The sequence below is a fragment of the Cibotium barometz genome, chromosome 2, assembly GCF_041138505.1.
Source record: "Cibotium barometz isolate CiBa-2024 chromosome 2, ASM4113850v1, whole genome shotgun sequence".
In the NCBI taxonomy this organism is placed as follows: domain Eukaryota; kingdom Viridiplantae; phylum Streptophyta; class Polypodiopsida; order Cyatheales; family Cibotiaceae; genus Cibotium; species Cibotium barometz.
In genome coordinates, this window is record NC_141047.1 from 45,177,452 (window position 1) to 45,300,301 (window position 122,850).

The 122,850-nt window shown below is 43.1% G+C and overlaps 1 protein-coding gene across 1 annotated transcript; it reads left to right on the top strand.

The window, feature by feature from the left end:
• The first annotated feature begins 29,322 nt into the window (after positions 1 to 29,322).
• Positions 29,323 to 102,203, top strand: LOC147641134 (protein DETOXIFICATION 46, chloroplastic-like). Its single transcript, XM_086818512.1, has 15 exons — positions 29,323 to 29,848; positions 30,001 to 30,357; positions 30,585 to 30,679; positions 45,948 to 46,056; positions 46,171 to 46,226; positions 78,813 to 78,868; positions 79,991 to 80,129; positions 80,264 to 80,401; positions 80,551 to 80,619; positions 80,720 to 80,830; positions 100,840 to 100,968; positions 101,127 to 101,204; positions 101,393 to 101,464; positions 101,593 to 101,655; positions 101,966 to 102,203. Exons 1-15 carry the CDS (start codon positions 29,512 to 29,514, stop codon positions 102,065 to 102,067), a joined length of 1,911 nt encoding a protein of 636 aa, XP_086674638.1. The 5' UTR covers positions 29,323 to 29,511; the 3' UTR covers positions 102,068 to 102,203.
• Positions 102,204 to 122,850: the final 20,647 nt, after the last annotated feature.

The window sequence follows — 122,850 nt, forward strand, 5'->3', positions numbered from 1 at the left end:
TTATGGGAGGTATGAGGAGTTTCGATTTAATCACTACCCATTTAAATAGAAAGGAATATTTCCTTACGGTTTAAAGTTTTGCATTAACATGGTTGCCTACTACTAAGCTTTCTCCATCCTTTCTAGTTTGCGAGACCAAGACAAGGGAGATTCTGAGAGAATCTCCCTTGCCCCCACCTTTTTGTGTGCATAAAATAACTAATTTTGTTGCTCTTGTAAAAATAACACTAAACCACTATATTTAAAACACTTAATGAATTAAGGTCTTTCTAGACTTAGTCCTTGTTTTCAAGATTGTCACCACTCCTTTAGCCAAAATGGGTGGGTTAGCAATAGACAGGGGAGACTCCACTTTTAAATTCACCCTTTTATATTTGACTTATAATCTTTGACCTTTGATGTTTTATAGTCACCCTTTTACATTCATCCATGCTATCATCACCCTTTTACACACCTTTTTATATTTGACTTATAATCTTTGACCTTTGAACTTTGAACCCTTCATAATATTCTTGAGGTTACATGTTTCCCCTTAATGCTTAATTGTTGCACCTTTTACTTTGCCTTTCAACAACAAAGCTTTGTTTTTCACGCCATAAAAACAGATATTGGTTTTTCACACCAAAAAATATATGACTCCATTTTTGTTGAGGGAGTGGGGTGACAATCCATTTTACACGAGGGAGTGGTAGCAATCCTCAAAACAAGGATTCAATGTGTAAAGGATCCGGATGCTTCTTGAGCCTCTTTGTGAAATGTTGGTGGCTATTTGATCTAGTTGCTTGAAGCATGGCGATGCCAATGGAAAGAAAGGGGGAATTATAGAGCTACCGCGGCTTGGAGGTAAAATTAAGATGACCAGACAATGCCGACCTTGAACATTCAACATTGCTTTGACATGTGGGGTATCTCTACCTCGCTTGATTAGCACATATGTAGGCAAGTTTGGTGCCTAGGAGGAATATGCATAGCGCGCTTGAGGGAGTCATTGCGTTGTGTGGAGATCTCCATTTAGGTGCATGGATTTGACGGCTCCATAGATTACGATTAGGATGCCCATTTGATTGGGCAAGATGGAGGATTCTCTGGTGGCATCTTCATGAATGCCCAATGTGTACATAGATGGGAGGCTAGTAGCCCTTGTGAGTGTGTGGATACCAAAAATATGACTCATGGATGGCAAGAGGGATGGACAGGTCAAGAATAAGACTCAATGAATGAGTACGAGGCATGATAGTTGTTAGATTATCGTAACACCACTACGGGCGTTACCACAAGAGGGGACGGCGGCCTCTGGCTCACCACCCAGCCATAGAGGAAGAATGAGGATTGCCCCTCATCCCCCAGGCTGTGGCATGCCGTCCACACTAGCCTGGCCGCCCCCATGACTCCACATGGGCGTCCTCTCCCATTGAACCCCGGATGGCCACGTCCTCGACGCTCCGGCCGAGGCATTGACGCTAAAGCCCCGTCTGGCCATCCGGTCTGTCGTCGGTCTCACAGGCTCTACAGCCTACGCGACATTACTCCCCCTTAAGAAGAGTTTTCGTCCTCGAAAACAAACTGGGGAAACCTCTTGGAAATTGCACTACGGCGTTCCCAAGTAGCTGCCTCCTCATCCCTGTCTGTCCATTTAACAAGTACCTCCTGGTACACTTTATGTCGGGTTTGTCTGTCACGATACTCTAGAATCTTTTTAGGTTCATGTGGTATCTTTGGTGGCTCTATCAAGTCCACCAAAATCTCTGGAGAAACGGCGTTCTCTAACCCGTGAACTGATTTCTTCAGTTTACTGACATGGATAGCTTGTAGAGATGTTTAATAAAGAGTTTTGCCAACTCTGGCGTTTTAACAGTTTTCTTCGTGGTGATAAACTTTGCCATTTTAGTTAACCTATCCACTACCACCCACACCGAGTCATTCCCTCGACTCATCTTGGGTAAACCGGTAATAAAATCCATGGAAATGCTTTCCCATTTCCCTTGAGGAATCTCCAGCGGATGGAGTCCTCCAACCTTAAGACGTTCGTGTTTATTGACCTGGCACTTATAGCATTTCAGCACATAAGTCTGGACGTCCTTAAACAAACTAGGCCAATAAAATTGTCTTTTTACTAGTGCATAGGTCTTCTGAATCCCGAGATGACCCGCACTTGGACTATCATGACTTTCTTTAAGAATTTGGGCCCGAAAGTCACCAATAGTTGGTACACATACTCTACCCTTGTAGAGTAAGTACCCATCGTCAAAAAATAGAGTAATTAGCATATTTCTCCCCCCGATGAAGTTTATCACTCTCCCCTTTGAAGCCGTGGTAGTTAAAGGTGATAAAGGGCCTACGTCAGAGCTCTCCGACTCCAAACAATACCTACAAGACACGGCTAGCCTCTCCGGACTAACTCTCGCTTCCCTTCCCGTTGCACCTTCGGCCAGTCTCTCCGGACTAGTAATCCGTGCCAAGTGGTCGCGTCTGTAAAGAAATGTGTACGCATACAGCGCGCCAGACCTCTGTAAAAGACGGATCGTGCTCACATAAACCACGTAGTGACTCCAAGAAATCATTCTTGAAGACTGTGAAACTTAGTTCATTAATTTGTGGCATGCGACTAAGTGCATCTGCCACCACGTTATACTTACCTTTCTGGTAACGTATCTAAAGGTCAAACTCCTGTAGAATCTCCGCCCACCGAGCTTTTCTACCCTTCAGTTCATTTTGACTTGAAAGCCATTTCAGACTTTCATGGTCCGTCCGGACCTCAAAAGAAGCACCATATAAATAGTGTCCACTTTTTCAGTGCATGAACTATCGCTAGTAACTCTCGCTTGTAAGCCGAGTAGTTACACTGCGCGCACGATCGAACTTTTTACTCTCAAATGCAATTGAGCGTCCCCTTTGCATAAGTATGGCCCCAATGGCCTCATTACTAGCGTCTTTTTCCAAGACAAACGACTCATTTGGATCGACAATAGTCAAAACAGGTGCAGCTACTACGGTCACCTTGAGCTTATCAAAGCTCTTCTGTTGGGCTTTCCCCCAACTAATGTTTTTAGTTTTTGACCGTAAACTGGTCAGTCAACGGGACTGTGATCTTCGTGTAGTCCTTCACATACTGTCGGTAGAACCCCAACATGCCAAAAAAAATCTGCAGTTCCCCGAGATTCTTCGACGTTGGCCATTTAAGAATAGCCTCTACTTTTTCTGGCTCCATCCGCATACCATCGGCGGATATAATATGGCCAAGGTAGTGAATTTCTATTTCAAAAAATTCACATTTGCTCTTCTTTGCAAATAGTTTGTGCTCTCGCAACAACTCGAACACTAGACGCAAATGCTCTATGTGTTCTTTCCGTGTCTTACTGTACACAAGAATATCATCTAGGAAAACTACTACAAATTTTCCCAGATATGTATGTAAAATGCTATCCATCAGCGTCATAAACGTCGCTGGAGCATTGGTTAGCCCAAATGGCATAACCAAAAACTCAAAATACCCGAAACGGGTCCTAAATGCTATCTTTGCAACATCTTCTGCTTTAATTCTAACCTGATGTTTAATCATTATCTGATTAAGAGCCCTATAGTCTATGCACATCCGCATAGATCCGTCTTTCTTCTTTACCAGAAGAATAGGCGATGCCCACAGACTTGAACTAGGCCGAATGAAGCCTTTGTTCAAATATTCCGTCAATTGTTTTTCCACCTCCTGTGCCTCGGAGTGGCTTAATCTATAAGCAGGTTTGCTTATAGCTTTTGATCCTGGCATAACTTCGATGCCATGGTCTACTTCTCTAGATGGTGGTAAGCCATCTGGCAAATCATCAAGAAAAACATCCTGAAATTCCTCTAGTAAATTCATTAAAGTATCTACGTACTTTTTCTTCAATGTCTCTTTCACCTTGGATTTTTTCTTGTTTGAATCGCATGCATGCCAAACAAGGTTTTCAAACAGTGGGTCTCGTCCAAGGCTATTTTGTTTTCCTTGTTTGTCTACGCAAACATCATTTACAGTTTCATCTACGGAAACAGAATTTAAAAGAGGGTAACAAGCATATACCTCTGCTATCTGGTCTCGGCGGACCGTTGTGCACAGCTCCATGGAGGAGGAAAGAAGTGGTGTGGCGGGGACAGTACGGTCACCCTAGTACGGTCGCCCTGCAGGGTAATGACTCTATCTCCATGCTCAAAACGTAGCGTATTATGTAGGTAATTCCGAGCTAGACTAGGGTCCAAGCCATACAGCCACTCCTTGCCTAGATATATGTCTGCTCTGGCTAAGTGCATGACCTGAAAGTCAAGCGGACCCTCGTAGTCCTACATAGATAATGGGACCCCCAATACTACAGTATTCCATACCGTTTTGTCATACCCGTTGGCTAGGCCAACAGTATACTCATGACCGCTCTGGGTCTCCAACTTCTTGACTAACAAGTAGTTCAAGAAGTTGTGGCTAGCTCCATCATCGATAAAAAAGTTCCAAAACACCAAAAACAGGGACTCTCATGTTTGTTATAGCAGAATACTTGATCCTGTAATTGTGGCTAGTGTCAGGTTCATGAAATTATTGGTGGTCCTCATAGATCAACCTAAAGAACCTTATGATGGCTTTGAAGCACAGCATCTACAGTTCCACATGAACCAAGGGCCTTCCGATAGAGGATGATGCTGTATTACCACCGCTTAAGATGTCTTCTAGCTTATATGCATCTAACATTTGAAGACATGATCGACACTAGATTCTGGAAGTCCCACTCAGCATTCCGTCAAACACTTTGGAAACTCCAGTCCAGACGTAACTTCTACCGACATGAATTCGGTGACTAGGACTTCCGACCTCGGTAACAGCTTCTGATGTACGTTGTTCTGAGGACAGAACCTACATCAAGAAGGGGGGAATGTTAATCCCATTGGGATTAACAACATGATACTCAATTGAGGACATTAATAAGTGTCATGCAAAGGCACTATAAAGGTTGTACATTATGAGATATTGGCCACCCAAGGCCTAGTTAGTAAGTTTTGGGCGCCCACATGTGAATAAGGACCAATTGTATATAAGAAGGTATTTTCTCATAATGAAAAGGACACAATCCCCTTTGTGCTATTGAGAGCTCTCCCCTTATGCTTTGTGAGAGAGTGAGAGCATTGTGCCTCTTCCATGCTTATGTGTTTATGCTTGTATGAGAGAGTGAGAGAGAGTGTGATTGGTCTATGTGATGGTGTGAGCGACTCCACAGTGACAGTGTGGAGGTGGAGCTTTACAAAAGCAAGCTTGGAGGCCTTAAGGGACTCGAGATCAAAGCATTGGTAAGTAACCCACAACAGTTGTGTTCTATTGCTCATCCATTAGGTGAATGTTTAGAGTTCCCTCTTGGAGGTGAGGTAGCCCATAACAGCATATGTACGCACTCTTACTAGTGTGTGAGTGACCTTATCATGTTGCTTCACTTATACTTCATTGATTCATCAATCGAGTGTTGTGCTTCCACTTATCTCTCCTTGTTTATATGTGTGTATTACTACATTGATCTCACTTTAACACAAACAGGCTAACAATACAGATACATGTGGAATAGGCAAAACCACGTTATAACAAGAAAAACACATCAATGTGTAAGATAGAATAATAAACATCATTAGGGTCTGACAAAGATGCAAACTGAAGGATGACCTAGGAGACAATCAACAATCTACAACTTAATTGGCAAGGGAATATGATCCACCCAAGACAAATCCATGGAGAGGATTGCATGATTCTTAGAACATCAACTAGAGAATGTTCGAGTAATCGACCGCACATCAGGACCGCCAAAATTATTGGCAAATAAACCAACAGTGAGATTACGGATCAAAAATTAAACATAGTTATAATATAAACCATAATAATTCAAACATTTAAGTTTATGCAATAAATAGATTACTGAACATTATAACATTTACGAATATAAAGCTACACAGAATTGTAAAATTAAATCACACATCTAATTTTGTATTTCTATATCTTCCTTTTGCAGATATTAGCACTTAGTGCATTATATTTATGTATCTTCCTTTTATATATATTAGCACTTAGTGCATTCTATATCTTCCTTTTGTATATATTAGCACTTAGTGAATTACATAATAACCTGAATCGAGGTATAAAGAGTCACCACATTTGAGCCGACATAACTATTCAAATCTTATTCCTAAACTACCCCTAAGCTAAGGTACAAATGGTTAGCAAGACTAAGGGTTATTTTCTAAGCTAACATCTACATTTGCCAACATATAAAAGAAAATTTTAGTCTTGTAGTAAAATTTATAGTAATGGTTTTGATTTTTAGGTTAGTTAATAATTGGTGCACAACCATAAGGATGTGCAAGATTTTACACTTTTCTTTGCAAATGGATCCACACTCTCATTCAAAAAAGAGAGCATGCATTAGTTGTATTAATTTTTAATCACTTCTACTACTCTGTGTAAAATCTTTTATGATAAATAATGTCAAGGTTTTTTTATATGTGTTTTTTAAAATATAAGCTGAAATGTAAGCCAAGTGAGCCATCCATGGACGAGAAAACAAAAGGTCTCACTTTGGAAACGTCATGGTATGGTCATGCATTTACCATAAATAGAGCACCAAATGGTAGGAAATGTATAAAAACACATTTAGTTCATATACTTATAATACAGAATCCCATTATTCAAAGGATATGGTGAATTATAGGAAAGTTAGGAGTAGTAAGGTAGAAAAAATATTCCGAGGTGACAAAAGACTATATTTGTTTACTTCACGACTACTACATACAATGATATTTTTTTAACCATGTAGATAGACTGCATGTCCTCATATATTCTAAAACTGATGATAGAATCTACTTTCAAGATGATTAGTGATATTATATAGTTGCTTGATCTGTGAAGAAAAAAGATTCTTGGATCAGGAACGATATCTATTACTGATGCAATGACAACATGGAATTTAAAACCTATCAATTATGAATATGTGTAGGTTAATGTGGTTGTTGAAGCTCATGATCCAAACTAGGCTTAACTCCTTAGACCTAATAAGAATCGTATCTACTTAGACGAAGTGGTTGTACCTTGGCCACATGTGGAATTCTTGTGTAAGGAAATAAGTAGGGATTGGCCTGGTCATTTGTAGATAGACTTTGTCATGCCAATTATCTCTCTTCAAAGAAGTAAGGAAATAAGTATGGACTAGCATGGTCATTTGTAGGTATACTTTTCTATGAACATTATCTCTCTTCAATGAAATAAGAAAATAAGTAGGGTCAATTGGCATGGTCATTTGAAGGTATACTTTGCCATGAACATTATCTCTCTTCAAAATGAATTGATGTAATGACAACTTCTATAGGTTGCTTTGATCAATGAGACTAAGATTTGTGCAACAATGAAAGAGATTATGCAAATTATTTATACATTTCACTACTCTTGAGTATCATGAGCTATGACTTGTGCATAAAACCTATAGTAAGAAAAAGAACCACACTAATAAGAATTGGATACACTGCTCTTTTTGGTGCTCCCGTTTAGTATTTTTTAAGGCCCTCTCACAAACTTAGCCACTCTTAAAAAAGGAAGACGCATATATCAACCCTTTTGTGCATTAAATTATGATGCAAGAAAGGGTGGTAGTTGATGAGAAAAGAGCATCTTGCATGTTCTTGTCTGCACAAGGTCTACCACCTTTTCTATTGTGAGCTTCTTGTAGAGCTCCTGCACTTCAGACGTTGTTGTCCATGCCTCCAAAAGGGCATCTGACCTTGGTTTTTTTCTTTGAGGTGCATGAAAGATGTAAGAGCTTTAATTAAGATGTTTGCAAACATCATATTATTAGAGGGAATAGTGGATGAAGCCATGAAAATAGAGTGTATGCCCAGCCTATGATAATATAAAGAAATAAGGGGTGCATGGGGTGGGATGTATCCCTCAAATAAGAGTAGTGGAACGTGACAAACTCTATTCTATTTATAATGTTTCAAAAATATAATATAATTTAAATAACTTTTGAAAGCATATAAAAATATTGAATGTCTGTGTACGTGACTTATGGCATACAAAGACAACAACACAATCTCCCTCTCAATCAAACTTTCTCTCTTTTGTTGAGAAAGGTGGTGCCATTGAGCACAAGAGTTGGTATGGAGTAAGTATGAGTAGCCCAAGCCTAGCAAGTAGCCACATAAGCAAGATAGAATTATCCCATAAAGTGAGCCCAAGGCAACCCATGTACCACCTCATATAAAAGGGTCATTTCAAGCAATGGAACTATGAAGTAAGCTCTCAAGCCTCTTTATGAGTACAAGTCTCAATCTTGTAACCTAATTGTTCTTGATTCTAAGCTTAATTAGTTTAGTCTATTCATCATCATAAGTAAACTTAGGTTACGCCCACCTTAGATTAGTTCACTTTAATCACCTTAGATTAGTTCACTTTAATCACATTAGATTAGTTCACTTTAATCACATTATATTAGTGTAGGATTTACACAACTAGCCTCCATCACCATAGCTATGCATATAGTTCTCGTGCTTCTCAACATGAATGGTATCAAAGCCTCCCCTCTCCTCATCATGAGCCTCTCCATTATAAGCTTAGTTTATCCCTCTCAAATTTATTAGCTTAACTCATGCTCATTAGTACTAATTAACCCACTAATATTAACCTTATCCTCACACTCTTCTTGTGGACAAATTTGCAACTCCTCATTCTCCTCACACAGAGCACCATTGCTCAAGCCTTTCTTCCTCTCCTCTAGATGACCCTATAACTCAAATATCTTGGGCGAAAACACTGTTGTAGCACAAATTTGATGTCGCCCTCATGACTAGTCTTTTGGACCATTCACCCCCTCTACTTCACATTAGGTCAAACTCCTAGGACTACTTAGAGACCCCACAAACCAAATCTTGTAGCATTTGGTGCATGCAACACGACGTTGGAGTGAAAAGACCAGTCAGGATTCTCATCTTTATTCTACAATTTTCAAGCAAATTGAAGCTAGTTCTTTGGGCTTAAATTCTTTCAATCCATCAAGGGTGAGTAACATATACTAAAAGCCCCTTAAACTCTTACATCTACAAGATCAATTTGATCCTCTAAGTTTTGCTATTACTAATCATTATTTTGTAATATTATACACTATCATTAAGGGATTATTAGCAAAAATTGATCTAATTAAAGGTTAAAGTTAGATTCCTTGGGTCATATTAACCTTGTGTTGAGAAGCATGGATCAAGCTCTCCTAATGACAATCAACTTCCTAATGAGATGCTAATATTACTCTAATGACAACATAATTGACATGACTAATCTAAGGTGGGTGATTCCTAAGTTAACTCATATGATGAGTGTGTGCTAATTAAATTGCACTCACATTAATTAGACTCCAAGATAGATTAAGTCGGACACATAGAGAAGCTTGAGATAAGTGCAAGTGATATGTTCATTACTTGAAAATGGTCCCCTTTTATATGAGGCATCACACCTTTTAGTTTGCACATCAATGTGGGATAATTCCCTTTGCTCATGTGGCTTCATGCTAGACTTTGCTCTTGCGTGGCTACTCATACTCACTCCTTACCTATTCCTTGTGCTCAATGGCACCACATTTCTCAACACCCCCCTTGGTGCCATTTTTTTTTAAGGCTACTACAAGGTGGTCAGATGCGAGGTTTACAAATACTTCACCCCCCCTTAATGTAGGTGGTAGGTGGGTTGACGTTTGGACTTGGTCATAGAACATATCCCCCCTAGGTGCTTGAATAGCTGCTTTGCACAAAGTGCAGAGACCACTAAACGATGGCCTCTCTCTCTATCCAACTCTACACTCTCCATTGGACGTCTACTTGGGCTGAGCTTCTTCTTTGCTATGAGTAGATATCTGCCTCTTACCTCTTGGCTACTTTTGGAAAGGCTACACACAAATGTTGCCCCTTCTCTTTCTCAAGATATTGTTTCTATTTTTAAAAATAGCCTAGACTACCTCTACTAAGCTTTGAAGTTTTGATGTGTTACTAAGCTAGATACCTCTACTTCTTTTTAAAATTGATTTAATTCTATGATGTTGAGTGAAGCTTGGTTTAGGTCCTACATATAACCAAAATCTCTCTAATCTTCACACATATTTCTAGCTCACTAATGCAAAGGTACAAACCTTAATTATACCTCTAATTGCTCCCTAAAAACTTACTAAAGAACTGAAACTAAGCTAGGAGAGCTACATCTACGCTTTGATACCATGTTAAGAAGCATGGATTGAGCTCTCCTAATGATAATCAACTTCCTAATGAGATGCTAATCTTACTCTAATGATAACACAATTAACATGACTAATCTAAGGTGGGTGATACCTAAGTGAACTCATGATGATGAGTGGGTGTTAATTAAATTACACTCAAGTTAATTAGCTCCTCCAAGATAGATTAACTTAGACACATAGAGAAGCTTGAGATAAGTCCAAGTGATATATTCACTGCTTGAAAATGGTCCCCTTTTATATGAGGAGGTACACCTTTTAGTTTGCACACATCAATGTGGGATAATTCGCTTTGATCATGTGGCTTTATGCTAGACTTTTCTCTTGCTTGGTTACTCATACTCGCTCCCTACCTCTTCCTTACACTAAATGTGGCACTGCATTTCTCAACATGTACGAGTATCAAAATCCATCATTTTACATTTGTGTTATAGGCAGGAAGCATTTGAGCATATTTCACCACATTTTCACTACCAAATTGTATGTAGCTAGACACTACCATATTGAAGCTCAAAATCTCAATTATTAAGACCTTTGCAAATGGCATCCACAAATATTTCATCAGTTTTGAGAAGTTCATTGGGGAAGAGACATACACATAGGTAAAGCACCTCACTAGCATGAATGGGTACACATGTGTGCATAAGCAAAGAAAAGATGCACAAAACACTTTCCTAAGCATGCCGAAAGCACATAGGCATGAGGTGACCACACTGAAAAGCATGAAACCCGTGTATAAAGCACACATGGCACTTAAGAAAGAAGAATTCAAGCATCAAGCACAAGCAAAAGCAAAAACAACAAGCACAAGAGGCCACACAAAGATAATCTACACCAAAGGCACAATGAAAAAGACAATGCCAAAAGGTGGATACGAAGACAAGCAGTCAAAGGTAAAGCAAAAAGCAAAAGACTGAGAGCAAAGGAAGCAACAAGGGATCTTCATCAAGTAAAAGCAAGGAGATCTCAAGCAAGCAACAACACTAAGCAACAAAGGTGCTACCAACCACTACCCTGACCTAATGTTGTAAGCCACAAATAAGTTGGCAAATCTATGTGTTTGTAAAAGCACACTATGTGTTTGTCAGCACACTCTACCACCTAAGAGTAGCAAGAGAGCACCTAAGGGAAGTGATGCAAATGTGAACACTCCTGACCGTTTGAGAGAGCACCAAGGGGAAGTGATGCAAATGTAAACACTCCTGACCACCTGAGAGTAGCTAATCAAGCACCCCCAAGGGGGGAGACATTCCATGTCCAAGTCCAAATGTCAATCCAACTTAAGGGGAGGTGAAGGATTTGTAAACCTCGCATCTAGCCACCTTATAATAGCCCAAAAATATGGCACCAAGGGGGCTGTTGAGAAATGTGGTGCCATTGAGCACAGGAGTTGGCAGGGCATGAGTATGAGTAGCCCAAGCCTAGCAAACAACCACATAAGTAAGATAGAATTGTCCTATAAAGTGAGCCCAAGGTAACCCATATACCACCTCATATAAAGGGGTCATTTCAAGCAATGGAACTATGAAGGAAGATCTCAAGCCTCTTTATGAGTACAAGTTTCAATCTTGTAACCTAATTGTGCTTGAGTCTAAGCTTAACTAGTTTAGTCTATTCATTAGAATGAGTAAACTTAGGCTACACCCACCTTAAATTAGTTCACTCTAGTCACATTAAATTAAACTAGTTTAGTCTATTCATTAGCATGAGTAAACTTAGGCTACACCCACCTTAAATTAGTTCACTCTAGTCACATTAAATTAGTGTAAGATTAGCGCAACTAACCTCCATCACCATAGCTATGCACATATTACTCATGTTTCTCAATATGTTTCACTCAATATCTCCATCTTGCTCCATCTCTATCTATTGTTAACTCAATTATCTAAAATGTTATAGCAACTTCAACTACGATGTCATAGCACCAAGTTAAGTGTACAAAATTACATCAAAATAATGTGAAAATCAATAATTTTTTATCATTACAAGAGATGGATTACATCAAAGAGGGTGCCACGGCACGGGTGATGATGGAAGTAAGGTGGTTGCATCTGTCTACAAAATGGTGCAGGTGAGAATAGCGGCCTCACTAGTTGTGCCCATGATGAGGGCATCATATAAGGAACCATGGGGGACATATGTGGCATAACAGGTTGATATGAGGCCTCCAATGGAATACCTAGTGGCCATGATGAGGCACTTGACCTTGTTGGGCTCATGGGTAATGGGATGGGTGGAGGAGGGTGGTGATGAACGTGTGGAGATGTGTCCCTCTACTACTCCTGTCTCAACAAGCATAATCATTGATGTCTCCCTTGAAATAATGTTACCCTAAATCATCGAGAATGTGCAAAAGAGGTCAAATACAAGAACTTAAGCACACCTCATCCCACTCCACACTGACACAATGCCAATGTAGTCCCTTGCATGCTTTACAAAGGTCCGAGTTCTGGCAAAGCAGTGAATGTCCTGAGTACCCTTACATGCTCTAGCAAAGGTCCAAGTTCTGGAAAAGAAATCTAGAATTGCATCCCCTCGATCAATGTATGTCCTGAGAGTAACCACCTGCCATACACGCTTCTTTCATTTACATACATACATACATACATACATACATATATATATATATATATGAACAAGCAACAATACAAAAGACAATGAATACAAAATGATTACACTACTTGAAAGGAATTGCAATGAAGTGAATGCCACAAACAAAGCTCTAGTCTTACCTTGCAAAAGCCTCACTACACTCAGCAACATATTGAATGGGATTCCCATCTACATCCAACTTGTATGGGTGGGTTCCCTTTCGTGGTTTAGGTTCTATAAAGACATCGTCATCCACCTCAAAACTTGGATGATGAGCAACTACCTCACCACCCCGCCTGTCATACTTTGGTCAACTAGATGTAGTGTGATGGGGGTGCATAAAGATGGCAAGATGACCAAAATAGAGACCTATATGTAGACACACATGTAACTTGGTTAGGGAAATCATGGTGAATATAAAATGAGTACAATCCACTCTTTCACTCACCTCTTCTCGTCCATCTTCTGATATGAGATACATGTATCACACAGGAGACGCATGAACAAAGTCCTACATAATGTTAAATTGCAACTTTCTGCCTCTCGCACTACAATCCCCAAGTGCTCTATATGTAGAGTTCAAGTCATAGTGCTGTCGACATGTAGAAACTCAGCTACAAGTACAAGGGCTAACTCCACAAGCACCTCCCTAAATGCATTCCATCAGAGAGTAAGATTTGTAGGAAAATCTCCCCACACCAAACACAGGTCTCCAAGGCTATCATAAGAGTCCATGGTTCCCATCCTCATCAACGATCCCATAAATCATTGCAATATTGCAAATTCCTGGAACACCACAACATATAAGTTTTTTGCAAAGTATTTAACCACAATGAATGGGGAGAGTAACTCACATAGAGGAGAGATCATACATGTATTTTCTCTTTCCCAAAAGCACGAGATAGTGGTGAATAATGTTAGAGTTGAGACCTAAGTGGAGAAGGTCCACTACTTCTAATTTAAAGTCTGCATTTTGACAAGAAAAATCACATGTTATTCCCAATGTTCAAATAATAAACTTTTACTAAAACAAAAAGATGTTGAGTACACTTACTGAATCCCAAAAGGTCTATGCCATTTTCCCTTGGACACTCTATCCCTTGCTCTTCACTCTCACCTGCTTGAATCATCTGTTCATCACCCCCTCCATGGGACTCACACCGATCAATGCTCTCATCATCCTCAACATTAAGAAGGGTGCTCTCCTCAGCATCTTCATCATCGTCTTCCCCTTGCCCCTCTGGCCATGTCCTCTTTTTAGGCGTTTCTGTCATGGCTGTGGATAATGGAGATGTGTCTACAATCGGCGTCTTTCCCTTATCCTTGGGTTGTTACTAGGTGGCCGACTTCTTGTCCTTCTTTTCTCCTATATCCGACCCATATAGCAACTATAAACTCCCAATACAAACTTCAAATTTTATACAAAAATGCTACCATACGCAATGATACTTACTTTGAAACTCCTCCGCCTCGCTAGGAACTCTCCCTCAAGGTAGCCTAGCCACCATGGGCAATATGTCCATGTCTCCTTGCCCCGTAACTCGTCGATCCAATCCATACTTACTCTGAAACTCCTCAGCCTCACTAAGAGGAAACTCTCCCTCGGGGTAGCCTAGCCACCACCATGGGCAAGATGTCCATGTCTCCTTGCCCCATAACTCGTCGATCCAATCCTGAGAGTATAATCATGTCTCTTCTCTTTCGGGCTACACCCATACATGTGATGGGTGCTCGGGAATACATACCCCATTACATGCACAATTTCTCCACCACCTAATACAAAAATATTTGAATACTCTTTTAATACAATAGACTAACAATAAAATGAGACACACAGTACTGATTAGGCTACTACATACATGTACAACAGGTGTTTGGTCATGCACAGCAAGTGTGGTTGCTACTCAGGTCAAGGTGGCTACTACATACATGTACAACAAGTGTTTGGTCCATGATACCCACCTGGGAGTCGCGCGTCACTCTCTCATGCATGCTTGCATTGGTGGGTGAATTATTCTTTAACTTTGCATAGAGCTACAGGATGTACTCTATCAACTGGAACTAGTACACATGGAGATGTATCCATGTGAAGAATTCTCTGTCCTAAGAAGGAATTTAGGCGTCTTATTGAGAATTTGCCACCCGCCAATATGTACGAGCCTACATTTCTTACATTGTGAACCAAGTGTATGTATCTTGCTACATATTAAAAAAGTTTAATGTGCCAAGAGAAAATGTGTAACCTTTCTCTACATTTGGAATATGCATACAAGCGATCTCTGCTAGCTTGGGAGCAGTGAATCAGCTTGCCTTTTCACCCCAATCCTAATAAGAGATCACCTTCTTGAAGAACACTTTACCATAGTCGGGGTTGGCTATTTATGCCGACTCATGTCCTCTCTTTGTAAATAGCACCTCCATCTCCTTGAAGGCATCTTTGTAATTCACATCAAACATGTCTGCATTCTGATTGTACACTCTACTCCCTCGCTTAGGCAAGCCATTGACCTTATTTTGGTATGTTGCATCAAACTCATACTACAATGCATTTCTGTTTTAGAAACATCTATTGAAATTAAAATATAACTTTATTATAGGGTGTTTTTGAGGCGCGCACTTATGCATGATCCTCGTCAAACTTCGACAACAATGATTTTGGATCATCTGGCCCCACACATTGCATCGTGAATATGTCATGTGCCATTATGTTTGGCACATGAATGCTAGTTACCCTAGTAATTTTACATGCATAATAAATTAAAATTAGTAGAATGATCACATATAAGATGTTTGTTCATTTTAATCACAAAAATAACAAGATACAAGCCCACTTACTTGTTTATCATGCGCAACACCATCAGGAAGACTGCCTCCTCCTCTTGAAGAAATTGAACCACCCTACAATTCACCTTTGGAACCTTGTCTCTATCAGGTTATGTGGTTCTTGCCCATTCTTGCCAAGAATTGAGACCACGGTTACCATTCCAGACAACAAACATCATCCCGGACCATGTGTTGCCATTCTTCCATCTACTTTAGTACCATATCAAAGTCTAAACAATGACAGGTTGGGGCCAACGGCACTTTGATGATCGAATGGAATGGGCTCTTGTCTTGGGAAACTCTTGGAGATAATGAATGCTGCCATTTTCATCTGGTAGGTGCTCTCTTCCATGATTTTAATTAACCCTTTTCGATGCAATCCTCATTCATGCAAATTGCAGGGTTTGCAAGGAGGCATAGAGGCACTCTAAGAAGGTAGTGTTGATCATCGACCAAGTGATCCTCCACCTAATTCATGTAGATGTGTCGATCAACCACTTAGCTGAAACTCTCCTTTATGGGCTTCTGTTCTTCGACAATCGTAGCACTATTGGCAACACGATTATTGTCGAGCGTTGTAGGAGTAGGTCTCGCTAGAACTTGTAATCCAGATGTATTGGTCATGTCACTTGATGTGGCAACTTACAGCATGCCCACGTCTTAAGATAGTGCAATCTTGTTGTTGGGATTTTCAATTAAGCCCTTAGATTGTAAATGAATTCAGGGAGGCATTATGCTACTTTCTTGCTATGCTGAGAGAGGTTGTGAGTGAAAGAGAGAGTGTGTAGGAGAGGGTTTGAGAGTATGCACTAAAAGGGTGGAGGAGACGGTTTGAGAGGAAGAGATAGAGAGTGTGTAGATTATTTGAGAGGGTGGGATTTGAGAGAGAGAGAGAGAGAGAGAGAGGGGGGGGGGGGAAGAGTTTTAGGGAGAGGGTTTGAGAGGGTGGGAGGGGAGAGGAGAGGGTGATTAGGACGCTAGTGGAGGGGTAGGAATTCACACGCTAAAGGAGAGGGTGATTAGGATGCTAGTGGAGGGGTAGGAATTCACACGCTAAAGGAGAGGGATTGGGCACTAGAGGAGGGATAGGCATTTAGGGCATTGGAGGGGGGCTAGGTGATAATGGGGGAGAGAGATCCATTTTAGTGGCTTTTGTCATGATGGCAAGCACCATATGTAATGCCCGCACTCGGGCAATACACATGGTGTGCCACCTAATACATGCCCGAGTGTGGGTAATACACGTAGCTTGCCATATCATTTCCACATGTATTGCTCGAGTTCAGGAAATACATGTGAGCATCGTGGCATTACACATGGCAAACCATGTGTATTTCTCATGCTTGGGTAATACACGTGGCATGCCACGTGTATTGCATGGCATTACACATGGCATGCCATGTGTAATGCCTAGTTGTTGGCATTACACGTGGCATGCCACATTTGCCACATGTAATGCTCACACTCGAGCATTACACGTGAAGCACATATAAATTAATTTATAAAAAGATATATTACTATATTTGTGTTTTTTAAGTGTAAAATTATATTAAAATAAACTTTTGCAAAAGATTTTGCTATTTAGTCAAGAACCATAATTGCAATCCTAAGCTAAATCATTTGTAAATTGGTCAAGTTTTGAATATACTCAGTCAACTCAAAATCCTTCCTCATAATCTCCACTTCCTTGTTAGCTACCTATCCATCATTTTCCAACCTTGCAAATGAAACTCTTACATAATGCAACCTTCAAGGCTTATGAAGCACAATACAACAAAAATGATGTTGAAGAGATACTGTAAATGGGAAAGGCAAAGATCTATTAATATATAAATTCATATAGTATATATATACTATATACTATATGAATTTATAATATATATAGATATAGTAATTTATATATATACTATATGTGGTTTTGGTGGGTCAATGTATCCATACTTGGTACATATTGACACATACATATTGGTGAGTCAACTTGAGTTTCGCCAGTGATAAAGAGTCAACTTGAGTTTAGCTAGTGATAAAGAGTGAACTTGAGTTTAGCTAGTGATAAAGAGTCAACTTGAGTTTAGCTAGTGATAAAGAGTCAATGAGAAGCTAGAGAGAGGAGAAATAAATAGTAAATTTAGAGTTAGAAGATGCCCAATGGATCAACATCCAAGTCATTAATTCATTATAATTATTTACCTTTCATTATTAAGCCTTCCATTATTAAATCATTCCATCAATAAAGGATGAACTAAATTCTTACCACTTGAAGTTAACTTGTATAGGTGTTCTTTTTCTTAGCTTTATTTTCAAGTACTATTTTAGTTAAAAATCCTACCATATATTGTTAGCTTTTAGCTAATTTTGATTGAAGATCTTCACCATCTTGCTTAAGTAGAAAACAACAAAGTTAAACTACATTATGTAAACCTTCCTCAAGAAAAAAGTGCACATCTTTTGATGAAGATATTAGACTATGTTGAAAACATTACATAAATGTAAAGGCCTAAGAAAGCTCTCTCTTAGCATGTGTGTGTGTGTGTGTGTGTGTGTGTGTGTGTGTGTAAATATGTGTGTATACAAATATATATATATAAAGTTTAATTTTTTAAAAATTAATATTTTTAGAAAAAAAAGTAATTATTTTAAAATGGTCAATTAAAAAATGGCCACATTATTTAAAGGTGTTAATCACCATTCATTTGGTGTGTGCTTTGTACCTGTTGTTGTGTACTTCTTTCTACTCCTCTTTATAATAAGCTACACAATCTCCTTCCCATCTTCTAAGAAGAATCTATGTTCCACCAATGGTCAAGTTCTCGTGAAGAGTACAAAGTTCTTACGTTAACAAGTAGCCGTCGTTCTCTGGATTATAAGCAATAGTAAATATTGGGTCCCAAGAGTTGCGTGTCCCAATAGAACTTACCTCAAATCATCAGGGGGAGGAGTTCTATATACTTAAAAACTCTCTTTCAAGCAATTACTCTGCAATAGTTGATGATTTGTTACTCTCAAGCTCACAACCAATAGCCATCGTAGATAGCCTACCCATAGAACTTCTAATTCAATCAAACGTGATAGATTTATGTAGCCCCCTACTAGATAACAACAAAACCGATGCATCAACCTCATCCATAGTTGCAAGAGGAGAGGGTAAGAGCATCTTAGAATACCTTTGGAGCATGAATAAGGGAAACACATTAACAAAGATTATGTTAAATGTCAAAGAGGTCATCAAGGTCCTGGAGATTCCTAGGCAATATAATGATGATGTTGCATTTGAGTTCCCACTAACCATGGGATCACGTGTAGGAATGGACTCCATAGAGCATAATCGTAATGCCGGGGCAAGAAAGGTACAAATGTGTGGCAAAAGAATTCATGATGGCAATGCTAGTGCAAGAAGGTGGTTACTCACATTTCATTGGGGAATAAGAGTTCATCAACATTATAGAGGAGATAGGACCGTTAGTGGAAGACAATCAGTAGATTAATTTGGTTGGACACTTATGTTTTTGTAAATGAATTATAAATATTTAGATAAAGTGTGAAACCTAAACAATTTTACTATTAGGTTTTGGAGGTCAGTAACTGTAGCCTAACACGGGCCTTCTAAGGAGAGCTTTGGGTTGGATGCATGATTGAAGCTTAAACGAGAGTGCACTTATGCCGTTTTCCATAGAAACAGGTTCCTAGGACAAGGTCTACATGTGAGAAGTGCTTTGTTTTCAAGATGTCCCCACCATTGGACTTGTTTCTTGGTTGGATTTGTTGAATCAAATGTGAGAGACCGGCTCTGGGACCTATGACATGCATGAATACAATTCGACCACACCCAACGAACATCAAATTGGGTAACCATGGCTTATCATGTGTACAACCTAAGGTAGCACATTACAAATATTATAATAAATGTGATCAAAGGATTTAAACTTCATTGCATTATAAATGACTTGAGTTTTCATGCAACATGCAGGATCTTCTAACAATCGCGACATGTGAAATGAAAGAGGAGGATATGGAGGTCCAATGTCTATTTTAGGAGTGCATCAATGAGGTCATGGAAAACCATGGTTGTGAAAGGGCGGATTTCTTTGGTTTTATGGCCTTGCATCGGATAAAAAAGAAGTAAGCTAAGGAAAAAAAAGTAAAATAGGGACAACCGTGGCACTCTTTTTCATTGTCTCTAATTTAGTCTTTTTCCCTACTTTACCTCGAAGTTGGACCCAAAATTTTTATAAGTATGCAAAAAGTTTACTTTTGGTAGACAAAGCTAAGGATCGAACCCAAGAACTCTAGCTTCTAAGTTCTAACTACTACACTATCACCACCACAGTGTTAACTCACTTTATTTATTTTAACACATCCTAGTTTAAATCCTAGGCCCATAGTTTACTTCCATAGTTTTCCCTAGTTTACTCTCTCCTCTCTAGTTTACTTCCCTAGTTTTCCCCAATTTATCCTAGTTTACCCTCTCCTTCTTAATTTCCTTTATGGGTTTATCCTCTCCCTAGTTTACCCTTTCCTCCTAGTTTACTTGCATGCAAGGTCTAGTTTACTCATGAAATCTTAGTTTACTAGATACAATCTTGGTATACTTTGTTGTCAAAAAAGAGATGCCAAAAATTTATCAACTGCTCCTAGTTTACTTTTCCTTGTTTACTTTTAGATCTGATGGCTTTAAAACGGCGTGGCCGGACGCGGTCTTAAAACCCCTAAGTGATATAGTGCTAAGGGCTAGCTAGGGGGGGACGAGCCAACAATGGGTAGGGGTAGGGCTATTAGGTGGGTAGGTATGGAACCTTTTTTAAAAATAACAAAAGGGGTAGTCTTTACCTTGGGGAAAGGGGTTGAAAAATAAGGGCAGGTGGGTTAAAAAAAAGTTGAAAGTTTTAGATGTTTTTTTTGTTTAAAAGAAGGACAAACAAAGAGGGGGGGGGAGTTTTTAAACGGGGAGGGGGTCTTTCGATGGGCAAGGTTGGATAGGATTTACGAGGTTAGATGGGGGCTTAGGTAACTTCTAAACTTAAGGAAACTCCTTGCCTCCCCGCATTGGCAACCCCTTCTAACTCTTAAGATTATTGATATAAAGATATGAAGATCCTCACCCAAGTAGCGAGATAACCTGATCAACACCCTACCCCCCCCTAAGGAGGCCCCACACTCATAACAGCAAGAGCCAAAAGGCATCTTACCAAGCCAAGGAACTTATGATGCCAAAGCCAAAGTTTAGAATCCAAGGACTCCTAGCCCTAATCAAAGCTAAAGAGCTTTGTGGAGACAACCCAAGACTCATCCCAAACAGAAGTGATATGCTAGATTTTAAACAAGCTCTTGGTAGCTCAAGGCTATCATGAAGACAACCCTCTCATCTAAGTCCCCAATTAAAATACACCCTCATTGATAAGCCCTTTTTCCTAAGTTAAAAATTCCATCAATTTGCTAAACCTAGATGGAGTGGGGACCTAAAGCCATAGTTGCAAACACCACCAATAGAGCCCAAACATGTGTGGAGGGTTAAGGCCACACTTTCGACCAAACCAGCTAACTAAAGAATCCTCAAGGAGAAGTGCAATATCTAAACAACCTCAACCCTCAAGGTGGTAGGAAAGCTTTGCTAGAGAGTGGCCCCACAAATATCCACTCCAATCATCATCATTGGGCCACCCCAAGAGAGGAACCCTTCAAGCAATGCCTATCCCTACGACCAAATCTCGTAAAGGCAATTGTGGACCACCAAGATCTAATGTAAACCCCTTGTATTACATCATAACACCAACTTAAAAAATCAAAAAGCCAAAGCAAATCCAAGTGCACTAGCAAAGACAATGGAAGTAACTTCCAAATCATTTATCATAGGTAATTAAGCAGTGCCTATCCCTACGACCAAATCTCGTAAAGGCAATTGTGGACCACCAAGATCTAACGCAAACCCCTTGTACTACATCATAACACCAACTTTAAAAATCAAAAAACCAAAGCAAATCCAAGTGCACTAGCAAAGACAATGGAAGTAACTTCCAAATCATTTATCATAGTTAAGTGATAGCCTACTCGTCTCTCGAGCTCTTGAAATCGGGTGATCACCATACCTTTACTGACCTTAACTTTTATTAGAAGATGGAGAAATGTCAAAGGAAACAAAGTGCTAGAAGTACCTTGAAAAAATGTCAAAGGAAGCAAAGTGCTAGTGCAAGTACCTTGAAAAATGCTAGAGGAAGTGAACTCAAGTTGGAGTAAAATTGAGGAAGAGACACTAAGAGAAAAGCAAATGTATAGGAGAACACCCCAAGAAGATGTCTAAAATGTCAAAGGAAGCAAAGTGCTAGTGCAAGTACCTTGAAAAATGTTAGAGAAAGTGAACTTGAGTTGGAGTAAAATTGAAAAAAGTGACACTAAGACAAAAGCAAATGTATAGGAGAACACCCCAAGAAACATAAAAGCTATCTAACTTTAGCCAAGCAAGTTTCCTCATCTCTTCTCACGTCGTATTCTAACCATTTGAACCTGCCATTTACAAAGTTTGCTCATGCCACTTAGAAACTACCATACCCACTAGAAAACACATTGGATTTAAAAATTTCCTCACATCTCTTAGCTCATATGTATGACTTCGCATGGTCTACCCTTAAGATCTATTCACTTTTAAAATCTTTCAAACCATATAAATTTTAACCATTAGAACATGGCATGAGCTAATAGCAACATATAAACCCAATTTATGTGCTCTCTGCACATTTTTGAATCCCAGACATCTCTAAGGTCTAATTTTGACCCTTTACACTTAGCTTAAATTGGATATTACAAATAACTTTTTTGTAGGGACCTTAATAAATTGAGGGAACCTTCTTGTTACCTAGAACCATAGGAAAATTTAAGGATTCGGATAGGCTACTACTAAACCTATGAAAAAAATAATAATAATTTATGGCTAAGCCTTGGGCTAAATTAATTTTTTGAGAGAGAAGACTAGATGGTTTAATTAAGGTGAAGCCAAGTTTAGGCGCTAGTTTTTGGGATGAATTATGGATGGTGGGATTTAAGGGATGAAACCCTGAGTATGCTTTCTAAAATTTTTCACAAAGTTCTCTTGCACCCTCTCCTTACAAAAATTATCAACAAGCCTTGGAGTTATGTTTTTGACATTGGCTCCTTGCGCAACATTCAAAGCATGAAGCACTCACTCCCACATGTTCTTCATCTTCCTCACCTTAGTTTTTCATCCAATTCATGTTTTTCAAGTCGGTTTCATTGCGTAGTCCTATGGGTGGTACCTTGATTTTTGGCCCACATTTCCAATATCGATTGCTTCATTTTTTTCCTCATGAGAGTAATATACAATGTCTACACACATGTAGTGCAAGTGAAGACATAGTTTGCTCCTCACATACTATGAGTTGAGCTATTTCAACGCATGGGTATTCAACCATGGTTTTCTTGGTCCACACAGCTTGGTCTCACAGTATTGGGAACCTCATCTCATAGCATGTGTCAAATTAGGTTTTCCTTTATTTATAGTCTATGTTCAATAGCCTATATTCAATCATCTCTCAACCCAAGTTTGCAAACCAGTGTTTAATTATGTGTATTCTATCTACACATAATCTATAGAGTCTCAACTAGGGTTTGCAAACAAATGTTAAATTGTGTGTGTTCCATCTACACAATCTACATAGTCTCTTCTAAGTGTAAAATCTAGGTTTTCTCTACTCTCACTTTGTGTGTCCTTCTCATTGGGCCTTATTTATTACTAGGTCATGTTCTTACCCTCCCACCACTCTAAATACACTTGTGAACTTACCTATAAAACCAAGGACATATAACTCTGTATAAGGAACAAATAGGTGCATTGCATCATGTAGGAGTCAGCATCAAAACATTAAATTATGAAAAACAAAATATGAAGGGTGCAACCATTTGGGCATTGAGGGGGATCATCCCACCTTAGGAAATTACAAATGTCACATGAGTAGGTGGGCCAAATGGGTCATAAGGCATAATATATATGGGTGAGAATCAACCTAAGGTAGCATCAAAAGAAGGCACCTAGAACAAATGGGCTAGTATAGGTGCATAAAGGTCAACCATCACAACATTAAATGAGCCTAAAATTATGGGAGGTGCAAGCTATAATCAAGGAAGCCATGTTAAGCCTAGATTAGGAAATAGATTAAGCAAAGAAAGATGCTAATAATGTGCTCCAACCTATTTATAAGAGGTACAAGCTATAATCAAGAAAGCCAAGGTGCTAATAATGATTTACTCTAGCCTATTTATAGGCAAAGCCAAGGTGCTAATAATGATGTACTCGAGCACCCAATCTAAGGAAAATGAGTGTGAGTTGAATCTAACGTCTTTCCTTGTCATTATCTTCTTATTAGATCAAACACTTTTCCTCTACTTTCATTATGCAAGTATGAGTAGTTTAATCCACTTCTATCCACTTTAGTGAGCTCTCAACTTAATTTAAATTAGTATCAAAGCCTACCATTGCTCCCTAGTAATCTATGGCTCTCCACAATCAAACTAGCAACAACTAGTAATTAGCACTAGGCTTGTGATGAGGAAAGCTTTTTGGGGCCAAGGGAAATTAGTCTTAAAATCCATTTCTTTGGTCTTAAACTAATGAGTCATTCCCCACACATGTGAATAAAATGAAAAGAATAATGCAAAAATTGGCATGTATTAGAGAACCAATAGAGGAAGAGGATGCCATAGCTATCCTACAAAAGAGCATGCTCATAGAAGAGTTTGGGCCATTGAAGATTTCAAGGTATAGAGGTAGTAATCATAAAAAAGGATCAAGGAATCAAAAGTAAGGCTACAATGGCTACATTAGGTGAGGATAATGCCTTCTTCCACAAAGGACCAAAGACAAAGCTCGCATGCCACCACTTTAAGAACACCGGATATGGCTAAAGATAAGATTGGGGCAAGGTTAGTTGCCAAGGGTTATGCACATGCCTATAGCATTGATTTACAAGGAGACATTAATCCCGGTTGTGAGAATTGCAACCGTGAGAGTTGTCATTGCTATGACTATAGCAAAGGGTTGGTGTTTACATTATATAGATGTAAATAATGCTTTGTTGCATGGTGATTTGTCAAGAAGTATACATGATGCAGCTGCCATTAAATTACGAGAGTGATGCACACCCAGATTTTGTGTGCAAATTATGCAAAGCCTTGTATGGCTTGAAGTAGGCACCCAGAGCATGGTCAAACAAGATCGGGGAGTATCTTGTTACCGTTGGATTTTCAGATATCCACTAATTTATATTTTTCACTTTATGTGAAAAAGACAGATAGAGGGATCATGCTATGTGGATGACTTGATTATAACTGGTGCTAGTGATGCTGACATACATGATGTCAAGATGCTTATAAAGCAGAAGTTTGAGATGAAGGATTTGGGCAAGCTATGGTATTCATTAGGTATAGAGGTGGTGAGATCACCTCATGACATTTTGTTGTTACAAAGATAATATGGCTTGGACATGTTGTCCAAGTATGGTATGATAAGTTGTAAGTCTATTTCAGTGCCATTAGAGTATAACACAAAGCTTTTTGCAAATATAGGTAAGCTTTTAGAGGATCCCACTATGTACAAGCGCATAATGGGCAGCTTAATCTATATGACCATTTACTAGGCTAGACGTGAACTATGATATTGGACTTGTGAATCAGTTTATGCAAGCCCCCAAGAAGCCACACTTGGATGTGGCTAGATGGATTCTTAGGTACATAAAGTCCATAGTTGATTATTGACTTTTCTATGAGGTTGGCACAAAGATAGTTACATGGATACAAAGATGCTGATTGGGTTGGGTCGTAGATAGGAGATCTACCAATAGTTTTATGTTTTCTTTTGGGAGTATTGTTGTGACTCGGAGTAGCAATAGTTGCCTTGTCGAGTATAAAGGTAGAGTACAAGGTGCTACTATGGAAGCTCTTAAGGTAGCTTGGTTTTAGATGCTACTTGGTGATATGGATAAACTTGTTATCATTTATTATAACATGAGTAGCATATAGCTGGCTAGTAACCTAGCATACCATGCTAGGACAAAGCACATTGAGGTACATATCACTTTGTGAAAGAGAAGATTCTAGAAGGTGATATAGATCTCGTATATGTCAGTATAGAGGCTCAAGTGGTTGGTGACATCTTTATAAAGGCACTTGGTACAAAGAAGCTCCACATGTTTAGGAGCTTACTTGGAGTGCAGTGTGTGGAGTTGAGCTGGAGGGGGAGAGATATTAAGCACAACTAGTGCTGCAGACATTGTTGACCCACCTGGGTGATAGCTTCCACACTTATGACATTGGCACTATTGGCGAGATTATGGTTTATATACTACTAATGGATGACAAGTTGTGTAATAATCACATTTGGATTACGAGAGTATGGCATAGTTATAGCGCTAGCTTATATAGTCAGGTTTTCACTATGGATTGACCTTTGTATGTTATAGTAGGAGAGTACTTTCCCTTATAGTACGTAAGTTTGGAAGCTATTACTAGGTGGGTTATCAATGTTTGGAGCACTCGATATCTCAACAAGGAGGACTATAAAAAGAGCACCAATAGTCTTACAATCTAGAAGGCCTACCAAGAGAGCACCTCAAGAACTCACTGGTAGAGGCTATCCAACCATTGGCTTTGCATGGATGCATCACTCCCACCCAAGGTGAGGAGCAAAATTGGTTAAACCTTATCAGTAATGTGGTTGACATGTCCAAGAAGCTTATGGCTATACAACATCATGAGCTCAAGAATAGGAATAGCTAAGAAGATCTCAAATGCAAGAGAAGACTGTAGGAAGAGTCGTAACTTTCTAAAATAAGATCAAGAAGCTCAAGAATAGGCTAGTAGTTGCTAAAGCCTACTAAGAAGTAGCCAACAAAGCACATGTAAATGAATTGTCAGACCTCTAAGGAGAAGTAAAGAAAGCCAAGGCCACATAAAAGAAGAAACTAAGACCCATGTAGTTGAATTGGCAACTCTCTCCAAAATGAAGTTCAAAAGGCAAAGGCCCAAGCCTATGAAGCCGAGTTGGCCAACCAATGAGATGGTGCACAAAATGAGAAGATGGTCAAGCTTCTTAACAAAGCCTCAAGTGCCCTATAAAAAGTTATTTGATGAAGACAAGCCTAAGTGGCACAACACATAAGTTGCTTACAAGGCTTTAGTAAACCTAAATGGTAAAGAGACGAGAGAGCTCAAGGAAGCCATAGCCATAGCCAAGAGCCAAGGCTTAGAAGATCTATGACTTGCCATCCGTATACCGATGACCTCATTCTTATAAAAACCTCTCTTTATATCTCCTCCAATTTGATATCTTTCTTTTTGATCCCATCCACACATCCACATTCCTATTCACAGCATTATGTTTCCTAATCAGCTAGACACCACACACCAACCGCATGTATTTAAAATATCCACTATTAGACGAGGGACATTCCCTTCTTCCCACTTTGCCTGTCATCATCCAATCCACCCTTGCCACTCTTTTCTTCCATAACCAAGCCTTCCCCCTCTTAGATCATTTACTATTCTATTGCTTGTCATCCCACCCTATAGTCTTCAACCCTCTTAAATGGTGCCAACTCCAAATTATTTGTGGAGGAGGAGCATTTCTTGGAGCTCAATTCTCCATCATAAATGCAAAACCTCATAAAATGCTCATCACTAACCATTTTGAAAAACCATGTAAGGAAATGTATGCATAGTACCTATCTTCATGTTTGAGACAACATGAATACTCACTATCAGCATTGTAAAGCTCAATGGACTATAAAAGAGTGCAAGAAGATGTAGACAAAGAGAAAATACCAAGCATCCAAAAAAAAAAGAAAAGATTTCATAAAATTTGGGTGAAATCATATCTTTCTTCGCAAGTTTTTAGAAACATTTCTTCCTAGAAAAGTTTCAAAGGTTTTGTAGTTTTTGTTTTTCTTCTAAAGTGGCCATGAGAACCTTAAAACATAAATGAAAATTGTAGAATGTAGAGAATGCATAATAAGCACGAGAGAATCCTAAAATATAGAGAGAAACTTTAAAGTACATACCAAAACCCTATAACACATAGAAACTTTAAAGTACAGACGAAAACCCATAGCACAAAGAAAGACGGTAAAATACAGAATGGGCATAAGAGAATCATAAAACTAGATAGAAATTCCAAAACATAGAGAAGATTCTTAAAACATAGGGAAAAAATGCAAGAGAGACATGAACAAAAACCCTATGGAGAAACAATAATAGAATCCTAAAACTAATAGAGAGAGAGAGAGAGAGAGAGAGAGAGAGAGAGAGAGAGAGAGAGAGAGAGAGAGAGAGAGAGAGAGAGAGAGAGAGAGGTGCTAATGTGTTAATAAAAGAACAATCCAACTCACCATCCCCCCAATTAACTTCTCAACCAAGTGCAATGATCAATTATATGAAAAAATGGCTTCTCTCGCGTACTAAATTAAATATCGCTTTTCTCATACAATGAATTCCCTTTAAACCAAGTGCAATGACCAATTATATGACAAAATGGATTCTCTCTTGTACTCAATTAAATATCGTTTTTCTCGTACTATGATTTCCTTTAAACCAAGTGCAATGACAAATCAATGCTTTGGCGTAGGACTAAGTTAAATTATATAAATCAATGGCTTTTCTCTTACTAAGTTGAATTACTATCTCCGCAATGCTCATCAACAAAAAAAACTAAGTTCTAATGTACCCAATATCCACCCTTTTGGGTCTTTTACCCTTCAGATAAGGGCACAAAAATTTTGTGCCCTAAAAAATAGGCTTCAATTTAAAAATTTCTCAAGACCTTCCTAATCATAAGAGAGAAAAAAACTAGCCCTTCAAATGAAAAAAATGGGAGTAACCTTCGAGAGTGAGGCCTCTACATGAATAGACTCAGTCCATCTTCCCACGGGCCAAGTTCAACTTGGCCAAATCATTTAATTTGCATTTATTAGGACTTCCCATGTTGAATGTGGCCAGGTTTTGGTTGCCAACTGTGGCACTTATGGCATAGTTGGAAATAGTGTTGTCTTTTGATGGGCATCCTTGCCCGTCAAATAAGGGATGAGACTTGCAAGTATTTCAGTATTTATATACAATTTATCATGGCTGATAATTTTTTTTGCAAGTTTTTAATGTCCAAAATACGCAAAAATGTTCAAAACATTGTAAGGGGACTGGCTCCACATATCTGCCCCGCCCAACTCAATGATGAATTGCATTTATTAGGACTTCCCACGTTGAATGTGGCCAAGTTTTGCTTGCCAGTTGTGGCCCTTCTGGCATAGTTGGAAAGAGTGATGCCTTTTGATGGGCACCCTTTCCCAGCAAATTCGTCAGAACTTGCAAGTATTTTACCGTTTACATATAATTTATGATGGTTGAGAAGTATTTTTGCAAGTTTTTAACGTCTGAGGTGGGGGAGATAGCGCAGTGGCGGCGGTAAGGGCTCTTGCCCTACACCGCGAGGGCTTGGGTTCTATATCAGCCCCCTCCTCCTGCATGCCATGAGGCATGGGGTCTATCCATTTGTGCACTAATATAAAAATAAAAAATCCTCCCAACAAAAAAAAACAAGTTTTTAACGTCCAAAATACCCAACAATGGGCCTGGTTGCCCCGCCCAACTCAATGATGAATCCCGCCTTTTCACAGAGTAGTCTCCACCGCCCATCTCTGGTAGGCGCCCTTTTGGGAGTGCAACCGTAGATCATCAGCACACCATTAGTTACGCTAATTGCTAGCTTCCTTGCGCAACCCGTCACCCACACGCCTTCGGCTCCCCTCTCCATCATCAAAGCTCTCTCAAGCTTCTGTAGATGGGAGATTCTTTTCAACAGCTCTCCTGTAGTAGGAGCCATTCGCCTTTTACCAGTTGTATCGAAATCAAGCTGCTCGAAAATACCATCGGTGGCTTTTACAAAAAACCTGCTTGGTTACCCCACAAGAGATGGAGCCCGAAGCAGAGTAGTAGTACTGCAACAGGAGCAACTCTAGCGTTTGCACCAATTGTAGGTTTTCTTTCAGAATCTGTTGGAGGGACCGTCTTAGGGTTTTCCCGTGCACCAAGGCGAAGAAACAACCGAAAGCATAGAATTCCGCAGTGGAGATGCTGCGATCCTGGTGGTGCAGCAGAAACTTCTGTTCCTCTGGAAGGTAATGCAGAAATGGGAAAACCCTAACCCTAGCCCTAAATTCAATTTAAACCTAAGCAAATGGCAGCATAGTGCGGTTGGAGATCTCCCTTTGTATGATTCTATATTACTTAATAGAAGTCTCTTTTCTGAAAAAAAAAAAACCCACTGCAGAGTCCAAAGCTTATGCAGACAGCTCTGCACATACAGTTTTGAAGTGGCTTGAACAAGCTGATGCTGCTTCCGCAAATCATGAAACAAGGGTTTATCAGACTGAGCAATCAGACGCTGCCATACCCCATGACAGTGTTGAAGCCCAGCAGACCCTTCCCAACAATGTAAATAATGAGGCAATTTTGCAGCTCCTTGATCAAGAAGAGCAGCTGAAGAACAAGGGGCTGCTGCAGCAGATACATGACGTTATTATGTTTGCTGGCCCGGTGCTTGGAATCTGGTTGTCTGGGCCAATCATGAGTTTGATTGATACAGCAGTGGTGGGCAATAGCAGTTCCCTGGAGCTTGCAGCTCTTGGTACGGTCTTGCTCTGATGTATGTACATACATGCTTACACAGATACATGCATACATATGAGATACATACATAGATACACAGATTAATACATCCATACATATAGTCCATCCATCCATCTATCATCGTTCTTTACTCATGTGGATTTTACACTTCCTTGTGTTTTAAGCTATCTTTGTACGCAGAGCTAGCAATTAGCTCATTGATGTTAATGTATAAGCTGCTATCAGGTCCAGGTACTGTCTTTTGTGACCAGGTGGGCTACGTGTTCATGTTCCTGTCTATTGCGACTTCAAACTTGATCGCTACATCTCTTGCAAAACAGGTGGGAATCTGGTCTTAGGCACAAGGCTCCCCGATCATGTCATGTCAAATGCTGTATCTGATTGAGAGTCATGTTCGAGAATGATGATGAAAAGCATAAAAAAGTGAAGACACGATGAGTTGTGTCACATGTGAAGAAGTTAGATGATTGAGAGATTCTTTAGATTTTAGGAAATAATAATCTTCAGCAAATTCAAATATACTCTTCCAGAAGCCAAACACAAAAAGAATCACCTTGAGTCACAAGCTTATTGACTCTTGTTAGAATTGTGCATCTCAGTGTTCTGGGGCTTTACCATTTATCTGACATTTTACTGTATTTCTCCTATTTATTTGTCTTGTGAGCAGTCGGCCAGCCCTAGAGGCAGTCGACCAGCTCACTGAGGCACTATATAAGTTTCCCTTTATTCACTTCATCATCCAATCCAGTTGCACATAGTTCAACATCCAGTTGCTGGCCATTGCCATTGTAAAGCTTTACTCCTGTTATAAAAGGTGATCTTGTCCAACTCTCTCATTCTACTTTGCACTCTCTCATATGTTTTCTGTTTATGCTTCTGCTTGTGCTTTCCCCTTCATGGTATCATACGCTTAGATCCAGGCTGCTCCAAACCCTGCAAATCTACCCACTTCTGCTATGCGTTTTGCCTCCATCACTTCTCCAGCTGCAGATCAGTCCATACAGTTGCTGTGTTTTCAGTACCTTGCTGCGTTTCTGGTCCAGTCCTCTTTTGGTTGCTGTCGGCCAGCCCTACAGCCTGTGTTTTGCTCTTCAGAGGCAGATCTTGAAGTGTTTTGGCTGCTTTATCTCCTACAGATGCTATCCGGCCAGTTTTGGTGGCTGCGTTTTCTTCTACAGGGGCAAATGGTGGAGTTGTGGTTGTGTTTTCTGCACCGGCATTAGATTTGGTGAGTTCTCTTGCATGTGGAGTTGCCAGACAAGTGGCTGTACATTTTCTTCTTCCTCCTCGAGTCCCTGTCCTTTAGGTAGGCGGTTCTCGGTGGATCTTGGACTGTTTTGCTGCTGTCTTACCTCTTTCTCTCTACGGTTTGAGAGGAGGTCGATTGTTCCTGTGTCTCGCTTCGTTGGAAAGCGCTTGAGAGAAGTGTTTGAGAGTTGAGATTTGTTCTTTGCTGCCTTGGATATGGCTCCTTCTTGTACCATAGTTGTTACGAGGCGCGCCTCTAACGGTTAGAGGTGTTTGAGGCATACGAGGCGTACGACTGCTTGATCGAGGCGTCCACCATTTTTTTTTTTTGGTTGGCTGGTTTGAGTCTTTAGACGGGGGCTTTAAGGGCCCAAGGCAGCCCCTCTCACACACACACTCTCTCTCCCCCTCATTCTCTCCCTCCCTCCCTTAAGCCTTTCTCAAGACCCAAAGTTCAAAGTTCAAAGTTCAAACACACTAGGATGATGATGTTTTTTATACCCACTTTTGGAGCTCTCTCTATACTCTACTGGTTCATTTCAGTTTGGTCATTTCATTTTACTTTGTGCCCTTGAATCTTGATGATGTATCCAAATGATGATGATGGACTATTATTGTCTCATAGGTCATTTTGGCCTTTTACAGACGTTTAATACAGCTTTCTTTCTTTCTTTCTTTCACACACACACATACTCTCTCCCTCTCATACACACTCTCTCTCTCCCTCCCTCAAGGCTCATACATACACACTCTAGTCTCTCTCTCTCTCTCTCTCTCTCTCTCAACTTTCACCATATATATTATACCTATCTATCACTCTATACATACATACATACATACATATGTATGTATGTATACGTATGTATATATACGTATGTATATATACGTACATACATGTTGGATAGGTGTCACGCTAGTGGCACACTCTTTAGTCTCTAGGCATTTTTTGGGATTTATAGCATTCATTTTCATTTTTTTCTATTTACACACATTTTTGGGTGGAGGAACTTTCCTATATATATATGAGGCATTGTAGTTCATTTCTAAAAAAGTTGGCTAGTGGTTCATTGATGAGTTCTTGAGTACATTGTCTCTTCTCTCATCTCTTCTTTCTCACATGGTATCAGAGCAAGGTGGTGGCGCACATAGAGCCTCCTTATCCTTCTTCCTCTCTACCTCTAGTCCTCTTCAACAACCCCGCTTTCAATTGCGTTTTTTCATTCTTTGATTTTCTGCTAAACGAATGCGTTTTTGAGGAATGTGTCCGCTTGACCTATTGGAATCATCGTGGTCTACAACTTTGCAAAAGAAAGTTTTCGCAAATTCCTCACCGTTTTTGAGTTATTCTTCGCAGACTGCCTGCATGCAGAATTTCTGCTTGCGTTTTTTGCAGAAGCCCTTACTCATCATTCTTGCACTCATTCAATGATGCAAGAGGCTTCAACCCAGCCTCTTACCATCCTCTACAAGTGTGTTTTTAAAGCACTTCAATCCAAGTCCTACAACTCTACTTGCGGTGAAAACATTGCTAACTAGTTTTCCCTACATGCGGTAGCGTTTTTTTGGAGGCTTCTTGTGGAGAGATTTCTTGGCTGCGTTTTCATCATTAACTTTAGTCCTCTTTATGGTGTTTTGAGGTACATATTCATCCTCTTTTCTACACCTTTCTACCGGCTGAAAATTCCACTTTGCTACACACTTTGTGTTTGCGTTTTTGTGGACAATCAACTCCTCCATACTCCTTCTACCTAAGGCTACATTCTCAGTCCTCTTTTGGTGGTTTCTACGGAGTCTATTGGTTCATATATCGGCTGCGTTTTGTGGCTGCGTTTTTTCGCTCTATCTTTGTACATATTTTGGAGATACTTCCTTGGTGGACAGCCTATCTATTGGCTGCGTTTTTGGAGGTACGACACTTCTTCCCTTGTGTTTTCCCACCCTCCACTCCCTATGGGATCTCGGAAGTCCTCTACTGCAAAAGACAAAGGCAAACTTGAAGATACTATGGATCCTACATTTCCTACGACGGTTGGACCGGCAACTACTACAACGGAAGTTGGTGCAATTCCTTCTTCGATAGGTGCTTCTACTTTCTCTTTTCCGTCGTATCCATTACTTACCTTCTACGGATCCTTTCACTCTTTCTTCTTTGTCCTTTATGCCTTCCTATATCCACATACTTCTATGCCCTCTATGGTATATCCCCCTACATCATCTATAATCACTTCTCATAATATGGTGCCTTCTCAATATCAAACCTATATGGATGCACGGGCCAAAGCTTTACTTGTGCATGGCATGTCTATATCGGTTGTGTCTCAATTTCTCTCTACAAGGAGTACGGCTCAACAATTATGGCACGCTATACAAATGCAATATGGAAGACTTTCAACGGTTAAGATAGCTAAGTTGGAAGAAGATTTGGATAAGCTTTCTATCTCCGAATCCGATAACATAGGGGAGAAGCTTGGAGAATTCAATCGAATCAAGCGGGAACTTGAAGAGTTTGGTACATTGGTAAGCAATCCGGTCCACAAGCTACTTGGTGAATTGCCTTCTTCTTTTGAATCGTTCAAAGATAACATCTTTCTTTGAGTTTCTTTCCCTTCCTTTGAAGAGACTATGGGTCTTCTTCATGATAAGTGCCTTACTCGCAAGCAAAACAAAAAGGACTCGGCTTTTGTAAGCCAAGGCAAGAGCAAAGGCAAAGGCAAGGGGAATGATCAACGCAAAGGCTCTAATTCCAATGCTAAAGATTCTTCAACCAAAGGCGACAAGGACAAATCAAAGGATTCTTCCAAGGAGTGCACTTTCTGTGGTCGTAGTGGCCATACGGAGGATCGTTGTTTTGCTAAAAAGGCGGCATTCAAGAAGGTAAAAGCTGAACTTGAATCCAAATCTAAGGGTTCTTCTACATCAACATCTTCTCTCGACAAAAACAAAGACAAGACGAAAGACGGTAACGCCAAGATTGCATATGTTGCTATGTCTTCTACTTCTTCATGTGACACATCACTTGTGGTAATCAAAGATCTTGATACGCATACTGCGGATGAGTGGATTGCCGACAGTGGTGCTACCTTTCACATGACGAATAGTTTTTCCTTATTGGAAAACTATAAGTCTATCTCTTCGTCAGTACACATTGGTGATGCTTCGTCTCTCCCTGTGATTGGTATTGGTGATGTTTCTTTTGGAGATGCTATCTTACATGATGTTTTGTATGTGCCTAAGATGTCTGCCAACTTATTTTCTATCTCTAAGGCTACTTCTAAAGGTCTTGGGGTTTACTTTGATGATGAAGTGATTGAAATCATTGATAGACAGTCACTTTCTTGTGTGGCACATGGTTATCAAAATGCTGGGCTTTAACATATAAGCTCTTTTACAACACAGTCGCCACCACATGAGTCTCATCTTCATCAATTATTTGCTTCTCCTAAAGCACTTGTTTCTAATGAAGATAGTGATCTATGGCATTTCCGCTTTGGCCATGTTCCTCTTGCTACTTTGCAACATCTTGTCTCACATGACATGGTTACAGGTCTACCAAAGCTTCGGAAACCTCGCCATCATATTTGTTCTTCTTGTGCTCAAGGAAAGCAACATCAGGCTTCTTTTCCCGAGGAGGCTACTCATAGGGCCACACCCATACTTGAGCTTATTCATGCTGATCTTGCAGGACCTATGGAAGTACAATCGCTTGGTGGATCCAAGTATTATATGCTTCTTGTGGATGACTTCTCTCGCAAATCATGGGTTTATTTCTTACCTAAGAAGTCTGATGCTCTTTCTCATTTTAAGGTTTGGCTTGCCCAAATGGAGAATCAAGAAAGTCAAAAGGTATCTTTTCTCAGGATTGACAATGGAGGTGAGTTTATGGCATTTGAGGATTTTCTAGCTTCAAAAGACATACAACGACAAACCACCATACCCTACACTCCTCAGCAGAATGGTGTGGTTGAAAGAAAGAATAGAACGGTGAAGGAAATGGCCCGCTTCCTCTTACATCATGCGAAGCTACCTTCCTCCTTTTGGGGTGAGGCTATAGCTACTTCAGCTTATCTTCTCAATCGCTCTCTTACGAAAGCAGTGGACGGCATGACTCCAGAGGAGGCTTTCACAGGCCACAAGCCTACTGTTTCTCATTTTCATGTCTTTGGTTGTGTTGCTCATGTGCATGTGCCTTCTTCTAAGAGGAGGACTCTTGATGCTAAGTCCAAACCTATGATATTCACAGGATATGCTTAGCTCTCCAAAGGGTTCCGTTTTTGGGATCCTTCTCGTGAGGATATTGTTCTTTCACGTGATGCCATCTTTGATGAACATGTTTTTGGTTTTGATGAGTTACCACCTTCTACATCTCTCTCAGATCCATTTCCATCTCTTGAGCTTGGGCCTCTCTCATTCCCTACAGTCTCATCCTCATCTACACCATCAGTTCCCTACACGGACTTCTGGTCCTCCAAAATGGGTTCGCTCTCTACTTCAGGATTCAGGTATATCACTTTCAGATGCTCAACAATCTACTACACGTGACGTGTCTTACGTACACGCCCTTCAGTAAATATTGCCTTGATGTCTCATATTGGTGATGTGTTTGAGCGTGAAACGGTTAAGGAAGCTCTTTCCTTACCACATTGGTGTGAAGCAATGCAAGCAGAGATTTCTTCTATTGAATCTAATAACACATGGCAGTTAGTTCCTGACCTTCACATAAAAAGGTCATTGGTGTTAAGTGGATTTTCAAAGTCAAGTTTCATTCTGATGGTACTCTTGATAAGTACAAGGCACGCCTTGTTGCTAAAGGTTATGCTCAAAAAGAAGGTGAAGACTTTGATGAAACTTTTGCTCCTACTGCCAGATATTCTACTATTCGTGTTGTTTTTGCTCTTGCTTCTCACTATGCCTGGTCTATATATCAAATGGATGTTAAATCTGCCTTCTTGAATGGAGATTTAGAGGAGGAAGTTTATGTGGAACAACCTGAAGGTTTTATTGCACAGAGTCATGAACATGATGTGTATTTATTATAGAAAGCTCTTTATGGTCTTAAGCAAGCTCCTCGAGCTTGGTATCAGAAGATTGACAGTTTTCTCCTTTCTCTACATTTTGAGAGGACTCATGCAGATCCTAATCTTTATGTGCTTATTGTGGATGATGATATATGCATTCTTGTGCTTTATGTGGATGATTTGACACTCACTGGCTCTAATTTGGATCTACTCAAATGGGTTCAAACTCAACTCACAACATCATTTGCCATGACTGATCTTGGACTACTCCACTATTTTCTTGGTTTAGAAGTGTGGCAATTTGCTTCTGGCATCTTTCTTTGTCAAAAGAAGTATACTTTAAGGTTGCTTGAGAAATATGGCATGCATGATTATGCATCACTCACTTGTCCCATGGATCCTAATTCCAAATTATCCAAAGATGATGATTCTCTTGAGGTTGATTCTACAGAGTATCGCCAACTTATTGGTTCTCTACTTTATTTAGTTAACACTCGGCCAGATCTCTCCTATGCTATGAGTATTCTCAGCCAATTCTCTTCACAGCCTCGTCGATCTCATTGGCAGGCAGCTTTGAGGGTTCTTCGATATCTTCATGGAACTCTTGAGTATGGCATTTCTTATGTAGGTGGAGATACACTTATTGGTTACTCAGATTCTGATTGGGCAGGCGTTCCATGTCAGGCTATTGTTTTATGCTTGGTAAAGGACTTGTTTCTTGGAAATGTCAAAAGCAGCGAATTACTTCTTCTTCATCGACCGAAGCAGAGTACAAGTCATATCTTGATGCCACTTCTGAAGCACTTTGGCTTCAGCAAATTCTGAATCACCTTGGATGTTCATCTACTCCGACACTCATCTACTCAGATTCACAGAGTGCTATTGCTTTAGCCAAAAATCCAATTATTCGAGGATGATCCAAACACATTGATGTTCATTTTCATTTTGTTCGTGATTGGATTTCTGGTCGCATTCAGCTTGAGTATTGTCCTACCAAAGATAATGTTGCTGATTTGTTTACTAAGCCTCTTCCTCGATCTATCTTGGATTATCTTCTTCAGCGCGTTGGCATTGGTCCTCCCATTTGGACCTGAAGAGGAGGTGTTGGATAGGTGTCATCTCCAGATGGTGTCACGCTAGTGGCACACTCTTTAGCCTCTAGGCATTTTTTGGGATTTATAGCATTCATTTCCATTTTTTCCTATTTACACACATTTTTGGGTGGAGGAAAGGGTGGAGGAACTTTCCTATATATATATACGAGGCATTGTAGTTCATTTCTAAAAAAGTTGGCTAGTGGTTCATTGATGAGTTCTTGAGTACATTGTCTCTTCTCTCATCTCTTCTTTCTCACAATACATACATACATACATACATACATACATACATACATACATATATATATATATATATATATATATATATATATATATATATATATATATATATATATATATATATATATATAAATATAACAGACGCCTCTAACACGCCTCTTAACGTCTCTAAAAAATACGAGTCTTTCGAGGCGCGTATCGTATCCGCCTCGTACCAAACGCCTCTGACGCCTCTAACAACCTTGCCCTGTACGAACAGTGATGATAAGTTAAAAGGACCCAACTACGCTCATTGGAAGCTTCAGATGTGGGTCTGGTTCATCCACAAGGGTTTGTGGGACATTGTTTAGGGCACTGAAAGGAAGCCCGAGCGTCCTCCAAACTCTAGGAGGTGGACTCAGGATCAAGAGGATGAATTTGCTGTGGAATTACAAGACTGGGAGAATCGGGACTTGAAGGCGCATTCTGTGCTTGTGCGGACCATCATCGAGGAGGTCTCACCGGCAATGCAAACTCTTTCCAGTGCTCATCAGGTATGGTCAAAGTTGGAGGATCTCTTTGCACAAGATTCATCGATGAGGACAATTACCTTGCAGGGGTAGCTCTACGGTTTGTTATTTCTTGAAGGCAATTCCATGCAGTCTTTTCTCATGAAGACTAAGGTTATCCATGATCAGTTATTGGCTATGGGTGCTGCTTTGTCTTCTTCTCAGTTGGCTGCTCTTATCCTCACCAAGCTTCCTGCGGACTATGATGTTATTTCTCGATCTTTGCGGTGCTAGGCCACATCCACTCAGCTGGATTTTGATGATCTTAGCTCCCTACTTTTGGAGTCGTCGTCCGTTCTCATCTCATAGGGTAAGTTGATGTAACGCGCGGAAGCTCTGGGTAGTCTCCTTTCAGCCCTAAACACTCTTGAAAACCTTCTGATGCAGAAAAGCACCATCTGATGCAAAAACGCAGGTAGAGAGAGAGTAGAGAGAGAGAGTGAGAAGTGCTGGAAATTCAGTATATACTATGGTACAAAAAGGTACAGATCTTTGCAGCCCTTGGTTGCCCTCTTGAAAAGATGATAACACACCCAAAACTGCCCTAGACTAGGACTCCTAATGACTCACACCCCTAGTGGGTGGAATGAATAAGACATTGAGCACTTGGTGCCTTTTATAGGGTTCTTGGACAATGTGGGAGCTGGCCGACTGCTGGTCGGCCAGTTCTAAAAGCATTTAATGCTTTTCCTTTTAACGCAGCCGACTGGTCTTCTTGTTCATGATGCGCAGCCTGCTGCCCTTGTCCCCTGGTTCAGCCGACACCTCCTACAGCCAGCCGACTCACTTCTGCAGCCAGCTGACTGCACTGATCTGGATCAAGGTTTGCTCCAAGTCCTGCTCCATGTCCATCTTCTACTGGTTCATGTTCTTTATCTGCTTGCCCCTTCTGGATTTAGTCTTGAGAAGGTCCATGGCATTGCTGATGCACATGACATCCCCCTCTGCTAAACTTGATGACGGGAATCCAACCTGCTCTTGGATGACTGTCATCATCCCAATCCTGTTCCGAAGTCCCTCTGTCATCATCCATCCCTGGCAAACCTTTTTTCTCTGAAAATCCGATCTGTTCTCCAAACCACTCTGTCTCTGATGAAGATCTATGCATCTGGTCTTCCTCTAGTCCACAATCCATTCCTGCCCTGGCTCTGAACACCGTCTTGGTCTTCTTTCCTGGAACTGAGTCTGGCACTCTCACATCACCCTTGGAGGATCAACCTCCCTTGGGACCGTTCTCTTAGAACCTATCTGGCTCACGGAACTGCCATCCCCATCTGGCACTGTGGAACACCACCAACAAACCTCCTGGGAGTTCTTCCCGATCTGTGTTCCCGCCTTGGGCTTCGAATCCGTGTACTTTCCTGTACCTTGGACCTGTACACCATCATCTGGGACTGAATCAGTGTTTAGTTTTGCTGAGCCTGATGCTCTGATACCAATGTAACGTGCGGAAGCTCTGGGTAGTCTTCTTTCAGCCCTAAACACTCTTGGAAACCTTCTGATGCAAAGCGCACCATCTGATGCAAAAACGCAGGTAGAGAGAGAGTAGAGAGAGAGAGTGAGAAGTGCTGGAATTTCAGTATATACTATGGTACAAAAAGGTACATGTCTTTGCAGCCATGGGCTGCCTTCATAAAAAGGTGATAACACACCTAAAATCTACCCTAGACTAGGATCCTACTGACTCAATCCCTTAGTGGGAGAGAATGCCTAAGACATTGAGCAAGGGGGCTATTTATAGCCCCTTGGAGTACATGGGGAACTGGCCGACTGTTGGTCGGCCAGTTCATACTTCATTAAACTCTTTTAACGCAGCCCGACTGGAGGTGCCTTTTGTCCTTGATGCGCCTGCTGCTGCCACACCTTCCTGGCATTGCTGACGTCAGCCGACATGCTTTCTGGTACAGCCGACAGCTCCTATACTCAGCCGACTGCACCCTGGTTCTTCTCCACATCCAAACTGGCCACTTCTGTATCTTGTGCTCCAATCCCTGGCTCTATCTGGTTCTGCTCTTTTTATCTGGCTGCCTCTTCTGGATCTAGCCCTGAGAATGTCCATGGCATCTGTGATGCACATGACATCCCCCTCTGCTAAACTTGATGACGGGAATCCAACCTACTCTTGGATGACTGTCATCATCCCAATCTTGTTCCGAAGTCCCTCTGTCATCATCCATCCCTGGCAAACCTTTTTTCTCTGAAAATCCGATCTGTTCTCCAAACCACTCTGTCTCTGATGAAGATCTATGCATCTGGTCTTCCTCTAGTCCACAATCCATTTCCTGCCCTGACTCTGAACACCGTCTTGGTCTTCTTTCCTGGAACTGAGTCTGGCACTCTCACATCACCCTTGGAGGATAAAACCTCCCTTGGGACCGTTACCTGAGAACCTATCTGGCTCACGGAACTGCCATCCCCATCTGGCACTGTGGAACACCACCAACAAACCTCGTGGGAGTTCTTCCCGATCTGTGTTCCCGCCTTGGGCTTCGAATCCGTGTACTTTCCTGTACCTTGGACCTGTACACCATCATCTGGGACTGAATCAGTGTTTAGCCTTGCTGAGCCTGATGCTCTGATACCAATGTAACGCACGGAAGCTCTAGGTAGTCTCCTTTCAGCCCTAAACACTCTTGAAAACCTTCTGATGCAAAAAAGCACCATCTGATGCAAAAACGCAGGTAGAGAGAGAGTAGAGAGAGAGAGAGTGAGAAGTGCTGGAAATTCAGTATATACTATGGTACAAAAAGGTACAGATCTTTGCAGCCCTTGGCTGCCCTCTTGAAAAGGTGATAACACACCCAAAACTGCCCTAGACTAGGACTCCTAATGACTCACACCCCTAGTGGGTGGAATGAATAAGACATTGAGCACTTGGTGCCTTTTATAGGGTTCTTGGACAATGTGGGAGCTGGCCGACTGCTGGTCGGCCAGTTCTAAAAGCATTTAATGCTTTTCCTTTTAACGCAGCCGACTGGTCTTCTTGTTCATGATGCGCAGCCTGCTGCCCTTGTCCCCTGGTTCAGCCGACACCTCCTACAGCCAGCCGACTCACTTCTGCAGCCAGCCGACTGCACTGATCTGGATCAAGGTTTGCTCCAAGTCCTGCTCCATGTCCATCTTCTACTGGTTCATGTTCTTTATCTGCTTGCCCCTTCTGGATTTAGTCTTGAGAAGGTCCATGGCATTGTTGATGCACATGACAGTTGAAGGTGTCAATCAACAGTTCTGACCAAGCACTTTTCTCAGTTTCAAAAGAAAGGTTGGAGTCGCTGTTTCTCTTGCGGGAAGAGAGGACATCTGACCAAGGATTGTTTGTCCAAGAAGAAGGACAAGACCAAGGGCAAGGCTTCTTCTCAGAGAAAATGCAAAGACACGACACAGGATAGTGATACAGATTCTAGTATCACTTCTAGGGCTCCCAGGGCGCTTCCGGCTCAGGAGACCCCAGATGGTGTGCTTCTCTAGTACACATGCAGTTTTCTCCCCATGTGCTTCCAGCCAGAAGAGGCTTGTGGGCGGGAGAGGGGGTTGATTACAGCTCCACTTACTGGTGCATGGGGACCGTGATTCGGAGTTCCAACCATTAGACATCTGGCAGGGCATGGTTATCTTTGGTACAACATAGATTATGAACTGGATCTGTTCCAAGTTCATTGTTTGAGGCTTTTGGGACGTGATGTGTTCCGTCCACTGTTGGGGATTATGAGTGTGTCCAAAAGTTCATCTATTTTTGGAGTTCACTGCACACTTGTGTGGGAATTCGTGGCCAAGCAAAGTTCCTTGCTATTTGTAGTGGCATCTTGTTTTGAGGAAACAGGTTGGTGGGTGCTCTGTCCAAGGTGATTCCAGTATTCGTGGTGCTGGAGGGCCCATGGTTGCATCTTCATCGACTTATCTTCTTCCGACTCTTGCACACTATGAGATGTAGAGGGGGTGTTAGAATTGTGCATCTCATTGTTCTGGGGCTTTACCATTTATTTGACATTTTATTGTATTTCTCCTATTTATTTGTCCTGTGAGCAGTCGGCCAGCCCTAGAGGCAATCGGTCAACTCACTGAGGCACTATATAAGGAGTCCCCTTTATTCACTTCATCATCCAATCCACTTGCACATAGTTCAACGTCCAGTTTTGCTGGTCATTGCCATTGTAAAGCTTTACTGCTGTTATAAAAGGTGATCTTGTCCAACTCTCTCATTCTACTTTGCACTCTCTCATATGTTTACTGCAAGGGCGGTAATAGCTGTGATGAATTAGTGTAACTGTTTTGTACCTGGACACTTATCCACCAGGGTTAGGGGGACTACAGGATTAGAGATTAGTAGGGAGATACTTGGCTAGGGTTCCTAGATTTATAAAACAGGATGAATGGCTGTTCATAGCAAGTTAGCTATTTATGGCACAATTATCTCTATATAAGTGAGATCTTGGGTTATTGTGAGACACAGCTATGCAGATGCACCATTGAAGCTCTAGCTTGGACCAAGAGAGCAAACATGCTCATGCCGTGCACATGGCGAGTACGTAGGTTGTGAGATGTGCCACGCAAGGAGCTCCTGCCTTGCACAAATCAGCCCCTACCAGCTCCTCCCGCACTTCCCAGGTTCTGTGCCCGCTTTCTCTCAGGTTGGTTGTGCTGACTTGTGTTTTTTTCTTCGATTTTATAGAAAACACAAATTTTGAAATTTTGGGGGTTTTCATGCTAGGGTGCCAATCTAGCCCTGTCTTTGTCAAGATGCCTCGCACTAAGGATACCATGTGGGCCCATGTCACTCCTTTATCTAAATATGGTGGTTTAGGCACACAAAAATGGAAATGCAATTTTTGTGGAGTTTACTCAGGAGGGTCCATAATTCGCGTTAAGGCCCATTTCACAGGTTTAACCGGGGAAGGCATTGGTGCATGCAAACTTGTGCCTGCAAGCATCAAAGCCGAGCTACAAGAATGGAAAAGACAACAACTGGCAGGATGCAGTTGTGGGCCTGTGCCTGAGGATATTGGGGCTAGTGAGGATACAAGTGATGCATCAAAGAGAACACGGTTGGGTTGAGAGGAAGATGCACAGAGCCAAGCAGGATTCGGGGGTGCTGGTGCCCGCAGCACCTAGAGCCTCTCTAAAGAGAGCAAGCATGCAAAAGCAAGCAATTAGAGATGCAACTAGGGAACTCACTAGGCTTTTTATCCAATGTGCTTTGTCTTTTCACATTGTGCGCACACCATGACGGAAAAAGGCCATGAGCAAGCAAAGGCAAGGGCACATTTACAATGAGGGTGCTTACTTTGACTAAGGAGGCTACAAGAAACATGGATCAAAGACATCTTTCAAAGGATCTTTTTAGAGAAAGGAGTTTCCTAAGAAGTCTTATAACTTCTGCGGGAAAGCTAACCATGAAGAGAAGGATTGTTTTTTCAAGGGAAAGGCTCAAAAAGCCTTGCAGAGGAAGTAGATTCAAGGAAAAGGCTCAAAAAGCCTTGCAAAGGAAGTAGATTCAAGTGGAGATGAAGCTAAGGAAGAAACAAGAGCCTCACATGAGGCCAACTTTCTTCAAGATAGCTGGGCTTGCTAAAAGAGAACTTACCCTTTCCACAGTCATCACAGTCATCCCCATATCCTAAACTAGTTGTAAACATAACTGGGATCTAGCATCTAGCATCATAAATGGCATTGTAAACCTAATTGGAGTAAGACCTACGGCCACTAGCATGGTCATCATATCCATCATTGTAAACAGCAACTAGGACTAGCATTGTAGTCATGGATATTTTGTTGGGGGGGGGGTGTTGGATTAATACTCCAAAATATCCTTTATGACATTAGGGAACAAGGGACTAAGGTTCATTATGATTTTATCCATGTAAAAGCACCAGTAGTTGAGTTAAAAGTTAGAGCCCATGAGTTATAGAGAGGTGGAGAGATTCTAGGCTTAATGGAGGAGGTTTAGGAGATAATGTAGGAGTTGCCCTCTAGATTCATACCCATGAGTTTCTTCAGAGAATCAATGTACCTATGATGCCTATTTAAGAGGCAAAGCAGCTAATACAATGTGTGCATGATTATACTAATCACACCTATGCTTATACTAATCAATGTCTTAATCCTTCTAGCTTAAGTGTTCCATTATGCTTCACTATGGTGCTTCTTGATCATTATGAACCACCTTAACTACTTCAAGGTCTATTAGGTCAGCGTCAAGTCAGTCCTCTTGAGTCTTAATCCACTTTGGAGAATTCAGCAAGTGATCATCATGTAGGTGCATGTAGATGTCAGCCATAGGAGCAGAGTGCATTAAAGCATTTAGTTGCACTCATATAGCAGGGCCCAGGGGGCCAGCCCTAATGCCAGCCCCAAGGAGGGGGCAGCCTCGCAAGGAGCGAACGCCCTATGCCCAGTCCGCAGCCCTTATGGGCATGGACAGCAGTCGGCCAAGGCTCAGCCTACAGTCGGCGAGGTGCCTATAGTCGGCCCAAGTGCCTATAGTCGGCCCAAGTGCCTATAGTCGGCTAGTCCACAGACTAGTCCACGTAGCAAAATCAGCAATTAGTGCTGATAAAAACAAGTCGTTGCAGATGATTGCAAGCCGACAGCCCCTTTTGATAGCGGACCAGCACCCTGAGTCCATATAAGAAGGCAAGTCATCATCAGTCCCAGAAATCATCAAAATCAAATCAGAGTTATCAAGCAAAATAGTTAAGCATATGTGCTTAGGTCTCAGCCTTTGCATACTTACAACCAATCTTGTGCTTTCAGCCCAAGGCAAATGAAGCTCAGCCTCTTCAAGAGATCTTAGCACACCAAGCCTTAATCTCAGGCCGGTGTATCCTCTTCGAAGATAGCTTCATAGTCGCCTACAGCTTATGCACAGTTCTGCCGAGCATTTGGTCACTTTGTCCTTGCGTTTGGCAGTCAATCAGTTAGTTTGTTCGCTGAGTCTTGCTGACACAGTTTAGCTCGTATTCAGTTGTCCAGAAGAAGAAATAAAGCAAATACTCCTATTTGAAGAAGGGGAGGGGGGGGGGGGGGGGGGGGCTTTCGGGGGGTAATTTGGGACCCCATCTGGTGTCGTCTTGACTACATCTTTCAGATTCATTGTATGCTGTTTAAAGGATTGCTAAAGGCTCTCTAAACTTTAGACGTGGGTTTTTTCTTAGAAACAATAGGCCACAGCTCACTCCAAGGTTACTAAAACTGTGATTTCAATGTTTCACTATGTAGAGGGCTCCTATATAGTGCTGGCCCTGAACAGGCGTTAGGAAGTGGCACAAACATCCTCTAAACACTTCATGAGCTGGGGTTTAGCTGATCTCAGTATCAGAACTTAACATTATCATTAAAGGTCTAATAACTGTACTTTCACAAAGAAATATTAACCGTGAGGACCAAAATTTCAATATTTTTATGGCTATGTTTAACCCTCACTCTTCACATACTGTAATGCAGGATAAAAGTGAAGTGGCACACCATTTGTCTAGACTTCTCTTTGTGGCTCTGGCATGTGGTATTTGCATGCTCATACTGACGGGAGCTTTTTCCCCAACACTTTTGAAAGGTCGTGTGATGGATTTTTATTTAAAGTAAACCTACATTGTATAGGTCTTGAATATGTATCTACTTGTAGAATTGAATGTTTGCTGATGTGTTCTTTTGGGTTGCTTGTGCACAGCGTTTGTTGGACCGCAGAATGCCAATCTAGTTCCTGCTGCTTGTTCATATGTGCAGGTATGAAACCTGAAAAAAATGGAGGATACTAGACTTTTGAACTTCTGTAGGCACGCTTTCAGACCTTCATGGTTGGATAACATCAATATAACTTTGAATTTCCATTAAGCAAAAAGGCATAGTTTTTATTGCCAGCCTCCCTAACTAGGCCTTTATCCTTAGCCCATGGTCTGGTCCCTTGGGCTTCCAATATGAGCTGGTCACCACTAGACTGACTTTCAAGGGAACTTAAGTAATTGTGATATATTGCAGACAATGGATGCTAAGCTCTATTTCCACTATCTTCTAGGTTTGGAGTTCTTTTTGGGTTGCCTGACAAGTTAGGTGGCCTAGCTCTATGTTGTTCTATACATTTGAGTGTTTTAGTTGAGAGGCTTGTAATTCCCCCCCCATAAGCTCTGCTGGCCAGCTGCCTAGGAGAGGTACTGGCTTGGGTTGTGGAGAGGTGGTTTTAGTGTGACGTGGTTGCACATAAGAAATGCATCACACTTGATGGGGGTCACACAGCTGTCTAAGGACCTCACGGAATGGTCGTTGAGGAACTCTTGGTCTGGTGCCATGGACTAGGTGGTTGAGCTTTAGCCATGACTAATGTCCGGTGAGGTGAGGAGGCAGCAAGAACCAAAGGAGGAGGAGACTCTAAAAAATGCTTATAAATTACCGCAAGAGTTTATAAGAACAAGAACATGTCAATACAGTTTGATGTACTACAAATTGAAAGGACATGCTGTTCACATCGAGCATCCTGTGTAGCAGCATCCCCCCCCCCCCTCTTCTTGATTTCGCCCTTTCCACTGCGCACATGTTGTCACCAGCATGGACATTAACCTGATTCCATACATGGATGGGCTTTGGAGGATGCCAAGACACCCAAAAGATATGATGTGCAAGCTTTGGGAATTGGGGATTTATCCAATACAAGAACCTTGGTGCCCGGAATTCGGTCATTGCGCCCAGAAAAGAGTCGGACATTAGAAGCTGGGTTTTGCACGTGAGAAACATGCCTTTGGAGCACTTGAGGATTTGGTAAGGTTTGGCACGGAAACACAATCTTTCTGGCTGGAAATAAAAAATCACCCATCTCCGCCCCTCCTCTTGATCATCATTCTTGCTGTTGAGCTTTTAGCTTAATTAAACATGATTAAAGAGTAAACATGAGGCAAAGAGCGGAAAGCTATGTTGTGTTGCATTGAGACACAAGGCCTTGTTAAATGGGGCTTGAATAGGTAAAAATGAAGAGGCACATCCTTGACGAAAGGATGTGACTCTTGAATGAATAGTTGTCCTTTGGACGTAGAGATGGTGTCCTTTGATCAATTGATGTGTCCCTTTGAAGAGATGTGTCTTGGTGATCACCCATGTGAAAGGGTGTGACTCTTAAGTGGTGTCCTTTCAATGATTGAAAATTCTCTCCTACTTAAAATAAGACTCTGGCTAAATAAGAGACTTTTGATGTTGCTGAAGATCTTTGTCATTAGGCCATTTATGCTTGTGGTGAAGCTTGCATTGAGAAATATTGAACAAGTTTTCTGTATTGCCTTGTTGTCGTGCTTTCAATGCTAAATCCCAAGTTGTAGTATCATTCTTTAATGTCTTCTTTGTCTACTTCCAGCTACACGCACGCAAGACTAGCTTCGAGGTTTGGGGAAGCTTGGAGCTAGGCATGCTGATTGGCGAGCTGAGTTAAGGATAGACTAACGGGCGAGCACCCAAGTATGGACGGGCGGGCGCCCAAGTGTGGACGCCCGATGACCGACCAAGAGCCTATAAAACGGTGGCCAAGGTTAGTCATTAGTCATATAGAGTCTCGCGTGATTTGTGAGAGCTCTATGGTCTGGAGCTTGGATCTAGTGCAGACGTGCACCTGCTTTACGCAGTCGAGGCCGGCAACAGTCTCGAGGCCCGCGAGGGTAGCTTCGTGGCAGTATGGGACGTCACGAAGCAGAGATTGGTCGGTATGTCCATCTAGTTAGCTCAGCTCGTGGCTCGGTGGGGACAGCCAAGTCTGTGGGCTTGCCCACGGTTGTCACGGTTGGGTGGTGAGTCAGGCCTGCATCCCCTTCTTGTTTTGTTTGGTTTGTTTGCAGGTTCGAGTCTCGTACCAGGAGCGTTCTACGAGGAGATCCTATGGGGATTTGACAGTGGTATCAGAGCGTGCCTTGTGAACGAGCAAGTCGGTAGGTAGAGAAGATGAGGTCGAAGAAAGGTATGTGTTCAAGAAGCTTGCTGTTTTTTGTCTAGGCATACTTCTGTTTTTCAGATTAGTATGTGCTTTTTTCATCAAAGAAACCCGTGATGAGGGCGTAGGTGGTTAGCAGGGTTGTTTGCTTTGCAAGAAGAAGGCTGAAGATGTGTTTTGCTGTCGTATGAACTGTTGAGAGAGAAAAAAGGAAAAAGCATGTTCGCTTTTGGTTGAACAAGAGAGAGAGAGAGAAAGAGAAATAGCGCTTGTATGCTTGTTGCGCTGTTCTATGTGTGAAGAATCTCATCACGCGTAGATATACGCAGGGCGGCTGTTTGCAAGCATTTGTACGTAGGCAGGCGACTGCTTTCGCTGAGCCAAGTGTGCGCAGGTCGGTTGATACGCAGGCGGTACAGCCGGTCATCGTAATGCTCAGACGGGCCAAGTACGTGTGCAAGCGCAGGCAAATGCTGGTGCGCAGGCGGCGATTTCAGTTGCATATTCACATTCGGCTCTGTACACAGACTGGTCGCACAGGCGGCGCTTGGCAAGCGAGCGCAAGGCGGCAGAAAGGCACTGCAGAAAAAAAGCGAAAGCAGGTGTCGGGTGGCTGTATTTTTAGCTTTTGTTTTTTGTAAATAAAAAAACAGAGAACGAAGATCCACCTACGCTATCTTTCTTTCGTTTTTTTTTTTTTTTTTGGGCTAAACCTTATAAGAGGGGTTTTAAGACTTTAAAGCTTAAAGGTGTTAAAAAAAAAAAAGAAAACAATATATATATATATATATATATAAACACAAAAGCAAAAGCTCAAGTTTGCTTTTGAGGAAGCTTATATAAACCCCTTAAGTGGGATTCTTGCCACACATCTCTCAAGTTCTCAAGCTCTCAAGCTCTCAAGTTCTCTCGCACTATTCTTGTGCAAGATCAAAATTTCTCTCCACTTGCCCTCTTTAAGATGTCAACCCAAGAATCCGAGTTGGAGTCCCTTGTCGAACGCAAAGGCTTGCCGGCTACGGCAGATACCGATGCCGATCTTTTTGACGATTATGTGTCAAAATCTGATTTCCAAGAGTTCAAAGTAGCTCTCGAAGGTTCTTCTTTGGAACGTCAGGCACAAATTGCCGCGCAGATGCAGGCGTTGCAGAACTCCATCTCTCTTTTGACCAACACCCTATCTACTCTTTCGGGTATGGATACCTTGGTCTCTGCTTTTAGGCCCCAACATTACTCCGGAATAGTTCGGGGGCGAGCAAAAGCAACGTACCAATGAGATCGTGGACACTTGGCTACATAAGTGGCAGGTCCATTTTCATTTTCATCCATATGATGATGGAAAAAAGATCCAGTTAGCAGCAGGTTTCCTCTCAGGCAAAGCTTTGCTTTGGTGGAAGGAACTCAACCCTAAGCCAACGACTTTGTAGGCATATGCTCACTTATGGTAGTGCTATGTGTGAACAGGGCTTAACCAAGGGCACTTTTTCCCATGTAGTTTTTTCCTCTTGGACATCAAGTGTGAAAGGACACTCTAACATATAATATTTTGTACTTCTATATTATATGGATGTGGCACACATGCAAGGGTTGACTTGCATTTTGTGGATACCACACTTTTGGCTCTCCTCTCTCTCTCATTTCTGTGTGTGAGCTTCTCTACCCTGCACCTAACCCTAATGTGCAGGTTTGTGTGTGTGAGTGTGTGAGTCCAACACCCAACATTTGGTATCGGAGCTGGGAGCTGGCCCTGGAAATCTACAGCTGGAAGAAATCCTGCGAATTTCGGTCGCTTGCGTTTTTCCGTCGCCGGACTGCCTACTTCCGTCCGTCGGATTTCGTCACTGCTCCGCCGTTCGGCCACCGGCAACGGGCGGCACTAGTGGGGAGTCCACCACCTCCGCCCAGCCTCGCGAGCGGCATCGTCTCTATAGCCGGCGGCGCTCCTGTCCAGTCGACCCCCAGCTCCGTCGCCCCCCGGAGGCACCTGCCGTCCGGCGCGCCCCTGCTCCGTCGTGACCTTCGTTGCCCGTCGCCAGCGCTCCATCCGACGCCGTTACGCTTCAGGGCCGGCCTTCGTCGCCGTTGCCCAGCACTGCTTCCCGTTCGACGGCTTCTGTGTTGCTGCTCCGTTTCCCACGGCTTCCGGCCGTCAACTGCCGTGCGTACCTGTCGACCTTGCGTTCCGGCCAGACTGCCTCCGTCGACTCCGTTCCGGCCAGAGCCCGCCCGTTGTGTGTTCCGCTTTGCTGTCGTCGGGTCCCTGGTGCTGCCCCGACCTCCGCCTGCCTCGTCCCCTCTGCTGGTCCACCACCGCTAGCGACTCCAGCGCCGTGCCCGCTTCCACTGTTCGCACCCTCCGACCTGAGCGCCCGATACCTGTAGCTCCTCGACACTCTCACGCCTCCATCTTGCTGCCCGGTACATGCACCCGCCTTCTCCACCTGCAATGACTCCCTTCAACGTCTCCACCTACAACGACTCCCTCCAACGCCCAGGTCTCTTTCCGACTGTGCTTCCATACATCATCTTCCCGGCTGTGCATCATACGTGCAGGTACCTTTCTTTCAGCAAACAGAAAAAATAAACAAAGTAAACAAAATAAGGTTTGCAGGTACTCCGCTCTAGATTCGACAAATTTTGGGGTTTGCCAGGAAGATTTGAATTTGTAGGTGGTATAGGATTCAGGCAAATTGGGGGATTTCTCAATTTCAGGACAAATTGAAAAAATTGGGCATTTTGCTTTACCTGAAATTTGGGGGTTTTTGAAATTGAGGTCAAAATCAGTAAATTGAGCCTCTTTCATTTGCAAAAATTTGGGGCTTTTGTGGAAATTGGCCAATTAGATGCACATTGAAGTGATTGGAGTGCATAAAAATTGGGGATTTTCAGATTGGAGCATGTTTTTGGGCATTACAGCTGCGATTTGTCGCGTATGTATACACGTTGTGTGTAATTGGACAATTTGGTGTAGGTTTACACTTGCTTTGGTTTGCAGGCATACATTTGCACAGGACATTTGGTTGCCTGGCAGTGCACATTGGTGCTTGGTTTGCTTGCAGATATATTTTGTTGACATGGCACACAATGCTATAGATGTATTTGGTGTGCTCACCCAGGAGGACAAGCTGGATGGATCTAACTACTCCCTTTGGAGTTTCATGATCCGTAATTTGCTGGTAGCCAAAGGGCTTTGGGGCATCGTGTGTGGTGATGACACACGCCCACTTACCATACAGCCAGCCACGCCTCAAAGGGGAGGTGCTCAAAGAGCTCCTGATGTAGATCTTGCTCCCACACAAGAGCAGAAGAGATGGGACTCTAGAGATGCACAGGCTATGTCATTGATAGCCCTTTCAGTGAAAAGGACTATTATTCCGCACATTCGTTCATGCAAAACATCGAAGCTTGCATGGGACACATTGGAAGCAATGTATCAGGTACGCAACGAGGCAAGAGTTGCCTACTTGAAGAGGCAATTGGATTTTCTTTCTATGGATGAGGGTGACTCTATGGCAGATCATCTCACCAAAGTGAAAGATTTGCAGGAACAATTGCTCACATTGATGAGGTTATCCCAGACAGACAGATGGTCACGAACACTCTTCATTCTTTACCGCCTTCCTACTTGGGCTTTCACACCTCTCTCAACCTCTCAATGAGAGGAGGTGGTGATCCCGTCACTTTTGAAGAGCTCGTGGGTTTACTCTTGCAGGAAGAGCAAACATATCGAGCAACCGTGGTGGAGAAAAGGCATTTACAGCCAAGGATAAAGGTAAAGCAAAGAGCTTTAGGCATGGGGGACAACAGTCTAGCAAGGCTGGTCATGGACAGCCCTCTTCCAGTGGTGAAAAGTCTGACAAAGGGGATGCAAACAAGCCCAAAAAGAAGGGCAAATGTCACTATTGCCATAAGCCTGGACACTACATCAGTGAATGTAGGAAGCGGATTGCAAAAGAGAAAAGGAAAGAAGCAGGCAATGCAGTAGCAGACTCTTCTGATGACAAAGCACAGCAATCAGCTAATATCAGGAAGAGTACACTTTTTTGGTCACATGCACTAGTGACACACCAAGTGCTTCAGACACTGATATGTCTTGCATTGCATCTGACAGACAGAATGCATCATGGTATTTTGATAGTGGTGCTTCGAGCCACATCACTTCATGCAAAGACATATTTCAGCACTTGGTTTATGCTTCAAATGGCCGCACTGTATCATGTGCAGATCATACCACATATCCAGTAAAGGGAATTGGTCATGTCATACTTTTTGCAGCCAATGGTGCCAATATATGTATGAAAAATGTATTGTATGTTCCAGGAATAAAGAAAAATCTGCTCTCCGTCTTAGCCATAAACGACCAAGGTTTAAAGGTTGAATTCGAAGATGGGAAGTGTTTGGTAAAAGACCCATCAAAGGGTTATGAACTAGTCACTTCTGGAACCAGATACAAAGGCTTGTATAAGTTGGACAGCTATGACAAGCGCACTTATGATGCAAATACAGTGGCTGCCCACACTCCTGCTATGCATGATGCAGAGCTATGGCGTGCTCGTTTTGGGCATGTAAATTCTCAGAGTTTGATGCTTTTGCAGAAGCATCATATGGTTGATAATATGCCGCCTCTTGAGTCTCCACCAAGACATGTATGTGAGGGCTGTATTTTGGGAAAGATGCAACAAAAACCATTCCCCAAAGATGAAGCTGTTAGAGCTGAAAGTAAATTACAGCTCATACATAGTGATGTATGTGGTCCAATGCGGACACCATCCATAGGGGGGCATCTTTACTTCGTCACATTCATTGATGACTACTCCAGGTTTGCTTGGGCTTACCCTTTGAAAGCGAAAGCAGATGTGTTTACATGCTTTCGACACTTTGTAGCAATGGCTGAAAATATGTGTGCATGTAATGTCCAAACACTCCGCTTAGATAGAGGTGGAGACTACATGTCAAATGCATTCAAGGATTATATGATTCAAAAGGGCATCAAACACCAATGTACTGTGCCTTATACACCGCAGCAGAATGGTGTAGCTGAAAGGAAAAATAGATCTCTCATGGAGATGGCAAGATGCATGGTGAAAGCACAAAAGTTGCCTCACAAATTTTGGATGGAAGCTATAATGTGTGCAACTCATGTGTTAAACAGGTGTCCAACAAAAGCTTTGAAAACCATAACACCATTTGAGGCTTGGTATAGCCGAAAGCTAACAGTGGATTATATGCGTACATTTGGGTGTTTGGCATATGCACATGTGCGAGAACAACTCCGAACAAAGCTAGATGACAAAGCAATTAAATGCATTTTTGTGGGCTACAGCAATGAAAGCAAAGGATACCGTCTTTATAATCCAACTACACGAAGGATTTTTGTCAGTAGAGATGTGGTATTTGCTGAAAATTCAGAACAGCCCATGTACAGCTTGTATAAAAGCAATGATATAGGCATACAGGACATGTTTGATGGACTTTTACCCATTGCAATTAGGGGAGATTCAGATCAGCCAGCCCCTACACAAGAAAATCCTCATGTAGAACATGTGGAACAGCCAGCCATTCAGCCCCCTTCTATGGAAGAAGTGGAAGATCTTGTCAGGGAAGAGCAAACAGCCATAGACACAGCCAAGTCAGTGCCAAGATGGTTGCTGAAAACTTTGCAAGAAAGCAAACTTGCAGCTCCACTCACAGGTAGAACAAGGGCTAGTTCCAGCCATGCTTTGAATGTACACAGTGGGGAGTCTGCATTCGCAATGGGTGATCTCTTTGATTCAGAAGAACCTTCTTCTTATGAAGAAGCACATGAGAATGAGCATTGGTTGCAAGCTATGCAAGCTGAAATTTCTTCTATCATGAAGAACAATACATGGGATCTTGTGGAATTGCCTAAAGGCAAGCATGTAATTGGAACAAAGTGGGTGTACAAAGTCAAAAGAAAGTCTGATGGTACTATTGACAGGTACAAAGCAAGACTTGTGGCAAAAGGCTACTCCCAGAAAAAGAGAATAGATTATGAAGAGACTTTTGCTCCTACTTCGAGAATGACCACAATAAGATCTGTGATTGCATTGGCTACACATAAAGGATGGAAAGTGCATCAATTGGACATCAAAACTGCATTCTTAAATGGGGATTTACAGGAGGAAGTACATGTAAATCAGCCCATTGGTTTTGTAGTTCCTGGTGAGAAACATAAAGTATGCAGGTTGCACAAAGCATTGTATGGGTTAAAGCAAGCTCCAAGAGCTTGGTATGATAAGATACATGCTCATCTAACCAGCCAAGGTTATGAGAATAGTCCAGCTGAAAGCACATTGTATGTGAAGAAAACCGATGCCGATATTCTCATAGTCATCTTGTATGTAGATGACATGCTCATTACAGGTACAAGCAAAGCACAAATTTCAGATTTCAAAGCTGATTTGAAAGCTGAATTTGATATGTCAGATTTGGGGCCTTTACACTACTATCTCGCCATACAGTTTATGCATACAGATGATGGCATTGTTATGCAGCAAACTAAGTACAGAAAAAGTTTGCAAGGCTTTACCTCGAGAAAAGTTTGAAGCTTTCCGCAAAGCTTTGGGCTTACTCTCATACAGAGAGTGATCTGCTACCTTGTACAGGTTCACACTTCCACTACAGGGAGGATTTGTAGACATATGCTCACTTATGGTAGTGCTATGTGTGAACAGGGCTTAACCAAGGGTACTTTTTTCCATGTGGTTTTTTCCCCTTGGACATCAAGTGTGAAAGGACACTCTAACATATAATATTTTGTACTTCTATATTATATGGATGTGGCACACATGCAAGGGTTGACTTGCATTTTGTGGATACCACACTTTTGGCTCTCCTTCTCTCTCTCTCATTTCTGTGTGTGAGCTTCTCTACCCTGCACCTAACCCTAATGTGCAGGTTTGTGTGTGTGAGTGTGTGAGTCCAACACCCAACAGACTTGGGCACAATTCGAAGACGTCTTCGAGAAGGAATGCCTCAAGAAAGAGGATGATTATGATGTTGTTGTCCGGTTTACAGCTTTGGCCATGACCTCGCAGCATCTCACTTATGAGGTTTACCTCCAGAAGTTTAGGGACTTGCAGATGAAAGCTACAAAGATGGATCCCACTACTCTTTTGGGGTTCTTTGTAGCCGGTTTACCAGACTCATACCGTTTACAGGTTAAAAATAACAAATGCAAAACTTTGGACGAGGCCATTCATTTAGCTCGTATCTATGATGATACAATGGTCTCTTCCAAGTCTAAACCCGTTATCGAGCAGGGGAACAAGCACAAAAGAAAGTTCTCCGCACCAATGGCTAACACGATTGAAAGAAAGTCTTCGGACTAACCTTCGAAGAATTCAAGTTCGACACCAGCGAAGAAGAAACGACTCCTTAAAGCTTTGAAGCTCAAGGAGGAGGGACGTTGTTTCATCTGCGAAGAAAAAGGACACATGCATAGCGAGTGCCCGAAGCAAAAGGGTGCAAAGACCAACTCAGGACCCAAGCCAAAGGCAGCTAACCAATTGTCTTTGATAGGTACGTCAGTTACTGTACTTACTCGCTCTAGTTCATGTTATGATTGTTTGTTCAACTCTAAAGTTTTTGGCTTGCATAATCTTCTCCGAGTTTATGGAGAAGTGAATGGCCATAGAATCCATATTCTTCTAGACCCTGGCAGCTCACACAATTTTGTTAACTATAAACTGGTGCAGAAATTGTGTCTTGATACGACACCCAGCGATCATACCGATGAGGTACGCCTACCTGCGGGAAGGCAGTTTGGGATCGAAAGGTGGAGATGCTACCAATCCGGATTCAGGACTACAAAGATACTCTGGAATGTTATGTTATGCATCTAGAACATGTAGACTTGTTATCAGGGATTGAGTGGTTTAAGACTCTTCAAGTTCAGATAGATTGGTCTTGTCATATTTTTTCTTTTCAGCATAGGAACACCCAGTATAGTATTTTAGGTGATTGTGTGCATCCCGCTTTGGGACCTCTTGTTAATACAGTTGATTTTGGAAATATGATGGATTCTTCTTTGTATACTGCTTTACAGTGTGTATTGATTCCACTTTCTTCATTTCTCATACCTTCCATGGATGTCAATGAATTAAGTGTATTTGAAAGCAAAGAATTACAGAAGATACTTGATTCGTTTCAAGATGTATTTCCTAAGGAATTGCCATCCGGTTTACCACTTGAAAGGGCAGTAGATCATCGTATTGACTTTATCCCTGGTGCTCATCCTGTTAGTATTTCACCTTATAGGATGAGCCAAGCTGAGGAAGATGAGTTGGCTAAACAACTCGAAGATTATTTGAGGATGGGCCAGATCCGTCCAAGTAAATCACCTTGGGGTGCACCTGTGTTGCTTAGAAGAAAGAAGGACAACACCTGGAGAATGTGTATAGATTACAAGAGATTGAACAAGCTGACAATTAAGAACTGTTATCCTCTCCCTAGATCAGATGACTTGATTGACCGGTTAGCAAGAGCGAAATATTTCACGAAGATAGATTTACGTACTGGCTTCACCAGATACGTATTCATGAAAGGCATGTCGAAAGAACCGCCTTTCGGACTACGTATGGTCATTATGAGTTTCTTGTATTACCTTTTGGGTTAACCAATACTCCAATCACTTTCCAACAAATGATGAACGATCTTTTTCGTGAACATTTGGAAAAATTTGTGGTGGTGTTTTTGGATGATATTTTGATATATAGTCATACTCTTGAGGATCATATTAGACACCTCACGATTGTCTTATCTATTCTAAGACAGAATTGACTATATGCTAAATTAAGTAAATGCGAGTTTTTTATGACGACAGACATCATTTACTTGGGAGACAAGATCACTAGAGATGGATTGAGCATTGACTATGACCGAGTTCAGAAGGTTTTGGACTGGTCTGAACCAAGAAGAGTGAAACAACTTCATTCTTTTCTCGGTTTTGTTGTTTTTATTCGGAAATCTGTGCGGGAGTACTCTCAGCTCACACTACCGATGACCGACTTATTGAAAGGTCGTGGACGTAAGTCAAATTAGCCTATCACTTGGAATAACGATTTGAATATGGCCTTCAGATTTTTGAAAGATAAAGTCAAGGAAGCACCTATCTTGGCATTACCCGATCCTAGTCGGCCTTATGTTCTTGAAACTGATGCCAGTGACTATGCCATCGGGACTGCTTTATTTCAAGATGGTAGACCTATTGCTTTTGAAAGTAAAAAGCTAGACAACACTCAATCGCCTGAGAAGGAGCTTTATGCTGTGATTCATGCTCGAGACATTATTTATATGGCTCCAAGTTTGTGGTATTGACTGATCATCAGTGAATCAAGTATGTGTGTGATGCGGATGATTTGAGAGAAAGGAAAGCTCGTTGGGCTAAGTTAATGCAAGATTTTGATTTTGAGATTCGTTATTGGAAAGGGTCCATGAATAGTGTTGTAGATGCGCTTAGTCCAATTAGAGAGGTGAATACTTTGTCGTTCACCGAGATTTCTATTGACTTATTTCAATCATTGAGAGGGCTTTGCAAGGTTGATAGTTATTTTGGTCCATTTTGGTAGAAGATCCAGGATGGGAGCTCATTGATTGACCAAGACTTGATGACTGAACAGCCTACCATTCAAGCTGCAGGAGGCCAGTGGATGATTCGGAATGGTTTACTATTCCGTAATGACAAAATTTGTGTACCACAGATCCCGGACATTAGGTCCAAGATTCTTAAAGAGTGTCACGGCGCTCCTTCTGCTGGACATCTTGGGGTACACAGGACGCTATTGTTAGTGAAACACACTTTTTATTGGCCAAAGATGAAAGAGTATGTAGAAGATTATGTTCTCAAGTGTCAAGTTTGTAAAGCAAATAAAGCTGAACGCTTTAGACAGGCTGGGTTGTTGCATCCTTTGCAAATCCCAAGTAATAAATGGGAAAGTATTTCCATGGATTTTATTACTGGATTGCCAAGAACACATGAAGGCCACGCTTCAATTTGGATATGCAAGAAATGTTACAAGTTGCAAAGGAATCTATTAGAAGTGCTCAAGACCGAGACAGATTTTATTCTAATAGACATCGTTCACCCAGAGAGTACTTTGAAGGAACGATGGTATATTTGCGAGTTCCGAAAGATTCCGAGACTTTACGGACAGGTCGATCTCCAAAATTATTCCCTAGATACTGTGGACCATTTTGTATTACACGATGGATTGGATCAGTTGCATATGAATTAGATTTGCCTTCTCATGTGAAAGTTCATCCTGTAAATCATGTCAGTAGACTTAAGGAAGTACTGGGTGGAACTGACCAGTTAGTTTCTCCTGAAGAAATCATAGATGTCGAGGACATGACATTTGTTTCACACGAACTTGAAAAGATTCTTGGATTTCGTGAAAGAAGATTGCGTAATACGCTTATCACGGAATACAAATCAAGTGGAAGGATCGTGTTGAGGAGGACGCTACATGGGAGACATTGACTACTCTTCAGAGAGATTACCCTGGCTTTTTAGTGAGCTCTTAGAGGAAGGGGAGTATGTCATGTGCACAGTGTGTATCTGCTGTGTGCTACACGCACGTAAGACTAGCTTCGAGGTTTGGGGAGGCTTAGAGAGATTACCCTGGCTTTTTAGTGAGCTCAGGCTCTTAGAGGAAGGAGAGTGTGTCATGTGCACAGTGTGTATCTACCGTGTGCTACACGCACACAAGACTAGCTTCGAGGTTTGGGGATGCTTGGAGCTACAGGCTGATTGGCAAGCCGAGAGCACCCAAGTATGGACGGGCGGGTGCCCAAGTGTGGACGCTCGATGACCGGCCAAGAGTCTATAAAAGGGTGGCCAAGGTTAGTCATTAGTCATATAGAGTCTCGCGTGATTTGTGAGAGCTCTATGGTCTGAGCCTAGATCTAGTGCAGACTTGCACCTGCTTCACGCAGCCAAGGCCGACAGCAGTCTCGAGGCCCGCGAGGGTAGCTTCGTGGCGGTATGGGACGTCACGAGGTAGAGATTGGTTGGTACGTCCATCTAGTTAGCTCAGCTCGTGGCTCGGTGGGGACAGCCAAGTCTGTGGGCTTGCCCATGGTTGGGTGGTGAGTTAGGCCTGCACCCCCTTTTGGTTTTGTTTGGTTTGTTTGCAGATTCGAGTCTCGTACCAGGAGCGTTCTACGAGGAGCTCCTATGGAGATTTGACAGAGGGTTACTATTTTTGGCTTAACTCCGATGGAAATTCCATTCATGTCATTACGTATGGAATTGAGCAAATGGAGGGACATGTCAAAGCACATTTGGCAGAAGGTCTACCAGTTGGGATATTTCTTAAAGGTAAAGATTATGGGAGGACCCATCCCTTAGATTAGGACATGTGGCAAAGCTATTGTGTGGCTCTCCACTTGTCATTATAGCCTTCTCTTGCCATTTTAGCTCATGGGAGGCCCAAATCTATAAATTGGAACCCTCTCTCTTTATTTGGAGGAGGCTCTAGTGCTGCAAACTAGCCTCTACCATGTTGGCAACTCCTCTCTATTCTTGGTGGTTCTCTACTCCAAGGTTATGGCTCTCTACCACCATTACAGGCTGCCCTAATGATGGCTTCTCTCTTTTTCTCTCTTGAAGGATGCCCATGAAGTATACTGGCTGTTGGAGACTGTTTTGGAGGCTTCCATCGTGAATAAATACTTGAGTCATTGTATTTACTGCACCAGCCATTGTACTTGTTGTACCAGCTGAATGGAGAGTTGAACTTGTTGTATCAGCTCTATTGCATGAAGACCTATGGTTTTTGGGGAAGAATCAGTACCCACACGAAGGTATATGGATTATATTGTTGTCTCGGTATTTCTACAGCCTCTGTACCAGCTGAATTTTATGGTTGCCTCGTGTTGGGTTGTGTTATGGCATTTGTATATGTATAATCCGGCATCTCTCGTGGGGAGAGTAAGGCCCTAAGTGGCATATGTTTAAGGCTGTGGGCTGATTTCAATGTTGAATTGCATTAATGGTCAAGTGTTTTGCGAAACCTTCGATCCCTCCGGAAGTTACAGGGGTAAACGACTTCGGGCTTGAAAATCCACATTACCTGGAATGAATTGCTTACGAACGACTCACTCAAATTTTTTCCACGTTGTAATCGTTTTTCTAGCATGCTGTCGCCGTTGCTACCAAAGTAAGGCAATATCCTTAAGTAAGGATGCGACAAATGTAATCTTCTTGGCATCGGTAAGGACCATTGAGTCAAAATACATGCGAGGTTTGTAAAGCCATTGTTCAAGTGTACGCTCTCAAGGGGTTTAATTTCCAATTTCTTAGCTTGCAAAAGACGATAAAGAGTCATAAGATCGTCACCTTCCAGCTTAGGAGGAATGTTGTCTTTATTGTCTAGTACTGATGGTGTAGTGGAGAAGCTGCAAATAATGATGACCTGGGGAAATGTGTGCGGTGTATGTGACTGCCCAAGGGCACACTTTTTTTTTTTGAAGTTTGTGTAGAAGTGCAGGCTATATGCGGGAGCTCCAAAACGCCTTGCAGGTGGGTTTTTATAATCCTTCTTTTTTCTCTGCCGTATTTGTATTACGGGGGTGAAGGTCCTTTTTTTCTTTTTTTTTTTTCTTTTTGCTATTCGTTGGCTGTTTGCAATTGTAGGCGGCGGGTAGTCCTGGGTTGTGCTTGCCAAGCAGGTTGCTCTCTTTTTTTTCTTCCTGTTGGGCTGCCCCTTGCGTGAGGTATTAAGGTCAATTTTTTAAATTAAAAAAAGTTATAAGGCTTTAAGTCTTAATGTGTGGCTGAAATTTTTTTTATTTAATAAATGTGGCCAAAGTCATGGCTATTCGAACTAAAGGGTGGCGGCTCTTCACACATGACGATTCAGCTCTGAAGGGATGACTACATCAAACGAGGCGTGGAAGAGATAGAGAGAGGGCCTTTCAGCATTGTAGACAAGTTAAATATTCTTGGGTATCATGAGAGCCTTCCATGGTTGTTTTTTTTTTGTTTTTTTGTTTTTTTTTGGTGAATAGGGCTTATTGCATATCGAAGAAAAATCATAAATCAAGAAAAATTGGACATTTTGGGAAAATTTGAAATGGCCATCTCTCTAGTTCTTCCATACAACCCTTGCTAAGGCTGAATTTAGGATTAGGGTTGGCTGTTTTTTTAGGGTTAGGGTTTGGTTGTGGGCATCCTACAAATTGGAGTTTGTTTGCTCTAGCCTTTGATACCATTGTGAAGCTTTTAGCTTGATTGAACATGATTAAAAGATCTTAATGCTTAAATACTTGAGTAAATATTAGACAAAGAGCAGAAAGCTGTGTTGTGTTGCATTGAGGCACAAGGCCTTGTTAAATAGGGCCTAAGTAGGTACAAATGAAGAGGCACATCCTTGACGAAACGGTGTGACTCTTGAATGAATAGTTATGTCCTTTGGATGTAGAGATGTGTCCTTTGATCAATAGATGTGTCCCTTTGAAGAGATGTGTCCTTTGGTGATGACCCATGCAAAAGGGTGTGACCCTTTATTGGTGTCCTTTCACTGATTGAAGGCTAATCAATAGTAATTAGAGAGATTAAGTCACAATTGTGACACTTGCTCCCGGCTACCTAGAAACTGTGCTGAAGCCATTCTATCGCGATGGGCTTGTAGTTTGGCCTTTCATATGTTGCTCTACTATTGTACCAACTCTAGGCCTGCCCATTTTCTACTCTCGACTTGGCTAGGTGAGGACCATGCCAACAATAGTGAGACTTGCATTTGTGTGGACGCGGAAGATGATCATCCAATTTGGTGGGATAAGGATGGGGAGCTTCAGTGAGGTACTTTTTAAGGTAGGTGAAGGTGGTATGCGGGGTCGGACCACTAAAAGAGGGTGGATGGTTTGATTAGGCTGGTCAATGGAAGGGCCACGTCGGCATACACATCTATAAAGTGATGGTGGTAGCCGGTGTGCTTGACAAAGACTTTAGGAGTGTGCCTTGGACCGCCGAGAAATGACACTTAAAGGGATTGAGACGTAACCGGGAGGAGTGACACTTAGGGAAAAAATAAAGCTAATTGGGCAAGGTGTTCCAAGAAGGCTTCTATGCGGGAGACGAGTTGAGTGCCTGTGAAATTAGAAAAAATCATCTATAAAATTGTGGAGGAAATTAAGGAGGTACTCCTTGAAGATATTGGTGATAATACATTGGAAGGTGGCCAGAGTGTGGCATAACCCAAAGGGCATCTTGTTGTAGATGTAGGTATCCCATTGGGTGACGAATGCTATCTTGGAGGGGTCGTCTGGGTGGCCAGAGTGTGGCATAACCCAAAGGGTATCTTGTTGTAGATGTAGGTATCCCATTGGGTGACGAATGCTATCTTGGAGGGGTCGTCTGGGTGGATGGCTACCTGGTTGTACCCATTGAAAACATCCATGAAGGTGTACAGGGCATGCCCAACAACATCTTCTAAGACACGGTCCATGAATGGGAGATGGAATCCATCCTTAATAGTGGCATTCAGAGTGTTCCACTAGGGTGATGATGTGGGCTTCCTCCATTTTTTTCCAGCTCAACTTTGATTGCCTTTGCATACGTTGGGTTGAGTTTGTAAGCCCGCCCATGGAGTGGTCGAGTTCCTTCCCTGCACGGGTATGGTGTGAACAACAATGTGAGCTGGGACACCATCCAGGTCTTTGTATGTCCAGGCGAATACATCCTTGTAAGATTGGAAGAAGGTGGTGGCTTGATCATGGGTGATCCCACAATTAGGATGCTAACAAGATAGGCCAGGTATCCTTTGTAGTACTGAGGTTTAATTCTTGGACTGGGTCATTCCAGGAGGGAAGGGAGAGAGGTTCCCCTGTCTCAGCCGTCTTGGAGAGGAGAGTGGGATTGTGGGCGGGCTGCTGGTAAATTGGAAAGTTGCCATATCGTTCTTCCCTCCAAGACATAGGAAGCTCCCCTAAGGGAATGGTAGGTTCTTCCAAGGCCACCTTTGTAGATTCTTGGTGCTGGGGCGTTGGGGGATTGTTTAGGCCCATGGTTGGCGCTTTTCAACCTCACTTAGGAGAGGTTTGAAAACCCTTTGCCCTCCGTGGCTGCCCATGACTATCGCTTAGTACCTCTATGATGTCCACCATATAGGATGTTAAGCCTTCCACTGTGTGGAGCCAATCAAGAAGTTTGGACTAGTCACCATGGGGAACAATGCCTTCTTTAGACATGGGCCAAGATGTGGTTGTCTGAGGGATTGTAGAAAAAGTGGGAGGCTACTGTGGATCCCTTGGTCCAAGCCTTCCTCCAATTTCAGCTCCCTGTCACGTGTGCTCCTGGGCAAATACCCAGTTATATGGTACTCCTGTACTTCTACTTCTAAGCCATGGCCATCCAATTACTAATGACGGAGCCCCTTTGATCTCAGGCAGCCGGATCACACCACAGTCAAGCAAGCATGGGATTCCTTGGATCACTACGATGACTCCATCCACTAGGCCTATGGGGGTCACCTCCCATTGGTCGGCCATACGGACATATAAGTTGGGTGGTCTTGTTAACTGGAGACCCACTGCATGGAGTGTGAATTTTGGCATTAGGTTTACCCCATAGCCACTATCAACAATTGCCCCATAAAGTGGGGTGCCACGAATCTCCACAGATAGGCAGGGACTCCGGTAATAATCAGTGAGGGAGGGGTTGGTGCGGCTGATACCGCAATGCATGCACCTGTAAGAAGTGGGTCAGACCCACCATTGTGGAACTGGCCACCACTAGAATTTGGTGGCTTACTGGCAAGTTGCTGGAGTGCACTGAGGTGTTGTCGGACATCGGGGCTTAGTTGGAGAAGATCAAAGAGATTCACCACCTAGCTTCTCTGGGAGGGGAACTACCTCGTACAACAGAGAGGGGGTTGGGGTGGTAGAGTCTTGTAATGCCATGTGATCTCGCTTTCTTGCTGTGAGAGAAAGGGACCATGGTGCCATGTGCAAAAAAAGCCTCTCTCTGCCTACGCATGATGCGATCCGTCCCTCCTTGAAGCTTTGCCCACTGGCTGCAAAGGGTATGAATGATATCAGTCCAAATGGAACCGGTGGACTCAGTTGGGGGCATAGTCACAAGGGACGGGGGACGGGGACGGGACGGGGGCGGGACGAGGGAGGCCATAAATAAGGAACGGGGACGGGGGAGGGAACGACACTCAAAAAATACTTTTTTTAAAAATTTTTCTACTCTACACTTATTCTACTTTGGAAGTACATCAAAATGAGCACAAATTTACACTAAAATGGTAAGCTTTTGAGTCATATTAATAATTAAGTAGATACAAAATGAGTCATGACTGAAGAGCCTTAAGGAGGCAGAATACATGGACAGACTCAAATGAGTCAATGACAAAAAAGTGCTGAAGACTAGAGGCTAGAGGCTAGAGCTAAGCAGTAAGGCCCATGAAATTTGAATCATGATCCATGAATGATCATCCACGTGAAGTGCTCGCCTCATGGTCATGGGTAGCTTGTGCCAAAGAAGCATCAAGCTCATCCTCAGTCTCATCCTCACTGGCATGTTGCTCTTGCACCTCATCCTCTTGTTGCTCTTCTTGTTGACTCATCTCCCACTCGGTGAAGGAATCTGTCTTCTTGGTCACGCTCTTGCAAAGCATTCGCAAGTTCGCCCTGATGAAGACAAGGTCATTGGCACGCTCTACCCCGAGTCGGTTCCTCTTCCTAGAGGCAATGTGGCTGTAGGTAGGCTGTAGGTACTCCAAAGTTGCTCCAATCAAGAGGAGCTGACGGCCTGGCTAAGTATGTGGATGGCAAGTTGCTGCAGCTCCGGTCCATCCGAACCAAAGTCCTCTCACCATAGAGCAGCACCAACTTTGGAGCGGTCAACCTGTGCATCATGACGGCCATAGGAGCCATGAAATGACATGTACATCGAAAGCTGGTCCCTGATCTTGTGCCTAACCGATGTATCAGGCACAAGACAATCCAAGATGATCCTCCATCCAGCGCTCACCTCCCGGTCGCTCTCCTGCTTGTTGCCTTGGAATTCTAGGTCCACCACATAAGCTACTGCATGCAATGGAGAGTAGTAGGAATTCCACCTTCCTAGACACAAGGCATGGATCTCCTCGTATTTGTCTTCATCAGGCATGAAGTCTTTCAACTTCTCTATCATGCGATCCATGGCCTCGTAGACCTTACCTATGCATGGTTGCATAGCGTCTACAATCCTCAATAGGTGGACTATGGGCCTCACCATAGCATCTGTGGTCTTCACACGCTCCTACCAAGAGGCGTCATCGGTCCGTAGCCTACACTCTTGGCCAGTGGTTGTATGGGACTCTTGCATGGGGACAAACTCGTCGCTAAGGAAAAGCCCCCCTCAAAGCACCGCTACAATCCTTCAACTGGCCCAACATGAGAAAGTTGTAGGCAAACCGGGTGTCGGAATATTTGGGGAGAGAGAGACAGGACCTCTTGTTGAACTGATGCCGAAGTCTAGGACAAAGGAGACCCTGGTGTTGGCCTCCTCAATGAGTGGGCTTATCCATGGTAATGCCCCGATGTCCTTGAGGAGGTTGTTTAGGCAATGAGTCATACAAAAGGACACCGTGACATGTCCATACATACCTTGGAGAATAGCTCCCGCCGCCCTATTGGAAGGCTCCCCATCCGCAACAAAGCCCACTACATGCTCGGGGCGCACTCCGCCGCAAGCACATCCGCAGTCTTCCCCGTGCCGGATGCATCATGAGATGAGATGAAGTACATCTCTCCGCGGGAAATATGCAACTACGCCGTGAATACTCCTCTTGCGGGTGTCAGTCCATCCATCCACAATGAGGGAGACTCCGTTCCTCTCCCATTGCTGCTTTGTGTTGTCGGCCGCTTGCTCTACAATGCGCTTCTCCTTCTCGAGCAATGTAGTGCGCAAGCTCTCGGATGAGGGGGGTGTACAGGTTGAGCCATACTCCCCAATCTTCTTAACCATGACCTTGAAGTATTCCGACCTATTCAAGAAAATAATTTACTAATGAGAAGAGGATTAGGATGATGAAAACATGAATGAAGAATTGGCAATGATCGATTTGCACTCACCTAGCTGCTTGAAAGGCAATGTGGTCGTGGAAGAAGAAGCGGGCCACTGCCATATCCACCTCCTCCTTCAACTTGGGGTTTCCAATTCTCCCCAAGTGTAGATTGTTGTCGTGGGCCACGTAATGGTTGAGAGGCCGTGGAGATGGAGGGTGCCGGCGTCATGGATGGAGTAACATTTCGACTTGATGGTGAAGGTGATGGTGTGCCTGATCCCGATCCACCACATGACTCCATTGTAGAGGCTTGAGTTTCTCTCCTCATCGTCGCGGGATCCACGGCCACTCGTGGTGTCCTTCTTGTCGCTTCAACCGCCTCGTAGACGCTAAGTTTGTCAAGAAGTTCCCGTCTCTTCTTGGGCGTGACATTCGTGCAAAACCTCACCTCATGCCCACTCTCATGCAAGAGGTGGGCTCGCACTTTGTCTGCGCCACCCGTTCGCCGGTACGGGAAAAGCTTGCATACCCATGGCCAAGAACCGCCTCCATGAGCGGATGGGGTGTAGTTAACCTCCTCCCACCATGTCCATCCCGTTGTCCTTCTACAGGAAGCCCCGGCACGTGAGGAGGATGCCATGGTTGAAGATGGCTTGACTCTTCAGCCTTGAGGAATGAGAGAGAGAGAGAGAGAGAGAGAGAGAGAGAGAGAGAGAGACCTAGAGCCTAGAGGCTTGGAAGTTGGAAGACTCAAGACTCAAGAGGCTTGAGAGAGAGAGAGAAATGAAATGAAATGATATATTAACGTCTTCAAAAGGCCAAAATGACCTATGAGACCAAAAAGGTTACAACAATTGGTGGATCTGATACAATGTCTGTGTAAGGAAAGCTAAAAACAATTAAACAACTAACTGAAACTGAAACAACTATGAGGAAAAGTACGGTACCAGGAGCTCCTAATGGATAACATGTGGGAGGAAAACTCTAGCAACAAAGGTAAGCATCATACACATCACTATCCAAAGATGTCTCTCATCGGTCGATGGCGGATATCCTCAATGTCCTCCATGGTGAGTACTCTGACTGGACGTCTCCCATGCCGTGCTAGTATGGTCCTGATTCTCTGTTGTAGTCTCCGCCGGTGTCGAGAGAGAGAAATGAAATGAAATGAAATGAAATGTTATATTAACGTCTTCAAAAGGCCATAATGACCTATGAGACCAAAAGTTACATCATGGTGGATCTGATACAATGTCTGGATAAAAAAACCCAGAAAATGAAAAATAAAGATGATACTACTGGCACCTAGAAAATGAAACTGGAACTGGAAGGTACACTATGGAGGTACCTCCATCTCATAATATGTGCCGCATCGGACACTGGCGGATCTCCTCAATATCCTCTGTGGTCAGCACCCTGACTGGGTGTCCCGCATGCCTCGCAAGAATAATCCGAATCTGCCGCTGCAACCTCCGTCTATGCTGGGATGCCCTCCTCCGTAGTCGTGGGCGTCTGGACCACCCAAGCTCAATCGCACGATCAATCAGTGTACCCCTGGTGTGGGCGGTATCCATGTCCTGCTGCTGCTGTGGTCCATGTGGCGCAGTGATGGCTGGACTAAAGAAGTCTGTAATGTGCCTCTGAGTCTGGCTCTCTGTGCGCCTAAGCAGGCTATCTCTATGTCTCCGCAGCTCAAGCAAGAACAATCCCAAACACCTCTGGTCCTGGTACCCCATGACTCTGGAAAGTGGTCCAAAACCCTCTCTGAATAAACAGTGGAAACGACCACGTATCTCATAGTATGCAGTACAATGGCATATATAATGCAGCTCTGTCTCTGGCTCCCTATGGCATACTCGGCATATCCTGGCCTCAGCTGGTATACCTCTATATCGGCCAATCTCAATCTCAAGCTGGTGTGAGGATGTGCGAATCTGACCAATAGCACATCGTACTGCATGAGACAAGTGTACATCCATGTAACTGGGTCTGATCACAAAACCATCTGCTGTGAGCTGAAGAAAATGCTCTCTGTAGAAAGCCATCTTCGTGCCCAGCTCCTCAGTCGGCTGTATCCATGTCCTCCTAATGTCCAGCTGAACTAAATCCTGACGGATGAGTCTGGTAATCTCTGTCCGTGTAAGAGTGAGAGAGGGTGCCTCCAGAGAATACTGGAGGGGAGGCAATCTGTCCATGCTAAAACCATGTGCCTGGAACCAAGATGTCATCTGTCCATACCAACAAGCCGTGTCTCCCTGTAAAGCTAACTGTCGGGAGGACTCCAGGGCGAGGCGTGCATATCTGTCTCGGGGGAGATCCCACAAGCCATGTATGTAGGAGACTGATCTCGTAAGAGCCTCAATCACCAGAGGGGCAGCCGCCAGCTTTGCTCGAATAATCTCATGAGGTACCACAGCCTTGGCTCTAATAAGCCTAGCAATCATAGATACCAAAGGCCTCTCCATACCTCTCCACCCACCTGCGCTGTGATGGCCCACTGAAGGTCCCCATATCTGCACTCCATAAAGCATAGCTGATGTCACTAGAGTGTCAAAAAGCTAGAGTTTCGTTCGAGGTTCCTGAAACTGAACCTGCGAACACATCCTCTCCAAACCACCCAGGGCTGCATGTGCTCTAGTTAATCTAGTCTCTGCTGCTCTCCTCATCGAAAACACTGGCCCACTGAATACTACCCCAAGATATGTATATGCATCTGTATACTCCACAATCTCCTGCCCATATGTAAATGTGGAAGTTGATCGCCTAACCCACTGTGGCGTGGTGTTAAACACCATAACCTTGGTTTTGCCAAGGTTGACAGACAATCCACTATCATGTGCAAACTCATGTAAAGCATCCAGATGACGCTGCATACCCTCAGGGGAGTCAGAGATCAACACAATATCATCAGCATATAACAATAGTGGGATCCATGTACCTGCTAGCTGGGCTCCTCTGTCCCCCAATCTCTCAATGTAGTCAGAAGCCTCATCCACATACATACCAAACAGTGAAGGAGATAACGGGCAACCTTGCTTCACTCCTATAGTGGAGTGAACCAAAGTAGAGACCCCTTCTGGGGTGCGTACCTGTCCTGCAACTGATCTGTATAAAGCCATAATTCCCCATATGAGCTCTGTGGGTACCCCCATCTCCTGTAATCGCCTCATCAATCTGGCTCTGGGCACTGTATCAAATGCTTTGCGGAAGTCCACAAAGCTACAATAAATCCGTCGCCCATGCGACCTGCCCTCCTCAATAATGGCCCGCAAAGTCAAGATGTGGTCAAGAGTAGAGAAACCTCTCCTGAACCCTGCCTGTCCCTCTGCTCGAATGCCAACTCTCTCTGCCCATCTACTCAACTGCTGCTCAAGAATGGATGCATACAATCGTGCTAGTGTGTGACCAATCATAATAGTGCGATAATTCCCTGGCTGCATAGGGTCCCCTGACTTGAAGATAGGCACGATGGTGGACCTACTCCAAGTCTCGGGTAAGCCTTCGCACATAGCACGATTGAACATCACTGCTAGAAGCTCTGCCAGCATGTCTCTCGCATGAATAAAGTGCTCAGCAACCAATCCATCGTGATCATATGCTCTCCCAGTCTTCATCCTATCAATGGCCTTCCTTACCATCTCTGCGGTAAAGAAAGTACATGTCTGTGGGCATGGTGCTGGCGGGTCAGGAAAAGGTGTCTGTCCAGGAACTGTATATAGAGATGCTGCATAACTACCCCAGACCTCTGTAGAAGTGATGGCCAAAGCAGGGGAGGACTCATGGAACAGACGCCAAGCCTCCCTCGAATCCTGGCTCAAGAACAGCTGGTATAATTCCTGCTCTAGCTGAGCAAGGAAGGCCCGCTTCTTCCTTCGCACAAGGCGTCGGAAGGCAATACGTGACTGTCGGTGAGTAGTGACTCCCAAAGCAACCTCCCGCTGCAGTCGGGCTCTGGTCTCTCTGCACTCCTCATCATACCAGCTGTTCTGGGGCATACATCTAGAATGCTGTCTCTGTCCAGGCTGAGTATGTGGATATGCCTCTCTCGCTGCATCATGTAAAGTCTCTGTCAGTATATGGGTCAACTCCTCCAAAGGTCTCCCTGGCTCCTCTGTGTACAGACGTCTATAAATCCCATCTGTGTAGACAGCATCAGTCTCTGAGGTAAAAGTATATCGAGTGTGATCTGCCCCTCGTGTCCTCTGAGCTGTGGTAAAGTGAAAAGAGATAGTCAATGTCAACAATGCATGATCCACTACTACCCCAATGGGCCGAGATCCAACTGTGAAGTCCTCAATGCATGAAACAAAGCTGGGCATAGCCATAACATAATCCACTGTGCTAGCACCATGTCTATGCGGAAAGCAAGTAAATCCAGCTGCTGACGGAAACCTCTGCAAGCCATTAAGTATGACCAACCCATGCGCAGTCCCCATATCTACCAAATATCTCCCATACTCTGAGAGAGCGGGCCTTGTGTGAGAGGCTTGCAACTTGGAAGTTGGAAGCTAGAAGAAGCTTGAAAGCTTGAAAGTTGTGTGTGCTTGTAGCCTTGTAGAGGCTTGTTCTTATATAGATAGGCAAGAGAGAGAGGCAAGCCCCAAGGGCAAGAGAGAGAGAGAGAGGGCCAAGCCTCAAAGGCTTAAGGGCCAAGGCCCAAGCCATAAATGGCCAAGCGGCGACTGCAACGGCTAGAAACGGCGAGCGCAACAACAGAAAAACGCGCAACGGCTCCCTGCCGCCCCCCCACAGAACCGTCCTGCACCGGCGTCCCCGTTCCTGAGGCGTCCCCGTCGCCGTCTGTCACTAGCCTGGACATTTCCCAGTATTATGAAAGGGGTCTGGTGGACTCCAGGATGTCTAAATATTTGGAAAGTACAAGCTTTGGGAATGGGGGATTATCCTAGAACACAAAGGACCACACTCCTAAAATTTATGAGAGTTGCTATTTTTGGCCCGACTCCGATGGAAATTCTGTTCACGTCATTACATTTGGAATTGAGCAGATACCAAGAGTTGGCAAAGTGCCTATGACAGAATGTCTACCAGTTGGGATATTTTTAGAGATAAAGTTTATGGAAGGACCCATCTCTTAGATTGGGACATGTGGCAAGAAAGTGGACCAAAGTGAGACAAGTGGCCTGACACTTATTAGAAAGTGGATCAAAGTGAGACAAGTGGCCTCACACTTGTCACTTCAGCTATTGTGTGGCTCTCCACTTGTCATTGTAGCCTTCTCTTGCCATTTTAGCTCATGGGAGGCCCAAATCTATAAATTGGAGCTCTCTCTCTTCATTAAGAGAGGCTCTCTTGTTGCACACTAGCCTCTACCACCGTTACAGGTTGCCTTAATGATGGCTACTCTCTTTCTCTCTCACTTGAAGGCTGCCCATGAAGAATACCGGCTGTTGGGGACTGTTTTGGAGGCTTCCATCTCGCGAAGAAATACTGAAGGCAAGGGTATTTAATCATTTATTATGATTTCTAGCCATTGTACTTGTTGTACCAACCTTTGTACCTGCTATACCAGCCATTGTATTGACTGTACCAGTCCTTGTACTTGTACTTAGTGTACCAGCCATTGTACTAGCTGTACCAGCTTGTGTACTTGATGCACCAGCCATTGTACCTCTTGTACTAGTCACTGTACATGTTGTACCAGTATTTGTACTTGCTCTACCAGCAGCCACCGTACTTGCTGTACCAGCCATTGCATCGACTGTACCAGCCATTGTACTTGCTGTATCGGCTGAATGGAGAGTTGTACTTGCTGTACCAGCTCTATTGCATGAAGACCCGTGGTTTTTGGGGAAGAATTAGTACCCACACGGAGGTATATGGATTATGTTGTTGGCTCGGCATTTCTACAGCCTATGTTCCGGCTTGGTTTGCCTTGTGTTGGGCTGTGTTATGGCATTTGTGTATGGATAATCCGGCATCTCCCGTGGGGAGAGTAAGGCCCTCAAAGCTTGCACATGATATTATTCTCCTTGGGTAATAAAATACTCCAAGGGGGGGGGGGGGGGGGGGGGCGGGGGTTGGCCCATTCCGGCCTGTATACGGTGTCACGTGTGCAAGCTCCATTTTCAGTATTTGTGGATATTTTGTCCAGCTTTTATGTTTTATGCAAAGTGATGATGGATATGTGTTAAGGCTGTGGCCATGATTAAATGTTTTAATATGCTTTGATGGTATCGACAAGTGTGTCAAAGGCCCTAGTCCCCTGGGCACCCGTTGCGATTTACACCGTCCCCTGTGAGTGACGCTTCTTAGGGGACGTCCGTGCGTCCCCTGCCGTCCCGTTTCGGCGTCCCTTTGTTCCAAGCACTCGTCCCTTCTGTCCCGTGTGACTATGGTTGGGGGGTAAGAATGTCCTCGATGCCCGTGCTGCAGAGCAGGCCTGCCATATATGCCATGCAACAATGCTACTGGTGATCTCCCATCTTTGACAAGTGCCTGGAGACCGGGTCGCAGGCAACAAGTTAGAAGTAGGAACTACCTCAATCCTGTAGTAAGATAGTCAGAGAGCTTGCTTTCCTGCTGCTTCCTCGTAGAAGAGGGCCGGCTCTATCACCCATGCTACTGTCCCCCAAGTGATAATACATGGCATGGATCACACCACTGTGTAGAGGCGAAGAATCCTTTGCCAAACCTGTTGCTTTTTGGTACAATCCCAAAGGTAGTGCTGCTGTGACTCCAAGGGGTGGCTGCAATGTCCACACTATGTGCCGGGCTGTGTCCAAGGGCAAACCAAGTGCCGACAGCGAGGTTGCGGTGGGCTAACTGCCAGAGGAAGAGTGTGACCTTGCTTGGCTGATAGTTGTCCCACATACGCGCCCATCCACTCCTTGGTAATGAAAGAAGGGGGCAGTCAAGCTCCCTGGTCTGAAGGAGTCCTGCTACTCCCACACTCGCCAAGGTCCCATTGGACACGTCTGAAATTGGCTTTCCTGGAGCCATAGCTGCCTAGAGATGTCGCGGGCCACCTTGGTTGGAGGAGGGTCAATTTGCCAATGATGATCATAGAAACCAAGAATCCTCACCCATTGAAGTGAGCCACCGTTGAAATCCTCGATGTGGAGAGGCCCGAGGGTGAGCTGGCCCTAGGGACCAAATAAAAAATGAGTGAAGGTGTCCCTATATCTAAACCGAGGCTTGCTAGAGGGATATTGTTATGTTAGAGCTAATCCTCAAATTAGCAGGACTAATCCAACCGGGTTAGGGGGCCCTAGGATTAGGAGATAGCAGGCAGATACAATGGGCTAAGGTTCATAATTAATAAACTAGGCTACTGGCTATCTATAGTAGGTTAGCTATTTCTAGCAGCAACAATAACCCTAGAAAGCATACATCTTGACGAGACCAATCAATTGTGGTGCCAAGAGAAATACGTGGGAATCTTGACGGGAGATAAACCATGAAAGACACGAAAACCTTTGTAGACTCTGTGTTTAAGTCGCTTTGATACTAAGTGTAAGAGACCTCCCAGGCCTATCCAACCAAGATCTACTAAACACAGTCCAACACAAGATTAGAGAAAACCAAATAGAAGGGGTGCAAACATGCTCACCGCCCATCCAGAGGATTAGTACTTTGATCCACCCGTGAGCCAGCACAAATACATGCCAATCAACACTGGCATCCAATACCACTAGCGCCTATCCCCAGGGGCACTCGGCAAATAGAAGGGGTGTAGGCAAGCTCACCACCCATCCATAGGATCAGAACTTCAATGCACCTGCAAGCCAGCACAAATACATGCCAATCAACATTGGCGTCCAATACCACTAGTGCCTATCCCCAGGGGCACTCGGCAAGACTATCTGTGATCGAACATGTCCACGGCACGAGTAGAAACTCTGGTTCAGGCACAGACCCATCAGAAGTGCACCGCACAATTGACACACGAATAATGTAATAACTTGTGGATTCTGAGAGAGGGGGAACTAGGAGCCTCATGCGTATAGGAAGGATGTGCAGAAATTTCTGAAAACTCTTGTTCCTTTGGTCGACTCTTTGATAATTGTGTTTTAGCGTTTAGAACCCTAGACTATGTATGGTGCGTGGTGGGTTGTCCTCAGTCTGCACATCAGATCAGTAGGGGCTAGGTGCCTAGGTGAACATGGGCTGGTTGTGCAGCCACATGTTGGGCACCAGGTGCAAAAACATACAGCCGGCTGCTGAGGTGCAGAGCAGGTTGCACCAGCATCTATTATGGCAGCAGCATCTGGTGCATGAGAGCATCAGTTGCTGACACAACATACTTGATGGGTGGCGCAGCACAGCAGAGAGAGAAGACTACAGGGCATCCAGCGGATTTGTGCCAGGGAAGAAGAGGCACTATTGTGTGCTGACAGGGACCTAGAGCACCAGAAGATTCTGGGCGCTGGCTGGCAGCAGGCCGCCAGGAGAGAAAAGCGTGCCTAGCTATTTTTTAAAAGGAGGAATGCTATGATTACCTATAAACAGAAAGCATTCTATTTTTTTTATAATAGCAACCTTCTAAAAAAAAAGTGTAAGAGGCCACTTTTAGGGAGTTCCAAAAAGGGGTGCCCATATTTTTAAAGAGAAGCATTATAAGTTTTTTTAAAAAAGCTTGGGCCGCCACCTATTTAAAAGAGTACATAGTCCTTTAATCGTCTCAACTTGAGGTTTCCCTATGTTCGGCATGGAACAAAACTGCGAGGAGCAGACTATGCACCTCTCTTTTTGTACACACAGAGCTCGGGAAATCATTGGTAAGTGATTTTACGCGCTATTCTCAAGCTTTTTATCTAGGGTTGAAGCTTTTCTTCCCTTGCTTTTCTGAAAATTCAGAATCAGCACATGTTCACCTCCATGTTTTTTGGCAGTGACACAGTTTTTTTCACTCTTCCACCCTAGTACCCATGGCGACACCCCAGCCCCTCTGATGATTCGGATCATGAGCGGGAATGGGAAGATACAGGGGCAGATGTTGGGGAACCTGGCCAGGATCCTGAGTACGGCCACCATACTTATTACCATCATGGTGGAGGAGGAGATAGTTGTAGTTGAGAAACCTTATTTTGATAGAGTGAGATACAGAAACTTCGGGCAGAAGTCTCTACCCTAAGAAACCAGGGTAGCGAGATGGCTAATCTCTGCAGTGAGGTTACTGCCTTGCATCAACAGATCACTATTCTGGAGAAGGCGGTGGCTAGTACTCCCACAACTGCGGGGTCTACAGTAGCTCTGTTCTTCACCGCAGATGTCTTTTCAGGGGAGAACCCAAGAAGTGGTCGATGCATGGTTAAATCGGTGGAATGTCCATTTTGAGTTCCATCCTCTCCACGACGTTCATAAGCTTCTGATGGTACAGGGCCTCAAGAAAGCCTTGTCATGGTGGAGAGAGCTTCGGAACAAGCCTACTGTTTGGGCTAGTTTCGAGTAGATGTTCAAGGATGAGTTCCTCCAGGCGGAGGATGAGTATGATATGGTATCCATGTTTACAGAGCTGGATATGAAGACCGTGTCTTTTGACACCTTTTTACACAAGTTTAGAGAGTTGCAGCAACACATATGGATGTAGTCACCTTGCCTAGTTTTTGTACGCGGGGATTGTCCCAAGTTGCAGGTGAGGAACATAATTGCAAAACACTTGAGGATGCTATCTTTTTTGCAAAGATTTATAAAGAAACAGATGCCAGCAAGAGTAAGAAAAATGTTCCTCACAAGCAAAAAAGCTCAGGCAATTGTGAACGAGAATCCAAATGTAAATGTAAGCTTAGGTTTGTGAAGGCTTCCACAACTCAGAATCAAACCTACTTCTGGTCAATCCAATTCCAAGAAGACTTAAGAGGACCGAGAAGAGCTTCAGAACATTCGGGAGGTTGGTGCTTTACTTGTGGCCAGACAGGCCATTGGAAAGGGAGCTGCCCTCAAGCGCAAAAAAAGTAGAAGCCTAAGAGAGCTCACTTAACCGAGATCACCAGAAACCCGAAGATTACTTCCATTCATACCATAGTTCTTGATCATAGTTCTTGCATGGATTGTAACTTTAGTATGGCAGTTTTCGAGCCCAACAATCTCATTCGTATGTATGGGTCAGTGTTGGGGAAAGTTGTACACATCCTATTTGATCTTGGTAGTACTCACAATTTTATTAATGCCAAATCGGTGCAGAAGTTATGAGTGGAGACTTGGTCAAGTGATCATGTCTACCGTGTGAACCTGGTAGTGGGGCATGGGATAGATGTGTGACCGAGTTACCTATATCTATCCAGAGTTATTTGGATAGACTAGATTTTTTGTTGATGAATCTAGATAGGGTAGACATTATTATAGGTAACGAATGGTTTCATAACTATGATGTCCATGTAAGCTGGAAGGATCATACGTTGTCTTTTTTTACTGGAAGATGCTCGGTTTTGTCTTGAGGGTGATTTTGGAGTCCCACTCTCTACTCTTGTAAACATTGCAAGACTTTATAATATTATGCAAACTTCGTATTTTGATTATGAAGTGTTTCAATGTGTTCTTGATCCTCTTTCATCGGATGTTACTTCTGATTTAAAGTCGAGTGAGTTAGACGCTTGGGAGACACGAGAGTTAGAAAACATTAAAGCAGAGTTTGCTGATGTTTTCTGTGATACTCACAATAAAACTTCACGCAATCACAAGGGTAATTGTACCAAGGTGAACGGGGATAAACTAGATACGGGAAGTTAGTGAACGTTGCATTCAAGGCGACCGAGCGTGACTAGCCAACACATGAGGTCATAAGCCAGAGGAGGATGTGGGGTTATGGCAAGTCGCTAGGAACCCGACTTCGTGCTGGGGAGATTCCGTGGAGAGCAAGTCTGAGGGGTTTCACTCGTGCGCAAGAGCTAGATTGTTTATCCCAATTAGCACGGGAGCCACGCGTGCGAAAAGGGCCTAAAGCTCAGTCCCTAATTGGAAGCTCTCAAGGGAATAAAGGAGAGGAGGAACAAAGTAAACTTGCCAGTGAACTTTTCTTTTTTTTGGTCTTCACCCGCCAGATTTCTAGAATGACCCCACCTTCCAAAAAAGGGGTGTTACATTTGGTATCCGAGCGAGATAGTACGGCGACGGCGATAGTACACAAGACACCCAACAAGTCATCAACGTCTAGCAGCGCACGACGAAGATACACAGGAGGCCCGGCCGCCAACTTCCAGCAGCGCTAAGCCCACACAGCAGGTCAGGCATGGTCGTGCACGCTCGTCCGCTAGCCCGCCCACGCGCCTCACAATGGGAAGAGGAGAGAGCACGACAACTCACTCCTCCTTGTGAGAATATGTGGTCACAACTTGCTCGTTATACCCTAAGCTACAGTCTCAAACGCCACATGTGGGATTAATCGCTAATCTCCACAATCCCTCCTTGAGTGCAAGATATGCAACTTCTTACTTTCTTTGCACATTCTAAGCTTTGAAAGCTTGAATTGGTGCAAATAATGTTTGGGAGCATGCATATTTGATGTATGGGATGTAAATATGCATGTTTTATGCCTGATTATACTTTGCAATTTCTGATTTTGCTTAAAATTTTGAAGAAATTTGAGGCTATGCATTGAAAAGTGCTTGAAATACACCTTATGTGATGCACTGGAACCTTGTGCTATATATTTGATGTATGCAAGGGCTTGATGCTTTCCAAATTCCAATGCTTCGTTTCCTTAGTGTGTGTGATGTAAAGCTTTTGTACTAGTGCCTTTAAAAAAAGAAAACAAAAAAAACAAACAAAATAGAAAATCCAAAAAAAAGAGGCTATGAATAACGAGGAAAATCAAAACCAAAATCAAGGGCAAGAGCCCAATGCATCTTTGGAGACTGTCATTGATTGCAGGAATATGTTAGAAGATACTTTAGCTCGCTTGATGAGATGCATACTTTACTAGCGGCTAAGGCTAGTCCAGAGATTATTTCATCTGATGTAAAGCAACTAGGGCCAAGTGAACCTGAGATTGTGCTAGGTGGACCGTCCACTAGCCGAACAAAATGGCAACATTAAAGACCTTAAGCCTCCCAAATACTCAGCCGCATTAATGACTACTGTGGAAGAGTTGCCAGGGTCTCCTTGAACACTTTGGCCTCCACAGTGAGCCTCCTAAAGAAGGCATAAGCATAATCCACCAGATGTCTCATCCCCCAAGGAGGGGCGAGGGGGGGGGGGGTGGGGGTTGCCAGGGGGGTAAGGAGCGAACTCAATCTCACAGGAAAGGAGACAGTGGCACGAAATTCAAGTCTCTTTGAAGAGGTAATGGTAATGTCTTCATGTCTGACATTGATATAAATGTTAAGTTTAGGCTTTGTACAATTTTTTTAATCGCTCTGTGTCGAAATTGCAGGTCTCATTTGTTTTATTTATGATGACATAGAAATAATGGGTTACCCTTTGTTGCAGATCAGGGGCTTAGCATGGCCTATTGTGCTGGTTGGACTGGTGGCACAGAGTGCAAGGTAACTTCTCTTGAGCTTCCAATAATTTCATACTTTTTTTATGAGAAAAGATTCTTCTATTATTGGATTAGACAATAGTGATTAAGAAAATATTGAATTGGAGGGGATCCCTCTGTGGATGGCTGCTTTGGCAAAGCCACACTTGGAATCTCTGCAGTCCTAAAGTGCAGAGCCAAGGCTAGTCCACTTCCACCTCCTAGGTCATGAAGCTGGTCCACACACACACACACATGTATATATATGGTTTTTTCAAGACCTCGCAGTTTCTTTTTAGCAAGGAATAACATTTTGAAACAAAACTCCAAAAACCTCGAAACAATTATTATGACTATGATCTCTTAACACCTTGCCCTTAGTTCTTTCTTCTCCACACATCTTCCTATCACCCCTATATTTGAGTTTAGGCATGGAAGCTCCTAGATCAAGAGCAGCTGTAATGACTAAGGTGGTGAGCATACTCACGCTCAAGGTCATTGGCTAGGGGGCATATTAGTCCACACACACACACACACACACACACACACACACATATATGCATATATATAGATTTTTCAAAACGTTGTGGTTTTTTTAGCAAGGGACAAAACCTTTCAAAACAAGACTCCAAAAACCTCGAAATGTTTCTTGTGGCAATGATCTCTTAACACCTTGCCCTTAAGTTCTTTCTTCTCCACACATCTTCCTGTCATCCCTATTTAACATACACAGTTTTGAGTTTAGTGATGGAAAAGCCCTTAGATCAAGAGCAGCTGTCATGACTAATGTTGTGAGCATACTCACGTTCAAGTCATTGGCTAGGGGGCATATTACATTGGAGTGGACAAGGGCATAGTGGCACAACTAAGCAACATCAAGAGAAACAGATGAAAAAGGGGGTGGGGGTGGATGGGGACTCAGGAGCAGGGAGGCAAAGTGGTAAGAGCAGGAAACGCTAATGAAAGGAAAGTGCAAGTCTGAGAGGGAGGAATGAAAGGGTAATGGAAGGAGTTCTGTTTTCATTTGGAAGTGATACATCTGCACTCAATCTGATACAGCAAAATGAGTTAAACTGAAACATGACTATCACAGGGTCACTGTCAACATTACTAGAGTAGTCTCAAAATTTATGTTTTCTTTTTGCAGTCTTGGCATGCAGGATTCTTGGGGTCCACTGAAAGTCTTGGCTGTGGCAAGCTTCGTAAATGCCTCAGGGGATATCTTGTTTTGCAGTTGTCTTAAGTATGGTATAGCCGGTGCCGCTTGGGCTACCATGCTTTCTCAGGTACTATCCTCCTCCTTTCATAGGAAACTAGTTGACATGAAATGACCTCTCTCAGCTTCTGCTATTAGACCTTGTTTTTGCAAAAGCTCAATCTTACTTTTCTTTTGTGCGGTTTTGTGTTTTTTGAACTGAAGTACGTTGGTGGATACTTGATGCTGAGGTCACTCAGTACGAAGGGTTATAATGCCCTTGCTTTGTGTATGCCTTCATTCAAGGAGTTATTGTACATGCTTAAGCTAGTATGCCCAGTACTTCTGACAATGTTTTCAAAGGTCTGAGCCCGTGAGAACCCATCAACACATGTATGTCCTTATATGATGTTTAACTGTCTTTGTTGAACATTGAGAGAGAGAGAGGGAGAGATCACCTTAGGGACTTGTTTGATGCATGCAAATTTGTTGATACAATTTGGGTTGACCAGGTGGCTTTCTATGCATTGGTCACATACCTGTCAACGTCCTTAGGAGCTGTGACGCTAGCTGCCCATCAGGTATATTTTCACAATGATTGCCTGAAGACATTAAAAAGAAATGAAACTTGCTTCTGCCTTTCCAAAGGGCTAAGGGACTTTTGTTGCTTCACAAATGCAGGTTATGCTAGGATTGTATACCACATGTACAGTTCCTGGAGAACCATTAGCACAAACTGCTCAGTCTTTTATGCCTGGCCTCATTCAAGGGTCTAATCGGAATTTAAAAAAGGTTTACTTTTGAACCTTAGATTTAAAGCAGAGTAGAAGATCTGAATCAAGGAAGAGAGAAAAGGTGGTGGAAATTATGCTTGTTCTTTTTCTTTTGCTAGTTATGATATGCTCTTCTCCCTGGGGCATTCCAGGACAAAATGTGTGATAATCACCTAAGCACACAGGAGATGGTTTTTTTATTAGGTCTACTTATTATCTTTACATTTACAGAGGTGTATTGTTTATTAGCCTCTCTCTCTCTCTCTCTCTCATGTGTGCATGATGGCATGAGCACCTTCGCATTCCCCCCTGCCCTGTTCTCGCTGCACACTGGTGGCTGCCGCCGTGCCCTGTTCGTGCTGCCCATGTTTCCCTGCCCGCGCTACACTGTGTGTGTTTACCCATGCTGCCTGCGCTGGTGGGCTGCCTGCTCTGTACTATATGTGCTGCGTATAGCGTATAGTGTGATCCCCAGCCTGACCCACCCTTAATCCATTGCACAGGGCATCCATCCCTCGCATTCTTTCCTTGATTTTTGCAGGTGCAGGTTCACATTAATGACAAGATCAGCCAAGTGGAATGGGTGGATTGCAGGGGAAATTGATAGAAACCTTGTGGAAACTGAAGGCCCATGCAAGGTCACGCATGTGTTGGAAACCCTTACTTGCGTCAAGCATATCTTGGGTCTCCAAGAGGATGCCATGGAAAGGGAGATCAAGACTCTGAAAGAGACCCATGCACCAGAGATGGCCAAAGAACACATTTTGAAGGAGTAATTGAAGCCATGAGAGTGGAATCGGCCACCTCGAAGGAAAGCGTGACCAATGGCCAGCAATTAAGTGAGGCTAAACAGAAAATGGGGGAACTCCCGCAGGAGTTCGAGGAGCTTCAGACCTCTATGCTGGTGAAGGGTTTGGAGAAAGGTGAAGTATATGTGGAGGCTACCTTGGAAATGGATGTAAATAGTTGAATGCTGAGAATATAAAACTCCAAGCGGGCCTAGAAGCAACAAGCTCTCAGTGGATTGAGGTTGTGAAGAAGCACAAGACAAGTATTCCCCAGCAAATGCCATCATGACGGCAGAATTAGAAGAGGAAAAACGCAGGAAAGCAAAGGAGCTAAATATAAGGGTGTGGGATTCCCAAAAGGCCCCACACCTCAAGAAGATACGATGAAAGTATGCAGGCAAATGGGTGTCACACGAACTCTCTTTGTCGATGCATGGCGAGTTGGGAAGGGGTTTTAATGCACGAACAGCAAGGGAACAGGTCCCGATGTATGATTTCCAGAATGATGCCATCATGTTGTCTGAGGTTGATCTCAATGAGATGAGTTCGCAACAGGCCTCTCAAGATACAACACGTGTTACATTATACGGGAGACTTTCTAGAGATGGGAGCCATGCATGAGCTGATTATATACAATGGGATGTACCATTGGCCTACATCGGACATCCTTACTTGCTTCCCACATAGTGGAGGTAACTAGCACAATCATGTGGTCTCTTGCTCTCATACCACATATCCCCCCCCCCAAAAAAAAAACTATAAGAGCCGACCACTCTCACCTCTCATTCACTGTCTAATGCCCTGCTTTACCTCCCCCACCAATCCCCCTAGTCTCTACTTTCACTCGTATCCCATTTCCACATGATCTAGAACACATTTATGAGGATCACCTCTCTATTTTTATACACCAGGGCCTTTGTTGTGGGTGTGCCCGCCCTTAATCTCCTGTCTATTTTTATACACTGGGGCCTTTGTTGTGGGTGTGCCCGCCCTTATGAGGTGTTTTCTCATTTTTCCCCACTCTCCGTATTTTTTTCCATTTTTTTCCTATTTTTCTGTGGCATGGGAGGCAGTCTAGTAGTGGCAGGAGGACCCTGAACCTGACCGACTGCATCTTTGACATGGCGGACTGCAGTGCATGAGTCGTGGGACTCTTCTGATGCTGGCCGACCCACTTTGCTGCTGGCCGACTGTGATTATTCAGTCGTGGAGAATTCTTGTGTCCAGTCGGCTGCCCTACAGCAGGCCGACTGCTGATGGGGGGCATATAAATAGGCCCCCAGTCCCCATACCATTTTGTATCAACTCCGGGATCTTCTTGTGTATATAGAGCAGAGTTACACGCCTCTATTTCTCTCTCTCTTGTGCTGTTATTTTTCTGCATGCGTTTTGCTCTTGTGTTCCCAGATCTGGTCATCATCTCTGCTGCATATTCTGACATGGTATCAGAGCCTAGGCTCTAGATAGTTCTTGGGATTTGTGTGAGCAAGAGGGGGATTGTTGTGTTTCTGATTGGTGGACTGTTTGGGACTGTTCGAGAAGAGGAGAAGCAAGAGGACGGCGGGCTGATTTGCTGGACAGCCACTTGCAGGTATTAGTTTTTCTTTGTTTCCACCCACCCACCCCCGACCCACGTTCCCGGTGGACTGTTAGTTGGACGGGAGCAACTACGGCATATGGAAGGTTATGATGGAAACTGTTCTGGAGTCTTACGACCTCGCAGATTTCGTCGTTGTTGGTGTTCCACGGCCGGAAGTAGAGGAAGGGGAGTTGGGATCGTGTCAACGCCAGGGTCCGTTCGTTTATCTTTCTCAACTGCACACCATAGGTAATCAATCATGTAAAGCATATGACGCTGGCCAGAGGTATATGGCAGCATTTGGCCTCTCTTTACATCAGGGTATCGCCCATGAAGAGGATTTTCTTGGAAGTACAGATGCGGGTTATGAACCCTGCAAAGTCGTCGACGATGCGGGAGCATATTAACAAGCTGCAGGCTCTTCATCAACACGAAGTTCTTCAAGCTGGGAAGGAGATATCGTCACAGGACATGGCCATAACGTTGCTGTCACATTTGCTCTCTTCGTACTCAGCATTTTACTCGTCTTTGATTACCAGTGGCAGGCTCAGCACCATCACGTGGGAGGAGCTTGTGTCTATGGTCCTGGACCAGGAGGAACGATTCACGAACCCTCCTCAGGGTGGAGGTTCGGAGGCCTTAACTGACCAACGGTCGAAAGGCCGTAACACGGGCAAAGGAAAGGCTTCGTCGGAGAAGTCCGTTACTGACCGCGAGAAACTAAAGGCAGAGAGGACCTGTAATGATTGTGGCGAGAAAGGCCACTATTGGAGGCAGTGTCCCAAGCAGAAGACCAAGAAGGGTGAAGATTCCTCAGCAGCAATCCTGAAGACTCTGGCTTCTGTGCACCTGGAGGTGGTGGACATCGATGTTTCATTTTCTTCAGGCAGGGAGGAGATTGGAGGACTCTCCGCAACGGATACTCGGGAGTGGATTCTCGATAGTGGTGCTTCCAGGCATATGACTCCTTCCCGTTCCGGTTTACAGGATCTCTGCAGGCTTTCTGGTCACATTCTTACTGGGGATACATCCACTATCCCAGTTCACAGTGAGGGCAGGATGGAGATAGTTCCCGATGGCAGAGGGGGGAAGAATTCCTCCCAGGTGTTGTATGTTCCATCACTTGGTTTTCATCTGTTGTCAGTGCATCAGGTTTGCAAGACTGGTGTACGGGTGGAGTTTGATGAGCATTTTGTTGCTCTCCGAGACAAAGCAACAGGCCAAGTGGTTTGGGAAGGCGGAGTGGAGAATGGAGTTTACAAGCTTTTAGCACTCTCTCTCCCAGGTCCTCAGGTTTGTGATGAGTGGCACTGCTGGTAATGGCCACTTAAGTGTGGATACGCTGTAGGTACAGGCTTTCCGGGACCAGATGGTGGATAGCTTGCCAGTAGATGGCAGCAGTGGCCAGGAACTCTCCAATACTGATGTTGGTAGTTCTTGTGTTCGTCAGTCGGAGGAAACTGACCAGGTAACTTATGCTCTGATGTCTCGTAGTATTCGGGACAAAGAACCTCCAGTAGATGAGGATGTTCTTTCCATGGGGACCTTTCGGAAAGCCAGGCAGGTGGCAGTTGATTCCTTGGAGAAGGAGGTGTATACTCTAGGCTTTGTGGTTCCGGATTCAGAGGGGGTGGTTGACAGGTTTCAGAGGGCCTTGCGTGGTCTTCAGCAGGTTTCCACGACTTGGTTTTGCACCGTAACAGGTGTTGATCCTTGTGATGAGCAGTGTGATGCCTCTGACTCAGAAGCAGAATGGTTCATTGATCTGGTTGATGGACACCAGATTGGACGGGAGCTTCCTGATGAGGCAGTTGAGCTCATGGTTGTGGATGACTCTTTGGGAGGCAGGATTGCGTTTCTTGTGGTTTCTGCGGCATGCGAAGGATCATGGACTCTTGTACACAGGAGGGGAATTGTTGGATGGAGTCCGACTCCACGGTTGGAGTGACTCAGTTTGGGGAGGAGATCTGGACACGAGGAGATCTACTTCAGGCCCAGGAGCAGTTTTATGGACCAGTAAGAAGCAGTCATCTTTTGCCTTGTCGAGCACAGAGGTAGAGTACCGGGCTGCTTGTGATGCTGCTTGTGAGGTGGTGAGGATGCAGAGGTTGCATTGCAGGTTTGGGCTTCCACTGGAGGAACCCATGGTCATCCAGAGGCACTTTGTTCGTGAACAGATCGTTGCTGATGACATCTTGCTAGAGTTCTGTTCGACGGAGGACAGTACGGTGGACCTCTTCACGAAGTCGCTCTCTCAAGATTTGCTCAGGCGGCACCTCAGCTCCCTGTGGTTGGTTTCACAGCCAGGAGCTGAGAGGGGGTGTTAGAAGTCATCTCCTGTCTATTTTTATACACCAGGGCCTTTGTTGTGGGTGTGCCCGCCCTTATGAGGTGTTTTCTCATTTTTCCCCACTCTCGGTATTTTTTCCCATTTTTTCCCTATTTTTCTGTGGCATGGGAGGCAGTCTAGTAGTGGCAGGAGGACCCTGAACCTGGCCGACTGCATCTGTGACATGGCGGACTGCACTGCATGAGTCGTGGGACTCTTCTGATGCTGGCCGACCCACTTTGCTGCTGGCCGACTATGATTATTCAGTCGTGGAGGATTCTTGTGTCCAGTCGGCTGCCCTACAGCAGGCCGACTGCTGATGGGGGGCATATAAATAGGCCCCCAGCCCCCATACCATTTTGTATCAACTCCGGGATCTTCTTGTGTATATAGAGCAGAGTTACACGCCTCTATTTCTCTCTCTCTCTCTCTCTTGTGCTGTTATTTTTCCGCATGCGTTTTGCTCTTGTTTTCCCAGATCTGGTCATCATCTCCACTGCATATTCTGACAATTTCAGCCCTTACCTTTCCCTCCCAGTATTCCAACTTTCATCCATCATTCACTACTCCGCCTATGCGAGCTTTCCCTACACCACATGCTCTTGAGCCAGTTTACCGATGGGCTTTCAGCCTCAAACTGGGTGGTACGATGAGGAATGCAAAGCCACAAGGCTCCACCTCCTATGTGAGAGAGAACAAGGATTGAACTCAACACGTGAGATGCAAATAATCTTCCATCGACTCACTCGCAGCAGGAAGAAGCCTGGGTTTCTTGCTAGGTAGACAAGAACACAGAAACTGAGTACATAGACCTTTGTATGAATGTATGCTCTTATGTGTGTGCGCACGAGCATGGGGTGTGTGTGTGTGGAAGCATATATTGATACCAAGTTCTACACCCACTATTGGGCACTGATGACGTTAGTGAGGATGTCGTAGTATCGAGTCCATACTATGCATGATGGAGTTGATGGTTTATTGTCTTGTGGATGACTACCATGAGGTTATAAATTGCACATTCTTATAAGGTGAATTTGGGCATGTTCCTGGATTCATCTAGGTATACATATATATATATAAGAACAAGGTGATATACGAGCCTTGCTTGAGCGAGGAGAACTCAAACACGTGGTACATTCTTGAGGAACCCCCACACCTGGACACATATCTGAACAAGAAGGTGCAGGACCTGGAGTGGAAACTGGTCCCATGTGAGCCCAGTCCGGGATGAGTCAGCTAGGGTTCCAATCTAAGCGTCCAAGGTCAGGTGTGCATTGTCGTGCACATGAAGCCTGCACTGTGAGTCTCCCTCTGGAATGATGTGAGATGATCTGAGTGTTGGGTTTGCAACCAGACACCAGGCGTCTGTAGAAGCATGTAGGATTGCACATAGAAAGGGGTCCAGCCCTTTGGGCTACCCCAGAACGAGTGTCAACTCTTGACATGGGTGACGGGTAGGCCTTAGGCCACCCAAGAAGGGCCAGGAAAGCCCGAGGCCTTGCCCACCAGCGTATGGAGGGGCTGGGCAGGCTGTCGGCCAGCCCAAGAGGCTTGGCCAGGCAGCCGACAGGTCTTAAGAGACCTTGCCCAGCCAGGCGGCCAAGCATAGAGGCTGCCCAGCAGCCTACTCAGGCCTGGACAGCAGCCAGGAGCATGGGAAGGTGGCCAACCAGCACTCCAATGTGAAAACGATGATTAAAAAGGCATAATTTGCATTTTGACCAGGTCGTGGGGTTTTCAGCAGCAGGCTGACCCCAGTAGAACCAGCTGACCAGCACTTGTTTGTGGGTATAAATACCCCAGCCAGAAATCAGTCATTCTATCTCATAATTCACAAAGGGCTAGTGTGTTCCAAGGGTCAGGACGACCAAGGGGAGTGCTCCAGCCAAGGTGAAGAGTGCAGGTCAAGAACCAGCCTTTATTTACAGATTTACATCATTCTAATAAAGAAAGTACACCATTGGTGGTGGGGGCCCTACAGAGGGTATTCGGGACCCAATATTGTGTCCCCTTTTGCCTCTCTCTCTATTGATGTATTGTAGGGCTAGATACTTACCTTCAGTTCTTTCTTTTCTTTTCCAGACAGTGTATCAGATGTCACATGGTTGTAACTTTGGTCTCATAGGTCACTTTGGCCTTTTGAAGACATTAATATAACATTTCATTTCATTTTTCTCTCTCTATTTTTGCACACCTCTATCTGTGTTGTGCGTTACCTTCATTGCAAACGATTGCTGAATTTCTGAGCATTGAAGTTACCGATCTGATCCACCGAGCTTCTGTATGTTACACTTTATGATGTGCGAGATCAACCCACTGTTGTTCTAGCTCGTGCCTTGGGCAAGGAATCTGATGATCCTCAAATGGGTGGGAGCCATAGTCACATGAAAACGCGTTTTTGGAGTGAGAAACCCCGAAATCCCGAAATGCAAGAAACGTTTCCTAATTTTTTTGGTTTCTCAAAAAAAAAAAAGTTTATCAAAATGTTAAAAGTTCCTATTGTTTGGAACTTTAGCAATGCATAATTATATAGAAAAAAAACCGAAACCTTCGCATTTCTTAGCCGAAGGCTGAAACGTTTTGCTCGGAAACGTCAAAAACCCCGAAACGTTTCTGGTGACTATGGTGGGAGCTTGGGCGGGAGGTCTTCCCTCAACATGTCGTCTTGAAACCGCGAATAGTTGACCTACCAACCGTTGCTCTAAAGGTGTTGCTTTGAATAGTGGGCTGTTTATTGTGCAATGTGGACATAGATCAATGCACGCTTAGCTCCTTTTTTGATTGCTCCTTGGGCCTAGACATGAGAAATGAGTGAAACTCGAGAAATGCTACTATCCTCACAAGTTATAAGAGGCTCAGGAAGACCGTAACAATAGTGAAGGGTGTCTTGCCACTGATCAGGAAACCACTAGATGCCAAGAATCATGTCGAGTGGTGAAACGATGTAGTCTCATTGAAATGTGGCCTTCTAAACATGGAACGGAAATTGTTGAGCTTTGTGAGTGATATGCATGCGGAGACCAGGTGTAAACCCGTCCATAACTAGATGGTGTGATACTAAGGTACAACCTATCTAGCAACCAACTGTGGGGAGATGGCGTCCCTAGAGTTGCCCATGTTGAAAAGGACAATGAACTTGTCATGGCCCTGTGAAAATGGAGCAGGACAAGTGTGGGCATGGTGGTTGCAGAGTCAGAATATTTTATGATTCACATGGGGGGTGCCCGGACAGTGTTTAAGATGTGTGGACATCCCTAGGTGTGAAGGGGGAACATTAAAACATTAAGTTTGAATGTTTATTGAAGTTTGCCCCTAGGCCTTAGTGGCCCTAGGAACTTATTAAGTTGGGGCCCTAGGGATTAAATTGGGAAGGGGTTTTCTCTCTCTTCTATCTCTCTCTTCCCTTTTTGGGGAATTGTGTAGCAAAAGGAGAACTCCCCTCATGCGCATGATGAACTAGCGTGGAAAAGCTCAAGGAGGAGGAGGCGACTGCTGAAGACCAGTTTGGCTGCTGTTTTTCTGAGTGGAACCAGCCGTACAGCACTGTACGGCCAGAACTGGGCACTCTCTCTCTCTCTTTCTTCTCTGTTGCTGGCGGCGCTCAGGAGTGCTGCTGGTTGGCTGCGCAGAAGCCCTGTACAGGCTGTGCAGTGTGTTTCTCAGCAAGTACACCTTGTACGGCTGCCGTACAGTGTACGGGCAGCAAGGTACAGAAGGTACAGTTGCTGCAGAGGTGTTAGCAGGTGCTGGACAGGCCTGTTTTCTCAAATTCAGGCAGGTACAGAAGTGGACAGCAGGCTGTTTATGCAAGTACAACGCCTGGCACGTATCCCGAGGCGGTACAGACGGGTACTGTGCTGATTTTCAGATCTGTATTTTTCAAGGACAGCATAGGAGTGAGCATCAGGAGGAGGATACAGGCAAGTGCAAGCACACGTGTGAAGCAGGATTGTGGATTCAAGTGCCTGCAGGCACAGATTGGTGTTGTTGCTTCCTCCAGTGTTGTTTCACGAGCTGAACTTTGGTAAGCCTTGACTCTGTTCATCTATCTCTCTTTATATTGCTTGATGTCTGCTACAGGTATGTGTTATCTGGCTCCTTGTGAGAGGAGGAGTATGGCAGATTGACAAGGGATTAAGACAGAGATTGAACAGCATATGTATGTTTGAGCTGAGAAGATGTATCAGGCTCTTGAGTTATGCCAGATGTATGCCCATGGCTGGCCTGCTTTGTGAACTTGGCTGATCAGAGGGAGGCACAGTGTGTTGCTTGAGGACACAGATCTGTGTGCATAGATCCTCTGTGCTGAGAAGGATTTGTGGGCAGTCAGATTGGACTTACAGGTGTAAACTCTTGGCTGGTCTTTGTGTTGTACTCAGCCATACATATTATTTTAATTGAATAAAGAAATACCGCAAGGGGCGCCAAGCTTTGGGGCCAACAGGTGTCGCTGTGTTTTCAGATTTGGGCACTCTAGCTCCAATCTGTGTTTTGTTTCTCATCTAGACTACAAGTGGACGGGTGATTGCTCCTACCGCACTCTGGTTTTCTATCAGAGGCCGGTTTCAAGGTTCCGTCCCCGGGACCAATCATCAACTTTCTGAAGGGGGTGAGCTCGTGGTTGCTTTGGAGAAAACCATCGCTGAAAATTCAGCAATCATGTCTGATACAGAGGAAGAGTACTTCTATCAAGAAGAAGAAGAGCAAGAGTCTTCTCCTGAAAGAGATGTATCTGAAGATATTTTTGCAGGAGAACAGGCTGCAGATGTTGAGCCTTATGAGGATGTAACACAGCCAGAAGATGTGCATGGTAAAGAGGATGATGATGCTCGGTTCAAAGATCGCTTGGCTAGTGTTATGGATACTTTTATGCAGCTCACACAAAGCGAGAGATTTGCTGAATTTATGAGATCTCGCACAGAGCCCCGCACAGAGCCCCAGAAAAAGAAGAAGAAGGTTCGTTCAAAGAATCTTTCTCAGGGTCATAGTGGTACCACTCCACAGGATCCATCTCCTGCACAGTTTCCGAATATGCAGCATGCTTTCGGTGCTAACCCACAGAGTTCCTTCTATGGACAGCCACCTATTCCTCAGCAGAACATGCATCCAGGGTACTTTGGTGGTGGCTCGGTGTTTCAATCCATGACTGGGGGTTATCCTCAGGGAGGCATGGGTATGTATGGGCCTTTTGGAGCCAATCTTCAGCCTGGCATGCAGGGGAATATGTATGGTGGTATGCAGTCCGGTATGCAAGGAAATGTGTTTGGAAGCATGCAACCTGGGATGCAAGGCAATATGTTTGGTGGCATGCAGCCAGGTATGCATAGTGGAATGTATGGAAACATGGCTGGGATGTATGGTATGCCTGGTGTTGGAATGGGAAATGTTGACCCAATGATGGGTATGAATGTTGGGGGCAGCAATCTCACGAAACCACTTCCATATGATAATCTAACGCCTATGGGAAAGGCGAAGGATTACAAGGAAGGGGGAGCTGCAGTGAAGTTTGACACTTTCAGTGGAGCCAAGGATAAATTGAAGGCACTTACCTTTTTACAGCAGTTTGATGCTGCTTTTTCTGGTGGGAATTACACAGAGTCCTCGAAGGTGAGGAAAGCTGCCACTTTTCTCAAGGGCAATGCTTTGCAGTGGTGGTCTACTCTTCTTTTGCAGGGCATAGCACCCACCACATGGGTCCAATTCAAACAGGTCTTCTCTTCTGTATGGCTCACATCTACATTTGAGGTGGATGTTATGACAGCATGGCACAAGCTGGATGCTTCAAAGTGTGATAGTTTGGAGGATTATAACAAGAAGTTTTGGGAAGCTCTACTCCCAGTGACTTCTTATCGTGCCGTGCCATTATCTGAGCAGGTTGAGAAGTATTGTTGTGGGCTGCCCAAGGAGGTACGAGATTACTGTATAAAGACAAGAGTAACGAACATGTCACAGATGATTGAAAATGCTATGACAGCTAATGCGTTACTCACAGGTGGTTCATCTGGGTTTAAAGGCAGTAAGAAATTGCGCAAGAAAGCTGAAAAATTTGGGCATGCTTCTCGTGATACTAAAGGGTCTTCAGAGACAAAGTATAAGAAGTTGCCAATGCCCAAAAGGACTTCTGAGGAAAGACAGGCTTTGAGAGATGCTCAAAAGTGTTTTTACTGTACTGAAGAGGGGCATATGTCATTCAATTGTCCCAAGAGAACGTCCAAGAAGGACCCTGACAATAAAGGAGAGCCCAAGCCAAAGAAACCAAAACCTTCTGCAGGCTTAGTTCCTGATCTTGTGGGGGAGCAGCTAAGTGGTGAAGCTACAGAGTTGTGCAGGGCATGGGGCAAAGTGAGAGATCAGAATGCTTTGATCTTCTTTGACACAGGTGCTAGAGCCAACTTCATTTCACCAGACTTGGCTGGCCGATTGGGGATTCGCGCAGAGGAGATGGGGCCGTTACATGAGGCAAATATGGCTTGTCCAGGGTATGCAGAACCCGTTACTCCTATCATTGGGAAGCTTCGGCTTCATTTGCAGGGTTATGTGGACAGCGAAGAGTTCTTCATCATGCCTTTGGATGGCTGTGATGTTTTGTTGGGGATGCCATGGTGCCACAGGGTACATGCGGTGGTGGATACTTACAATAGAAAAATTACTCTGACTCATAGAGGAAAAGAGCATGTATTGGATGTAAAACTCAAAGGGGAATCTGTTCCTATTGTATCCGCTTCGGCGATTTCATCAGTAATGAAAAAGCATCTTTCCGCGCACTTGATTTATGTAAAGGATGCACAGGATGATGAATCTAAGTCTAATTTGTCAATGTTAGATAAGGACAGGGCTGATTTCTTAAGTGGGTTTCAAGACTGTTTTTCCGAGTCATTGCCAGGAGAATTACCTCCTGAGAGGCCAGAAGATCATGCCATAGATCTGATTCCTGGTAGTACTCCACCGAATAGACCGCCGTATCGTGTTAGTGCAGCCCAACAGGAAGAGATTATGAGTCAGGTGCAGGAGCTATTGAATAAGGGGTTGATTCAGCCTAGCTCATCACCCTTTTGCTCACCTGTGCTCTTAGTGCAGAAGAAGGATGGTTCTTGGCGCATGTGTATAGATTACAGGGCGCTGAATAAGAATACCATCAAGAATCGATTCCCCATACCGAGGATCGATGATATCTTGGACCGCTACAGGGCTCCACAGTTTTTAGTCGTATTGACTTGAAAAGCGGGTATCATTAGATACGCATTAGACCCGAGGATGTGCATAAGACAGCATTCCGAACCACATTTGGGTTGTATGAGTTCTTGGTTATGCCCTTTGGTTTAACGAATGCGCCTGCCACATTTAACAGAATGATGGACAGGATCTTCAGACCTCATAGAGAGTTTGTGGGCACATTCTTTGATGATATGATTGTGCATTCACGAACTGAGGAAGAGCATAGAAGGCATTTGGCCATTGTGTTTGCAGAACTCAGAAACCATAGATTGGTGGTTAATGGCAAGAAGAGTGAGTTCTTTTTGCAGGATATACATTTCTTGGGGCATATTGTGTCTGGTCATGGAGTCCGTATGGATCCAGCAAAGGTGGAAGCAATACTTAATTGGCCAGCTTTGAGGACCGTGCATGATGTACGCAGCTTTTTAGGATTGTGTTCCTATTACAGGCGTTACATACGGCACTTTGCTGAAATTGCTTCGCCTCTTCATGCTTTGACGAAGAAAGCAACTCCGTTTAGATGGGCTGATCGGGAAATTACAGCATTCAAAAAGCTCAAAGAAAAGCTTACTTCGGACCCAGTATTGGTGTTACCGGACCTCCGAAAGGCTTTTGTTGTCCAGTGTGATGCATGTGGAAGTAGCATTGGTGCAGTTCTCATGCAAGAGGGACATGTGATAGCCTATGAGAGTAGAGTTTTGCAAGATGCTGAGAAGCATTTACAGGTGTATGAGAAAGAGATGTTGGCTGTAATTCACGCTCTTTCTACATGGAAACACTACTTGCTTGGGGCTGATTTCACTGTGCAGACAGATCATCAGACCTTGCGATATTTCCTCACGCAGACTAAGCTTTCAGAGAAGCATATGCGTTGGGCAAACTTTTTGTCAATGTTTCACTTTCAGATTGTGCATGTGGAAGGCAAAAAGAATGTAGTGGCAGATGCTTTGTCACGCAAGCCACAGGTCTCTGCAGTTTCACTTGCTTATCATCATGAGCTTGATGAAATGAAAGAGCAGTATGCCCATGATGAGGATTTTGAAAGGTTGTATGATCAGATGTCTGAGGGTCAGCGGCATGAGCATTACACTCTCAGAGATGGGTTTTTATTGATGCATGGCAGACTGTGTGTTACCAGGCTATTGCGACTCAAGGTTATGATTGAAAGTCATGCTTCACCGTATGCAGGTCATAGAGGTATTGACGCCACGGTCAAAGCAGTGGAGACTTTCTTTTATTGGCCAACCTTGAGAAGAGATGTTGATGCCTTTGTGAGGCAATGCATCGTATGTCAGAAGGTAAAGTTTGACCGTCAGAAGACACCAGGGTTATTACAGCCTTTACCTATTCCGGATAGACCTTGGGAGAGCATTGCCATGGATTTTGTATTTGATCTTCCACGGACACAAACAGGAAATGATGGCATCTGGACTATCATATGCAGGTTCAGTAAGCAGGCTCATTTCATTCCCGTGAGGAAGACAATTAAAGTGGATCATATGGTGAAGTTGTTCATGGCGAACATCTTCAAGTATCATGGCTTGCCTACGTCTATCATTAGTGACCGTGATCCACGGATGACGAGTTTGTTTTGGAGAGGGTTGTTTGACAACATGGGTACAACTCTCAAGTTTTCATCATCATTTCATCCATAGACAGATGGTCAGTCAGAAGAGGCTAACTCTACAGTGTTGGATCTTCTCAAGTGTTATGTGTCAGAGCACAAGCAACAATGGGAAAAGTATCTTCCTTTAGTGGAGTTTGCATATAACAACACTGTACATAGCTCGACAGGCAAGGCGCCTTTTGAGATTGTAGGAGGAGGGAAGAAGGTTCCACCCATTTTGCATACAAAGGATAAGATCTTTGAGGCTGATGAGTATGTGGAGAGCTTGGATGAAGCTTATCGGAGAGTTAAGTTGGCCCTCCAGAAAACTTAGCAGAAGCAAAAGAAAGCCGCAGACCGTCACAGACGTGATTTACAGTTTGCATTGGGTGATTGGGTTATTTTGCGCTTTGAAAAGGCTAGACTCAAGAAGATGAAGGGTAAAGAGCGCTTATTCCCTAAGTTGAGTATGCGTTATTATGGGCCTTTTCAGGTTTTGGAAAAGATTGGTGAGGTAACCTATCGTTTGAAGTTACCAGATCACTGGAGGATTCACAATGCTTTTCACGTGAGTCTTCTTAGACCTTTCCGTGGGGATGTGCCTGAGGATGTATCAGATGAGGCTCAGCCGGAAGTTGAGGAACTTGATGAGGTTCTGATTCCAGAGCAGATACTGGCACATAAAGAAAGGAAGGTACGAGGTAAAGTTTCCCGTCGCTATCTTGTGAAGTTCAAGAACTATTCACCGATGGATGCGAAGTGGATGGAGGAAGGTGACTTAACAGATTCACCTCAGGTTTTGCAGCTTTATCTCGATGCCTTTGAGTTAGAGCCGACTCTTATTGTGGCTTATTCAGGTTCAGCAGAGCATGGGTCTGGAGCATTACCTGATGCTCAAGAGGGGGGTAGCACCTCCACTCCCTTGATACAGACAGGCTCAGATGACATCTAGAGGTCGCTTGGTGCAGATTTTATCTCATCCGAAGGTACTGAGGCTGACAGTACATCTGTTTATGGGACTTCTATGATATATGTGTACTAGTCACATGGAAATTTTTGTGGATATGTATGGTTCACAGTGGTATACAACTTGGACTATTACTATGCCATTGCTTTGCAGTGAGTATTGATACATGTGTATGGCTCAGAGAGATTGGGACGCTGATCTTGCCATATTGTATATTTCACTTTGGATATTTTGATGCATCACCAGAATGCAATCGAGGACGCTTGCCATCTTTCAAGAGGGGGGTATGTCATGGCCCTGTGAAAATGGAGCAGGACAAGTGTGGGCATGGTGGTTGCAGAGTCAGAATATTTTATGATTCACATGGGGGGTGCCCGGACAGTGTTTAAGATGTGTGGACATCCCTAGGTGTGAAGGGGGAACATTAAAACATTAAGTTTGAATGTTTATTGAAGTTTGCCCCTAGGCCTTAGTGGCCCTAGGAACTTATTAAGTTGGGGCCCTAGGGATTAAATTGGGAAGGGGTTTTCTCTCTCTTCTATCTCTCTCTTCCCTTTTTGGGGAATCGTGTAGCAAAAGGAGAACTCCCCTCATGCGCATGATGAACTAGCGTGGAAAAGCTCAAGGAGGAGGAGGCGACTGCTGAAGACCAGTTTGGCTGCTGTTTTTCTGAGTGGAACCAGCCGTACAGCACTGTACGGCCAGAACTGGGCACTCTCTCTCTCTCTTTCTTCTCTGTTGCTGGCGGCGCTCAGGACTGCTGCTGGTTGGCTGCGCAGAAGCCCTGTACAGGCTGTGCAGTGTGTTTCTCAGCAAGTACACCTTGTACGGCTGCCGTACAGTGTACGGGCAGCAAGGTACAGAAGGTACAGTTGCTGCAGAGGTGTTAGCAGGTGCTGGACAGGCCTGTTTTCTCAAATTCAGGCAGGTACAGAAGTGGACAGCAGGCTGTTTATGCAAGTACAACGCCTGGCACGTATCCCGAGGCGGTACAGACGGGTACTGTGCTGATTTTCAGATCTGTATTTTTCAAGGACAGCATAGGAGTGAGCATCAGGAGGAGGATACAGGCAAGTGCAAGCACACGTGTGAAGCAGGATTGTGGATTCAAGTGCCTGCAGGCACAGATTGGTGCTGTTGCTTCCTCCAGTGTTGTTTCACGAGCTGAACTTTGGTAAGCCTTGACTCTGTTCATCTATCTCTCTTTATATTGCTTGATGTCTGCTACAGGTATGTGTTATCTGGCTCCTTGTGAGAGGAGGAGTATGGCAGATTGACAAGGGATTAAGACAGAGATTGAACAGCATATGTATGTTTGAGCTGAGAAGATGTATCAGGCTCTTGAGTTATGCCAGATGTATGCCCATGGCTGGCCTGCTTTGTGAACTTGGCTGATCAGAGGGAGGCACAGTGTGTTGCTTGAGGACACAGATCTGTGTGCATAGATCCTCTGTGCTGAGAAGGATTTGTGGGCAGTCAGATTGGACTTACAGGTGTAAACTCTTGGCTGGTCTTTGTGTTGTACTCAGCCATACATATTATTTTAATTGAATAAAGAAATACCGCAAGGGGCGCCAAGCTTTGGGGCCAACAGGTGTCGCTGTGTTTTCAGATTTGGGCACTCTAGCTCCAATCTGTGTTTTGTTTCTCATCTAGACTACAAGTGGACGGGTGATTGCTCCTACCGCACTCTGGTTTTCTATCAGAGGCCGGTTTCAGAACTATTGCCCTTCTGTTGTGCCGTACGCATGGATGAGAACTTTCATCTGCCCCTTAGCCTCGTCCTCTGTTTATCTTGGAGGCACTGGATTCAAAGCGGGCAAAAGCTGACTCGGCATTAGAGATCGAGGGTGGAGGTGTAGCTACTGTGGTGGCCACATTAGAGGACGGTGACTTGGGGGCTTTCTTAGCTTGCCACTTGGTACATCCCTTCTTACCATGTCCCACATGATGGCAAAAGAAACATAGGTTCTCTACTTGGTACCGCTTTTGCTCTTTTGGGTGGAGCTAACCTCTAGAAATGGCTCCTTGGCCTTCTTTTCAGGTGTCTTCTTAGGTTTTGTCTTTGTGTTTTTCGTACCGCTTGAGTTGCTCTAAGATTCCTCCTTACTACCCTTATTGTCTTTGTTGTTTTGTGCTCCCTTACCTTGCTGGGATGATGGTTGCTGTTGATGTTGGTGTTTGGGGCTTGTCTAGGCTTTCTTGGGCTTTGCCTCCATTCAACATTACCTCTTGATTTCATGCCAGAGTCAAAGCCCAATCCCATGAGGAATTGCTTCATCTTTTCTTCCTCTAATTTTCCCGACTGTTGTGCCATGGTAATGTCAGACACAAAGGTGTCTCGTACATAATCGGATGTCCCTATGTCCGGATGGATCTACATGAAGACTCGATCAATACTGTCACTAAGTGATGGCCTCTGTATTGGTGGTCAAAAATGGAGAGAAGGATGACAAAGATGCTTCCCATTAAGGAAGTTCCAAGCACCCCTTCTACAACATTTAAAAAGAGCACGGCTCTCATCTTATATTGTAACCCTATCCTATCCTTGTGTAAAGTTTAAGTCAACTCAACATGGTGGCTGAATGTATAAAGGTAACAAGAGTGGACCTTATTTGTATGTAGACTCTAGCATATGTTAGATGATAGGAACTTATCACTTAAGAGGGAGTGTTGAAAAACTAGTGATGAAGGGTGCAGCCATATACATTAAGAGAGAGCATGTAACCTTAGGAAATTAGGTGAAGTGTCAAATCAAATGTCACAAACGGGTAGTTGGAATAAATGGGTCATAAGGCTTGATACTAGGAAGTGCATCAACAGTCATAATTAAGAAAAAGCGAGCAAACACCTCACTTTTCTCCTTCATGAAATAAACCCATACTTTCTTAGTGTGATCATCAATGAATGTAACATAATTAAAGCCTCGGTCAAGAAAAAAAAAGGTATGCAAATAAAATGCATGAGATCATATGATGGAGGAGAGTTTTTTTTTCAATGAGTTCAGTGATTTCTTAAGAAAGCAAAGAATCAAGAGACAGTTTACATACACGTATACTCCGTAAAAAGGAAAAATAGACACATTACAGAAGTGACATATACCTTGATATCTTAAAAGAATATGCGAGACTATTTTTGGACGGAAGTCAATAGTAGCTGTTGTTTACATTATGAACACGACCCCCACTGCAATTGTTCATGAAATGATGCCTTTCTAAACGATTTACAGGCATAAAACCAAATGTATCTCGCTTGAAAGCATTTGGATTTATTGCATATGTGTATTTTCCCAATGAAGTGAGAACAAAGTTGGATCCAAAGACAAAGAAATGCATCTTTATTGATTATTTTTGGAGTAGAAAGATTATAGATATTATAATTCTCCACTCGTGAGATGCAAATAAGAAGAGACGTTGTCTTTGATGAGATGAGTATCTAGTACACAACACCAGTGAAGGTAACAAAAGATGTAGATGTAAGAAGTAATGATGCTATCCCACATGCAGAGCAACAACCACAGGTGCTCAGTAGACTTGTAGAGTCCTCTAGCAGTGGATCCAATGTAAGTTCATGGTCCATCAAGTTGAGGACAAATAAAGGTACACATGTATCACGAAAAGGGAAGGAAAAGGTAGGTAGACCTTTTGTGCCTGATCTGTCAGAAAGTCACTCATATGTGGATGGTGACTCTAGTGGCTTTAAGTAGAGCCTTGATGAGGAGCTTGGCATTCCATCAATGGTTACTCTTGGTCTAAGAAGACCCAGGGCTCTTTTGAGGAACATGGCAGTGATCTAGGTGTACACAGGTCTACAAGGATTAGATACCATGTTGACAGATTGAGATATGATGGATATACAACCCATCATTATGCTTACATGGTTAAAGCAATATAGGAGTTGCGGCCTACTTGTTTTGGGCGGGCACTTGCAAATAAAAAATAGGAAGATGCCATGGGTGAAGAGATGGTAGCATTGGATACAAATACAACGTGGGAGTTAGTGCCATGGCCTAAAGAAAAAAAGGCAATTAGATGTAATTTGGGTGTACAAGGTCAAGCATAATTTGGATGGTAAGTACAAGATGTAGTGGAAAACATAAATTCATTATAGACATTGGTCCTTTTTACAAGAGATATCCCATTATAAAGCATATGCTATGCCACCACATATGTTAAGTATGATGCCACCACATGTGCTAAGTATGATGCCACCACATATGCCTTTTAAGAGGTTGTTTCCACACAAGAGACTTTCCATACTAGCGGTTGTTCACACACATTGGAAGCGCTTTATTTAAGGCTTACATTCAGTGCTAGTTTACGCAACTACCTAGCACTTGTTTATTTCCACATTAGTCACTAATAATATTTAACACTCGCCATGGGATGTGCATTGTGGTGTCGCCAGGTAAACTTTGTCTTGAGTATTTGCAATCTTTGCCAATGGAAAATATGCAACAAGTTGATGAATAAACTCAGTGATTGCAAAATGATCACACTTACATCATACTTACTGAAGTTTGGTTGGGCACGGATAACGGTGGTGGAGGAATTGGGACTAGGTGCTAGTTTGGGAAGTGCCACTCTCAGATTGGCCTGTAATGTTGCTAGTGTTGGAGTTGCATGGCTTTCCAATCTAGCTTGTGTTGATGCTTCAGAGGTGGGAGTTCTGCCAGCACCAGGGTCTTCTTCATCCCTGCCTTTGGCTTCCTCGGCCTTCCATTCTTCAGCAAGTTCGTGACATCTTTGTTCCTCCGTTAGGAGAAGAATGCGTTTAAATTCTGTGGGACCATGCTCTTTAGGCTTTTTTGCCTCTTTTACTTGTTGAAGTTGTAGCTTAGGTCTTTTTTGCTCCATTAGCTAGTGTCTTCTTTGAAGCTTTCTTCTGTGGTGTCTTCTTTGAAGCTTTCTTCTTCTGTGGTGTCTTCTTTGAAGCTTTCTGGCTTCACATGGTGAACGGCTGGGTGATTTTTCCCGACCTCAGTTTTACCATCCATGAGAGCTTTCACTTTCGATAGCCAAGTTGGGTCACAACCAGAAGCTCTAATACCAATGTAGGATATTGGGTCCCAACTACCTACTTAAGGGCCTCCTCCCACAAGCAAGAGTATCTTTGGAGAACTTGTTTACAATGCAGACTTTACCAAGAGACTTAGTTTGTGACGATTGACTGCAGGATGCCAAACGCAAGGACGAGGTAGACCAAACGTCAGCTTAATCATCAAGCGGTCTGTAGACAACTTAGGAGCCACTTTGGAAGCCAATATGCACACCCAGATCTGCTGAGGGAATGCGGGACTGATGGCTGAATGCTGAAGATGACTTCTGCTGCTGCCTTGGACTGAAGCACAACAAAGTGCTATGCTGAAAAGATGTATGCACAAGTCCTAGGACTCAAGCACACATGCTAGCTGCTATGTTTCACTGCTGAACTGTGAAATAATGAACTGATTTTGAGATGATTTATGCAAGGGATTGAGAGGCGCCTTATACAAGGTGTTCAAATAATTAATATTTTGCAGTTTGTTTTATGGCATTGTTGTAGGCTCAAATGCTCTTACGGTCACTTTTGGTGATTAGTGCTGTTTTTGGAATCTCGTTTGGAATATTGGGGTTTTGTTTCCCTTGGTTTTTTCCTCGAATCTTCACCCCCGATACGGCAGTCATCAGTCAGGTTCCCTCACACTCAACTTATCTTGCTTAGTTGGACTACAGGGCATTTTCTTTTTGTTACTATCACTCATTTAACGAGGACACATTCATACGTACACATGTTTTAGGTATGCCCACATGGAGTGTTTTACAGTATTGACCCTTGGTTTTTATCATCAGATGCGAGAAGTCACCTTGCCTTTTCTTTGGGGTCTATTGGTAACCCCCCCTGTACTCACTCTTGAAGGAACGCTGCTGGTAAATCCATCATTACCCGTGTCTGATTTCTCTCAAATTTGGTTTTGTGTGCAAGGGAAAGTATTTTGGTCTGATCAATTTTAGTCCCTAATGAAGCATCATGTACATAATTCATCATTGTCCAAATCTGAGGTAAAATATGTTCACTTTGTTTTCATTGGAAATCCATGTATGTATGACGTGTACAGGCGGGTCGGGACCTTGAGTTTCTGAGCTTGAGCATGGTTGCTTGCTTTGTTGCTGGTTCAAGTTTGCTGATGGTAAAGCCAAGTGGAACCTTGGATGTCCATTCACAGAAGTCTCTCTTATGTATCTCATTTATTAAGTGCATAATTGTTTTTAATGAAAATTTTGACATTTTCCTAGTGTATGCAATAATCATGTGCAGGTATCTAAAAGGTTGGGGTTTGGGCTTCAAGGTTTCTGGTGGACAATGGCTTGTTTCCAGTCGGTGCGTGTGTTTTATATTTGCTTCCGTCACTAACATCATATATAGTAGGCCAGGAGACAGACACACACACACACACACACACACACTCACACACACACACACATATATATATATATATATATATATATATTTATATATATATATATATAGGCCAAGACTTAGTAGAGGGAAGCAATTTTACTACCCTTTGAAGGCCTCGAGCCTTCATACTATGGTTTGATAATGCTTTTCAATAGAGTGCAAGATATGCCTCGTGTCTTAAGTAGTTCATTGTTTATTGCAAGTTTCTAAATTTCAAATTTGCCTGCAGCTTCGCTTTCTAATGGCCTTGGCTCGACTAATCTCTAGAAAGAGCATCTTAAGAGATTCAGATAATGCTGAACACATTTCTTTTCATTTGAGATCATCATAAATCTCTTACACCTGGTTTGATGTCAACCTTCACTATATTATCAAGTACTTTGTGGGAATATTCCTTGCTATTAAAATGGATTAAGCAATTAAATTTAAACTCCTACCTCCCATAAGCGAGTTTCAATTTTAAACTAGTTCCAATTTTATCGATTCCATGGTCATAAAGGCTTTAGCATTGTCTTCTCAAACCACAACTCTTTTTTATTGCACTTACCCAATGAGCACACAAATGAAATCTACCATTTTGGACATTGCAAGGCTAATTTGCTAATGGAACAAGAATCATCAACATTTGTGGGTTCGTTGCTATGTATGGGTTCTCCAAGATTATAGATGTCTTGGTTTGCCATTTCTCTCTCTTATCTCTCGTGTCATGTGGATGCCTTGTTTGGCGTTTTTCTTCTAGTGATAAGGGTTGTCTAACAATTGTGGTTCCAATTAGGTCACCCATGCTAACATGAAATAAGCAATAAGGGTTCTTTAACAATTGGGGTTCCATTCAAGTCACCCATGTTTAACATGAATAAGCCCAATGTGATTATTACTCACGTTGAGATTCCACTCAAATCACCCATGTTAACATGCATAAGCTCGATGTGAGTCAACATCAAATTAGTATGGTTGCAATAAGAATTACTCACTAAGTGTGTACATTACTCAATGTGCATACATTTCATTGTTCATGTGAACCTTTAATTAATGGTTGTGTTTGTAAGGTGACTTTAATGCCAAGGTATTCTATGACTTCTTAGAAAGTGCAAACTCATGGTGGGTGAAATCAATTAACCGACTCCATAATTAAGGTAATCAAACAATGCTTAATCGAAGATAAAGAAGGATTAATCTATGTACATACATACATATATATATATATATGTGTGTGTGTGTGTGTATATGTATACAAACATATATATACATATATATATGTATATGTATATGTGTATATATATATATATATATATGTACATATATATATACATATATATATAATATGTATATATATATATATAATACATACATACATACATACATACATACATATATATATACATATATATATATATATATATATATATATATATATATATATATATATATATATGTGTGTGTGTGTGTGTGTGTGTATGTATGTATGTATGTCATACATACATACATACATACATACACACACACATATATATATATATATATATATATATATATATATATGTGTGTGTGTGTGTGTGTGTGTGTATGTATGTATGTATGTATGTATGCCACGAGAGCTACCTGTGCATATAATAGTGTGCTACTTTTCACCAAAGACATCTAGCTACACTCAAAGCTTTTTATTGAATGGACAATTACCCTCCTACATGGCACTTTATAAACATATCACAAGGTTTTCTAGGTTAGGGATATTCTCCTCTTGGGAGACTTAAATGTGGAAATGGTTTAGTCATGCCTAGATCTTTGATTTTTGTGGGTTCGTTTTGGTATGTACAGGTTCTCCAGGATCATAGATGTCTTGGGTTGCAATATCTCACTCTTATCTCTTGTCGTCCAATTTTTAATATAGCACCATAAGTATCTTAGAATTGGCTTGTGTAGATGCTATCAAATTTTTTTGTAGTGTGCTCTCTCTCTCTCTCTCTCTCTCTCTCTCTCTCTCTCTCTCTCTCTCTCGTTTAGAGATGCGTAGTCACACCTTGGTTTCATGCAATAAAGGGCCACATAACACAACACCAAGATAGATCTTGGTGACAACTAGTCTCACAGCTTGACTTAGAAGAGTCCCCTTCTCCTCAAGCTCAAAGATGCAGAATCATGTCTTGCTTTCTTGCAAAAAGACACCTTGTGATGACTTCATGCCATCACAAGTAAACCACAAGAAAGCTAGAATGGAGTAGGCCCTTCAGGCATTACAGGCAAGAAAATGGGCTCCCTCTACACTTTCAAGATATGTAAGGGAGTGGACAAATAAAGAGGAGACCAATGAATGTTCAAAAATACAATGGCTTTTTTGTTTTGGGAGGGGGGTAGCCTTATGTGTTTAAGTCCCACCTCCACATTGTACTCATAGTGGTCCAAAGAGATGAGGAAGCTAGGTACATGTAGATGTGCTTATGTCTACCATGAGAGTTACGCGTGCATATAATAGTGTGCTACTATTCACCAAAGACATCTAGCTACACTCAAAGCTTTTTATTAAATGGACAATTAGCCTACATGGCACCTCATACACATATCACGAGGTTTTCTAGGCTATGGGATATTCTCCTCCTAGAAGACTTCAATGTGGAAATGGTTTGGTCATGCCTAGATCTTTGATTTTGATAGGCATTCCATCAATCTACATGAGCGAAGCCCCGAGGATATAGGGCTACAAATGAAATCAGGAGGTCACATTGTCTCATTGCATATAATAACATGACTAGATTGCATGCCTCAAGAAGTCTCCCTTGCTTCCCACATGGTCGAGGCTCTCATCATGTAGTGAATTATCTAATGGACTCCGCGGGCTTCACTCCCCACATCTAGGACTTTACCACCCTCCTCCCCACATGCACTTATCACACCTACCTTCTCTCAAGCACTTTTCATTCATAGCCTCCCGATAATCTCTTGTCCACCTACACACAAATGCACTTCTATCATAATAGATAATGTCAAGAGCACCTCCATCATCACATTTTTACTCTTGAGATCATCCCTATTCTCCATCCTTGCAACCCAACTCACTACCATCATGTAAGAGGTAACTTAAGCCAAAATTTTTTTCCCTAAAACATCTTTTGAACTACCAAACCCCCATGTGGAACCATGACAATGAACAATAGCCACAAGTCTATGCATCTTACATGAGAAGGCTACATAACAAATTATTGAGCACCCAAGTGCAAAGATACTCCAATGCCTAGCTCATCGTTGTAAGAAAAGTGGTTTTGTCTAGCTTCAAGAATGACTGTACTAAGAGCTTTTAATCTACAGAGTGCTTCATTGGGTAACAGAGTGTTTGTTTACCACTTCATTGGGTAACATGGTTTTGCCCCTGTCGGATCTATCGTAAGGTGTGCTGCCATATCTTGCATGAGAACATGCACTTCTTTTGTAAGATGGTAGTGGAAGGAACATTTTAAGTAGTCTTATCCCATGAGCTTAATTTCAAATAGGGCAAGTCCATGGACTTAGTGTACATAGTTGCTTAAGACTAGTCATAGTGGCAACACCATTTTTACATTTGGTCGGCCTAGTGTGAAATATAGTCACTTGCAATATAAGTCATTTTTGACAATAAGCAAGGGATAATCATTCCCTGCAATATTTTACTTGTGAGTTCTTCTGCTTCCCTCTTATTGTTTTCTTATATGCTTTTGAATTCATGCTTGTTACATGGATGCATGCTTGAATAGGTTTAATTGTAGGCTTCCCTCTTCTTTCGATTAGCTTCTTCTTCCTCTTTTTTTTTTTGTGAGAGAGAACCATCACAAATGATTATTTCTTCTTGTCTTCATCTAGGCATTGAGAGCTCTCCCTTCACCCCTTTGGCAAGGAGCATTCCAGTGTGACAACGGAGTGAGGATGCACTACTTATTTTGGCTCTCCCATTGAGTGGATAGAGCTCTTCCCATGGAGGGTAGCAATGGTACATCTAGTTGTTTACAGGTACTCTCCATGAAAGTTCAAACACATCCCCCCCATACAAGTCCAAAACCCTTTTCGAACATGCTTTGATTACTACTTATTTTGGCTCTCCCATTGAGTGGATAGAGCTCTTCCCATGTAGGGTAGCAATGGTACATCTAGTTGTTTACAGGTACTCTCCAAGAAAGTTCAAACACATCCCCCCCATACAAGTCCAAAACCCTTTTCGAACATGCACTCACCACATAACGACCATGCAATTACCAAAAAACTAAGGAATTAATCCATTGTGCACAAGGACTTAATCCATTGTGCACAAGGACTTAATCCATGACTAGAAACCTAAGGACTTAATCCATTATGCACAAGGAATCTGCATGCCTCACGTTGGTGGTGGGGAGCAACGTCACATCCTTTTGCCACCGGAAAAGCACACAGGACCAGACCGTCCTTCCTATCTCATGGTCCATCGAACACCCATTCATGCATTTATGGTCTTCACTACACCTTATCAAGGTACTCTAATATTGGATCCCACTTTGGCACGTAGCATCCATGCCCCCCATGACAACACTTTGCATGCTTGCTTTTTTGATTTGACTATTGTCACGTAGGCTATAGAGCCTGTGTGACCGACGGTGGCAGACCGGATGGCCAGACGGGGCTTTAGTGTCAACGCCTCGGTCGGAGCGCCGAGGACGTGGCCATCCCGGGGTTCAGTGGGAGAGGACGCCCATGCGGAGTCATGGGCGGCCAGGCTAGTGTGGACGGTAGGCCACACACTATATAGCCTGGGGGATGAGGGCAATCCTCATTCTTCCTCTATGGCTAGGTGGTGAGCCAGAGGCCGTCCCCTCTTGTGGTAACACCCGTAGTGGTGTTACGATAATCTAACACTGGTATCAGAGCGTGAGTTTCGATTGGGTCAGGGTCCGTGCGTGACCGGGGGACCGAAGCCCACTCAATGGTTTTCAACCATTCAAAAAACTCTTATCCTTATCTCCACAATCGACTGTTGTGGAGTGAGGCGGCCAGAACGGGAAGGAAGAATTCTCCCTCCCTCTCTCTCTCTCTCTCTCTCTCTCTCTCTCTCTCTCTCTCTTCTCTCTCTCTCTCTCTCTCTCTCTCTCTTTCTCTCTCTCTCTCTCTCTCCGTCGCACACACCAAAGTGATAATCTGCAGCAGGTAAGCATTTTTGTTTTTTTTTTTTGCTTTGAAGCTTGTTTGCGAAAAAAAGGTTTTCGTCTGGTGTAGAGAGAGAGAGGTCGTCTGGTGTAGAGAGTGAATGGATGTGAAGAGAGAGAGGGGACTGGCTATGCGTCTGGTGAGGTCGGCTGTGAAGAAAAGAAGCGGTTGCCTGGTGCTGCAGGCGGCCAGCCAGCCACGACCAGACGGCCAACCACGAAGAGAGAGACTGTGAAGAGACAGAACGGCTGTCTTTGCTGTCCACTGTGTGGGGGGGGCGAAGACCAGCCCCAAGACCTTCTTAAGGGGGCGAAGGCCAGCCCCACGACAGGCGGCCAGCCACGACCAGCGCAACCAGCGGGGCGGCCAGTCCTAATGGGCAACCTGCTTGGCGCTGTCGGGCGGCGGCCAGCTAGCCCACAGGCGGCCATGTATCCAACGAACGCTGTTCAGTGACAAAAAAAAATAATTTTTTATTTTTTTGGTTTTTTTTTGTAAATCAAACGGACACCTCTCCCCCGGCAGTGGAGGGATAAGCCAGGGTGTTTCAGGCACAGGTTCCCACGAGATTATTTTTTTATAAGTTGCAGGTATCTTTCTCTGGGATCGGAGCATCCCGGAGTAGCGACGATTGTAGAGGCTTGCAGCGCAACACAAATCGACAGTTGACGACAGTCGCACAGGCGATCGTAAGGGGGTGACTATTCTCTCTACACCACTGCTCATTTTATTAGCGTTTTTTTGTAATTTTCGAGTTCTCACATTTTTCTTTGTGCAAGAATTAAAATGTCTGCTAGGGATAGTGTCCCCACCGCCTTCTACTTCTCTGGGGTTTTCAGGTTTCTTGTCCTCGGTCGTCGCGGGTTTGACCCCGACCGAATTGTCAGGCCGTATATGCTCGACCGTTGTCCGGTCCGGAGTGTGCTCGTCGATCACGCGTGATCCGCCACCAGCACCCTCTTTGTCTGTTGACCCCGCCTTAGGACCCAGCGAGCCCGCAGAGCGGCCGCCGCAGTAGCACATGACCCCTTTCTGGCCGAGGAGCCAGATGACATGAACACCGACGTCGTCGAGGGGACCGAGGAGGACCTCTTGGAATATGACGACAACGATTATGACCTATTGGACCCTGCCGCCGACGTCCTGACAGAGACGGAGCTCTCTAGTGGACTTTTTAAATATCTTAATGCAAAACTAAACAATATGGGTAAAGTCCAGGCTGACTTAGTCATCATGATGCTACAAAGCATCTCCACACGGTTAGATGCACTGACAGCCGCCTGGACTAGTACTTCGACTCCTCGTGGTAGCCAAGCTCCTGCGGCACGGGTGAGCGTAGCCTCGCCAGTGGTTGCAGGAGTACAGGAGGCCGATGCGCCTGCGGAGCCGTCCGTAGAGACAGCTTCGTCGTCGTTATTAAAAGACTTAAAGTCGCTTAGTTTTGGTGGCGAGGAGGAGGAGAGAAACAAGGACTCGGTCAACATGTTTCTAGCGAAGTGGTCAGATTTGCACGCGTTGCGACAGCAGCCTAGCCGGATATAGCGCGTAGAGGTTAGCCTCTCATTAAAACCGGCAAAGCGTACAAGTGGTGGATGAGTTTGACAACTCGTCTTGCCACTTGGACGGAGTTTGAAACGATGTTTCAAAAAGAGTTTTTGCCTGTTAATGAGGTGGAGAGAAGTTGGGAGTTATGGGACAAGTGCTCGATGGAGAACAAATCCCTGACTCAGTACATCTCAGACTATAGGGAGATAGTACTCAAGCTAAAGGGGATCGATGCATTCCATACATTACGAGGCTTTAAACGAGGCCTCAAAGATGATTACCTTGAGTACGTAGAGCCCTTACAGCCTAAAGACTTAGCAGAGACAATTAAGTATGCGTAGATATTTGATGACATCAAGCGCCGTAGTGCACGTGGTGGTTCTAGCAGGGCCGAGGGTAGTGAGAAGAGGAGGTCAGGTCTTAAAAGAAAAGGGTTCCGCAGTGTGATAAGAAAGGGGATAGGATGGACCAGGAAGGACAGGGTGGTCATTGGTCTAAAAAAATGCGACCATCCAAGAAGAAAAGAGAGCGAAATCCAAAAGAAAGAGCAGTATATTAAAGCGCGAAAGGAAAATCGCTGCTTTAATTGCAATGATGTAGGGCACACGAAGATTGAGTGTCCAAAAGCCTAAAGCCACCACGAGTGGCAACGAGCCCAAAAAAAAGATAGTAAATCCTCTAGGCAGTTGCATACAGTGCAAAGGGCGTCCACCTTCTCTTGATAGGCATGTACAGTGGATCCACTCGTAGTCTTGGTGGTGCACACATGCAAACTCTGCTGTATTCACACAGGAACTGTTAGAAACCCCTGTCTCCATGTAGGTTGGACTCCAAAATTTGGTAGTTGTGGCACTTCTTCATTTGTGTGGATGGTGGTGTATCCACCTCTTGTATGCACAGGATGCCGCTTCCTCCATCTTCTATAATAATAGCTAATCATGAATGTGACCAGGCGAATTTCCAGCAAGTCAGAGAGATGAGGGTTTGCTAGCCTTGTGTGTTTTGCCACATTTGCCCACAATGTTTCTTCTCCTGCCACAATGGAAGTAATTCCTCTAATTTTGGACGTGTGGCATGGAGAGGGTATGGTACATAGTGTTGCCTTGTGGGTGTGACTGCATAATATGCTTTTGGTGGCAGAATCTGGCGGGTAGGATCGAATGGAGTAATCTGCACATCAGCACTTTGAACATGAGCTTCGGCTTTAAGAGTGGATTGCCTTCGTGGATAAACATCTCATACTCTGCAAGCTGTCAAGGAATCCAAAACATTTTGTTTAGTGTAAGGCACAACATTATCATGTGGAGGTAGATTACGTGCCTCCTGAGGTTGCCATGGTGGAGATGGTGGAAATGGGATAGGTGCCAATACCTCCTCGGGAGCGAGATTGTTAGTGGGAAAATCTAATTCTGGCGGAGAGAAGGAAGAGTAGATACAGTCAGCTTGGGAAGCTGAAGTAGGTGGCACGCTAAGATAAGGATGAAGAAGCCTATTGGTGGCGATATTAGAATATACAGGGTAAGTGTTTTTGGAAACTGAAGATGGATCCTCATCTTCACCTTGACCAGTGCTAGAGGGGGTGGGTAGCTAGGCTTTGAACTTTAAAAAATTTTTGAATTTCAGGAATTTCTTCAGTATCAATATCCGGGTAATTTATGTGAGTGGCATCAAAATTATAGCTTACATTCATGCGCATAGCCTCTAAATACTTGTGTATATTGGTATAGAGCTTAAGTATACCAACCGGGTGATATAAGGTGGACTCACAAAGATTTAAATGTTGGTGAGTATTGTATACCTCTAGCCACCCATGACGAATTACCCATTGATAAGTATTAGCCACCACCTCGTAGTTGGCTCTGGCGTCGCTGGTATGCCATCTAGAACAAACAGATCAAGTTTTTTGACACTGTTGTCCAGGATGTCGGAATTTTGTAACACACGACACCAACTACGGAGGTTGATGACTATAGGATGCAAGGGATAGAAGAAAATGTCTTGAGGGTTAGTTAATATAAGGTCCCCCCTCAAAATGCCCATAATGATTGCTGGGTCAGCATCCCTTTCAGTATTTTGTTTAATTAGGGTTAATTCTCTTAAGCCTATATCTTCAGCTAAGTTGATATCATACTGAAGTAATGAGAGTGTCAGTGTAGATAAAAACAAGGTTAGAGTTTGAGGAGGGGCCTGAGGAGTTACTCGCAAATGTCCCAATTTCGAGCCGCGCTCAAGGAGGATACATAGATCATCTATGGGCTCCGGGAGTTGACTCCTTTTTTGTGCGGCTAATTGGCGAGCCAGATCTTGCATGCAAATGTTAGCATTGCTAAGTTGGTTGGAGATGGCTATTTCTCGGATCATTCTCTCAGCATCCATTTCCTCAAACCTTCTTGTTGCAGCTTCCTATGCTCTCCTGGTAGTGGCTTCCCGTTGTTGTGTCTCAGTAATTTGATTTAGCCGTTGTGCTGTCAATCTTTGTGTATCTTGTAGTGTATCCTGTAATTGTACTTCGAGTTGTGATATGATCTCTTGACTCCTTTGCGCCACTACTTGGTTGGTGACGATGGTTTCTTTGAGGGCCTTGATTTTTTCTGCATGCGCTTTGTTAGCATGTTCTCTTTTCTGTTGTTGCAGACTTTGCACTCTTTCTTGTTCTTCCTTTAGTTGGGTTGTTAGGAGCTCTAATTGTTGTTGAAGCATATCTTCATTATGTTGTGCACTATCTTGGCACTCCTTTATTTCCCTGGCATGCATAGTTGAGAGGGTCTATGTGTGTGTAATCTCTTTTTGAAGCTACTCTTTTGCCTGCTCCAGCCTTGCGTTCAAGTCAACGTTTTCGTTGATTTTTTGTACAATGGTCTGACTTAAAACCAGATTATTGCTTTCCAAGGCATTGTATCTGGTTTCTTGTTTTTTTGCAGCCTTTAAGCTCTTCATGATCACTTCTTTATGAGTGTTCTACTGCCGCCAGATTTGCTTTTACGTTTTGTATCATGTATTGGCAATTTCTAGCTGCTTCCATAGGTCGGCGTTCCTATCATGTAACATGTGTGTTGTCAATAAATGGCAACGCCAAAACTTTTGCTCATGTTCCCAGTTGGTACTAGTGTCAGCACCTATTTCTGTAAGGGGATCATGGAGTAGTGCCTCTTATCCTTCTAATGTATCTTGAATGAAAAGCTGTGAATCCATGTCCTTGAAAGATTCAAGTTGCGAATGTGGCTCCTTATCATCCAATCTTCTCCTTTTGCTTGGACTGGAAGGATTTGGGGCGAGTGTTGGCGCTTACTAGATTCTACTAGATCCTCCAGTACTTGTGTTGCGACTGGTACGTCTCCGATTACTGGTCCTTCCACAGCATGGTACTTTTGTGCTTGTTCTGTAGCTGCCTCTGTTGGCATATCTGTTAGTTGTGAATCTTTGAGAGGAGAGAGGTCTTTGAAGATAAGCTGTACGGGGCTTGTTGGGAGGGGTGAGGTGTTGTTGTTGTTCCTGTACAGTGGGGCTTAGTAGCTTTTCCTACAGGGCCTCTTGGTATGTTCTGATGTTAGTTGCCACCACTGCCTCTTCTAGTTGTTGTGATTCTGTTGTGACATCTACAAGTAGTCCTTTCATCCTCTTGTCTATCTTCTTTCGTCGTAGTTAGAGAGATCGTGTTAGTAAACAAATGAGTGGACCTTCCATTCTTGTAATTTATGATAAGTATTTTTACGATTTTTCTTGAATGCAACAATGTGTGAATGATAGCTTATAGTTTAATTTACTCTCTTATTCTAGTAGTTTGTCTCTTATTTGAGTATAGCCTTTTACAGCTCTTTCTCACAGTCATAGTAAGCTATTGAAGCTTATCTTGAGTTCTCAGGGTGCACAATACCACACTGAGAATTCCTTTGAGGGAGGATAAGGTTATTATCTCAAATCAATTTCTCACAAAGAAAATAAGCTCCACCCAAACTATAGAAAGCTAGAATACAATTGTCAATGAGCACACAAAATCATTATTTTTAATTAAGCTAGATTTTCATGTGGATGCAGAAGGAAATGACCAATACATGTTGGAGTCCTCTCTTTCTTTGCATTATCTTATGGTGGTAGGAATACATTTGCATAGCAATGATCCCCAATGTAAGATTCCTCCTTAGCCTGAATAATGCATAAGCTTTACTTCAATCCCCTGTAATCATTCTCTATTTCAGAATAAAAGAAAATATTATTTTTTTCTTATTTTTACCTAGAGAGATAAAAATTTCTAGAGAGAGATAATTCAATATTGCGATATTTTTGGATAAACAAATTCTCCTAATATCAAAAATATATTTCCCTGAAACAGAAGTTCAAAATAAATTCTCTAAGGTGTATTAGGAATCAATTAAAAATAATTTAAAAGATCTTAGCGCGCGCCTAAGGGTCAAGATTTTCTGAAATTTTTAGATTATGGTCCAATTAAGGTTCCTATGGGCTAATAAGATTAATCCAAGTGTTGGGATGAGATAAATCCAATGAATAAAAGAAAATACCCAAAAATTAGTAAATGCTCACATAAGATGAAGAGTTGACTGACTACAAGGTTTATTAGTTAAAAACTATGAGATATTACTAAAAAAATGAGATATTTTGGAATAATGATACATTTTTGACACCTTGGTAAGGAGGGGGGAGACTTTAAGATAGGCACCTATTTCACACATGTGGATGAGTTTTTAATTCAAAAATATTAAGGTATTTTTATCTCTCCTCTCTCCTGAATCAAACTAGATCAAAATGAGAGCTAAACTGGTCCAAATCTTGTCCAAATTTAGCCAAACTGTACCTGGAAAATTCTAGAACTTAGTTGGACTCAGTTAGTGGCCTCCCTCACCTATAAATAGACCCTCATTCTTTTGTATTCTCATCTATGAAAACTAGACCATGCCAGTATTACATTAAAATAAGCATATTTTCTATTATCCCTTAAAAATCCTCTACATTTTGGAGAGATTGGAGACTCTCTTTCTCTTCACCCATCCTTGGAGCTTTCCTCTCAACACACTAACCAATTGATTGGTTGGGGGCTTCTTCTAAGATAGAGAAGCAAGAAAATCAAGAGGTAAGATGTAATTTCATGGTTTTTTTCTCTAATATTCTCAATGTTTTCACTTCTCAACCCCTCTCAAGCTTGAGAAGTTTCAAATGAATGGTTTTTCAATGCAAATTAAGCTTTCTAAATAATTCTAATGATTATACACAAAAAGTTTACATTTATGCTTAATTTAGGATGCTTTTTATGTATATCTCTCTCTCCCCAAAAGAATGGTCATTCCTATGACCAATTCTTATTTAAATGATGCTTCTCATTGATAAATTCTCAATTCAAAGATCAAACTCTATGCTAGTTAATCTAGAGGTTAGAAAATGGCTTTTTATGCTTTTATACTAATAAATATATGGTAAAATTATGATAAATTTCATAAATTGGATTTAGGTCCAAATGATAGTTACTCTATCATAATTGTATTACTAAGTCTTATTCTTTTAGAAAATATTAAAAATTATCAGTACTAGCAGAGCTGAGCTATGGTAAAATTTTTGGGAAATTAATACATAAATCATTTTTATGCATAATGTGAAAAGAGGACTTCCTACCATATTCTAGGATTAGTCATCCTATGCTAAAAGAATAATTTTCATCACATCCATGGAAAATTAATTTTTAATGTTTATGCATAAATAATTAATTAGAGAAAAAAAGATTTTTAGTAATTTCATTTTTATGCAAAAAGAGGAATTCCCATGATAATGGAGATCCATGTATTTCAATGGAGAAAGAGAAAATTTGGTATATTAAAATAATGAATATTTTTATTTAAAATTAAAGAGAAATTTTAGATAAATTATTTTATGCATGAATAAACTTAAATGATAAAAGAGGAATTCCCATCATATTTGGAATTCAATCATTTAAATGGTAAAAATGGAATTCTTGTCATATTTTTATTTAATTTTAAGAGAAACTTTAGTTAAATTTATTTTTATGCATGAGAAAACTTACATGATAAAAGAGGAATTCCCATCAAAATTGGAATTCAATCATTTAAATGGTAAAAGTGGAATTCTTGGTATATTTGGAATAATGCATATTTTATTTTATTTAAAGAATAATTTTAGATAAATTCATTTTATGATAAAGGAGGAATTTCCATGACAATTGGAATCCAATCGTTAAATGAGGAAAAATGAATTTTAAGCTTATTCAAAAAAATGGATAATTGTATTTAGTTAAAAGAAGAATTTTTATGGTATTTAAGTAGAGAAAGAATTGAATTAATTTTGGGTGACAAAAGATGAATTTTCACCAAAATTCCACCTAGAGAATTAGGGTTGATAAATTAAGTGGTAGAAAGAATATCTTTAGATATTTTATGTGGTTAAATCACTAAATCGGTATTTACCCAAAAATAGATTAAATGGAAGAAGAGTATTTTCATTAAAATCCAATATTCTCTAATAAAACCATTTCTTAATCTACTATGGAAAAGAAAGAATGAAATTCACAAAGTTGGAATTTCCTTACGCGGTTAGAAGTTCAGTAGATGTTTATCTGAAGAAAATCCTTGTTAGAACTAAATCGAATGATTTTGGTTAGACTACGAGAGGGACGGACAGTAAACCTACTTGTCCATCTCTTGATCTGAATCAAGCAAAAACTTCGTGACCAATTCTAGTTCTTAATACAAGGAATAGACTGCCATTGAATTAACCTAGTTTCCCCTTGACCGAAATCACCAAGAATCTAGTTGGACAGTCAGTCAAATGATGGGTAGATTGCCCTAATGAGAGATCGAGGATTCTCATTATATGAAATTAGGGATTAAGGAAAAAGGGTTTTGTGGAACCAAAATCAAACTGGGAATTTTACTTGCATAGAACCTTTGTTTTCATTTAAAGGATTGTTTTACGCCAGAATGCTGGAGGAAGCATTTGGCATGTGTTTTACTAAGAGGAAGCATTTGGCATGTGTTTTACTAAGAGGAGGTTCGTTGCAACAGCTGGCGGGGAGTCATCGAGGGATGTCGCTCGTCGCAGCAAAGCCTACCGAGATCTTGACCCGCCTCGGTACAGTTAAAATGGTGCACTTCCGATACGATGGGCGAGGACCAATGAAGCGGTCCCTAAGTGAAGTCCAAGGACACCTAAGTAGGATCCTAGAGGGTTCTGAGACTAGGTGATGCACGGGCTCGCGGTTGCTAGGACACCCATGCGTGCGTCGAGGAAGATTCGGATGGACTAAAAAGAATGACTTTTGTGAATCAAAATTTTGATATTGGATCTCGTTGGTTGGCCAGCTGGTCAACAGAGAGTCCAGATGACATATTTTGTAATACAATGGACTGAGAATTTCGGAGGATGATAATGAGCAATATTATGATTTTCATTGAAGGATTGTTTTAAAGACAACCGATTCTGTTATAATAGCAATTTCATATTGGGTGTGTACGTGGTATGCCTACCTTAATTTTTGCATGAAACGCTGGCTAGGAGGCCTGGGAACTCTTTTCCTCAATACCCGGGCAAAATATAACCAAATCCTTATAAAGAAATCCCACCAATACAGTGGTCGGGGCTAACCCATGGGCCGGTTGGGGTTAGGCTGGATCGGGGGATTCCTGATACCATTAAGATAAGATTAGTTGCGTTAGTTAGATTAAGTCTTGAGAAGACCCTTGTTCTGTGGAAGGGAATCAGCAGCAGCTGTGCCTCGTTAGAGGAGGAAAAAAGCGATGATTCTATGGACCAAGTACAAGTCTCTTCTTTGATCTGACCATGTTAAGACTTTGACCCGTTAGATTAATTCTCCCGTTCGAAGATTTTCCCTGGAGGAATCGCCCGTGCCTTTCGGGCAAGGGAAGTTTTTTCGGGTTCGATTTCGAAGGAACCGTTGAACTAGTCTCTTGTTCGGACATCCGTGGGCGAGGCCCCGAGTGTGGATCCCTGCCCCCCGCGGCGCGAGAGGCTGGCGCTGCTTCTACCGGCAACGCCCTCGAAGGAGGCGAGGGTATCACAGCAGCTGGTATCAGAGCTTTATTGAAAGCTAATAAGGAGAAATGAATTCTTATCAGAAAATTATAATTAAAACTCAGAAAGAGCATTTACATATTGTATTTTCATTCCGTAAGCTTCATTAATGAAGATTTTTAAATCAAAAAATTTAATTTTATAGATGGAAGTTCCACACTTATCTGGTGTTCCTGACCTCGCCTAATCACAAGACATGACTGCGTTCGCCCCTTCGAGCATGTCATCTCTTCCGCTACAACTCGAACGAGCCGAACCAGACTCGCAGGCCATTTCGAGGATCTATATTTCCCTGACCCAGCGGAGAGACGGCAGCACAAGTGGTTTGCAGGGCAGTATGTCCACGCCTCTTGTGACGACCAGCATGCGATGCTGAGGCAAAATCTCTCATTAACCATGATTTTGATGAGGCTGAAAGTGATACATGGTGTTATTTTATATCACTCACAATGCCTCGAAATTTCAGACTTTCGTGCCAAATCTACAGACTCCTTAGTCGCTTTATTCCTAAGGAGAAGATAGTAGCTCCCTTGGTAGTAAGGGAACATTTGTATTAGGACATGTCTATAGCCCAGTATCGTCGTCTTATGCGTCTCCCGAGGAGATTTTGACTTCTGGTGGAGCCGAGCTACTCTATGTACATATTGCAACTTTTATTTAAATAAAGTAATATTTTGTGGAAAAAATTTCCTATTGTATAAGTGATTGTTTATTAACAAATTGATAAAGTAAAATCTTACCGGACATATGTCATAGATCTCCAATAAGATCATTTATCTTGTTTAAGAAATTATTTTATGAACCTCTTAAGTCTTAGGATCTCGTGGACAAAATCAAAATCAAAATTTAATAATGTATCATTTTTGGTAGAATCATGAGGCGAGGGAACCGTGGCCGTCAGCCAGATCCTCTCACTGATGAAGAAGAACTTGACCTCGACGTTCGTAAGACTCTTCACAGAACTCAGCCAGGACCCTTCAAAGGTGAAGGGGAGAACTTAGGCGAGGCTGTAGAGAAATGGGTTGAAGCAATGGAGGAGTATTTTGATGTCACTCTGGATACAACGAGAGGAGCAAAATGGCTCTCGCTAGGCTGAAAATTATGGAAACAGCCAAGGTGGCATGGAGAAACCATTGCGACACCAACCATCTGGACATGAATACTCAGTCCTGGAATGATCTTAAAACCTATCTAAGGAAGAGATTTTGTCCTCTCGGGTTTTTAGAAACCAAGATGATTGAATTTTTAGAGCTAAACTAGGGGAGCAAAACCATCGAAGAATATCACCAGGCATTTTCTCTTCTCCTCAAGTATTCACCACCTCTAGACGAAGAGCAACTCATGGCCAGGTTCATTCGGGGAATGAATGAACCCTTAGACACATTGGTCAAGAATGCCAAGCCAGTGTCCATGGCGCAGAAGCTGTCAGAATGGCGAAGGACTTCGCCAAAGCCTTCATCGTCGTGAAGTCCCGCCAAAGTAGCTCCCTCATCCTTCAAGAGATTCCAAACACCGGGAAGTTCTTCCAACCTTCCGCCTCCAAAGAGACACCAAGGTCCCAACCAGAATTTAGGGACGGGAAGCTTCAAGAATGAAGGAAGACCTTTCCCTCGAGGTACTTTCTCAGGAACTCCGGCTCTCTCAAGAATGCAAAGGGAAGAGTTTTGAAGTGAGAACAGGTGCTTCGGCGGATGTCAGGGTTTTGGACACCAGCTCAAGGATTACCCATCTCCTTCTGTTGGCCAAGGAAGCCAGGGTCCTAGAATTCAGAGACAGACTCCTTCGTAGCAGTCCCGGTCCTTGGCGCAAGAATCAGGGCAACCCCAGAAGAGTGCCAGCTCAACCTGCAGCCTCCATGTAAAGCAGTCTCCGAACTCCCTCCCAAAATTGGGGTAGCCAAAGAGAGAGAGTTCCACCTCAGACTGTAGTAGTAGCTAGAGCCGTCACTATAGCTGAGGAAGTGGAGGAAGAAAAAGGACAGATCTATGCCACACCTCAGACTGTAGTAGCAGCTAGAGCCGTCACTATAGCTGAGGAAGTGGAGGAAGTGGAGGAAGAAAAAGGACAGATCTATGCCGCAATAGAGCATTAGGGGAATAACTATCAATTTTTAGTCCTCCAGACTCCAATAGAGTACCAGGGTAAGCAATTCAAGCTTTTGATTGATTCAGGCAGTACTCATTCTTTTATTTTCCCAGGATGTCTGCGTAAGTTAGTCCTAAATCAAAAATCAAGGAAACCTATGCAAGTGGAATTGGCCAGTGGAAAGATTCTTTTCACACACCTTGAGACAGACCTTATTCAGTTTAGTCTAGATGGGAACGTAATAGAGTACCAGTTCAGAGTCTTACCCTTGGGAGTCTATAATGGAATCCTTGGAATGGATTGGCTCCACAAGAATCAAGCTGACATTCATTGTTACAAAGGATCCATCTCTTTCCTTGACCTTCACGGGAATAAAGTTCAAGGAACTGGAATTTTCGGATCACCAGTGCTGCAATTAGTCAAGGCTTCTAAATTGTTAAAAGGGCTCAGAAAGAGGCAAGCTATTTATGTCATTAAGATGAATCCAGTAGACATAAAATGCAAGGCTAAAGAACCAGAGTGGTTAAGTGAGTATGCAGATGTGTTCCCTGAAGAGCTGACTGAGATGCCTCCATCCCGTAAAGTAGATCATGAGATCGAGTTAACCCCCGGAGCTCAGCCACCATAGTAGCCCAGTGTGCATACAAAATGCCAGTCCTTGAAGCCATAGAACTTAAGGATCAGTTAAGACAACTGTTAGAGCAGGGATTCATCAGATGACCCAATGTCTCACCTTGGGGTGCGCCCGTTCTCTTTCAAAAGAAGAAAGATGGAACATTAAGACTCTGTATTGACTACAGAGGATTGAATCAATTAACAATAAGTATCCTATTCCTAGGATTGATGAACTTCTGGATCGGTTAAGTGGGACCCAAATGTTCACAAAGATAGATCTCAAATCTGGGTACTACCAAATCAGAATCAAGGAATAGAATATCCCGAAGACAGCATTCAACACTCGCTATGGGCATTATGAGTTCACAGTCATGTCGTTTGGATTGACTAATACCCCGGTGACATTTAATCATCTTATACAGGATATTCTCAGAGAATACTTGGATGATTTTGTTCTTGTCTTCTTTGATGATATCTTGGTGTACTCAAAGAATGCTACAGATCATGAAGATCATGTGTGCAAGGTCTTGGAAATCCTAAGGAAACACTAACTCTTTGTAAAGAAGAGCAAGTGTTCTTTCTCTGTTAACCAGGTGGAATACTTGGGATTCATAGTGTCAAAGGATGGGATTTCTCCTGACCCTGCAAAGATCCAAGCAGTCGTAGAATGGCTAGAACCCAAGACGGTAAAAGAAGTTAGAGGATTCCTAGGATTAACCGGATGGTATAGGATCTTTATACCCAGGTATGCTCAGATAGCATCCCCTTTAACTAACCTTTTCAAGAAGAGTACCCTTTTTCAGTGGACTGCTATGTGTCAGAGTGCCTTTGATAAATTGAAGACAGCCTTAGTAACCAAACTTGTCCTTAAGTTGCCAGATTTTACCAAAACCTTTGAGGTAGTTACTGATGCCATTGGGTTTGCCTTAGGCGGTGCTCTTATGCAGGAAGGTCATGCAGTGTCCTATGAATCCACAAAACTTAGAACACATGAGAGAAATTATGTCGTCCATGACTTGGAGTTACTTTCAGTAGTTTATGCTCTAAAGTTGTGGAGACATTATCTTTTGGGACAGAGGTTCACCTTGATGACAGATCATCAATCTTCACCCAAAGGGATCTCAACATGCGTCAAAGGAGATGGATGTAGACCTTGCAGGAATTTGATTTTGAAATTAAGTATCGGCCGGGGAAAGAAAATGTGGTGGCAGATGCACTCAGCAGAAAAGCCTCTTTGCTTGCAATTACAGTGGTGTCAAATCCATTGATCAGTGAAGCAAAGGAGAAAATCATGCAGGACAAATTCTTTGCCCCTATTGCTACCCTTCTGATGCAGGAAAGCAAGACTCCTCAGGAAATGAGTCGAGTTCTTGTGTACAAATTGGATGAAGGATGCATGTATTATAATAATCATCTATGTATTCCGAATGATGAGAGAATAAAGGGAAGAATTCTGAGAGAAGCCCATGATAGCCTGATAGCTAGACATCCAGGGTTTATAAAAACCTATATGTCTGTGAAGAAAAGCTTCTTCTGGCCAGGGCTCAAAAAGGATGTACTTGATCATGTGTGGAAATGCTTAATGTGTTAGAGAGTCAAGGCAGAGACAGTCAAGATGCCAGGGAAACTACAACCTCTAGACATTATGAAGTGGGAGTGTATCAGTATGGACTTTGTCACTCGATTACCTTCAATGCAATCAGGTTACAACTCCATTTTTGTGGTAGTTGACAGGCTAACCAAAGTTGCCCATCTGATTCCAGTGAAAGAAACATACACTACAGTGGATGTTGCCAGAGTTTTCCTTAAAGAGATCTTCAGATTACATGGCTTACCCAGGAGGATAGTAAGTGACAGAGATCCCAAATTCACATCGAAATTCTAGACTGCATTCTTGGAAGCAGTAGGAACTTTCTTGGATCTCAACACAGCCTATTACCCCGAAACAGATGGCCAGACTAAAAGAGTGAACCAGATAATAGAAGATATCTTTCGGTCATGCTGCGCGGCAGGGAACCCAAGAAGTGGTTAAGCCATTTGCATCTGGTTGAATTTGCTTACAACGCTTCCTATCATCATCGAAGCATTGGGATGAGTCCTTTCAAAGCTTTGTATGGACAAGATTGCCTTACACCGTTGACTTGGTCCGACCCATTGATCAGAGTCGAGATATCCAGACAAATGCTTGATGATATGGACCAGTAGATGCAATCAATCTATAAAGATATAAAGGCAGCCCAAGATAGGGAAAAGCAATACGCAGATAAAAAGAGATCAGAGAGAGAGCTTGAAGAATCAAATATGGTCTTCGTTCGAGTACGACCAAAAAGAAGTTCCTTATTCTTAGGGAAGTACAAGAAGCTCTCTCTTCCCAGATACTGTGGACTGTATGCTATTATAAAGAAAGTGGGCGATCTAGCCTATAAACTTCTTCTGCCTCCCCATCTCAAGGTACATAATGTATTCCATGTCAGTTTGCTTAAGAAATATGTACCCAGTCTAAGTCACGTGCTTAATGATGAACAATTGATCTCTCCGACTCAAGGCCAGATGGTACTCCAACCTGATGAAATCCTTGACATTCGGAAGAAGATTCTAAGAAGTAGAGTCCTCAGAGAATTTTTAGTAAAGTGAAAGTTCTTCCCTCTAGAAGACGCCACCTGAGAGAAAGAAGAAGAGTTGGCGAAAGATTACCCCCACTCTGTGAGATGAGGACATCTCGCGTTTTTCAAGTGTGGGAGAGGATGTAAGATTCCTCCTTAGCCTAAATAATGAATAAGCTTTACTTCAATCCCCTGTAATCATTCTCGATTTTTGAATACAAGAAAATATTATTTTTCCTTGTTTTTGCCTAGAGAGATAAAAAATTCTAGAGAGAGAATTCAATATTGAGATATTTTGGATAAACAAATTCTCCTAATATCAAAAATATATTTTCTTGAAACAAAAGTTTAAAATAAATTCTCTAAGGTGCATTGGGAATCAATTAAAAATGATTTAAAAGACCTTAGCCTAAGGATCAAGATTTTCTGAAATTTTTGGATTATGGTCCAATTAAGGTTCCTATGGAGGACCAATAAGATTAATCCAAGTGTTGGGATGAGATAAATCCAATGAATAAAGTAAAATACCCAAAAATGAGTAAATGCTCACATAAGATGAAGAGTTGACTGAGTACAAGGTTTATTAGTTAAAAACTATCAGCAGATATTACTAAAAAAAATGAGATATTTTGGAATAATGATACATTTTTGATACCTTGGTAAGGAGGGGAGAGACTTTAAGGTAGGTGCCTATTTCACAAAAGTGGATGAGTTTTTAATTCAAAAATATTAAGATATTTTTATCTCTCCTCTCTCCAGAATTAAACTAGATCAAAATGGGAGCTAAACTTGTCCAAATCTTGTCCAAATTCAGTCAAACTGAACCTGGAAAATTCTAAAACTTAGTTGGACTCAGTTAGTGGCCTCCCTCACCTATAAATAGACCCTCATTCTTTTGTATTCTCATCTGTGAACTAGACCATGCCAGTATTACATTAAAATAAGCATATTTTTTATTATCCCTTAAAAATCCTCTACATTTTGGAGAGATTGGAGCTTCTCTTTCTCTTCAACCATCCTTGGAGCTTTCCTCTCAGCACACTAACTAATTGATTGGTTGGGGGCTTCTTCT

Excerpts from the sequence above, each read along its gene's own strand:
- LOC147641134 (XM_086818512.1), top strand. The coding sequence starts at position 29,512 with ATGGGAGATTCTTTTCAACAGCTCTCCTGTAGTAGGAGCCATTCGCCT. Across the intron at positions 78,869-79,990 it reads CTGGTGGCACAGAGTGCAAG|TCTTGGCATGCAGGATTCTT; the intron begins GTAACTTCTCTT and ends TTCTTTTTGCAG. Across the intron at positions 80,402-80,550 it reads TTCTGACAATGTTTTCAAAG|GTGGCTTTCTATGCATTGGT; the intron begins GTCTGAGCCCGT and ends TGGGTTGACCAG.